This window comes from Chelonia mydas, chromosome 11, assembly GCF_015237465.2.
Source record: "Chelonia mydas isolate rCheMyd1 chromosome 11, rCheMyd1.pri.v2, whole genome shotgun sequence".
NCBI lineage: Eukaryota > Metazoa > Chordata > Testudines > Cheloniidae > Chelonia > Chelonia mydas.
The window spans coordinates 67,418,301-67,562,479 of NC_051251.2; the positions used below are offsets into that span (position 1 = coordinate 67,418,301).

General features: G+C 44.2%; 1 protein-coding gene across 8 annotated transcripts; it reads right to left on the minus strand.

The window, feature by feature from the left end:
• Nucleotides 1–235: 235 nt before the first annotated feature.
• Nucleotides 236–67,491, minus strand: FN1 (fibronectin 1). Of its 8 annotated transcripts, none has more exons than XM_037911912.2 (46): nt 66,903–67,324; nt 65,492–65,620; nt 64,253–64,390; nt 61,457–61,588; nt 60,989–61,126; nt 58,085–58,243; nt 55,991–56,188; nt 54,948–55,127; nt 52,999–53,175; nt 51,197–51,349; nt 48,997–49,125; nt 47,255–47,398; nt 42,474–42,595; nt 40,840–41,017; nt 40,131–40,307; nt 39,132–39,260; nt 38,916–39,005; nt 38,214–38,408; nt 36,037–36,309; nt 32,500–32,766; nt 31,182–31,276; nt 30,490–30,658; nt 29,885–29,971; nt 28,788–28,979; nt 26,280–26,552; nt 25,022–25,204; nt 23,545–23,634; nt 22,492–22,761; nt 21,587–21,703; nt 20,942–21,106; nt 19,883–20,038; nt 18,477–18,590; nt 16,476–16,745; nt 13,672–13,859; nt 12,178–12,265; nt 11,767–11,943; nt 10,560–10,649; nt 10,132–10,311; nt 9,296–9,385; nt 8,019–8,149; nt 6,950–7,088; nt 4,910–5,074; nt 3,541–3,666; nt 2,664–2,770; nt 1,678–1,788; nt 236–1,039 (listed from the first exon to the last, which is right to left on the minus strand). In XM_037911912.2, the coding sequence occupies exons 1-46, from the start codon at nt 67,051–67,053 to the stop codon at nt 965–967; spliced, it is 7,107 nt and encodes a 2,368-aa protein (XP_037767840.1). In that variant the 5' UTR covers nt 67,054–67,324; the 3' UTR covers nt 236–964. The 8 variants fall into 8 exon arrangements, with proteins under 8 accessions (XP_037767840.1, XP_037767837.1, XP_037767839.1 ...); XM_037911909.2 differs by having other exon boundaries at nt 8,019–8,497; XM_037911911.2 differs by lacking the exon at nt 26,280–26,552 and having other exon boundaries at nt 8,019–8,497; nt 66,903–67,491.
• Between the last annotated feature and the right edge of the window lie 76,688 nt (nt 67,492–144,179).

Consider the following 144,179-nt stretch of genomic DNA (forward strand, 5'->3'; position numbering starts at 1 on the left):
GTGGGGCTTCGATTTCCACTGGTGTCTCTAGGGGCTACTGCAATTTCAGATAATCTTTTTCTATGCTACTTCCTTTAAGAAAATGATCAACAAATATTCTGTTTTCAGCTTCATATTGCAGAAAGACGGCTGTCCCGTCTTCTTTCCAGAGGCAAAGCTATTTCAGTTCAGCGTACACCTTCTTTCCCTGAACCCCATTGCGACAACAAAAATTAAAAAAATCACTAGCCACGCATTTGGTTTGTAAATCTTTTTATTAAAAGAGTTGTCTTTCCACAGTAGTAAAGCTTTGGCACTTACAGTATAAAAAATAATCACCGATCATAATTACACCAAATTCCTCTTTGTCAACTGCATACGAAATTTCTTCAATACGTTTTTTCCCATATAAAAACACTTGAGGGATGGGGAACAAAACTGATAAATAACAGTATGAGATACAAAGATACAGCTAGAAAAACAATAGGGTCATTTAGAAAGAATTAGGACTGTGCATATTTTAAATATCACAGTGATGGGGTATGCAGTCACGTAGGTTATTGCTGGCTGCATGCTTAGGTGAAAGCAGAAGTGTTCAGTGGACTTTCCTTCCTCTAAACGGTAGTAGTGTTTTTGTTTGTATGGCAAGGGAGCCTTCCATCCCATTTACCCCCCTCGCCCCAGTATTATTTTGATCCCCAACCCATTCACAATTTAGTAACTTTTTTTCATTTGAAAATACTGAATGGTATCAAACACTGAGAAAAACAAAACAATGCACACTGCTATCAATCATGAGAAAAAAGTCTGAAACACGCCAAGAATGATGCTTGGAGAAGCTGTGAGTTGAGCTTAAGCTGGGAAAGTGACTCCGGAGCAGAAGGCCGTTCTTTATTAGAGATCTGGTTTTGCTAGCATCACTCTGTTTGGATGGTCATCTTGGTAGATAGGTTTTTGGTGGTGGTGGCGTAAGACTTGCTGGCTGTTACTTTCCTGGTCGATGTTGTGTGTCTGCCTGTACATCTAAGGGCATGAAGCACTCAATTGGGCAATTGACATTCTGTCAGGAGGAAAGGAAACCAGTTAGTGCTCAGTACTGTAAGAGACAAGTGCTGTAATGTAGGGGATGGATAGCTCAGTGGTTTGAGCTTTGGCCTGCTAAACCCAGGGTTGTGAGTTCAATCCTTGAGGGGGCCCATTTGGGATCTGCGGCAAAAATTGGGGATTCGTCCTGCTTTGAGCAGGGGGTTGGACTAGATGACCTCCTGAGGTCCCTTCCAACCGTGGTATTCTATGATTCTGATCTTGGCTGAGAAATGCAGCCAAACTCCTTGCATTTGCAGCTGTTTAGATTTCTCACTGCAAACCATTCTATTGATCTGCCTTAGTATGTGAAGGTTTGGAATGGAAAAGAACTACCATTATTTAGGACCTCAATTTAGCCAAGTATTAAAGCACGTAGTGAGACTTAAACCTGCGATTAAGTCCCCTTATAATCAACAGCCTTAAGCGCGCGCTTAAAATTTAAGCGCGTGCTTAAGTTCTTTGCTGAACAAGGCTTTACGTCAACTGCAGAACAAATGGAAGTCTGCAAGCAGTTCTAATCCATGATGATTATTAACAAGAGTTGTAGGTAAATACACACTTCCCCCCCCAGGCAAGACTCGTAACGAATGGACAAGGGGTCTCTATACGTACAGTATTTGTGCTCTGGTGATATCTCTGTGAAAACTGTGTGTAGGAGTGGCCAGCAGAGCCGTCGGGGGCCGTCTCAGCACCAGGTCTGCGGCAGTTGTCACAGCGCCAGCCCTTGAGAAACACAGCTCAGTTAGATACGGTTTTTAAGGATCCTCATGGCAGATGAAGTTAATACTTTATACACAAATCAGATTTCATCCCTGGGGAACCTGCACTGAAATCGATGAAGCTACTCCAGTTTGATACCAGTGTAATAGTGATAATTCACACCGCAAGGAAGTAGAAGATAAGTGTAAGTCAGGGACTGGTCTCTGCTTTACCTTCCTCCTTATGCATTCCCATTCGTTGCTTTTCTTGCTACCAGCCTCTCTTCTGGCTGTGTGTGATGCTAACGTGGACACCCTTTGATTCACAGGTGAGAGGGGTGTAAGGGCTTGCATGAAGTAAGTCTGCAGCAGGGGTTCTCAGACTTTGCCAGAGTGGGTTGCATTTCAACAGTGAGACTATTTCATGAACACCTCCCCCCCCTTGCAACTGTATGTCCCTCTCCCCTGAGCACTGTGTGAGCGTGTAGCTGTCCACGCAGCAACTGCTTAGCTGGAAAAGTGTTAGGAAAGTATGTATAATTCAGCAGCTGGAAAGAAGGATGAGCTAGCCCCTATCTTCAGAGACCACTCATGGCCTGTGGCCAGAGTTTGAGAACCTCTAGTCGGTGTACTGGACGTGTTTGCAAAGCTCGGAGAGGCACAAAGGGAACCAACTCTGACTTTTCTCGAGATTCAGCTCTGATTTTGTGGGGGAAGGGCCTTTCAAAATGTGTGTTTATTTCAGAGGTGCCAGCATTCCCTGGTCATGTAATTGCTGACTCAAACCTAAACTTCTAAGGTTTTAGCAAGCTATTAATAAAATGTCACATTTCCCCCACTGGTTTTCCAGTAATATGCATCATCACATCAGGATTAGCATGCCAGGCTAGTTCTGCCTACCTGCTGTCCTCCGTAACAAGTACAGGAGCAGATGGCACCAAGGTACTCTTTCTGCCACTGTTCTCCTACGTGGTACATCTTGCCATCGTCATAGCATGTTGCCTCGTCTGCGGAGAATCAGAGGAAGAAGCAAGATTCTGTCACATGGTCTATATTTGCTTTTAAGGATTAAGACTTTGGGGGTAGGGTGGTGGGACAGCTAGAGCAAGAACCCAGGAGCCAGAGCTCCCGTCTCCAGTTCTGCCAATGACTCATTGATTGGCTTTGGGGGAGTCAACTGATTTAAAGCACTCAGTTTACTCATCCTCTGTAAGGCAATGCAGTGCTCTGTCCTGGCCAGCCGAGAGCAATTCCAGGCCCCAGGGCCACAGTGTCCCTGGGGGTGTGGGGGCAGGGCCTGGGGCAGAAGTGATGGTACGCCGTTACTTCCGAGACCGACCGCGCCGGCCCGTGGGACCCCCCAAAGCACGGGGCCCAGAGCAGTCGTGTGAGCCCATAGGAGCCCTGCGGCCCGCCTGGGCAATTTAAAAGGGCCTGGGGCTCCTGGCTACCATCACTGCTCCCTTTTAAATCTCGCGAGCCGTTGGGCAATTTCCCCCTTTGCCCCTCCCTGTTGGCAGGCCTGGAGGTTGATGTGCCTGTTACAGTCTTGTCTAACAGAGGAGGGTCTTTTAGTTCATGCTCTAAAATCCAGAGATCCTAGCTTCAGTCCTCACTGCTGTTCACCCACCATGGGGTGCCGTATTACACAGAGTAAAACGGGCCCATTTGAGCCGTGCTTAGGTTCCACCCACTCTGTGCCACAAGGGTGAGATTCTAAGAGCCCAAATAGGATGAAAGCCTGACACAGAGTTAACGTCAATGTGAAAGGACGTACGCGGGTCACACTTGAATTCTCCCTTTCCGTTGCCAAGACACGTGCAGCTCATCATCTGGCCGCCCTCGCCCTGGCGGTCCCACTTCTCCCCGATCTTGTAGTTCACCCCGTTGTCGTGGCACCATTCTGAATGAACCAGAGGCATGACAGTCAGGTGGTTACTCTACACAGGCCTGTTGCTTACGGGGCAGGGAATTGATCTGTGGAGCTTCCTGGGCCAACTGAAGGGGAGGAGGGACAAAGCCACGGTGGGTGTAAACAGGCACAACTCTCTGGATGTGAGCAGAGTTGTCCCTCCTTTTCCCAGCTGTCGATCTGAGACTAGAACTTTAAGCAGGGGAGAGGCCATTTTAGATTGGGTAAAGGTGGAGGGGCCGCTCCAGGAAGGAATGGGTGCGACAGAATTTTAAAGTGTCATTTGTAGGGAATCCCTGGAACTACATAAAAAGGAAGCTTAAACAAACAGGCACTGGAGAGGGGCAGGGGAGGAAATGTACTAGTCTTTTAAAAGAGTAAATACACAGTATAATCATGTCACTCAGATAATGGGAAAACAACAGTTAAACTTTGTGTACCAAATGATGTAATAGAATGATTAGACCTGTGAAAAAAATGTCTGCCTTGTAGCAATTACTCTCAAAGCTACATACAACATAGAAAATCCCTTTTTGCTTTGCTTACTTTGTAATATAAAGCACAGTTTAAATCAGTAAGACACATGCCCTATAGAACCACTTAATCACGCTGACTTTGTTTCATCCCCTACCCTTCCTCTGAATATGGTCTACTTAAGCCCGAGTCCTGCAAAGATTCAAACTAAATGCAACTGCCGTGGTGCTGTTTGTTTGGCAGTGCTGACTGCCAGCCTCAGGTGTTATGACGGCATGTTCAAACCAAACCAAACCGTGGGCTTTGGTCCCATGCCCATTGAACTTAATGAGAGTTATATCAAATCCATTGTGCCGCTGTATAAAGTTAGGATTTAGAGATTAAATATATTTAATTACGCAGGGGTGTTTTCTTAAATGACTGTTCTGATCTACTTTAGACACCCAATCTCTCATTTTTAAGCATTAACTGGACTCACCTAGCAATGGAAGGGAAAATATTAATTTCCTCACAAAAGCATTACAGATAAATACAGACAGGACCATTGCTTATACAGTGAACAGCAGCAGTAGATAAGCTGCAAAGTTTAACCACCGTTAACCAGTTTTCCATCATTTGATGATGCAAACATTGTACTAGCGTGTGCATTTATTTGCTTCACGTTTGGGTCACATTGCATCTGCCAAACATGCCATTAGTGCTAATTAGGCACGGACTGTAGCAGTCTGTCTGCAGGGATGGACAAAAGCAAGCTACTCACTAGATGAATCGCATCTGAAATGACCACTGCCAAAGCCTAAGCACTGGCACCAGAGTTTAAAGCCCGTTTCGGACAATCGCTCCCATTCCTCTCCAATGGAGTAGAAGGAGCCAGTGTAAGTATCGTAACACGTGTCGTCGGTCGGCTGGTTCACTCCTTCAGACACTGGAAAGAAGAGAGAACAAAGAGGCGTCATACACGGGGATACACACCTAGAATGAGAAGAAGCAGCGTCGTAACTGAAGGCCACATTCCCAGTAGTGACGGAGCATTCACTTGGATTTATTTTACAGGTGAATTTGGCAGAGCAGTAGAGTGATGATAAAAACCTCATTGGTGACAGTTATTTTCATTTGGACCTGCCAGGTTTCAAGCGTGCACATGTTTTGCATTCGCGAAAGCAGTGATCTGACTAACCCACCTGTCAGGGTTCCTTCCCCACGCTGAACTCTAGGGTACAGATGTGGGGACCCGCATGAAACCCTCTAAGCTTATTTCTTCCAGCTTAGGTCAAAAACCTGGTCTGCTGCCAGCACCAAGCGATTTAACAAAGGATCAGGGAAGAGACCACTTGGAGACGTCTTCCCCCAAAATATCCCCCCAAGCCCTTACACCCCCTTTCCTGGGGAGGTTTGAGAACAAACAAGATGAGCCTTGGATTTTTAAGACCCAAAAAACTCAGATTCTTAAAAAACAGAACTTTATTAGAAGAACAAAAAAAGATAAGAGAACAACTCTGAGAGATCAGAATGGAAGATAATCTCACAGGCAGTCAGATTCAAAACATAGAGAATCCCTCTAGGCAAAACCATAAGTTACAAAAAGACACAAAAACAGGAATATGCATTTCCTCCAGCACAGCAAACTTCACAAGCCAAAACAAAGAAAACCTAACGCATTTTCTAGCTAGATTACTTACTAACTTTACAGGAGTTGGAGGGCTTGCATCCTTGATCTGTTCCCAGCAAAGGTATCACACAGATAGACAAAAGCCTTTTCCCCCCCTCTCCAGATTTGAAAGTATCTTGTCCCCTCATTGGTCATTTTGGGTCAGGTCAGCCAGGTTACCTGAGCTTCTTAACCCTTTACAGGTAAAAGGACTTTGCCTCTGGCCAGGAGGGATTTTATAGCACTGTATACAGAAAGGTGGTTACCCTTCCCTTTATATTTATGGCACCACCTTTACAGAGAAACGAGCTGGACTTGCACACAGCGGGCGTTTGGACTCTGTGACGCACAATGGGGGAGTGATAAATTTCAGGCATGCTGGGGGTCGAGCTGAATTCTGGCACGGAACGAAACCCCAAGTGACAGAGGAGAAGAAATACCTCGGAGGGATCTTGCTCATGTAGGTTCCCAAAGTCTGCCCATGCGTGGAGTCGGACTCCACCCAGCCAGTTTGCCTGTATACAGCAAACATGCCAGGCGACTTACAGCCAGCAGAGGTGTTGGTTACACCACAGCTGTCAGGAAAGGAGACAGTGGCTGGACCCTGTGGCCCAAAGAGAGCCTCCCAGCGGGCAACTCTATTAACCAGGGAGATGACACAGCAATTCATCTGGCCAATCGCCAGCCGCTGGTCACTGGAGAGAAAGGGAGGAGGAGATGGACTCAGACTAACCCCTTTGTCACGGTAGGTACATTATTTTGGTACCAGTAATTCGATGTTGGGTGAGAATGTCTGCCACGACACTGGCATTATCACAGGCCTAGCATCTCTGACTTCCCCTCGGACAGTCTCACCACCAGAAGTTGGTCCAATAAAAGAACAGAACCAACAGAAGTTGGTCGGCACCCACCTCACTCTCTATGCACATTCAGACAGTAGACTAGCCTAGCTCTTATCACTGCATAGTCATCTGCGCCACAAAAATCAGAAAGAATTGTTTCTTCAGGGTCCATTGTAAATACGTTGTGCAACGAGGAAACAGGGTGCTCCTAATGTATTGCACTGCAGCCTAGTGAGTGCCCGGTGAGAGCCAGGCTGTGGGTAAGAGGTGCAAGGCAGAGTTTTGGCCAGACTGTTTAGCTTTAACCTACCAGCATTACCCACTGTGACAACCTCCTCCAGAACTTTGTGTCTCCTACGATCTTTCAGTGCCTCCACGATGATGTTGTAGGTGGCACCTCTGGTAAGGCCAGTCAGGGTAGCAGAAGAGGAAGTTCCAGGGACTCTGAACTGCAAGTACATCACCACAAAACTGGCTTTAGAAATAGTATGCTTCTTAGGCTGCAGGCTGAGGAGGGTAAGGCTGGTGTCTTCATACGTGACTGTACAGTGTCTAGTATAATGGGGCCCAGTCCTGTGGATCCCCGAGTGCCTAACAAATATCAATGAATTCAGTCTCCATGTCCCATGGTGAGGTAGGGATCTACTACAGTCTCAGTTTTTAGACAAAGGTGAAGGGACTTGCTCCAGATCACCCTGGAAGTCTTTAGTAGAACAGGAACAGAACCCAAATCCCCAAAATTCCCAGTGTTTTACTTTAGCCACAAGAGCATCTTTAGATCAGCAATATTAACTCGGCTGCCTCGTTCCACTACTGAATTTCAGAGTATCATAGAAATGTAGGAGTGGAAGGGACCTCAGTAAGTCTAGTTCAGCCCCCTGCAATGAGATAGGTTTAAGTATTATCTAGACCATTCCTGACAGCTGTTTGTCTAACCTGTTCTTAAAGCCCTCCGTTGATGGAGATTCCACAACCTTAAGCGCATTTATAGGATAAAATTCCCACGCATCTCCTTCGCTGTATTAGCACTTTCTTATGGAGAAATGCAAACAGAGGCCCAGGGTCTTTCTGTTTTAGCCAACATACCCTCTGTTCTCCTCCATGCACAGCGCCACCCTCAAGGCCCTGCCCTCAGCCAGAGGCTAAAACAGCATTATCCCGGCAGGGCTGCTAATACTATATGGTGAAGTGGCAAGCAGAAAGTACCTAGGATGAGTGCAGATGGAATCTTATGGGCAAGTTCTGGCTCTATCAACTCTACAATGCAACCACGGGAAGCTAGAATCCCAAGGTCCTCCTTAAATGTCTGGGGACTGCCGTAGTCAAGTCCAATATCGTGGCAGCATTCAAAGTGCATCTGAGAGACAACAATTAATTACCTGTAAAGGCTCTTCGTCGGTGCCGACTGGTTGGCATGAGATGACATATTCAGAGCTCTCCAGCAGGGGCCTCCAAGAGATGGTGGTCTGAGAAAGAGCTTCCTGGCCCGTGGTATCATTGCGCCTGGGCCCTAGTGAGTGAGGGAATGAAGGCTCAACCAAGTCCTCTCTCTGGACTAGGTACCTGTTAACAAGGTCAATTTCTTCATCCACATCTGGTGTCTGCAGTCTCGGCCGGTGCCTAATGGGAGTTGCCGTGGTGGGAGCGGTGGTCCTTCTAAAACCGTGTTCCTCAAAGAAGACTTGCTGTCCCTGGTTCCCTAGCGTTTGCTGGCCACTGGTGCCTGGAAGTTGGATACCATTTCCACTGTCAAACCTGTTTGTGAAGTAAGGAGTCCTCTCCACAGTGGAAGGCACGTCCAGAATCTCCGGTCCGCCTTGGTTGGGGTGTGGCAGGGTTACCAGCTGCGGGAGCTCGTCTAGCCAAAGAAAGGTTAGAAGCAATAAAGCAAAGCGCCTTAAGCCCCAGCATTAGTTATGATAAGCTAGGCAACTACAGTGAATGCTGTCAACCACTGAAAGCAATTAAGCTATGATCACTGCACCCAGAGAAGCCACCAATGCGCAAATTAAGAGAACAAGAGGTGATTGAAATAGACATTCGTAGTCTGCCAATTGAAGAAAATCTTAGGCATGTGCTAAGGGATTCACTCTTATGCTATTCAGGTCTCCAGCTGGATGACAGAGATTTTACTGGCTACTTTCTCCTTGTAGCACCTCACAGACTGGAGACAAAGTCAGACAAATTGAAATGTATCAAGTGTGCATCAGATGAACAGCTCCAGTCTGTGTGGGCTTCTCCCACTGAACCCATCACAGGCTAGAAGGAAAAGTGAGTGTTAGCCGTCATTTAATTATGGTTTAGGTACACAGGAAGAAAAACTGAATGCAATCTCATGTCCTCAGTGTCTGAGCCCACTGAATTGTGCTTTGCATTGTTCAGCAGACCACCTCGTCCATTGCAGAACCCCTGCTTATGAAAAATGTATCCCCCTTTTTAAGGAAGAAAAAGAAAATGAAGGAAAAATGATTCTTTCACTTAGCAGCCTGAAAGCTTGTATTTGATTAACAACATATACCAGTGAAAAGGATATTTTAAGCAATGTTATAACATTAGCCCTCTGGAGAAGACATTACCCCCCCAAGGCAGAGACTCTAATTCCCCAATGAGGAGAGGTCAACTTCTTCCACCGGCGTGGACTGGAAAAGTATTTTACCTGTCTTTTTCCTGCCAACCAATGGCTCACTCTTCTGATTGTTCTTCACAGCAATGATGTAGATGGTGTATTCAGTTCCTGGCTCCAGACCTGGGGAGGAAGAGAATGACTTCACTCTTAAGGAAACCCCTAATTACAAAATGACAGTGAGGGATAGCTAAACAGAAACTCCTCAAGGTTTTGCTCCCTGCTATGGCGTCCAATACTAGTGCTGACTGTACAAATACAATGCACTTTCCAATCATAGTCGTACTAAGCACAAATAATCCGTTTAGGTTTCCTCGTGTTATGACATTGATGGTCCCCCATAATCCTTTGGAGGGAAAAGACTGGACTCTGGAGCTCTCACCATTAGTGAACACTAAAGACACCTCAGCTTGTGTTTTCTAAAAATCTACAGCAGTCTGGATACTTGCCAAATTTAGGGCTAGATTGTCAGAGTAAAATCGGCCCTGCACCAGGGCCAGTGGTGCTATGCTGGGAGCAAAGTGAGAGCCAAATTGTGATTGAAGGAGCCACATCGTCTTTGGCTTCTCCTTGCTCTAGCAGGGTGTAATCTGCACCAGCCCTTTACCTGGTACAGATTATTTGTCCTTCCGTGCCTGCTCAGAGGCACTGGCTGGCGCGTGGGGGGGATGGAGTGGATCCCAGGCTTTGCCCACATGCACAGCTCTACAATGTCTGATCCCCGCCTGGGCCAAGACCCATGGTGCTGGTAAGCATACGCCTCCTGAACCCCCTGCAGGATCACATGGGGAATGCCACCATCTAAGTGGGATGCTCAGTTCAATGCAGGAGGCATTAACCAGATGACCTCCCAAATGGAAGAGACGTACCGGTAAGAGTGGCCTCCGTGGTGCCGGCATGGGGGCGAGGGATCAGCTCCTTGGGCTGTGCGCCAGGTCTCTCATATTTGAGGATGTAGCCTGTGATCCGGGCACGGGGCGGCTGCCAAGCAATCAGCAGGGAGTTGCTTGTGGATGTGAGGAAGCGCAGGTTGGAAGGAGCATCAATGGCTAAGAGCAAACAAACTCAGTTAATGAATGTGGTAAAAGGAAGCATGACTTCATCTCCCCTGCCCTGAGGGCTGAAGACAAATAATGGGTTTCCCTGGGTTGCAGTCACCCGCTGACACAATCCACTTCATGCTCAAAGAGGGGAAAATAAGGCTGTAAAGTGCAGTAAATTACATATATGATCAAAGTCAAGGAAAGCACAAGTATAATTTCTGTTCCGATGTAAAAGAAACCAAAAGCGTCATTACCTGTTGAAGCATCAATCACTACAGGGGAACTGCGGGCATTCTCGTTCACGGTGTAAAGGTAGATCTTATAGTCCGTGCCTGGTTGCAAGCCTGGAATTGGAGTAGAAATATTACAGTTTCAGACTTGCTTGGTTAAAAAGTGATACAGAAAGCTGCTGGAATCACTACTACAGGTAGAATCTAACTAGCTCTTCATGCCCAGGCTGGATGTGTTGACTGTAGACCTGCAAAGAATTAGAGGTGAGATTTTTCAAAAGCACCCCGTTGGCTTAACTTTGCTCCTGCTGAAGTCAATGGGAGCAGAGTTAGGTCAATGCAGAGTGCTTTTGAAAAATCCCACTCAAATCCGAGATCGTTATTACCTTTATCCAAGAAATACACATCGTCTAACAGGGTATTCAGCCTCCTCCCACCATTGCTCTCCCTTAGCTTCAGCTACAGGGCACAAAACTATGACCAATCAGTGCATAAAGGGTTGCTACAAGGAGACGGGGACATTGTTCTCGTTAGTTTTCAATGATCAGGGCAGGAATAATGAACAGAAAAACAAAACAAGGTACCAGCAAAACCAGCAGAAAAAACGTGAATGCAAAGATGGTCTAGGGAATGGAGCCAAGAGGGTTGGGGAATGATGGTCACTGGAGATTTATTCAGCTCTTAGAAGGTTTCTAATGGAGATATTTCTAGACTATCAGTCCTGCATGAAATCAGGCAGCTGTATGTCTGGACCGACTAACAAGGCTCTGATCATGATGTGAAACAAGGTCTGCAAAGTGCAAGTGAAAAATCCAGTACTCAAGAGTATTAATGGTCTGAACAAGTGCACTTCCTTAGCAGCTGCTCTGGAAAACACTTCCATCCTCAGACAAAATGTGAATGCTCGCAAGACTATTTTCCTGCGCTCCCATCAAATCAGGGCCAGATTCTATAACCCCTCCATGCAAGAAACGTCTGTTATCTTCAATCTGCTCTCAGAGGGCTTGGTAGGATCAAAGGCTTTAAAGAGGGGTCTCAAGGTTAATGTGTATGTGTGTTAGAAGATCAGCATAAGGAAGCCACCTAGAAGTAGCTCCTAAATTCCACCTGAGCTCCATTCCCACCGAGGTATCCCCAGTACAGATTAGCAACGAAATGTATCTCCAGTGAGCCTGGTCGCTGAAAGATATTACAATGCAGAAGAGACAGTCTGATGAAGAATCTCATTTACCAGTGATGGTGTAGGATCTAACGTCAGGGCTAATGGTCCGTTGAATGGGGCTCTGGCTATCTGCTGGGATGGCTTCAACCTGGAAACCGGTGATAGTTTCTGTCTTGGTGCGCCAGGTGATTGTGATGGTTGTCTCAGTAACATCTGTCACACGGGCCCTGCGGGGAGGGCTGATATCTGCACAGAAGGATCTGAGATCAGTGTAACGAGCAGAAGCAATGATTTGGCAGGGGGTAGGGGAGGGCTACAAGAAAAATTCCCCTAGCAGAATCTTTAACATTCATCAACTATTTTCAAAGGGCCACATGCTGATGTCTTCACTCAGTTGCTTCTGCTAGGTCCTTATGCAGGACTTAGCCCATTGACTCCATGCATAGCACCTGCTGCTATTTGTAAAGTATGATTGCTTACTCTCGAGGGTGGTGACCACACCATGGGCTGGCCGGCTAGTCAGAGAGTCCTTCAGAGCATACACACTGACTTCATACTTGGTTGCCACCTAGAAATAACAAAGTTATACAGTGATAAGGGAGCTACATGGACTGTCTAATCTTCAGAAAAGCCGGTAAAGCTGGGACACAGGGAAACAAGCATGAGCTTATCCAAAAGTTAGTAGATTCACATTGGTTAGTCTCCATGGTTGTCCTATTTAAACATGAAACTCTTAAAAAAAACAGAAATCAAGTGAGCTCAAGATCACGAGGAGGGTTAGACTTACTACCAGTTAAATGCAAAAATAAAAAAGTGAGACCTGATTTTCATCTCCGTTAAACCGGCATAACTCAGTTCAAGTCAATGGTGTTACTTTGGTATAACACAGATGCAAGTCAGAAGAGAATCAGGCCCTTGGTTTTTTTCCCCAAGCAAACCACATTTAGGCTGAAACTGTTATTAGTGGCTGCTTGAAACCTTAACTTTGAAAATGTATTTGAAATAAATATATGAAAAAAATGGAAGTGGAAAGCCTGGTAGAGCAAGGGCAGCCAGTACTAGGAACCCAAGATCCTTCATGAATGTTAGCCAGCAGTGCTAAGTATATACTGGAGTACAACCATAGTATCTACGGGCCAGATAGCTGGCTAAACAAAAGGTGAGCAATTCCCCGCTTGCAGCATTGCTGGATCTGTAACAGTGGTAGCGAGCACACACAGGAAAGCAGAAGAAATTACAGTGGAAACCTGAACAACACGGAGGTTTGGGGGGACAGAAAGCTGTCTCTGGACTGCAGAAGCTTAGGACTCCAGAGAAGAAGGGAATTTATGTCCTGAGCTACCTAATGTAGACAGAAACATTGCACTGCCAAAGAGTGCTCTGCTTTGAGGAAAGATGTCAATGGAGGTTCCAGATCGCAGTCTAGAGTCAGATCATCAGCCCTTGACTCCTCTGGAACTAATTCAGTTTCGAGCAGCTGGAGCTGGCCCAGTTCAGGTTTGAAAATGGATTTAATGAAAAGTTTAATTTTTGCAAATTATTCAGAAGCTTCCAAAAAAATGATAAATAGATTCACTGAGTCTAAGGCCAGAAGGGACCATTAGATCCTCTAGTCTGACCTCCTGCCTAACACAGGCCAGAGAATTTCACCATTCCTCTGGTAACGAGCCCAGTAGCTTGTGTATGACAGAAGCAATTTTGCCTGAGAAGTCCCCAGGCTTTACTGGAAGGGGCAGAGTGAAGAGGGGACAGGGAGACTGCAGTTTAAGCAAACAGATCCACTGTCTTAACTATTGAGAGCCAAGGGACTATGTTCCACAGCTAACCAGACTTAAAACAAAGGCCAGACTGGCAGGAGCTATGATGATTTACCCCCGCAGCAGTTCCAGCCCAAAGCATTTTTGAATTGCATAAGAAATCCAACATCTCCCCTCCCATGCTGCACCCGTTAAAATGAAATGTCAAAAAAATCACCATTAATCCTGACACGACAGCAAACGTGCTGTCTGGGGAGAGGTTGATTTCTTTCATCGGCCCCATCTTTTCCTTGGGATTCACTCGCACTCTGTAGCCAGTGAGACGAACGTTGGGCGCATTCCAGCTGACTTTCAGGCTGGTTGGAGTTACCTGAACAAACTGCAGGTTTGTTGGAGGAGGAATCGCTGTGAAAATTGTAATTAGACGACCATTAGTTTGGAAGAACATGATAGCATTTATCAGTCATGAGCATGAAATAATCCTAGGTGTGAAATACACAAGCGAGGGCCTAGGCTAATGATCTATCTTGGGTAGCTATTGCATCCCATCACCATAATACCTAGGAGCTAAGGTGTTCAAAGATCAGACTTGGATTTCCAAATCTGTGATGCTACTTCTCTCCAGAAATGGGTGGATCTGGGTAGTCCAATAGAAATGAAAAGGGCAGCTCAAAAGAGCAGAGAAGCTCTGTGGCAGTGCTATCAAAAGCTGGCTTTGGTGGTGCTTACATTCAGTAGGTCAGTCTCTATGTCCGTTCCTTTTCTACCTTTTTCTACTCTTCATGCCCCCAACATGGTATTTTAGGTCAGTTTCACCACTGCCTTGCAGTTTGTCTAACTCCACTGATCTCTACAGAGTTACTCCGGATGTACAAGGGCACAAGAGTGGAGAAGGCAGCCCAGTGAGTACAGAGAGGATGTAAAAATACTGCCAAGCCCAAATGGGAGCATTTGACAGCCACCTAGACAGGTGTAGATGACTACACAAGCCAGTGGAGAATGAGGGCTGTGAAAGCCATAATGCTGTTTACATAGGATATCTTCCAGAGCTGATATACTCAACGCTTGAATAAAGAACTTTTTAGAAGTCATTTGGTTCCTATAAACTAAAGAAAAGAAGCATCATGGGACATATTGATTGTCTTATTAGTTGTCATTCTTGGTCTACAACAGAACAAATATATAGCTTACCATCATGCCCACCATTACCACAGGGCTGCAAAGCACTCTGATTTTACAGCATGTAGATACAATGCAATTCTCCCTTGCTTACTGAAAGAGGGCCTCATTCAAAGCCCATGAAAAGCAACAGAACTCCAATAGTTTTGTAAAAGGGTCCCAAAAGAGTAAACCCAGACAGTGGTTTAAGACCTACTGTTTGCATTTATGACAGGTATAAACAGCCTGTCCAGTTTCAATCGTTCTAGCACTTAGGATAGTTTAATTTCTTTTTTATATTAATCTGTAAATTAAGATCCATTATCTTCCCTGCACTCAGAGGATTTTAGTGTCAGTTTTTCATTTGCAAATTAATGGAGGTGTCGATTGTAAAGTGCTATCAGGACTTGGCTGGCAACATGGGAAACTCTGCAGTAGATTTCAGATTGCTGGCAGCAGACAGAGCTCCCATAATAGTTCCAGTCCTCAGTTCTTGAGCTAAGACCCAGTTGAAATTTATACAACCACTGGTGTGAATTGGGAATTATTTAGCAAGCGGACAATTCTAAATCAATAGAGGAGGAAATGGTAATTATTATGTGTGTATGTGCGTGTGTGCACGTTTCTCTTATTTCATAGAGGAGGAGGATGGTTCATAAAAAGTTTAATCAATGGAACTAGCAGGATCTGGCTCTGATGTGGTCTCTAGCAGGACGGCCATGCTCCTGTGAAAGAGTGTATCAGACCAACATGTGTGTGTTGTCAATGAAGCACACCTGTAGCTGTGAGGCAGCAAACAAGAGAACCTGCAATATCCAGAGCCAGAGTGTGTCTAGACCTGTCCTGAAGGAACTTTTCATGGACTCCATGTCAGGCATCAGATGCTTGAACAGTCTTCTCTCTCCTGCTGTACCCTTGAAACGAGGGCCTGATGGTTACGTCCTGGAGGCACTCTTTGGAAGGGAGCCTACCCTTACTCTGTTGTGGGAAAGGTGTAAATGACAAGCTGGGGGCATACAGAGCACTGTGCTCTTTCCTTCAGAGCAATGCCAAAGAAGGATTGGGATGCACTTGGGGTACAAAAGGGTTAAGTGGCCTATAGGTATAGCAGGGACTGTCCTGAAAGAATATGTACGTTTAAAGGATGGGTCCTGGCCTCCAATCTATTCCTTCTACGCTGCCCTGGCAGCACAAAAGGAACAGGAAACCACCCTTTTTGCCCTTGATAGCATCTGTCCCTGGTCCTGCCGCTGCCATCCTGGGCATCCAAAGAGAGGAGGGGGTGTGGCTAGTGTGTGATATGCTCCTGGGATGGCTTCTTGAGGACTGTTACTGTCTGCTCAGGCTAGGCTGCTCTAATGTGTGCTGGGGACCAGATCACCCCCAGAATTGCACTAGGATTGGTCGGGACAGGAGCGAAAAGGCAATGGAAGACACCTGCTCTGCGGTGTCTGTGATGTGGTCCTAACCCTGCTATCCTCAGCAGCTGACCATTTTAGGAACTCTCACCTTCCAGAGGTTTACTTAATAAATACCATGCATCCGATGAAGTGAGCTGTAGCTCACGAAAGCTTATGCTCAAATAAATTGGTTAGTCTCTAAGGTGCCACAAGTCCTCCTTTTCTTTTTGCGAAGACAGACTACCACGGCTGCTACTCTGAAACCTAAGAAATACCTAATAATCTTCAAACATCATCCACCTCTCCAACCACACTAAGCCCCCTCTCAGTAGCAAATATCCCCCAGGCTCCTACGGAGGTTCTCCTGCAGATGGGCACCAACTGCACACGGAAGGACTCTGGACCCACCAGGGCTTATGCCATTGTTGCTATGGCCTGCTGGGCAGTGTAGACAGAGGTGTACCTGTGGACTGGGTCCCGATCAGGGGCTGGCTCTCCAGGTCATTGTGCAAGGCAACGATGCTGACAGTGTACTCAGAACCGGGCCTGAGGCCATGCAGCTCGGCAGTGTCGTCTTCACCGTCGGGGGCGGGCACTAGCTCATGGATTCCATCCTCAGGGCTTGAGTAGGTCACCCTATAGCTGGTGACTTGCCCCTGGGGGCTTTCCCAAGCAATTTTGATGGAATCGACATCCACCTCAGTGAATGTCAGTCCTTTAGGGCGGTCAATGTCTGTTAGGCAAATTAATGGTAAGAGGTTATGTGATAAAAGCAGGGTGTGGGGAGGGGGGGAAAAAAAGCATTCTGATTACAGGCAAAGCAGTCTTCAGGTTTGCAGGTGCCCAATTCTCCCCTGCCTTGCACAGATCTTTACACCTCTGAATCTTGAGCGTAAAACGCAATGCCAGCCCCACTGAAGTCCATAGGAGTTTTGCCATTGACTTGAATAAGGCCAATATTTCACCCCACCATGTGTCTGATTCTCATTTACACTAAGGCCCCTTTACGCCACTCAGTTTATATGGAAAGGCCTTAAAGTGTCAGAAATGTAATTCACACACACTAAGAGTCTCCTTTACACTGGCACAGTGAGATAAGGAGCCTTGGCGTGCATTGAAATCAGGCCCCACCATTCTGATTTAGTTAGCCTTTCACACCCACGTTGCGCTCATTCTTCACTAGTGTAAGTAACCGTACAAGGCCGAGGAGCATCAGTCCCGCGATTTTCTTTCATAAATTAACATCCAATTAAACCATTTGTAACGATAGCAAGTGACTATGTAGATTATATTCTGAATCAATAAAAACCTTTGGCTGTGTAACGAGTGTGCATGGGATGCCCATATACACACACACAATTATCTCACAAATATACCGACAAATTAGAGCCACTCATTGTCGTCCTCTCATTAGATTACACTTGAGTGCAAGATCGTAAGGCAGGGTAAATACGCACAGCTCCGGTGATGACTTCTGTGGAGCAATCCCCATTTACACCTGCTGAGGATTGGGCCCATAATCATCAGATATGAATTAACCTTCATAACGATTCACAGAGTCATTTTTCTGCACTGTGATGTTAGCCCTATAGACCTGCATTTCCTATGCTTTAAGGTTAGCAAAGGTGATTTTACAGGAAACTTTTGGCTTCAGACTGATGCAGCTTGTGCAATAGTCCTATGCAACACTTCCAGAAAATTCCTGTTCTGCTTACCATAGTTTTATCATTATTTGGGTTAGATTGTGGCTTTACAGACAGGCCTGAGCAAGGACAGGTTCATAAACCATGATGCACGAGGAGTAGCCCTGGGAGACACTTTGCATTAGAGACACCCCTCTAAGTGACAGGTTCTTCCCTGCTTTCTCCTTGCGCCCCAAGTCGTACTCGGTCACTGTCCTATACCAGCAGGTCAGCACGCAGACAGATGGGCCAAGACTCCGCCCATTGCCCACCCAGCTGCTCTCGGGAGTGAGCAATTGGGTATGCAAGTCCTGCTTGCTTTTGCATACCTGGTCCTAAGGTCTAGTGGCCTACATAAGGGTGTCAAGCGGGTTCTTAGTCCCTTGCACAGGCAAATGCTCTAAGTCAAAATCTAGCCCTCTAAAACCACCTTTGCCCTCCAGCTCTAGAAATGAGGTCTATGCAAAACATTTTTCAAAGATTCGCTGAAGGCAAACAGACAAATAAAAAAAAGAAAAATGATTTTGCTTAGGCCGTTTTTAGTGAAAGAAAATAAAAGCACGGCATTGCGGGGGATTGCATATTTTGGCAGCATTTTGGGTGATTGCATATTTTGGCAGCAGATCCAGCTAGCTACTTCTCGACGAGAGGGGCGCTTGTCCTTCTTTAGGATCTAGATGCCCCCGGAGTTCCCCGTGGTGCACAGTGGATTTACATAGCAGAAGATACTAGAGGTGGGCCTGGTGGTTGTTTTGTTTTTTTCTGTGAAATTAAATACGTACTGGTAACGGCGGTCTCAACCAGAGGAAGGCTCTCTCCATTTTGACTCTGAGCATAGACACTAACCACATACTCGACTGTGGGCTGCAGGCCCTCGATGGTAGTCTGGGTTTGATCTGCAAGGAAAAGACAACACCGGGATAATTTGGAATACAGAGATGATTTTTTTTTCCAGAGTAGCAGCCGTGTTAGTCTGTATTCGCAAAAAGGAGTACTTGTGGCACCTTATATTTGTTTTGTGTCTTAAGCCTAGATCTTCAAAGGTATTTAGGCACCAAACTCTCATTGAAATCAGTCCCTCGGTGCCACGTGGCAGAGACGGGAGCAAAGGCATAGTCAAAGCTGTGTGTGGTGGCCGTGTAGAGGTAAAAGTGGCTACGCAGATTGTCTCCTGCCCGTCTCCGCAGAAAGTCTGTGTGGGTTGCTTGGGAAAAGCAGGAGGGGCCAGGAAAAGGAATTTCACTGAAGGATTGACGTGCCCCACACTACTCGCCATGTAAAAACCAGGGACTAGTCAGCGTGGCTCCGTCTGGGAATTCTACTGGAGAGGGCAGAGAGATGCAGTCACTAATGGTCACATGGCATACCTGCTGCCTTTGCTGAGCACAACGGGAACTCTGCAGCCTCTCTGGGTGTCTGCTGAGAACCCACAGAGCTCGGGCAGAGTTTTCGATGGCTCGCCAACCTTTTCAGCTTTTTCCAGCTTCCTGGCCTAGTCCCTTGCATGGAATGGGCAGAGCTCACTGCAGAACTTGGGGAGGTGGGAGGAAGCAGGGGGGTAACACAGCCAAGCAGCTACCCATTCATTCCCATGGGGAATTCTGACTGCATGCTTTGACTCGGGGGCCTTATTTTTAAAGCTGGACCAAACTTTGGTGAATTTGCCTTGCTGCAGTACTGAGCGAGGGTACTGAACAGTGGCCTAAGACCCGCTGGGATGCCAAACCTGACTAGATTGGCTGTACCTGGCCTGACTCGTATACCAAGGCTCCTTCAGCCTGCTCCGACAATGCAAAGAGCCCTTCAAGTGAGTGTTACTGTCATTCATATCCACTCACAGGCCCCTTGAGGCTGCTGGAGCCCTGTAATCAGTCTCTTGACATTAGAGAAACAAAACAAATGCAGCCGGATCTTCACTACCTTTTGGAATAAGATTGAATATTAACCTGACTGCAGCAGCAAACAGCCTTGAGAGCTAATCTCAGTGCAGCTGGTAAAACAGACTAAAATGTTCCAGAGGGCAAAATGCAAAGTCACCAGAAGAGCCCTTAAGACAACATGCTCAGGCCCGGAGAGGGAAATTTGCCCCAGGCACTCTCAAGTGACTTCCCTAGGGGTTTTAAGAAGTGATGCCAATGGACTCCAGGCAACTGTGGCGAGATCCCTAGGGATGTGAAGACGTACTCACCCGCAGGGACAGTTTTTGTTTTCATGGGCCCATGGCCATCCTTGGGGACGCTTGTCACTCGGTAACCCGTGACCGGAGAAGTCGAAGGCAGCCATCTGACACTGATGCTGCTATCCTGAACATCGGTCACTTGCATCTGGGATGGCGTGTCAATCTCTGCACATCGAAAAATAAGCCCTGTGAGCACCTGCAATGCAGGAAGTCTCCTTTCCTCACTGTACCCCATGTCTGTAGGGCCCACTGTGACTCCCACCTGCAACTTCTTCTGCTTTTCCTCTTAGACTGTTACTGTTTTTTTAATGGAAAACCCAAGCTGCTCTGACTTACTGTTTGTACCATCAGAGCACGTATTATTATTGATCACGTTTATTACAGTGGTGCCTAAGGGTCAACCAACAATGGAAGCCCCTTGTACAGACAGAGCAGTCACAGTCCCCATTCCAAGCAGTTTACAATCTGAATAGGGTCCCAATCAAGAATCACATATCAGGCCCATAGTACTTAGCTCACTACATCATTACCACTACATCATTATCAATGCCATCATTAATGGCAGTGGAAGTCTTTTAAAAGGGCCATTAAAGAGATTTTTCCCTCGGTTTCAATGGCAGTTAGTTGTTTGTACAGGGTTTGAGCTATCAAGAAGACAGTCCCTGTCCCAGAGAGCTCATCAAGGGTAGTTCCTATTAGGGTCAGAGAGTACCTACATGCCACAGTGCATTAAAAATGCCAGAAATAAAGATGCAGACAGAATAGTCATCCTACATCAAACAATCAAGTGGTTTGACACCCCATGTGCAAGCAGCCAGCCTTTGCTTGGTATGCTCCCGCCAACAAAGATGGATGTTAAGTGGTTGCCCCCAACAACAAGTCCACAACTCTGGTAAGTTTGTTTAGTCGTATTCTAAACTCCCGTCTCCAAAAGCCGCCATCCCATTTTATAACATTATGAACACGATAGGCCAAAACCATCTGGGGTGTAATTCCACCAAAGCCGACTGAAACGGAGGACAATTAGGAGATAAACCAGAAGCTAGCAGCACTGTCCATGTGTCTCACCTGTTTTGTACGTGACCGTGACCGGCTTGCTGCTGGCGGGGCTGTCTCCACGGCCCGTCACTGCATACACTGTGATGGTATAGTCTGCTGCGGGCTTAAGGTCGTTGATGGTGGCAGTGGACATGGTGCCAGGCACGGTAAACTCCTGCACAGGGCTATTGCCACCTGGGAGGGCAGGTAAGAAAGCAAATCCGATGAAAATGCTGATAATTATTCATGTTTTAAACAAAAAAGCAAGGGGATGATCCAAAACCCACTGAGCTGAAGTCAGCGGAAGACTCCCATTGATTTCAATGAGATTTGGGTCAACCCATAATAAGGTGGAAAAGCCTTTTTCACCCCAAACCAAGAGGCAAACGAGAGGCCCATGGAACTCCCTCTGAAATGAATGGAGTTTCTGGATGTGGTAGGCGAAGATGATTTGCCCCACCTTTAAAGTTCAGTCATTATATTTACTTATTGGTAATCTTCTCTCAGTGCATATCCATCAGCACACTGAGTTCTGAGAGCATGCTGCGTGCTCCAATCATCGATCACATTTGCCTTCACTATTTGCTGCAGGTTTTAAATGGCCCGAGCTTAAGGCGTCGCACTCGGTGTCAATGGGGAGCTCTTGGAGAAGTGGTAATATTAGAACACACTGACCTGTTTCACCGTAGGTTATCCTGTAGTATCTAACAGTAACTGCAGGAGCATCCCAGGAAATCACCAGGCTGGTGGGGCTAGTGGCAGTAACTTCCAGGTCCCTTGGAACGTCGGAAACTAGAAAAGAGGTCAGGGTTAAGAAAGAAAATTAAAAAACATTTGACACTCCCCAGGCTCCTGTTACTCCGCTTACACTGGAGGCTGCTGCTACTAACAAGTTTTTCCAATAGCCCACAGTTTGCAGTCAGGTCTCTACGTGTCATATCTGGCTAAAAGCCTGAATCCAATGGCTATGGAAAGATTGTTATTGACTTCTGTGGCCACTAGATTGAGCCCTAAATGTGTCCCTCCTGCAGAAAATCCTAGGGGAGAGGGAAATTGCCCAGAGAACTCATTTCTGAAGGCTACTCCCCTCAGTGGGAGGGCTTTGATGTCTGCCATTGGAGGGCAAGAAGAAAGACCTCAATCCTCATGGATCTACCACCCAGGAGCCAACCAGCAGCTCCCTGGGTTTTTCCTTTGCTTTGGTAGTGTGATGCCCTGAGGCAGGCCCACCCAATGTCATTTAAAACAAAAGAATGTGCACAATGGACATTGGCGGGAGCTATCTGAATTAACACTTAACCTCTTCAGAAACTCCTTTGTATGATAAAATGCCTTGTCTCCTTAGCAGATAGATTTTCTGTGCTTTGGGCCTGATCCTAAGCTCATGGGCATCAGTGGGAGCCTGTCCACTGAACTCAGAGGCCTTTGAATCAGGCCCCTTCTCCTCGAGCGACCTTTCTGCTCTGCTGTCAATAGTTCATTTACTCGCCAGCCAGCCGGAAGGATTCAGTTTAACAACTTGTCGAGATGGGGCAGGAGAATTTCAATGCACATTTTGTCTGGCTTGTTTCCAAACTGACCTGTAGTTTGCTGGCCAACCAAGGGCAAGCTCTCCTCTCTGCCGTTGACAGCGATAATGCTGACCACGTACTCTGACCCTGGAGCCAGGTTAGTGAGGGTGATGGAATTCCGAGAAGGTGGGACACGGTCTTCCCTGGGCCTGGTGCCGCTGTGTTCCAGATGGTGGCGAATTTTGTAGCCGGTGATGGTGGCACGAGGAGCAATCCAGTGCACAGTGAAAGAGTTGGCAGTTATATCCGAAAAGTCAATGCCAGTTGGAGAATCAAGACCTGATTGGGGCGGGAGGATCCCCAAGAAAAGGGAGGTTCAGTTTATTTGAATAACAGATACATTTATTTCGAAATGATGAGGGATTTCCCCAACCCCACCCCACGGTGGGATTTCAGAATCCTGCTTGCACTCCTGCCAAATACTGTTCACCACTGAACCTATAAATATGTAATGATCCGGGTCATACAGTGGTGTAAAAAACCCCACAGGAACGTAATTGCAAAAAATGGAATCTCATCGCAAGTTCAGTCCACATTTGGAGTCCTCTGAACTTGAGGTATTTGACAATTTTAAATGTTTGTCGAAACAAAAACACCCAGCCCTGGTTTCAGAGAACAGACAAAGCCAAAGTACAAAAACATCAGAATACTTCTGATACGTGGTTGTAAAATGTCAGAGGGATACAGTGGATGGACCTGAACGTGACGTGTCTGGACACCTCTTGCGGGGACTGAACACTGGTCTTTTATTGGGCCAAACCCTCAGTGGATGTAAATTACCATAGCCCCATTGAAGTCAATTATACACCTTTTAATTAAAACCAACGGACGATCCGGCCCTTTGACCATTTTGCTCAGCACTTCCCAAGCTGTCTCTCTGCATCACTCCCTTAAAATCTTTTGTGCAATTCTCCAACAACATAACAATACATGTCAAGGAGAGCAAAATCTTAAAGGCTTTTATGTCCTAAGTCCCCGCAGGGATCAGCGTTGTCCTATCCGCGAGTGGTTAACAGGAGGGATAGAAGCAAACGGACGTTTTCCAAGCAGGTTTCCACATACCTGTTTTCTGCACACCAGTCAGAGGGGTGCTTTCATGCTGCTCATAGACGCTGTAGACGCTCACCAGATATTCAGTGCCAGGCAGGAGACCTAAGGGTTAAACCACACATTCGCAATTGTCAGACTCTCAGAGCAACTGAAAAACCTCAGCAAATTCTAGCTGACACAGCTCAGTACGTGGAGCGACCGGTTTTTGCTTATCAGGGCAAAACCTGAGCCCCATGGATAGCTAGACATCTGAATCCAGCTGAAGCGTCAACAGTCTCTGCCATGGGAATGGCCTTTTGTTTCATGGAAGTTTTAGCCTGCAACAAGTGTTGGTGGGTTCCTTTTTTTATTGTTATTTGCCAAGGACATTATTTAGATGGGTTTGGCAGCAGGGCTTAGTTTTCCATACAGGCCTCCTAGCTCTGAGCATTTAGTGATACACAGGGCCAGATCCTCAGCTGATGTAAACTGATGTAGCACCACTGACTTTCAGTGAAGCGATTCTGATTTACGCCAGCTAACAATGTGGTCCTTTATTTTTAAAGCAGGTACTGTCTCTCCCTCAACCAACGTGTCCAGTTTCTAGGGAAAATCCTCCCAACAAAACCCAACTTTTGTATCAGGATGAGCAAATTATTTATATGCTTGTGAGAAATGCAAGAGACCAGTTACACTGTACTGCTGAAATTTCAGCTAGAGCATTTATTTTCCTTTCCAAAATCTAAAGACTCAAAGGGGACCTTTTGCTTATTTTGATCCTTTGTGTCTTCATCTAGACAGCTGCACTGCCAGTCATTGACTTTTTGTCAAACAAGATAGGCAATATGTACCTACTCTTAATGCCTAACCAGGTTCAACTGCCCCCCACCAGTATGATGAAGCATCGTCCTTGTCTTAGCATGAAAAGGTTTACATGGTTGGACTTTAACTTTGTTAAAACAATGAACCAAGTCCCTCGCTGGTGTAAATTAGCATAGCTCTATGGAAATCAACGAAGCTATGCCAATTTACACCAGCAGAGAATCTGGTCCATTATACCTATTCCAATCAATTTCTTGCTTTTCCTTCTCTTTATGCTGGGTCTCCAACAAGAAATTCACTGGAAAGCTGGGGTTCTGAATGTGTTCAGAGGATGGACCACATCTTCTGGGAAATTATCTCATGGACGAACTCACCTCCAATTCACAATCAGGAGAACCAGGTCTCCCCAATTCATGACTGCTCAATGTCCACGTGGCAGCTATTCCCATTAATACATAGGACAGTAATATTAAGAAAAGTACTTTAGGTATTTGTATCTATTTTAATGCAGTGTAGCTGCTGCAAACCAGGGGGAGGGAGCTAATACCATGTGACCACAGCCAGCATATTGATCTACAGACCAGCAAGTGCTCTGCAGACCCGCCAACCATCAGTGGACTTCAGCTTGAGCAGTGCTGCTGTAGAGAAGTTCCTTACGTTCAGCTGACCTACGCAGGTAACCTCTTACTTGTTAAAACCACCATGTTGTCGGAGGGTGAAATGGTCAGCTCGGCAACATCTTCCTCTTTCTTCACAGGTGAGTAACGCACCAGGAAACTGGTCAGTTCAATGGATACTGGAGGAGTCCAGGTCACACGCATAGCATCTGGCCCCACGTTGGTGAAGCGCAGATCAGTGGGAGCAGGAACAGCTACATGCAAAGAATATTGTTGTTGTCGTTTTAACATTTTCTGGAAGGTGAGAGTTAACCAAGGTGGACGTTCAGGGAATCTACGATGTATCTCATGCAAAAAAGAAGCTACTGTGTCAGACCCATGCAAACATACTCCTAAGCTACATTTGGTTCCACTACAGTTAAAAACACTCAGGCTACTGTCAGGCTCCTTTCACCTCTTGGCAAATCGCTGATACTTAAATGTATTCTGTCGAGATAATTGGAAAACAAGGTGGCAGGTTTCTGTAATATTGGCCTTGCAGCTGCATCTTGAGTTACAGAGACGTGGCCAAGAGAGGCTTAAGTTGCCATACAGCAGTTTACATATGAAAAAGTCATTTAATCCAAAACTGATACATGCATACATAGGGGAGGAGAGGATCCATTAAACCCTTCGCCTCTACGTCTACTTGTGTGTTTAAGGGTTTAGAACCTCCGCAGCTTATTCACATGTGACCAGGGTTTCATGCACAAACTAATTCTCAGTTCATCTTCTACCCATGCACTACAGAGAACCTTGACAGTGGGACATGCCTGTCACTAACGTGTGCTCAGGGAGCAATGTTTCTTCTCCATCTTTTAAGGCAAGAATTGAAGAGTTGGGCCACCACCAAAAAAATACGAATAGCTCAAATGACTTGACCAGTGAGAGCGTCAGGGGCTAAACCAAAGAGTGTCTCCAGAATTGTATCCACCCTTTGGGGGATCCCATCTCACTTTGGGGATTGTGATTCAGGATATTATACTTTGGGGATCATATAACTCAAGTTTAACAGTGAAACCTGAAAAGCTAAAAAGCCAGCATGAATAAGACCCTGCCTTTGCAGTTATCTGCAATATAAAAATGCAGTTCACGCACAGGGCTAAAAAAAATGCCAGCTGCATAGCCCTTCCCATCCTATATTTAAAACAGAAGCCGGTCCTTGTCCTTCCCTCCCCGCATCACAGTGAGTGGCTCAATTCTTCTCAGAGAAAACTCCAGTCACCCTAGCAGCTAGTGACAGCATGAAACACCATCCAGGTCACAAACACGGAAGTTTTCAAAATTCACCCGTTTGCTGTGTCAGAGTGGTAGGGGCGCTCTCTCCGCCATTAATGAGTGTGATTACGCTGATGTCATAATCAATGCCCGGCTCCAGGCCTGTGACTGTGTAGTATCCTACTGAGGAGTCCACAAAATCTTCAAAAATAGGGACACTTTCTCCTGCCGCAACTACCGTGATGCGGTAACCAATAATGGTGGAGGCGTTTAGTGGGGTCCACCTCAGGCCGATGCTTGTATCAGTTATGTCAACAAAGCTTAGGTCAGTGAGCTGGGGCACCTCTACTGAGTGCCAAGGGGAACAGCAAAGACACACAGAGGCAAAAGAAAAGAGGAGGGGGGAAAAATAAGGCAGTGTTCATCAGGTTACATGTCTTAACAGTGAGGAAACGGTCAAGCGATGACGGTGATATGCAATATTTTCCTACTGAGGGCCCAACTGTGCCACCCTTCTTTATATGCAACATACGGAGGGCCAGATTACACAGGGAAAGAAGCTGGCAGGAATGCAGGATTTCAGTGGGAGTTCGATGCCGAAACACCTTTGAAGATCTGGACTCTGCCTGGTGGGATGTGCAAAAGCCTAAGTAGTTTAGGGTCCTAACTCCCACTGAGCTCACTGTAAGGCTGAGACAATTGAGCCCTGAGGTGGTTTTTTAAAGGATTCTCTTAAAAGACACAATACCCAATTTTAGCATTTTTAAAAAAATTCTCTTGCCTGTTAATCTTTAAGCAAAAGAAAACTAGATTAGTGAGAACTGACCCTTGAGAATTTAAAAAAAACCAGTCAGATTACTATGTCCAGCTTCAAATGTTCAGATCACAAAATCATCAACCCACTGGGGATGCTGAAATAACTGGAGTGAGCCCAATCCTGAGCTGGCGAAAACTGCTGTAGTTCTATTTTAAGTCAACGAAGGCAGCTGGTGCAAATCAGTGTATCTTTATTGACCTGAAAGAAGCCATGATGATTTTCACCAGCTGAGGTTCTCGCCTGGTATTCTTAAAGTCTGCTACAGCTACAGCTGCAGCACGGATGCTAAAACAAAAACCCCTAACTTGGGAGCAATAGAAAGCTTGCCTAGAAAAACTGTAAGTAGTTAAAAATGAGCTTTTCTAGGATATGGGTTTTCCATATGACACTCACAGCATCACTCAGCTCTGAATATTATGCTAGGAGCAGCCTGTGGCTGAGAGAAACTGACTTGGTTTCTTAACCAAACTTGACAATCTCCAAATCAAGCCATTGAATTAGGATTCACTTGAATAACCTTCTAAATGCATCCCAGATGTTTGCAGAGTTAACAAGGCTATGGGATTTTTTCTGATGGACACTACCACTTCAGCAAAGCTTTTCTTTCCCAAATGTTAGACCCAACAGAAATCAGGGATTTTGCTTTGCCTTTAACTTATAGGCACCAGCTCTTCAGCTGGAACAAACGGACACGGTTCCTTTGAAGTCAACAGAACTGCACCAGCTCCAAGTCTGGCCCTGGGCCTTTACGAACAGAATCCTGAAGTCAGTGGGAGCTGTGGATGCTGCTCCCTTCAGGAAGAAAGGACCTATGGCTTATTACACTTGTGATAGGATCATTATGAATTAGCTGGAAAAAGAAAATATCAGATAGAACTGGCACAATAGGCCGATTTGCTTAATAACTGAGCAAAGATGTCTTGCTCTGTTATGAAAAACAAGTATTTTACAGAATAAGTGTAGCAAAATGTCCATTTTCTATAAAATAACTATTTATCCTCATGGGCTGCATTTACCATATCACCTTTCAAGAATATAAAAAGACACAAAGGATGCCATGTTAGTGCTTTTTTTCCCCCATTAGAGCATGGTACAGGGTTAAAGCCGTTGTTGCTTTAATGATACAATGCTGCTACAGTAGATACCCACAGGAGTGCACAGTAACTCAGTGAAGCACAGAAATTTGAAAAGCAGGGTTAACAGCAAGCATTTGCCAAACACACGAGCTGGCATTGTTTCATGGCTTAGCGGAAACAAAGCCAAACAAAACCTTCACGAAGCAAAACTAACACCCAATCATTCAGGGATTCAGATGTTTATCGTACAACTGTGATTCTGGGACTACAAATGGAGGGTTACGTGGAGACATCCCAGTACGTCGTGAAATACCCACAAAGTAATCTGCCGCTAGCTCCTACCAGTACTACATTACGTCCTGGCTTCCCCTTCTTCGCCGACGCAGGTCTGCTGGCTGGGGTACCATGGGGTGGAGTCAAGGCACTGCCCATTCACCAGCCCACCTGTACAAGTGAGGCAGTGTACCGGTTCCACAGAGACAGCTCTTTCCCTGCGGATGGGCTGCCAATGCGTAAGGGGGTATAAGGGGCCCCTTACTCACCTGCGCTGGCGCGTAGGGCAAGTGACTACTTGCTGCTAGGGTCTAAGCCTGCAAATCCTCCACCACCAGAGTCAGCGGGAGGCCCAGACTCCTTACAAGGTTGGTCTGTTACAGTGACCGAGGCAGCTTCTCATTTTTCCATTACCTTGTGAGATGGTTTTGGAGATGGGGATGCTTTCCTTGTTGTCCTTGACAGAATAAACACTGACGTTGTACTCCAGGCCAGGGCTCAGATTTTCAAAGATGCAGGAATTCTGCTCTGCACTAACCACTTCCTCCAGGGTGTAACCCTGCTGCCCATTGGTAGGAACGGTGGTAACTCTGTACCCAGTGATGCCTGAAATACATAGATCACAGGAATCAATGCGGTGGATTTATTTAAAACAAGCTTGGATACAATCGCTCAGAGAAAATACAGATGATATTAAACAGATGTTCCCTCTCAACCTCAACTGGGCATGCAAGTGCTTGCTCGACGTAAGAGCGGTCCGTTTTGCATTGACACACTGAGATTCATTTCCAAAGAAGTGTCCAATGGGGGCTTTAGCTGCACAGCTCCCATGAGCATTAACAGAAGACACATGACTGGTCTCTAATGCACTCTTAGGAGTTGCCCAAAGCCAAAATTCTACTGACAAGAAATAGGAAACGTTACATCTCTCAGCTCAGGGTGGGGGTTTTCAAAGGCACTCAGCATTGGCCTACCAGTTCCCATTGAAGTCAAGGGAAATACTCCCATCCACATCAATGGGAGAAGAGTTAGGCCAAAGTTGGGTGCTTCGGAAAATGCCACACTCACCTTCAATGAACTAACCCCACATTTTCCCTTCCTGCCAGAAACCCTCTTGGTCTTTTTTGCTTTCTTTATTTCAGACTCCATGTTAACTAGCAAGGATACTGGAGCAGTCTTCACTCCCCAAATCCTACCTGGCTTGAAAGGCAATCTCAGTCATCCTTTGGAATATCAGTGTTTGACATGGAAGGTACGGCTTTAAGAGACCTGTTGCAGACCGTTTACATACAGGAATGCAGAACATTTGTATTCTATCAGATGATATTTGAATGTAACTGAAAACAACATATGCCAAACGATGACATGGAAGCTAAACATTTCATCGGTGCCTGGTTAACAACAATCGCTGTGCCGTCAGTTACACTAGTGTTATTCCGGAGTAAATCAGTGGAGTTATTCTTGATCTACACTTTTGTAATGCAGAGCCGTTTCTAATGCTATGTAATTACCTGGACTTGTGCTTCTATCCCAGGAGACAGTCAAGATTCCAGTGTCAGGGTTAGGCTCCAGATGCAGGTTAGTCGGTGGGGACAATGCTACAAGAAACCACATGCGTGATCAGCTGACAATCCCAAGAGTCATTTGAAAAACAAAAACAACCGAAGCCCTTAAAATTAAGAAATAACTAAAATAGCTTCTTTTCAGAGCTGTACTCTGACTTGCCCCATGCAGGAATGTTAGTGTCATCTGAGACTCAAAGGGAGAGCAGACTCCTCTGAGACTGAGAAGAGAGAAAATGACACACACATGCACTGTTTTAGGGGTTTAGCAATATTACTGCTACTAACAATAATTCTTTTGGCGCTCAGTTGAATTCAGGCCCAGATCTTACAGTGCTTTATAAAGGAAAATCATTAGCATTATTCTCATTAAATATAGGGAAGAACTGAGGCAAAGAGACTTGCCCAAGGCTATCCTGCAGTGGCAGAGCTGCAAAAAGAATCCAGCCCTCCCGAGTCCTCCACTAGTACCCTACCCACTCAGCCACACCACGACCTAGCAAAGTAGAGTTAGAGCATTACAGATTAGTAAGGGATATTCAGACGTGTCATACGTGTTGTTACTCTTTTGATGATCGGTGTGTCTCTGTCCTGACCGTCCATCAGGACTGAAATGCTGTAGACATACTCCACTCCAGGAGTCAGGCCAGAGATAACAATGCTACCAGACTCAGAAATCACCTCCCGTGGGGCTTCTCCGCCTTGACTTGGTCGCACACCCAGCTGTAGAGGAGAAGAAAGGGGGAAGGTTGCATTCCAGCCTCCCATATGAGCCATCGAGGTGCCTGTAAGCACACTTGACACATCCTCCAAAGTGATTAGCTGACTTGATGTGGGGAAGTTAGCCTATGCTGGAACACAGAGGGCCTGGATAGCCCTGTAGGCGGGTAAGCCTCAAGGAACACAGCATCATGCAGCAGAATGGGACAGTGCAACCTCCTGGTGCCACGTGACGGACGATCTTCTCGAGGCCCAAAATATGGGCCTGATCCAAAGCCCACAGAAGTCAGGCGTGTGTGAGCATCACCTCCTTTGCTTAAATATGTTAACCCCTGAATAGTCACTTCAGATTAAGAACACAAGGCACTGCCCTGCTGCACTCAGTGCTTCCATATTTGTCACTACCCTTCTTTCCCCAAACCATCGTCTATGGCCATTTGTTCTTAACTGGTCCGAGCTGGGTGACAGCTAATGGAATTAAGCAATAGAGAGCAAAACAGATCCAAAGGCTTCAGTGGGAAAATACCTTGAAACCAATCCTTGGCGCAGGTGTCCAGGTAACAACAATAGAAGTTTCTGTCACTTCTGTGTTATAGGGAGGGATGGAGCCCATGGGCTGCACTGTGAAAGGAACAGAAAAAACGGAGTTCAAACTCAGCGCTACCCAGAGAGTTACAGAAATCTGTAACTCTGTGGGTAGCCCTTTGTGATGTTTAGGGGCAAAGCGGAGGCTGGGTAGGAGGGGAAGGAAGGGGTGTCAATGTTTGTTACCATTTACAATATTTGTTTTCAGGGTTCATAATTTGGTTGATCCTAGCATATATTCACAGACTTAGCACAGAAAAAGCTTTGGCTGAGATTTTGCATATTATTCTTTAAAATACTGTCAATTCAATTTAAAAAGTATACGATTACACAACACATTCCTAACCTGGAATGGACTCAGTCCAGTCAAGTAGATGTGAAAGGCAATACCTTTCTTTATCTCACCCACACAGTGTCCTCCCCACTAAGGCAGACACTATGGGCCAAGTGCATCTCTGGTGTAACTTTATGAAGTCAATAATATTACAGCAGGGATAAATGTGGACGCTTGGTTTTAACTTCACACTGGTATAAAACCACACACTCCGTTGAACAAAGGATGTGGTTATCAGCCTTATCGATGAGAGGTTTTGATTTTTGTTGGTTTATATCACAGCTTCATCATTATTTGAATAGCAAAATCTATCTATTCTTTCTACAAGCGTGCAGTGGTTCTTAGCGAACTCATCGTAACTCTAAAATCTTTGGGAAGAAACAGCCCTTTTATCCACTGCTCATTCTCTTCAACCACTAGCTAACACACCAGAAAGGCTCAAACATAGAACTGTCTGAAAATGTTTTTTGAGGAAAAATGGCTTTCATATAAATGCACAGTTCCATGGGAAATGTCAGCTTTTAATGATATTTTTTTCCTGGGTTTTCGCCGCAAAATTTGAAAATCCAACTAACAATCAAAATACATTGGGTGAAACTAAAAACGTATGCTTGCCTGAAATGTGCTCGTGTTTGGGGTTGCCGACAGCTGACACTTTGGAAATCTTCAGCTTTAGATTTGTTTTTCAGCAAAAAGCTGGAACATTTCATCAGAAATTTCTCATTGAAATGAAACATTTTTTGGTTTTTGCCTAAATTTCTTATGGAGTACGGGGGGAAAAACCATTTCCCGAGTAGCTCCAGTCAAATATTATTTCAAAGGACTTATTTTGAAAGATGAGTTAGAGGGGCCGGTTTCAAATGCAGTCTACGTTTTTGAAGATGACAGTGTCATTGGTAAATGAATAAGCACCCATCATGCTTACAAGTAGTGAAGATTGCAGTTTCTCTGCTGCTTTGCTGGTTGCCTTTCACCGCCACAAGGTAGACAGTGTACTCGGACCCAGGCTGCAGGTTCCTCAGTGTGTATTTGGTGGCAGATGGCCCCACGTTGTACTGCTTTTGTTGGCCTCCTCTTGTGGGACCTGCAGTCAGTTGGTATCCTGTGATCGGAGCACGCGGTGGAGTCCAGGTCACTAACACTGCAGACTCAGTAACGTTGTCAAACCTTAGGTTGGTGGGAGCATCAAGTTCTAGAAGAAAACGCAACGTGTGAATTAACAGTTCTTCCATGGGTTTAAGCCTAAAGTTAGGCTTTCTTTTGAAAAATCTTGGGTGTCGTTTTTTAAAAATACCACAACATATGCACCAATTTTAATTAAAAAACACCACCACATTTCTGGGGAGGAATACGTTAACCTAAAATAGTCAAGCGGGGGGACTATGCTGTAAAATAACCCTATGCAGGCTTGTCTCTCCTATATGAATTATACAAGGTTTTTGGAATGTTTCCTAGGTCTCCACACTGGCATTCTTTTTATCCTTAGGTGCTTTGCTATGTCAGGGCCTTTAAATATGTGCTTAAGGTTATGTACGTACTTAGGTGGTGTGCTGGATCCAGACCAAAACGAATGCAGCAGAGCTGTTAACCCCTGACAAAATGCTTACTTATAGGAATTAAGGTCCAGGAAAGGTCCTGGGAAAAAGCAAGCCCAATGGGAGTTAGGCATCTGAATACCTTTAAAAAGCTGGCCCTATGTTGCTTTGTGCAGTAGTTTTCAACTTTTCCATGCCACAGCTAGCATCAGTCAAAAAATGTTCCATCTACACATTTTTTTAAAATGGAACATAGTTTTTTGACTAAATGGAAATCTGTAAAAAAAAATGGTTAATGGAACCTACCCCTCCAAAAAAGAGAGTCAGTTTTTGGGTTCTCAGGCCTCCTCTACACTAGCGTGGGGGATCGATCTAAGTTACGCAACTTCAGCTACGTGAAGAACGTAGTTGAAGTCGACGTATTTAGACCTACTCACCGCGGCGTCTTCACTGCGGTGAGTCGACTGCTGCCGCTCCCCCGTTGACTCTGCCTGCGCCTGTCGTGGCGGTGGAGTACAGGAGTCGATGGGAGAGCGCTCGGGGGTCGATTTATCGTGTCTAGACTAGACGCGATAAATGGACCCCTGCTGGATCGATCGCTGCCCGCCAATCAGCGGGTAGTATAGACATACACTCAGTGTTTTAATTTTTATCAAAAATTTTTGGGGGAGGGAAAAAATAACTCCCTTCCCCACCCCGTCTATAAAGAAAAGAAGGATGGTCATAAAGAAAGGGAGTGTTATTGCGACCCTCCTCAAGCCTGTTAATGATCTCCACATTGAGAACCAGCGATTTAGAAGATCTGAAGCTCTACTGACACTTGGGCTTGTTCCGCGCACAAAATGATAGTGTTGTATCTCTCTCTCGTATGTAGACCTATACCGGTACAGAATTTGACCGGTCAGCTGTATTAGGCTTTTATCACTTCTTCCACCCATGCAACAGATTAAAAAAGCACACACGATCATAGCTTATTTGTAGGCCACTGTTTAACGGAAGGACAAAGGGAGAAGCAAGTTTGCACCATGGGAAGACTTTTGCTGGATAGTTTTTCTTGGGCAGCCTGACTGATTTCTTTTTCCCAGGACTTTCAATCACAGGACACAATGCATCTGAATACTTTTAGCAATGTGGTTAAGACAAAGCAGTTAAGTGGATGATCACAGCCTATGGAAAACAATTCCAGATGTGTGTTACAAGGCCTATGCAGGCCTATTCAAATGGCTAGGCTCAGCTTCACATTCCAGATAAACATTTGGGGCCAGTTTTGCAAAAGAGCTCAGCTCTCATTTAGGCACCTACATGAAGTGGGCAGATTTTCAGAAGCACTATGCACCCGGCAAACCCCAATGAGAACAAACACTGGAAATTTTAGGTCTCAATGGGAGCTGAGCTCTGGGGGGAAATCTGGCCACTTGAGGGTTTTTTTTTTTTTTGGTAAACAGCGAAGGAAATTCAGGTTGGGATTTTCAAAAAGGGTTTTCAATGGGATTTGTGCTCCTAAGTCATGTAGATGCTTTTGAAAATGTCTGGACACCTAAACTTATTCATTCTGAGGAAATGAAATAAGATCAAAACGTCTTTTGCTTCTCTCTCTTTTAGACACTCTGGGCCAGACTTTCAACAGTGAGAACAACCGTTCAGAATATGAGATCAATGAGAGCTGAGCCCTTTTGAAAGCCTGGCCCTGTGTGGAACTTCAGGATCAAAAACTGGGACACTGTTGTGGCCACTCTTTCAGGGTTGTGAAATACTCACAAGAGCCACATTCTGACATTCTTTGATCGGCTTCCCTTGGGTTGGGAAAACACTTCAATAGCCATACCCAGCTGTTACACAGCGCTTGTCATCAGTAGATCTCAAAGCACTTTACAAAGGAGGTCAGTATCATTATATCCATTTTACAGATGGGGAAATCAAAGAGATGCGGAGCTTCACCTCTTTCCTTTGCATCCTTCAGTTGCTTGCTTCCAGTCTCTATGGTTGTGGGAAGCAAGGAACAGAGGGACTGCCAGGAAGTCCCCTTCTCCTCACACCAAGGAGCCAGAGGAGGGGTTTTGCAATGCACTGACTGGGCCACTGGTACTGTACTGTCGTCACTGACAAAATCATGAGAGGCTTTGACCTTGACCAGTGATTAGTGGGAAACACGCACTCCCTATGGGCCTGATCCAAAGTCCCATTGAAATCAAAGCAAAAAACGTCCACAGACTTCAGTGGACTTTGAACAAAGCTCTGTGTGACAACAGTGAAACAGGGCTGCAAAAACACCTTCTAGCAGGGGAGCCAGAGGTCTTGAATAAACGTTTTGTACCCCCAACATTTTGATTGATGAGGCAATTCATGCCTCCTGAAAGGAGGAGCAGGACATCATATCATGAACCAGGACTGACATGGTAACATTGGGATGTATTGTCACTTTAACTATGCGCCGATTCCTGTTCTTAGAGATACACGCACAGCTCCTGTGGCAGTCAATGAAAGCCAAGCGTGCAGCCATCAGCATTTAGACTGGGACGTACAAAGGCAGTCTAAGCAAGCTAGGCTCCCAAATCCCATTGAAATTCACCCTTAGGTGCCTTTGAAAAGTCACAGCCTCAGACCTTTGCTAGCAATGAGCCAGAAGGGCACATACCTTCTCAATCAATTAAAAAAGAAAAAAAAGAGAGAGAACTCCAGCCACATTAAATTGTTTCCAAACACCATGAGAGTTAAACCCCTATCAGAAAGCACTGGAAGAGAATACATCTATTAAGGAGATCATTGCGTGATCAGCTGAATTCTCAGCCCCATCATTTTGCTTATTGGGTGCTGCATGGCTAGAACGAACTGTTTCACTTTAAGTGATGTATTTACATGTTACTCTAAAGGAGGGGAAAAGAGTCACTTCCAAGTCTATAAAAAAAGCATCAAGGAAAGACACTTACTAGTCGTTTGCTCTCCAGTCAATGGCTTGCTCTCCCGGCCCTGGAGCACTGCAAAGACCTTGAAGAGATAGGTCGTTCCAGGTAAAAGGTCAGTGACCTCAGCAAAGTAATTCCTGGTAGTAGGCAGTTTCTGTCCTTGTACACCAGGGCGGTTAACCGGGAGGACTTCCACCCGATAGCCAGACACCGTGCTCGATGGTGGGGTCCATATGATGGTGATTTTGACATCGGTGACTTCCACAAACTGTAGCTCCTTGGGTGAAGGAACATCATCTGACAGAAGAGAAACATTCAGTAAGACAGAAGGATTCCTTACAGAATGGTAAAGGTGACTCCAGGAATAAGGTATGGAACAAGGAAAAAGTGAGTTCTCACTGAATAACTAAACTCTTAGACGTTTGACTGAGACCAGAAACTGTCAAATAAGCCCTATCTTAACAAATGATTTTACGAAAATACCTGAGTCTACTGTACATCTGAAATTACACTGGGTGGCTTAGAAGATTTTAGTCTAAGATTTACACACGATTATTTTGTTGGCACAAAATTAAAACAAAAAGCAAATGCACGTAACAGCAGAATGTCAACTCTGTATAGAGCCACAAGGTTGAGAAAAACAACAAAAAACCCATCATTGGAAACAAGAAGCTATTTTGCTAATTAAGAAGAAAAAGGCTTTAATGAATGATTGGAGAGTCTATACATTAATTTTAAATCCAATACCTTTATAATTAAACAACTACAGGGCGTGACCCCAGCCTCACTGAAGTCAGCGGTAAAACTCCCACTGGCTTCAATGGTGCAGTATCCGAGCCGTTGTGGAGTCTTATATTCAACTGAGGTTTCTGATTATTTGTGCAAATGAGTTACATGATGCCTTATGGTTAACCAATACAAACATCGATAATTCTCAGACTATATGAATGACAAATCATAAAATCATTGGGCCTACCTAGTTCATTCCTGGCATTGTTCTCATCGCAAGAACATCCGAGTCCACTCTCACCACACCGGCCCTAATTCTTTCAGAACATTTCTTTTTGGTTCTGTTACACAGCCTAATTGATTCCTTTTTTTTACATCAAGGGCAATTTTGTTTCAAACTTGGGTGCCTACAGTTAAGCTCCCAAATCCTTAAGTGCTGAGCAATTTCCACTCCTAATGACTTCAGCAGGGGCTCAGTACCTGAAAAAAATCTGGTTAATTATTCAGGTGTTTAAATATGGATCAGGGTACCAAACCCTAGACATCTGAAGTATCATGGCAACAAGATACCTTTTCAATACTGGTCACATGATCTCTCACGAGAATCTTTATGACGACTTAGAAAAATCTGTTGAGATTTTCCCTTTGCCTAGACATGGTCTGACAACAGGGATCAGCCTTTTGACTGGCCTGTCATCCTACTGCTAGGTATTAATATTATTTATTCTTTGTACTGCAGTAAGCACCTAGGAGTCCTAGTTATGGATCCCGCTGTACCAGGTGCTGTACAAACACAGAACAAAAAGATGAGCTCTGTGTAAGTGGTCCTGCGTCGACTTCGCTGTGTAAGTGTCTTCACTTCAGTTTGGCTCCCATTGACGCCAAGTTCCTCTCTGCGCCAATTTAGTACTGCAATCTCCCCAAGCACCACAGAGTCATGGCTGATGTAATTAGATCCATGCAGTGTCAGTGTAGACACTGCGTTGCTTACGTCGACACTTCCTGGCTTTCGGGAGCCATCCCACAACGTCCCACGCTGACGATACAATCAATACGAGCGCTCCTAGTGAGGACGTGCACCACCGACACAAGGCGGGCACACACACAAGTGATTTAATAGCCGCGGGGGTTGTATGCTGATGTAAGCTAGGTCGACATAATTTTGTAGTGTGGACGTGGCCTAAATAAGTATTAAGTCTCTGCTAATGAAAACAAGTGATCCCAAAGTGGTCATCTCTGATTAGCAGAAAGCCGCATTTGACTATAATATGTCAATGTTTAAAGCTTGTACATGAGCTAAACATTGGTGAGGTTTCTGGTAAAGGACACTGTTGATTGTATGCCCTTTGCTGGTGGTCCACTTACAGCTAAAGCAGGACTCAGAGACTGCATTTTTCTTTTCATTTGGCCCTGCTGTGTCTGACAAATTGCTTTGGAATGAACAATATCCCAGGAAGCATGCTGGCTATTACCTTTGGATGGGATGCCCGTGGTTTCCTGCTGGATAAAGACGGGAGTACTCTCTTGATTTTCTTCCACTGCATAGATGGTGATGTTATACTGAACTCCAGGCATTAAGTCACTGAGGGTCACAGAGGTAGCGGTGTCGGGCAAGTTGAGCTCTGTGCTACTACCTTCCACTGATGGGGTATAGACAATTCGGTAGCCTAATGTGACAAAACAGACATGATCACCAGACACAATCACTACCACCAGCACAAGGAACTGTAAAAATAAGATATGAACACATTTTCCGCCAGGGATCCAAAAAACACCCCTGAACTTTTAAGAATATGCGTCCCAGGTTTGTTATGGGGATGACGTGGGGGCAGACAGAGGCCATGGGTGCAGAGGATAGTGGGGTTGTGGTTAGTCAAACCTGAATCTGCAAGTGAACCTGCAGAATCAGTTGGAACCCAGCCCACTGAACTAGGCTTCAAACCAGGGTTCAAACTGGAAAACCCATCAGGAATGAAACAGGCTCCTTGCAGCCTGCCTGCAAGGGGCATCTTGTACTCCCCATTTGTCTGAAAGACACTTTCCATGTGGCGTCCCAGGGTGGACAGAATTGCTCATCTGCTCTGTGGCGCTTTGTATGTTCCTCTCTTCTGAATGTCAGGTTTTGCAAACATTCCCTCAACAGTTTAAAATAGTTACATGTAAATGAGGCAGACCTGTGATGGGAGCTTGTGGTCTGCTCCAGCTAACGACTATTGAAGTGTCATCAACTTTATCCACGTTATGTTTGGGAGGTGCATCAGGTGCTGTTTAAAAGAGGTGAAGGGAATAACAGATGAGAAAAGCAAGTGATGCCAAGACATGTCAGAACATCTGAGAACAATCCACAGAATAGAGACTTCCAAAGCCAAGCAGCACATCCCAACATGTACCTGTTGTCTGGGAAGTAGACAGGATCAGATTCTGTTCTCCTTCTTCTGAGATCTGATAGACGTTGATGATGTACTTACGTCCAGGTAGCAAGTCCGGGATGTTAACAGAGGTGGCTGTGCTCGGGAGATCTTTGCAAAAAAAGAAAATAGAAAAGACTTAGCAATGTTGCTTTTTTTCTCACCAAACAAACCAACCAAAAACTCTGGGGTGGTTCTGTAGACTCACAATTTTCTTGTGATAACATTTGCTTGGTCTCTAGTCCCATCGCAAAGCCCCAGAGTCTAGGACAGTTCTCTACAACTGGCAGGCTACTTAGAAGAAGGTCGGGGCACGGACTAGCCAGGGGAGACCAGGTGAGCCGTAAGGTGCAGAGGCAGGTTTGCACAGCAACCAATTGCACTCTGCCTGACTTTAGCCGCTGCTATGAGTCCAGCACCGATTTGACACCAATTCGCACCCTGATTTGCTAGTTGTCAGGGAGGGTTTTAAGAATTATCTGGGTGGTTCATGCATAATTCATGTTAAACATTCAGAGGGGGCAGCAGCTGAATGGAAAATCAATCAGAGAATGTCGTCCGTTCCCTCAGAGTCTTTTCCAGAGCACAAGTCCTGGTAGTGTTTAAGCACTATCCTCATAATGCCCCTGTGAAATATTACCATCCCCGTTTTAGAGAGAGAACTGAGAAACGGAGAGACTAAAGTTGACCAGCCCATGGTCACACAGAGCCTCTACGGCAGAGAGAGGGATGAAACCGAGATCTCCTGAATCGCAGCCCAGTGCTTTAAACCCCAGGCCATCCTTCCCAGCCAGTCGAATATGCTGATATTTCAGAATGTGGAGATCTCAATGGAAAAAAATATTAAACAAGAGTTAGTCAGATCTTGAAAAAAAGGATGGTTCTAAGAATTCACATGGACAGAAGAGTAGGAGAAGCAACTCCCCACCATGGAGCTACACTAATCTACCCCGGCCAAACAGGTTCAAACATCTGCCTTACCAAGATACTGTGGCTCATCCCCCTCCTCGCTAAGTTCGTACTCAACGCGGAATCCTGAGACAGTGTCAGAGGCGGAAACCCAGGAGACTACAAAACTACTTGCTGTAATTTCTGTGACCGATTCAGAGGTAGCAACCACAGGAGAAAGTGGAGTTGTCTCTCCTGAAAGGGTGTTGCCTGCAAAGGAAAACAGATGCAGAGATGTCAGAAAGCATTACTTGAATTAACAAATGCCAACCCAAAAGAAATGAAGGGACAGCTCCTCAGCTGGGGTTAACTGACATGGGTCCATCGTCTTCAGCGGAGCTCTGTCGATTTACGCCAGCTAGGATCTAGGCGTACCCATTACCTTTCTAAAAAGGCAAGTACGCAGTGTGGCAAATAAGCAAAAAAAACCAGTCTATTATAATATCCACAGAGGATGCAGCTGAATTTTTAACAGGAAACAAATAACTTAGGAAACGATCGTACAAGGAAGTAAAGTGTAGGAAGGGGGGAGGGATAGCTCAGTGGTTTGAGCATTGGCCTGCTAAACCCAGGGTTGTGAGTTCAATCCTTGAGGGGGCCATTTGGGGCAAAAATTGGGGATTGGTCCTGCTTTGAGCAGGAGGTTGGACTAGATGACCTCCTGAGGTCCCTTCCAACCCTGGTATTCTATGGTTCTATGGAAAGCGGCTGTATGGAAATACGGTTTCCTACGGTTACTTACTAGAAATAGGTGTAGTACTAGTGGTGGTAAAATCAAAGCGTGTGACCTCTCTGTGTCCGTATTGCTGCACGCTGATGAGCTGCCCTTCATACAACACCCCAGGTTTCAGGCCCGAGATAGTGTGGGAGTTCAAGTGACCTGGGATGGTGGCTTCTTTCCACGCCACTCTCCGATTTTTCTAAGAGAACAAAGACATCCAATACCATGAAAGAGACCCCCAAAGCCCAAGAGCAGAAATCTCAAATTACGCTTTTATATGGCAGCCGACCAGGGTGGCATCTGGATGCCTATGTCTGTGGCAGGACTAATATCAGGATGAACAAAAGTCCTCAGGAGGAGGAGGGGCTAGCAGTGCACTGTGGCCCTCCAGAGGCATTTAGCTGTGGTTAATGTATAATGGGATACTGGATAACGATCCTGTTAAAATTAGGGATATGCCCTGAGATTTTAATGGTTCTCCTTTGAAAAAGGTTTAAGCAGCAATATATACCCAGCGATCAATCAAGAAGCTAGAAAAGTCAGCCAGCAATTCTACAGTAGGTACAATATTTGGAGATCATCCAGTAACACACGGAGCTACCCTCTGACAACAATGCTCAGCAAGATTCTTCCCCTCTGACCCACACTTGATTTCTACAGGAAGTGCTAAACTAAATCCCCACCTTGCTAAAGTCAGGCCCCCTGGTGTTTAAAGCCCATTTCATTAAGGACCTGATCCAAAGTCCATCGAAATCAGTGGAAAGATTCCGACGGACTTCAAGGGGCTTTGGACCAGGCCCGGATTGTTCTCGTAACTCCAAGCAGGGGTTATGCACCAACATGTTTAATGGATGAGTAGGCATCTATAAAGAGTGTTGTCTGGGGCACTGTCAGACGACTCATTTGCATTGGTTAAAATGAATCATTCTTAAATATGAATAAGCTAGCAAGCTGTGGCTAACCAGTTTTGGCTCAGACTTTACAGAAGGCAATGACTTGTGTTTATTTAATCTGCTGCCAGCTGTTTACATCTTTGTATCCTGCTCATTTCTACCTCCTCGTTATGGTGATACAATCTATCCCAGTTGTTCCAGTAATATGTCCATGGTACAAAGCCAACGTTTCCTCCAAATAAGGAAACTTTCACAAGGATTTATACTATTCATCCCACACATAATCTCCACCTGCCTAATTTTCCAGCATATTTGCTAACTCTGTAGACCCAGATCCTCAAAGATTCCTAGGCACCTAACTCCAATTGAAATCATAAATTCATAAGCACATTGATCAGTAATGCTCACTCACAAATATCCATGATCACTGTACATGCTTAGATAATATCTGTCACTTTTAATCCTCAGTGCAAGTGTCCTCTACAGTAGGGAAAGATCACTGAATTAGCAACTAGAGCTGGATGAAAACATAATCCTTCCCGCCCCCCCGAGAATACCTTTTTTTTTTCTTTTAATTTTAAGAAATCGGGAATTTTTATCAGGAAATTTCTGTTTTCATTAGTGTTTTTCAGGTTTTCATTGGGAAAAAAGTTAAAAGCCCAAAACCAAAAATGTTTTGATTTTGGGCTTTTGAGAGCCTTGCATGGATGTCAGGAGCTATAAATGCAGATGATTTATATTATGATTGAAGGAAGCACTTACCGGTTTCCATCGGAGAATATACTTGGAAATGTGAGAGGATTCGGGTGCATTCCACTGGATGGGATGGGAGTTGGGATGACTTGCACTCTCAGTGATAATCACTTGCACAGGACCAGTGGCACCTGAAAGGGAAGTTCCCCATTTTAACTTAATTAGGGAGTTTTCCCCTCTAGTTTGCTATTCAGTGCATCCAAGATTTATTAATCAAAATGCATTTGCTTGTCCAATATTACTATGAACATTTGAAATAAATAGGTTTTCACTCTATCCCCCAGGTTCCAACACTCATTATAGCGAATGCTCTGGTACACCTGTCTCATCTTGCTCTATAGGCATTAGCATATGCGGTGTGGAAAAACTTACAATGGAAGACTTGTGTCTGTGATGGAAGACTTGTGTCATAAGTGGTATGGAAAGAGACTTGCAAAACAGAGCCAGATAGTTTGACAGAGCATGGGGAATAAGAGGACTTTTTCAACACGTGCTTATTATAAGTGAAATGCAGTTACCATTCGCTGCAATTTGGGTTAATTTTTAAAAGCAAAAAAATCTCTGCTAACTTAAAGTCTCATCCTGTGTCATGCTAAGGACCTCTGGCAAGGTGCTAAGGATCCTCAACGCCTAAGCCAATGGGAGTTGGGTAGGTCCAGCACCTTGCTAGATGGGGTCCATGGAATGCTTTCCCAGAATTAAAACTGATCTCCACAGCTAATCAGAGTCTGTCCCAAGGCAGGATCGATGTCCTAAGAGCTGCACAAGGCAACCCAGTAAAATCAGGGTGCTTCAGAATGCTGGAGAATCTTAGATGCTGACCAGCTGGAGAGAAGGTCAACAATACGGCCACCGCCAGTAAAAGGTTCAGAAATCTCTTACATGTACTGGAACAAAAGCAGAACTAGGGGCAGAATAAGTTTCCATATAAAAGAGCCACATTTTTGTGGAGCTGTTTAGGGATAGGTTGTGAACCTCTTATTTAGGAAGTTGCACCTCCATCTCTCAATGGGACTAGCCCCATACCATCATACGATTGTTTGGATAAGGACCCCAGCCTTAGGCTTCAAAAAAAAAAAAAAAAAAAAAAAAGGAGGGGATCTCTAACAATTTCCTTTACATTTATTCAAATGACACATTCTTCCATCTTGTAGCAAAAGGCAGTTTTTCTGCTAATGATTGAAGATCATCAGTTAAAAGACCCTATGCATTTTACAACATCTCTGAATCAACTCATTTTAAAACCTGCGTTTGAAACGACTGCCTTAAGCACCTGTGTGGAGGAAAAGCATGACTTGCACACACAGGCCCACAAGCCAACCGACAGCCCTGAGGTTTAGTTGTAGGCCTGCAACAGAGCACTTTTGTAAACTCAAAGGCCCCGATTCAGAAAAGCACTTAATCATGTATTTTAAGTGCATCCCTATGCAGCAAAGCGTTTACGCACATGCGTATGTCCCACTGACTTTAAGCATGTGCTTAAGTACTTTGCTGAATCAGACCCAAAGATGCTAATGGCTTGCTCCAATGCTCACTAGAGACCAATGGAAAGGCACCCACAATTCCACTGGGTATTGGATCAAGCTCATAATTCACAGCACCTTTTTGTCTTGTTTATGCTCCTTTCTCCGACTCCTCCCCTGAACCATGTTGTGAAAAGCTTGCAAATAAATGCTGAAAAGGTCATTGAACACTCAGATGGTCTTACACAGTAGGTGTAAGTTCCCAGAGAACTCCAGCATAGAGCAGTCTGACTCCGCAGGATGATCTGTTATTTTAGCCATTAAATCCCCCTCCTTTTTTTTAAAAAAAGTTTCCTTTTATGGTCTGTTTGGATAACAGCGTAACATACATACCTGCATATACTTAAAGACTTCCAGCCCAAACAAATCCAGACCCACCCAGAGAATATTTCAAAGCTTGTCTAACCCCAAATCTACATTCAGGAACTTTACATTTGATTCATGTGCACATTTCCAGGCCCTCTCATGTCTAAAGAAAGTCCGAAGCCTTGGTTTCCAGGCTAACGGAGCGCATATTTCACATAACTCAGTGAGATGTTTGTTTTAGAAGTCTGAGGCGTCAATGAGGCTCAGTAAGAAATTCAGCAAAGAAATCCAGAGGGCTGTGTCCCATTCTTCCCTTCACTGGCAGTCCTTAGTTCTACCATCCAATTCCTGTTTTGTCTCTCAGATAAGAGTTCAATTGTGAGCCTCAATCTGTGTCCACAGAGAGAGAGAGGAAGGATGGGTAGGGCTGGAGGCACAAAGGCCCGGATCCACAAACGTATTTAGATTTCTATCTTCCACTGAAATCAACAGAATTTAGGAACCTAAGTACCTTTGTTGACCTGACCCAAAAAGAGACTATGCAATATGGCCAAGTTCACACAATATGGCACTAGCTTGGGATTTGGGAGACACTGATTCAGTCCCCTGCTGTACCACAGATTTCCTGCCTGGCCTTGGGCAAATCACTTCGGGTGTGTCTACACTGCAAAAAAAGAACCACAGCCACACAGAGCTGAGTCTCAGAGCCTGGGTCAACTGACTCAGGCAGAGGGGCTAAAAATAGCAGTTTAGACATTCAAGTTTGGGGTGGAGCTCGGGCTCTGAAACCAGGCATGGGGTGTGTTTCTCAGAGCCCAAGGGCAAACATCTAGATGGCCTTGTGGGGCTCGCACTAAGTCCGCTGACCCGAGCTCTGAGACTCACTGCTGTGGGGTTGCAGGGGGTTTTTTTTGCATTGTAGACGCACTCTTAGGCTCTTTGTGCCTCACATCCTTTCCTTGCTCACAGGGCTGTCATGAGGATAAATCATTAAGGATTGTGAGGCACTCAGGTTCTGGGTTAATGAGGGCCATACAAGATGCAAGGGGATCTAAAGAGCCCACTTATACCCTTCATGGGCCACCAGCATGGCCAGAGCCTGTAGGGGTGGGGCCAAAGCTGCTGCCGTGTTGCCTCGCCCCTTCTTCATAACTGGGTGGAGAATGAGCAGGCCGTACAGAACCGCCGATTCACCAGGGAGCTGGAATAAGTGAGCAGAAAGGCAGGTGATTACCTGCCCCCCACCCCTCCATAGGGCAACTCCCCAGTTAGGATGAAAATTCAAAAAATCTCAGAAATCTTCACGAGCTACAAAATATTTCCATTTCTGTCAGTCAAAACACGGTGTTCTGATCAGTTCAATACATTTTTAAAAAAAGGTATCGGGTTTTTTTTTTTTTTTGTTTACTATAATTAGCTTATATTTCAAAACAAAACCTGATTGCAAACCAGAAACCCAGAATTTTTCATTCCAAATATGTCAAAGGCAATGCTTCAACAATTTTAAGTGGTTTATTTCCCGCCCCCCAAACTTTTGAAGTGAAAAATTTGTCCGAAGCTAAGAGTTCTCTTGAAAAACTTCAGTTTGGATGAAAAAGCATTTTTCTGATGGAAAAACATTTCATCAAAAAACTCCTGACCAGCTCTACTTATGAGTACTAACCTGCCAGCTACTCACAGATCTCATTTTATTCTCCTTAAGACAACGTATGTATGTAAATCACAAGCCTATTATTTTGCTTTATCTGTGTTTTCACAAGGATTCCATTTATATAAACTAAAAACACCACTCATACACAGTTACATCTTCACTGCAACGCACTTCTGTTATTAGAGCATGCTGTTTTGCCTCAGAGAAATTTGTGTGATAAGACAGTAAGTACACAGGTCTGTAAAATACCAAAGCGGTCCAATGGTTGTTAACGCAGTACTTACCTTTTTCTGAGTCTTGTTTTTATTTGCAATTTTTCTGCCAATAATCAAAATGGGATTGATAATAATCATCTTCGTGATGTAGAAGAAGTTATGCACTAAAATTACTCTGTCCGTTTTAACGGAGCTACTCACTATTTATACCAACGTGGAAGCAAGGTCTGGGCCAGTGAACCACACAATACATTGAGAGTGGAACTGGTTTTCTACAAATCCTTTAGTCAGAGTGTTTGCCTGTAAAGTTTTAATATTTAAACTAAGGCCCAGTTGGAGAAGCAAACTTTAAACAGAAGAGTTGGTGCAACTGCTGCTCTTATCACGTTATGTTCATGGAACTACGGAAGAACAAACCAGCAAACAGAGACATTGACCTGCCTCTGAATATTTCCTAGAATTGATTGGGCAAAGGAGAGTTCAAAAGTTTTGCTTGGGGCACTGACCATGGAAGGCATTTCCTGCCATGGTGCATTTTGCTTCAGCAGGTGGGTTGGGTAAGAATATAGATTCTTCAAGCAATGTATAGATAGTAGATAGATTGCAAAGCTATCATTTCAGTGAAACACCAAAGTGGAAATAAAACCACAATGGGCCAGATTCTAGTGTGAATCTAGATTCTAGAGTAACCCCAGTGAAGCCAATGGAATGACTCCAGATTTTCATGGTGATCAGTCTCTGGCCCTCTACTTGTAAGATTGACACTTTCTTGTGTCCGCCTTCAGGTGGAAACAGTTCTGCTGCTGAAGAAAACCAACAGGAATTTCCTACCATGTTGTGAGCTGAACAACTGCAAACCATCCACAGGCAAAAGAACCTAGAGAATTCAAACCCTTACTTGCTCGTTATATATAGGGAAAACCACCTAACCTTATTTGACGTTGACAAGGATATGAAAGGACATGCAGATTGCTGAGATCAGCAGAGGAAGCAGGCTGGGTATTTACCCTGTGCTCCGCTCATGTGGCCAACCCCATCCTAGCACACTAAAACAGAGCTAGTCAGGAGAATGTGTTTACTCTTTAGGATTCTTACCTGGATAGGTCTGCAGAGGTTGACAATGCCACTCTCCAATACCCCGGCCGTAGCAATAGCACTGGTATCTAACACCATGAACATACTTCTCCCACGAATCCCCAATTTGATAAAAGGTCCGGGATTCTGAATCCTGGCACTGGTCTGAAGGCACGAAACAGGTACAGGTAAGTGTCAAATGTTGACTTAAACGACCAAAAAACCCAAATCAAAATGTTGGATCAACATACAGGAGAAGAGGAAAAACACACTGCAAATAGTGTTCCTCCAAGCATTACTCAAAGGGGCAACAGAAGTCTAACTTCAAAACTAGGGTACATGGAAACTCATCCAGACCCTAGATTTACTACTGCAACAGCAAGTCAGAGGTTTGGATGTTAATTCAGCTGGGGTATGTTTTGGACAATGACAGCATGCCAAGGACAGGCTCTGATCCTGCAGTCCTGCCTCCCCCTAGAGTCAATGGGAGTTTCTCTTCCACAGATATTATTTTACAGCCTGGTTCGGCTTCAGCCACTGCACCTGTTCTTCTCTCCTTTAAGGCTCAATCTTGTTCCCATGAAGTCAATGGCAAAACTCAGGTGTAAACTCTACAGCAACACCATTCACTTCAACACACTGATTCCAGACATAGGTGAGCATAACTCACATCTGAATCCGGCTCAGTAAGAGTCTTACTGATGGACTGCAGTGAGCATTAACTGTATACTCCCTTTGGGAGGATGGGGACTAGGTTTGGGGAAATCAATGACAAGATTCAACAGACAGCAGCTTTGTTGATATTTTCCAACTCATTTTAAAACAAAATTTATTTCCTTCTTTCAAAGGAGCAATTTGCAAGAACTTTACTATCTGATCTCCAGTAAATCTGGGCAGGCATACGATAAATAAAGCAGAATTTAACCACTAGTGCTTTCTGAACTGTTGCCAAAGAAAACATGTTAAAGTTCTCTTGGGGTTGGTAATCGCAGATCAAACAACGAAGTCTTATCATCAAATCAGAGTTCGTTTTTTTGGTCAGAAAAGTAGAAATCTCTTCATTCTAGTACAGAACTATGATGGTTTTAGCTAAACTCTGGCATGCTATTAGCACTCGCACTCTTAGCATTGGCCTGCTCTCTTTTTGTTTGGCTGCCCAGTGTAATAAGCAGCCAAATAAAATAAGTTTTGTTCACAGTAAGATAATATTTGCTGGTGCAATCTTCCATGCTTTTCAGTTCAGTCAGGAGACCATAAGATTTTGGCAAAGCGGAGAAAAAAGAACAATTTACAAGGTAGGGTTTAGCATTACTGGCTTGCTCCACACAACAGCGGATTGCACGAAATTGGAGGTCCCTGCTGGACGCCTTATTTGTCAGAGTTCCGTCGAATGGGTTGCTAAAAATGATCTGCTACCCCGTAACATTGGCAGCTACTGAAGCTAGAGTGTGTTATAGTGTAGGAATACTCCACAGGAGGAATCAGTAAGGAGTAAAGTTGCCACTACCTATGGTTATTGCAGATATTATCAGCTTCTCCCATGACATGTCAGATAACCTGAGTTAAGTCAAATTCTGCTCTCACTCACTGCGCTGCAACTCCTCTGAAGTCACAGTCACTCCAGTTTTCTCCTAGTGCGATTGAGGGCAGATTCTGTCCAAAGATCTGGCCCAAATTCACCCACCCGCCCTATCACACATTTCCTTGTTATTGCGTAGCTACGACCTGGCCTTGGTGAGCGGAGCAGCTGGGAATTAACCTACCGACAGGATCACATTTCCATCTCCCACGACCCTGGCCAAAGCATGTGCAGTTCAGCATGTGTCCTTCTTCATGACGCTTGTGGAATGTCTGGTTAACATCATAGGTGATGTCATCGACAATACACTGATCTGTTTGAGAGAAAACAGAATACTTCCCTCAACGATTGCTTTAAATAAAAGAAGTTATAGAATACTTCTTCTGTGGAACATATTCTTCCCCCTCCCCATCAGTGCAATGAGACTTATTGCCACAAAAAGCTCTAGAAAAGAGAGACAGCCCCTCAGGTATCTGTCAGAGATAAGTGTGATCTTCCCAGGATAGGATTAGACACTATGATCCCCTGTGTCCGCTTGTCATCATTGATATCAAGGGGACTACTTGTGTGGCTAAGGGACGCTTGTAGGAAGGAGGTTTGCAGGATCCAGGCCCAAAGTATTTAGCCTTATTCAAATGGGGTTCCCGTGGCATGTTGATTACGGCACGTGAAACAGCAACTAAAATGACATATTAAAAAAATCACTGGGTTTGCTTATAAAGGGCTAGATTGTGATATTCTTACACGAGCTGAGCAGCACGTTACTCCTTACTGATTTCAGTGGAAGTAAAATACTACTCGGTGTGAGCAAGGGTATCACAATGCAGCCCAAAATGTTCTCTGCACTTTCTTTTGCTTGGTATCTTGATGACACTTTGTTGTTACCCTAAGAAAGGAACTGATGTATTATACGCCCCAGTTATTACTCGTACCCACTGATGCACTCGTACCCACAGATCCCCCAGTCAACAGAGCTATGGCAATTTATACCATTTGAGGACTTGGCCCTAACCTTTTATCCTTAAAGCAATCTGGTCAATAAAAGCTAGTTTAAGAAAACAAGCAAACCTGAAAACCCCTGTAGAAGCGAGTTGCTTTGTGAAGCAATCAACCGTCATAAATATGGCTTGTTATTTATGAAAGGATTTAGCTGCACTGCTAGTGGACAGGGCATGGAATCAGCCTCCAAAGACCCATGTTCAATTCTGGGTCAGCCACAGCTTTCCTGTCCTTGGGCAAGACATTTAATCTGCTCTGCCGCTGTTACCCATCTGTAAAATGAGGCTAGTACTTCCCCGCCTCACGGGTGTGCTGTGAGACTAAATCCACTGATGCTTTGTAAATGCTGAAATATTACAAGAAGGCCCACAGAGGTTTCCTGAAAGCTGTAATCTATCAGCAGGGTTGAGAGAACCCACACCCTTAAAAAATATATATATATATATATACATATATATATATATATATATATATATATATTTTCCTGACTAGGTGACTTCGCTCATTTCAGTTGCTTTAACCTGACAGTTTCCTTTCACTCTCTCCCACATTTCCCCGCAAGACCCCTCCTTCAGAGATCAGCATGCTGAGTGCTGGCCGTTTAGGCAGAGTTAGAAGGGAGCTTTACTGAACAGCGGATCCTTTAGCTGTGCATCTCTCACCGTTCTGCACAAGATGCATGGAAAACCTCAAAGCCCTTGAGAGAGCCTTTCCGTATAAATTATATCCAATTTCAGCAGTGGTGTTAGCGTCCTTTCTTGGCTCTCTGACAGCACCCACTCTGCTTTTTCCAGACATGAATTCAATGCTGTAAGTAGCTTTAGGATGATCAAATGTCTATGCTCTCCCCTTTGAAGTCCTCTTTTTTTGGTTCTGTCGAAGCACTTCCCTACTTGGACTGCTTAAAAGAAATCTCAGTACTGTCCTGCCAACTTTTCATATAGATTAGCCTGCAAAGGTAATTCATCCTACACAGAGGAATTAAAAACCTCCTTCAAAATAGCACAACAAGACTGCACTGCCCTTTAACCCTGTCTTCAAGCTTCAGCCTAGCCTGGGGCTTTGTCTGCACAGGAGAATAGCCCCAATTCAGCAACCAGAGTAGCTGCAATGGTGCTGAACCTTAAATGTAAGCAAGAGAACGCAAGGATGTGCATTGATCAAGCTAATCGAGGTTTAGTGAGTGCTGAATTGGTGCTATTCCTGAATGTAAACAACATCTGGATCTTTGTACAAATATACCTCCTGGCCTCCACAAGTGAGACCTGTTGAAGTACAATTGTTTTGGGGGCCTGCTCTAATTCCCGATGAAGTCAGTGAAAAGAATCCCTTTGACTTCAATGAGAGTTGGATCAGGCCCTTGGTGCACAAATTAAGACACATACCTCTAAGCTGGGAGTATGCAAGGCAGGTCCATTCGCCACGGCCATTTCCGGCGCAAGTGCATCTCATCATATGGCCCATGTCGTGCTGTTTGTCCCACTGGTCTCCAACTCGGTACATGACACCTTCACTGGTTGTGCAGATTTCCTCATGGGCTGTTCAAGAAGTGTGAGGGGTTTTATTTAGTGAGAGTTACAACGAGCACAAACATTCATATAATCCACTATACATCTTCCCATGGTGTTACAGGTTCCAAACTCTACTGTGGGGGTTTTATGACCCCACTAGGTTTCCAAATCTCACTTTCACTAGGTGCTGATGTTCTCTAAATGCAAGTCCCTGACATTAGTTTATTCACTCTAAATCAGATCTTTCTACTTCCAGACCTGTTAGGCTCTAACTACAGAGACTGGGTGGGATGCCCCCCTGCTTTGCAGACTGTGTAGTTATGGATGGCTGTGCAAAGTGGGTGTAAAACCCACCACTGCTGGCCACTCACTTTACACAGATGTAAAGAGAGTGAAGACCCAGCCATGTTGCCTTTAAAGGACGACAAGAAAGAGGAAACTATCACTTAATTGTCACTTTACTTTTTGGTAGACAGAAGTGGAGGAAAATGTCTTTTGTTTCAAGCCTTCTATGAAAATGTGTGTTCACCACCGTCCAAAGGAAAATCATGGGCCAGACCCTCCGCTGCTGTAGGTCTGTTGAAGTCTTTGGAGATATGGCAACATACATCAGCCGAGAACCTATTCCTATACTTTCACCTAAATTACCGTTTCTAAAGGATTTTATCTCCTGGCTGAATTCCAGCACAGGTTGGACATAAAATTGCCTTTGCATTTTCAATGAGATGGGGTATTCTTTTTTGCCACTTCATGTCTTAAAGTATTACATCTCATTCCTGTGCACTGTTTAACATGTGCTGGGTTCCATCTCAGAGGTGGCTGCATTTCAGTGACGGGTGGAATGATCCTTGTATCTGCCACCTACGTCACAGGGGTACTGTGGGGTTCAGTTAATGTTTGTTAAGACATTGAGATCCTCACATAAAAGGCACTGCTATTCGTGTAAAGTATTACTAGCTTTATTTGCTCCATACTGGATTGTATGTATGCTAGCAAACGTAGCACGGGCGCTACTGAGTTAGAAAAGGTTTGCCGTTTAAAATGGGTTCTCATAGCCGCCTTGTGTTCGGATCTTGCAGGAAGTGCTAATGCTCTCCGTTGCCTTCGTTCTAAACACACACAACTCCTTTGGACATCACTGAGGCTTGCATAAACTGAGACCTGCATAATTGCCACAGTAACAGTGTGATGTTAGAAACACAGGGTCATCCGTAACTGCAAGATCTGGCAAGAGGAAAGGATGAGTAGCGAGGAAGAAGGCTTCTGCAGACATAAGGCCAGATACTCTGCTAGTGTAAACCTCTATAGCGCCACTGACATCAATGAAGCTACGCAGTTTACCCTGGCTGAGGATCTGGCCCAGAATTCTCAGCAGCAAACAGGCAGAGTAAATTATTTTCTATTTGTAATGCCAAAGTCACTGGTCAAAAAACACCTTTAGAAGCCCTAGAAGCAAATTGGATTGGGCTACAGCTACCTGGAAGCCACTAATGACTGAAGGTTCACCGCAGTGACGGATGCAGCTCAGTGGACACGTGGAAGGGCTCCACATCCCAACTGCATTTCAGGGGCCACAGTCCGAGAACCACTGGCCTTAAACAGAAACCTCAATGACTGGTCTTGAACAGAGACCAGCCAGAGATTTTTCCCATCCAGCACCAGCATCCACAACTTACCAGCCATAGGGCAGAAGCCAAACTTCTGGTCAGCATCGTAGTTCTGGGTGGTTCCGCACCACTTCATGTTGTCTTTCCGTCCCTCAGAAGTACAATCCGTGTAATTGCGGTTGTTATACAGGAAGGGGAAGTGGCACAAGGCACCATTGGAGTTGCCACCCCGGGTCTGGACCAGAACTACAGAAAGCAGGAGGAGTAAAAGAAAGATGTATCTGAGCCAGCAGTCTCCTCAGAGGAGCCAGGAATTGTTTCAGAACATAGCCCGGACCCTCAGTTTGCATGTGCCCCTCCTCAGAGTACCCATAACCCTCTTTTCTGACGGAGACTAATTTAATCATGTAAATGTAAACCGTGTGAAAGGTTGGTCAACATTCAACGGATTTGCGTAACCAGAAAGCACCGCCATCCCGCATGCACAGATGTGGAAAGAGTGGGCCTGGCCACGGGAATCAGAGTAGGGAAATCCGGCATAGGACGCCTGTGCCAGGGAAGGCATCGGCATTGGAATCATAACAGCGGCTCCATAATGCCCACAGACTCCCCTGGCAGAGAGGATCATCAGAGGTCTGCTTTAGAGTTTCTTTGCACCAACAGAGTCATCAGGAACAAACAGGAGTAGGGTGAGGGAACTGGTCCAGTGAGTCAAATATTCTCTCTGTTCTATGACACGTGTACAACCCATGGAAGTAAATGGGGCTGGATGGATTTAACTGAGAGCTGGGCTGTGACCAAGGACTTTAAATAAAACCTCAGCCCTTAGGAAACAGTTGCAACTCAATGATGTACAAATAGCCAGGAAGAATGAAGCCTTTGCTTGCATCCTCCTATATTGAGATTTCCCCAGCCCATAGTGAAGCAAAAGGGATCTCTTAGGCACCTATCACCAATGCAATCCAGAGCAGCTGAATTCCACGAATTCTCTTAAAATAGAACAAATGTGACATGATGGAAAGGGATCTCGAGTTTCATCTGAAGGAACCAGAAGATATTAAAAAAACAAACAAACTCATGCGAGTGAAAGGCTGCTCAAAAACGACAGATCTGAGAAGTAGTATTTTACCACGTTACTAAATCTACCAATACATTAATAACTTCAGCCGTGCTTCACTTAGGGGAATTTCTGCTGGATCTGACCCTGTCTGGCTGCTGTCTTATGGAAGGTCCATGGGCTTCCAAACCATTGCCCTTCCCTCCCCACCCCACCCCCAGCTGATGTAGAATGTTGCATTAGTCATGTCACACCCCTTCCCAGTGGCAGATGAGGATTGCTGCTATATAAGGCAATCTGACTGGGGAGTCAGGATTGAGGGAGTGACATCAGAGGATTGCACAGATAAGACTCTGGGCAGTGTCCTACCCTCATGGCCTAATATGGGCCAGGGCTCTTGTCTGACTGGTTGAAATTCAACCAGCCAAGAGAGGTCTAAAGGTCCCATGTATCAAAGACAGTGAGCTATACTCTGGTTAACAGCTTCATTTTTAAGGTCAAGTAGGTAGAGCAATAGGACACAAAGATTTTCTTAAATAAAAATGCTGATCTGGGCCCTTTCCCAGACAGCACTACAGGAGACCCTCGCTAGCTAGCTAAAGAAAACCCTCAAGGGCAAAAGGATAGACATGTAGTCCCATCATCTCCTCCTTTTCCCTGGCTACTCCTACTTCACCAGGGGAACTGACACCTTCGCCACATCCCAGGGTTGGGAGTTTAATGTTTGCAAGATGCAGGGAAGATGGGGAACATGTTCACAAGAACTATTCATGCTCTGTAACTTTAATCTGCAGAGCTATCATTTTCATCTTATCTTCAGATGGTGTAAATCAGCAGCTTCAGTGGAGCTATGCCCATTTAGCCAAGCTACATCTGGCCCAGACAGCATTTATAGTCACCATACCCAGATACTGGAAATTCAACCTATTTTTCCCCAATACATTTCTCTAGATAAGCTTACCATTTTCTCCAGTACAAAAGGAGTATCTGTTGTCCTGTTCGAAGTTGGAGGTTGTGCTGCACCAGAAGTGTCCATCCGAACGGCCTTCCGTGGTGCAAGAATAGAAAGTCTTCCCACCATAGGTGAATGGCAGAACACACGGTTCCCCATTAGAATTGCCACCATAGGTTTGGGTCACAGCTTTAAACAAAGCAAACCACAACATTACATTACGGCTCAGTGTCCCCACTCCAGTTCTTCATGCCCTAAAGTAACTCTAGCTTCTCTGGACCAAATCCTCAGCTGGTATAAATGGCACTGACTTCAATTGTCCCAGGCCAATTTATACCAGCTGAGGATCTAGCCCTGTAACATCATCATTCAACCTACACCCTCCCCCAGAAACATACTGCTGCAACTTAGTTTGAATAAAGTTGCTAATTCTGCATCCCATAGCTTTATTCTCCCACTGCCATATGTATGTAACAAAATGGGAGTTACTTCTGTCCTACAGAACCAGGCCCCAAATAATCAAAACCAGGAAGAAATTTTGATTCTTTCCTTTCCCTTCTCCAAGCCCCTTGCTGTTCCTCATTTTGCTCTTCAGAACACCCTTCTTATACATTCCCCAGGATCCTACTTTCCAGTGCGGGACAAAAACCCCCATGGGGTTCTCTCTCCCATCAATGCACGTAGGAGCCATGAACATTAAGACACGTTATGAGTGTTGACTTAGGAGAGCGTGTCCTTATGTCTTTAGAAACTGGGCTTCACTACAAGTGAAAACAACAGCTGAAATTCTGTTAGTGCCGGATGCACTGAAGTCAGTCAGACTCTTTCCACTGACTTCAGCGGGCTTTGTATCAGGATCTTAGTTCAGAGGCTGCACTAAAGACAATTATGTAGTTAAAATCCTTTTGCACGTTGGTCCCAATCCAACAAAGCACTTAAAGACCGACTTCAATGGGACTACTCACAGAGTTAAAGCTACGCACCTGCTCAGAGTTTCGCTGCACTGGGGCCTTGATTTGTCTAGGCGTGAGCATTAAAAGAAAAGCTCATACCTGTCTCCTGGCAGCTGACACCATTGCCCAGGCAAGTACAAAGCATCTGTTGGCTGCCCTGTGTCTTGAGCCACTGCATCCCAACAGAGTACACCACCCCACTGTCAGTAACGCAGTGACCATACGGCTGAGGCTGGGGTTGAGGCTGGGGCTGGTAAAGTGCAGTTCGTACATCTGTGAAGGTTGAGGATGCAGATCCTGAGGCAGAAAATGTTAGAAAAGAGGGAATAAGCAGCAGCCTTTAAATCCAAAAAATAAGGAACAGAAAATCTAGGTTAAGTGCTATGCTGGGATGGCGAACTGCGGCCAGTGGGAGCTGTGATCGGCCGAACCTGCGGATGTGGCAGATAAACAAACCAGCCTGACCCGCCAAGGGCTTTCCCTGGCAGACCATGGGCCAAAGGTTGCCGATCCCTGGTGCAGACAAAGCATTAGACTAAATAATCATTGTTTTGGCTTTCAGAGGTACTAGATCACGTTAAAAAATGACAAACCTTGCATTTTTGGAGCTCTACAGGTATTTTTGGATTTGTTAATAATACCAGAATCTCAAGAAAGATAAACCAGGTGACAATTTCCCTTTAAAAGCATTTAACTTTCTTAGGCATAATTATCTGCAGATATTTTTATTAATCGCTTTCCATTTTCATAACATTTGTTTGCACTTCAATTGGTAAATTTCAACATAAAAACAAATAAAAAAGAATCTCTATCCATGCTAATGATCCTCCGCAACAAGAGCGACTGTACAGCCAACAACTGTGACTAGAGCAGGTCAAAAAATGCCAGTTGTTTTTCACAGGAAATTTTTTGGGGGGGAAAAACCAAAGTTGTAAGATTTAAAGTTTCTGATGAAAATGTTTTGCTGTTTTGGATGACAAACTGAAATTAAAAATGGAAACAAACGAAGAAAGGAAAGAAGGAGGAAAAAAAACCCAAACTGAAAAACTGGGTGGATTGTTTTTTCTTTTCCAGTTTTTCACCAAAAACCTGAAAAATCTCCAAAGAAACAAGTTTTTTCATGAAAAGTCTATTTTGGGAAAAAAACCACCATTTTCCATCAAAAAAATATTCTCAAAGGAAAATTTTCAAGCAGCTTTAGTTAAGAGTAATATGGAAAGAGACACAGAGGCCTCTTCTACACTTGGAAACTTTTGCTAAAATTTCCCACTTTTCCTACCATCAGTTTAGCTCTACCTGCAACAGCCCATATGGGAGCAAAAGTATAGGCAAGGCTTTGACAACCACTGGAGTTTTAAAAGCACAGCGTGGTTTAGATCTGCTCAGAGCTCTGCTCTTTAAGCACTACAGGTTTCCTGGAGTCTGTCTACACTAGCATTCCCACCACGGGGTGGAACTGGTGATAGCAAGAGTAGGAAATTATTAACACAAAACCTAGTTTATATCCACTCCAGGGAAAAAGCTAGATTTACACATTAAAAGCAGAAATAGATCATTAAAATGACAAAGAACCTTTAGAAGCTGAATATTTTGCTATAAACCTAGGACAGAGGACAGTGTACACCAGGAAACTAAATAAACCCCATACCAAAGATCACAAAGGATCTGATATACAAAATACAATTTATTGAACACATAAGTGCCTTCTTGACATTTCTACATATTAAAGCTTGAGCATAAGTGGGTGTGTTTATCTTGCCAGAAGAATAGTTTAACTTCTGACAGCCACAAGATCTGCAAGTTTAAATTCAGGAAATTTAAAGTAAGTCACTCTGTAGAAAGCCTATAGATTTCAAAAATATTAACCCAAAGTGCCGCATTTTCAAGATATAGCCTCTATTTATAGGTCCATAAATCTGTGCATGCTAATTTTTTTTGGCACGTTTGAACATGCTCATGTTCTAATCTGCATGTGCGTAAATGAATTCTGTCATTTGCTCATGCACAAAAGATGACAATTTTTAGTCTCCTGTCAAATTTTGACCTTAAATATTGCAGATCTTCCTCTCGCAAAACTCGTTAACTTTGACAAGATTTTTGCCTAAATCAGTGTTGTGTGATTCAGCACAAAACCTTTTGTGTGTGACTTGTATTGTTCAGTGCCCCCACTTACCAATAAGATTTACCACTTACCAATGCCAGGAGTTTGTACAGCTGAATGCCTTTCACATTTCCATTCACCTCTGCCATTACCAGTGCAGATGCACTGAAGCAGGTTTCCTCGGTTATCCTTCTTGCTCCAGGTATCTCCAATTCTGTACGAAGTCTTGGTGTCCTGATCATTGCACCTATCTGCAGAGGAAAGGAAACATTTATAACAAAGGAAGCAAGGCTTAGTTTTTCCTATATTTAGCAGCATGCCAATCACAAAAGCAAATATACTAGGTCCTTTGTTGATATTCCATGACTAATCTTCCACAGTACAGTTTGTCTTCCACTACCAAGCTCCATCACCCCTACCAAGGTATCCATATGCTTTAAAGCCCTGACTGTATTGCAGAAAGGCACATGCTGGGAAGCCACTCTAAAACATTGGATGAAATCCTGGTCCCTTGGAAGTCAATGGCAAAACTCTCATTGATTTAAATGGTAAAGGATTTCACCCAGTGATTTTAAACATTCTTTCCGATAACACCTTTTTGCTCCCAGTGTGGACAAGGCAGAATGGGAAACCAACTCCTGGGTTACTGCCCACTCTTGCGAATAGTTTTCAAAACCATTTTAAGCACCTTGTTCCTTGTCCGTATTGTGGGGAAAACCCTGCTTAAGCTGAAACCAGTTTTAATGTTGTTTAATTCTAAATGGTTTCTTAGCATGGTCATTGCATGCTGTAGACAGGGCCCAGTTGAACCTCGTGGGCCTATTTCACATGGAAGGAACTAAATCCTGTTTGATAGGTAATATCTTTGGGTCAAATTCTTCACCCAGAAATATGCAAGCAACTGCCATTATAGTTAATGGAAGTTTCACATGTGCGTCTGGGAATTCTGTCTTTAAATAATCTACCACCCATGATGAATTGAGCAAATAGGTTCAAATGATAGCATAATAAACTACTTCTAGCTGCATGCAGAGCCACATGGATTAACTCATTCTTCTTCCATTACAGCATTTTACCCTCACATGCAACGGCAACTCGATACAATAACGCACATTTAATCATGGGTCAAAAACGCTTTCATCTACTATATAAACAACTGTGGAATGAGGTACGCATCACTTCAGATCGCCAATGCGCTAGAGTACATTGGGTCAAAAACTAACATGTGGCAAACACATTAACCAATCACAGTAGATAAAATGACACAGTGCTGTGTATTTGCCAAGAAAGTGGTAAGTAGCTACAGGGCTGGTAATGTATTTATACGTATATGAAAATGTGGACACTTGCCCTCGAAAGATCAGGTGTCTCAGGATGGGCACCCAAGAATTTAGGCACCCAAATCACTAGTTACTTTGGAAACTCTTAGCCATAACACTTATATTTTATCCACACATCAGTACTTACACTACTGTGTGGGCCACAACTATCATTTTACACTTAGACAATGTATTTATAGATGTGAGTCCATTTTGGAAGCAAAACCCATTTTTTTCCAACAATGAATAGGTTGCAATTTCCTATAAGGTCCAACAGTAGACTCCAGAACTGTGAGATGAAGGACACTGCCTAATTGTTTGTGTTGATTATAATAACTTCGAAGCTTGCACATAACATGTTCTCTTTCTGCTTTGTCCATTCCCATTTGACAATTAATTATTTTCCCCCCCATGTGTTTTCAAACAGAGTCGAAATGGTCAAGGCTGGTTTTGTTTCATCGCTTATTTCTTGACTAACCTCTCTCCAGAACTTTGACTTTAATCCCAAACCTCTATGTGTTTTACTTCTTTACAGTTCTATTGTTTATATTAGCAAAAAGCTATTAGCTTTGTATCTCAAGGCAATTGGGCATGAGACCATTTAAAGGCTACAGAGGAAGATCTCAAAACCCACATAACAAAGGTACAAGAGACCAGGTCAAATTACCTTGGGGCAGATGTACAGCTGGTGCAAATTGTCATAGCTCCACAATGGAGCTTGTTTTACAGTACAGTCATACTAGAAGAGAAGGCAATAAGCAGAACTAACTTGTAAAGGCCCCATTTACATTTCATAGGCCAATCCACTGGGATATTTTGCAATACTGTAGTTGCATTGGTACATAGTTGGAGTGTAAAAGTGATGTGCTGGTGTTAAAAGATCTTTGCACAATTGCAGAGTGTTTACACTAAAAGTTCACACCATTACCAAAATCCTCAGTGTAGACAAAGCATTAGACTAAATAATCATTGTTTTGGCTTTCAGATGTACTAGATTATGTTAAAAAAATGACAAACCCTGCATTTTTAGAGCTCTACAGGAATTTTTGGATTTGTTAATAATACCAGAATCTCAAGAAAGATAAACCAGATGACAGTTTCCCCTTTAAAGGCACCGTCTCTCCATGGGGGCAATTCTAGGCCAAACTGTGTATGGTCTGTAACCCAGCACAATTCCATTGACTTCCTTGTGGGATATGTGGAGTGTAAATCAGTGCATAATTTAACCCACTAGATAGCCATTTAGCCTATACGTATATTTCCCAAAAGCTTGCTGTATAAAGCACAGCATGGACCCAACAAGATAACCACTTATCGACCTGCACGGAGAGCTAACTCAAATGCATCCACAAGGGGTATGGGATTCCAGAACAGGATATGGCAAATGCCATTCGCAAATTTTTGCTTGTGACCCATTCTTATGTTACAGTTTGATCTGGTCACCCCATACAATTTGTTTTGGTGAAGTCCAATACTACGCCTACTTCTCTATGTAATATCAAGCACATCACACGCTTGAAGTTGTCTCCCTTTGTCTTACTTAAGTGTCTCAGCTTGTGCATTCTGGGCCCCAAAGAAAGGATAAGAAAAGGCATCATTTTAGAACCTGAGCTTCAGCAGAATGAAGTGCACCTTGGCCATTCTGCATAGCGTTGGCAAGAGAAAATCGATACGTACTTCTGGAGGTACAGGTGATATGTCCATTGCCTTCGCCTAAGCAAGTGCAGTCCACCATCATCCAGCCTTGGTAGGGCTTCTCCCAGGTCTCTCCGACAACATAGGATGTCCCAGCAGCGTTATCGTAGCATCTCTCAGCTGTGGGAATGGAGGAAAAAAGACAGGGTTTTCGTGTTTGTTTTAAACATTTCTAAAAACCAGGGGCTCTCATCCTGGGGATGGCAACCCCCTGGGAGTCACAAACAGGTGTCCGGGGGGGTCATGACTACCTTTGCCTTCCCATATTGGTAGATGGGAGGAGGCCGCCAGAAAAAAAAAAAAATGTACCAGGTGAAGTTAGATCAGGCTAAAGGCCTGAATCAGTTCAAATGAGCATCCTTTGTTTTAATATAGGATTCTTCAATGACATCTGTTAAATACTTCTGAAGCCTGATCTCTCAAAGAAATGTGTCAAAAATCACTACGTACCTAGAGGTTTGCAGGTCCATTCCCCTTTCCCGTTACCCAGACACACACATTCTAACATGTAGCCACCTGTCTCGTGTGGTCTGCGCCAGGTATCGCCAATCTTGTAGGACTGACCCCCTTCATGGCACCGATCTGTGGCAAACAGAAAATGGTTTAGTCATCACCTAGTTGAGAATTGGGTCTGTGTATATTCACCGTAGAATAGCAAACAATCCAATCCCCTGTCATTTAAACGGCATCCTCTTCAGGCATCCCAAGGCAATGTGAAATGAACTTTTGGCGAAGATAAATGCCAAGAGGAAAAGAGTTATTGTCAGGGAATCAGGGCCTGCAGCAGAGGTAATCTCCAGGCGGCCTCATCAGTACAGCTGGCTTGCCGCAGGCTCCCTGATTGGCCATGCCGCCTGATTGGCTGCAGGCACTAGGAGGCTGGCTGTTAAACCAGCCGCAGCAATTTACTGGCTGTTTGATGCTCACGCCCACCACTGTTTCTACTCCTGCCTTATCTTGGGCCTCTGCCTTGAGCCCCTCCTTGCCTTCTCCCCTGCTTGCTCCAATTCCTGCCATCTGGTTTGACCTGGCCTTTGGCTCCTGACTCTCACTTAACACTCGGTTCTGTATCCAGTTCCTGCCCCTCCAGTTTGACCCTGGGCTTTAGCTGCTGACTCCGGCTCTGAGCCTAGTCCTTGGGGGCCCGATGCCTGCTCTAACCACTAGGCTAGACCACCCTCATTCCGGTTGGCTGACAATTATTGTCAAAGGGCGGCGCTTTCTTGAACGTCAAAGAAAGAGAGTTCCAAATAGAAGAGTCACTGATGCTTTCTGAAGTTCTTCAGTCACCCACAGCACTCAGGTGAGACTTTGGGGTTTCATCAAAAACATTTTTTTTTTGCAGGAAAACATCTCTTTTTTTAAATGATTTCTTTAGGCTTTTTGGTAGAAAATTGCTAAAGAAAAGAAATTAAATTTTCTTCAATTTCAAATCACATTTTTCATTTTGTTTTAGTTTACAATTTTTTGTTTTATTTCAGTGTTTAAAAACCAAACCAAAACTTTCTCTTCAAGTTTAATTGAACTGAAAACTTTGGAGTCAAATCAAAACAAACTTTCATTTCATTTAGACATTCCCACAAAAGTTTAAAAATTTCAAATAAATTATTGTTCCATTTTCTTTAAAAAGCTGTGTTTTTCAACTAGCTCGATTTAGGCCTGTTGAATTACCTAGAACCAGGAGGCCCAAGAGAGCTAGCCAGAATTTTGAGAACAAGGGGCAGGACCTTATAGTTGATATTCTGATATTAATCCAGCTAAATCTAAAATTCAATGCGCTGACAAACTGTAGGCCAATTCAAAGACCTGGATGGCAGTGTTATGATCAGATGGATTTGTAATAAATACATTTTGGATCCACTAGTTAGCACAGTTCCATTTGCGGAAAGAACAGCAAGTGGAGTATTGCAAGGGCTGAGTCTGAATGGATAAGGATCATAGCACTGATCAAGATTCAGAGGCACCTGACCTTGGTCTAATTCCTAAAATGACCAAACAATCTGAGCAATAGCAGTGATGGGACACCTAATTCAAAGCCAACTGCAATCACGGGAGTCTTTCCACTGATCTCAGTGTGCTTTGGATCAAATCCACGATGAAGAAATGGAAGTCGGAGATTAACAATCATTTAACATCTTGAACCGGAAATCTCCCATTACTGATTCTGGGCCAAACTCAGCCCTGCCCAATGCAACTCCACTGAATGCAGGGCAGAACTAGCCCCTTGGCCTTTGCAGGATTTCCTTCCATCCGATATTGAGAGTTCATGTCTGATGTCCTATGGGAAGTATCCAGCACTGCATGTTGCAAATAAACGACAAACCAAACCAAACCTGCTATTGTATGAAAGATGCAATAAAGCTGTGATTCTCAAAAACAGCACAGGGACTGGGAAATCTAAACCCAAATGTACTGATAGAGTGCTCTTCATCTACGGTAGCAGAAACTGTTTTGCAGAGAGAGTCTAAATCAGGAGCTAAAGAGAAGTGGTTAAGAAGTGACTTAAAGAGAGACCCAACAACTCAAAGGAAAGGCGCTCCAGATAAAGAGGCAACAAAAGGAAAAGGTGAGAAGACAGCAGAGGGGGAGCGGATGGTGAGAAAGCCAAGACAGGAGAAGCATAATGGGTAAGAAGCACATTGGGAATGGTCTGAGAGATCACAACCTGGCCCCCTGAATCTCCAGCACACAGATTCTCAGAGTGGGTGTCACTACAGAGGCCACGTTAAGGGACACATCCTCAGCTGGTGTAAATCGGCACAGATCTATTAATGTCATTGAAACTATGTTGATTTTCACCAGCTGAGGATTTGGCCTTCATTCTCTGCAGTGAGTAAACACTGCTCCACTAGAGCTGCCATCAAGAGTCAATGCATCTCTGACATCTGAGCTGAAAGACTTTTTACTAGTCCTATTGGCAGGGCACTAACACACTTATCCCACTATTTTTAACATGCCGTAGATTGGAACATTTGCTCTTAAAGGCCCAGTCCTGCTAGCCTTGCTCACACAAATAATTCCATTAACTTCCATGAGGCCGTTCATAGAATATCAGCGTTGGAAGGGAAGAGGATGAGCTTTTTCAAAGGAAAGACTCCAGTTGACTTCAGTGGGCTTTGCATCAGTCCCCATGCTCCTAAGTAATAAGCAATTCTGCACTGCACTTGGGGCTGTCATGTCAACCTCTCAGGAACATGCACAACACTGAAGAGCAATGGCTCAAGCAACATGATCTTTGTTACATACTTGCAATGGTGCAGCTGATTCGCCCACGTCCAGCCCCGATGCAGGTACAGTCCCAGATCATGGAGTCTTTGGGGCGCTCATAAGTCTCCCCTACCCGATAGGTAGATCCAGTGTATTTGTCAAAGCAAGTTTCTTCAGCTGAGGGGAAAATAAAGTCCATGTGATGATTAATTAATGTGCAGGCTGTAGCAGTCAAATTGCAAGAACACAAACCACATGCACTCCTATTCCCCTCCCTCCCTCACCACTGTTTTTCCTTATACAGGAAAATTCAGATGTGTCTAGTTTTCTCTGAAGAGTAACAGCCACATATTAGTGTGGCAGCATGAAAGTCGGCAGAGTGGAATTCATTCAAGCACTGAGGGCTCACAAAAGGCCCTCTACCCAACTGCAAACCAGCTGATTTGTGCTGCATCAGCAACAAAAGACAGCCATAAACCATCTCATCAGTTAAGATAGGTTTATGGCTGCTTTGAATCACCAAAGCAGACCAACACAGCCAGAGCAAACCAGTGAATACAGCCCAGTAAATAAAGTTCAGTTTGATTATCCAAATGTCCCTGTTACCCCAAACAGGGTCACATCTCCCCCAACATCTGTTACATTTAAAAATCCCTCTGTTATCCAAAACCTAAATTTTATCCAAATTTATTCCATGTCTCCCTATGACACTTAGATAGTTGAGATCAAAATAATCATAAATCGGTATAAGAATAATTACTCCAACCTTACACCCAACTATGCAAGTTATGCTCATATGCAAGTTAGAAGGACTGTGAAACAAGTTGCAAATGAAAGTCAACTTTTAAAATGTTTTTAAAAAACATTTGACAACATAAGGCTATGAAATGCATATTAACAGTTACAGACAATACAATCAAACAAAAAGTTTAGAGAAGTCAGAGCTGAAAAGTTTGGCTCCAGATTTGCTGTGTACTCTGCATTTGTTAGGGATTTCAAATCTAGGGTCAGGTCAGATTATAGAGATGAAGCTGGCTGCAAAGTTCAGATTCAGATCCAAACTTCAGGTTGAATGTTATTTGGGCCCAGGGTTCTGATTGCAGGCCCATGTCTAATGAAGACTACCTCTTAAAATCTCAGGCCAGATCCTCAGTGTAAATGCTCTCCTGCCCATTAACGTGAGCAGAGAGTCTGATCTGTGGTCTACCGTTTTTTTAAGGCTTATTTTAATTGGCCTCACAACCCATTTTTCATTCATCATGACTCCTACCAACTTACCTTCAGGCTTGCTTTCGCAGTTAAAGCCTCTGCTTCCCCCATAGCAGGTACACACGAGCATGTTCCCCAGGTAAATGCGTTCCCATTGTTGGCTTATCTGATAATATCTCCCATTATCATAACAGCCCGCTGAAAAAGAAACAGAAGTCTTGGGTTACATTAGCCTCCTTCAACCACAGAGCTCCAAACAAAAGTCAAAAAGGAGAGTTAAATCATGCGTGGACTATACATTAGGTCATGATCCTGCATTCTTTGCACATACAAAACTCCCACTGAGACAATGGGAGTCTGGGATACACAGAGAAAGCAAGATCAGGCACCTGAATGTCAATCTACACCACATTAAATATTGTAGTAACTGTACAGGAGTTGAGAGAGACTTTGAAACAAAGAGTTAATAGACTCAGAATCTCATCTAGGGCCTGATCCAAAACTCCATTCAAATCAGTGGAAAGACTGCCACTGACTTCAGTGGGCTTTGGATAGATTCCAGCCGCTGTAGGATTGTTTTCCAGGTTTACACTTACAAGCGTTTTGTCCAGGTCAGTTCTAAGTGTGCCAAGCAGCAGGGCTTCCACCACATCCCTTGAGAGATCATTTCACAGCCTGATAGATCTTTGTGCCAGGAAGTTTTTCCCTGATGCAGCCTCAACTTCCCCAGATGCTTTCAAAGGTCACGGCAGCAATTGTTCCAGCAAACATCTCCCAAATTGTGTTTGCAGATAGAGTGTTTTAGTGTTTTGCTTTAAGGTTATTTTTAATTACATGTAATAATAAAACTATTGTTTTCTTAAGTAAGGGCTCTAATGAAATTCATATACCCAGAACTGAAACAGGAAAATATCAGCTGTTTAGTTCAAATAAAAGTTTGGCATATACATTTCATCACCATTTGCTGTAACTAAAACAGATCCCGTTACACTATACTTCTGCCTTAGTGACAAAAAAACACAGGGGCAAATTATGCTATGCCTACTTGAGTAGTACCACTGGGGCTACTCAGAGTCAACTGCTTAAGGAAGGGTGGCAGAATTTGCCCCACTTGGGCTGGAACCGGGGAGCAGCAGAGAGTAACTCACAGACATTCAAAGGCAAACAGAAAACTTTCCCCAAGCTCACTAGTGCACCGCCCGCAAGTCCCTCGCTCTCTCGAGGCAGGGCTCGTTGCAGCCTGGCTTGGAAGCGCTAAAAGGGACTAAAATCTGACCCAGCTGCTGGAACCACTGAGATCACTTTGGATCTCCACTGATCCCCGAATGCACAAAAATGCACCTACACCCAGGGCTGCAGCCCGCGTCGGGAGGTTTTGGCTTGGTTTCTAAAGTCCACTGTTGGACCCCCAAGTCTCCCCGACAGCTGCGGCAGTGTCCCCCCCCCCCTTTGCGGCGGATCTGTGCCCCCAGATACTCACGTTTACTCTGGCTGCTTGGAACCTGTGGCTGGACTATTTGTTGCGTTTGCCTCCTGGTTTTGGCTCCCTTGGGTTGCGAGCTTTGCACCCCGGTCCCCAGGCACAAGGCAAGCAGCAGCAGCCGCAGCCGCCACCCCGGGCTACTGGGCATCGTCCAAGGCTGGCGAGAGAGGGAGGGAGGGGGAGACAATGGCACTCGGGAGAGACGCGGGCTCGTGGCTCTTCAGGCTGCAAGCCCCGGGCAAGCCGCTCTCATCGGGCTCTTCTCCCGGCCGGGGCAGGGACTTGGCGGCTCCCGCTGCACTTTCCTGCCGGGCTCTTTCTCCTCCTCCAGCCTGCGAGGGAGCGGCAGAGGGCCGGCGCCAGGGGGTTTATATAGGCCCCTGCCCCGGGGACCCCCCGGCAGGGCTGGCTGCAGAGAGGGGGCGGGGAGGAGGGTCCCCACCAGGACACCCCTTTGCCTCTCTGATTGGTCCAGGCTCCTGGCTGACGTCATGGGGGGGGCGCATCCAGCCGCGAACAGCAGCAGATGCTGCTCGCGGGAGCGGCCGCTCCAGCGCTGGGGGCGGGCGAGGGTTTCTCGAACTGCCCCGGAAACTTGGCTAAGTTGGGGGGCAGGCGCCGGGCAGGGATCCTGGCCCATCCCTCAAACTCCCTCAGCTTCGCAAAGCAGAGGATGCTGAGACATGAGAGGTGGGGAAGACCTGGGAAGTCAAATCATAGCCCCCCCCACCAAGGGGCCAGTGCAGGGGCTCTTCATTCCCTTCACTGTACTGCGAGGGGGGGGGGAATAGTGAAAATCAGCCCAAAGGAAAAATCAGTCTTTATTTTAATATATATATATATATATATACTGTAGACACTGAAAGCACCCACATAATTTTGGCAGCCTTGAAAGGTGTTCACAAAAAGCACTGGAAACACTAAAAAAAAAAAAGTTTTTTTTAAATAAACCCCTCTCCTGCTCCCTGCAAGCTTATCCATGGGGGACCTGAGGTATTACACATTTAGTACAAGAGAAGCATTATTTGCACATCTCTAGAAACTAGCCATAAATAGAAATACCAAAAAAATCAGGGGAAACTTCCCTCCCCCCCGAAATTAGAAACCCTACCTGTATTTCTTGATTCCTTTTCTAGTCTAGTGTTAATGACTCAAGGCAAAGGTCTGTCATCACTTCCCTTGGAAATTGTGTTGGCATTTTAAACCCTTTGTTCATAAGCAAACCTGACACTCCATATTTTGGTGGGTTTGGGGGGGAGGGGAGAAGGGAGTCTAAAATGTTTGCCTATTTTTTTCATCCCATCTTTATTTATCTCTGACCCAATGGTTGAGATTCACTTTTGACTACTGGACAAGAACCATTACTACAGGGTTTTCTAACATCCAAATCCCAAACCTGGCAGCATTTGAGAGCTGGGGTGCGGGGGGGGGAGGGAAGAGAGAGAAGAGAGAAACAATAAAGAAGATAAACAATAAACAATAAAGAGAGAAACACCTCTTTTAATTCCCTTGAAATAAATGAAACTGAAAATAAAATTCTCTGGAATAATAAATATTTTGCTAACAAAAGGGCTGAGCCTCTCAGATAGAAGAGTTTGTCAGAGTTCTGAATCTTAACTGCTGAACTTAAGTTTGGTTAGCAGATGTTAGAATTATTTTCAGTTGCCTCAGTCCTCTATATCCTTGTCAAGACCTTGAGGGTCCCTTCTTTTCTTTTGCTTCACAGTCATCCTCCAACCTAAAAATCTTGCTTTGTGGTCATGATTCTCTTCACCAATAGGAACTGGACAGAACTTCACTTGTGCCACTCCTCAAAGAGCTGGGGAAGTTACTGCAGATCAAATCACTCCATGCCTTCTTCCCCAGGGTGCTTCTTAACAGCCCCTGGTGAGCAAGATCCAAGAGCCAGCAGTCACAGGTGGATCTCCTGCATGGTAGTGGGAAGGTCACATTGCCACCATTGTAATGGTACTTAGTAATTCTTTCCTCTCAGCCATTGATAACATTGAACGTTTACCAGTGCTGCGGGGTTGAGCAATGCGGTTTTGTTCTTAAATCCACTTCATCTTCTGGAAGCCCTGGGAAGGAGAACTGTGGGTGTTTTGGGGAGCTGAAAAATCCACACCCCAAAGCCAGAATACAGACATGCAACCTCCCTCACCCTACAGCTTGTAGGCTGGAGCACCGACACTGCCCTGTGTGTACCCCTTGTTGTTGTGGTGTGTTTAGGGTCACTGGATCCATGCCAACATGGTTACGTTAGCCTGCCCCTGACTAGCCACCTTCTCTGATGGCCGACACGAGGCCCTCATGTGTGGCCAGTACACTTGCAGCCCCAGTGTGCTGCAAAAATGGTGCTGAGGTTTTTTTGCAGTCGCCCATCATGCTACGGATAAATATCAGCCATGATGATCAGCAAGGCTTCAATAACAGTTTTGCCATTATTTCTTAATTACCAAGGCCCAGATGCGCAAAGATATTTAGATGCCTAACTCCCATTGAAATCAATTGCAGTTAGGTGCCTAAATGTCCTTGAGGATCTGGGCCCAAATGCCTTGGGAGCCACCGCTGCATGTCATGAGCATTCTTAACAGAGAAATAATTAACCCAACAGGCTGGACTGGTTCCTGATCTATTAGGTCAGTTCATCTGACATGCCTGGATGCTAAATGCCACATGCTGCCCTCAGTCTGTTTGCTAAATTCTCAGTGATGTCAGTGAGATTTCTACAGGAAGATCAAGTATAATGCAAGATAGAGGTCAAATTCCACATACAACAACTCCTTACTGAGTTATTTGTATTTATTTATTATTTGCAGGAATGTGTCTAGACCCAGTCAGGATCAGGGCCCAATTGTACTAAGTATGGTACTGGAGACACCATCATTAAGGGATGGGCTTCCCAGACAGAGTCTGGGCCGGGTGCTGTGAAACTCTTGTGGTCATGCACAGCAAGTTGGAACCAGACACAGATTAAAGCAGGGCTTTTGCAAGCACATTAAGCACTGAATGATCAGTGAACACCATACTAGGCACTGGATAGACACATTATAAGCTGTTGAGAAACTTACTGCCCTGGGAAATCAGCTCCTTTGTAAACCACCTGACTTTGGTATGTAAAATATATTTGCATTCTTCTGCACAGCGACATTCTACTCAACCTTTACTATGACGTCTTACCTGCTTATAAGTTACAGGAGGCAGAAACTGGACCTGTCAAGCAAGGTAGGTGGGTAAGACAAGGGGAGCTCATCCCTGAAATGGTATATTGTAATCCTCCCCAGTTTTAACGGTTTAGAGCTAAACTATTTTGAGTGATTAAGGATATACTTCTACACAGTACACTCGCCAAACTGTCTGTAGCCATATCAAGGGATGGGGACAGTCTCCTTTAAGAGACACAAATCATCATAAACTGGTAAATACCCAATTTTTTTATGCTGAAAACAGGAATTGATTTTTTTTTAAATATATCTCCATAGCTGAGACCTTGTTTAATGAATGTCATCCCAGAATGCATTTGTATTGCTGATTTGGAATCCCCTGACGAAAGAGATTATGGGAGAGCATTGCTGGGACCTGATGCTATAGAGTAACGATGGTTATTATAGGTTTCAGAGTAGCAGCCATGTTAGTCTGTATTCGCAAAAAGAAAAGGAGGACTTGCATCTGATGAAGTGAGCTGTAGCTCACGAAAGCTTATGCTCAAATAAATTGGTTAGTCTCTAAGGTGCCACTAGTACTCCTTTTCTTGATGGTTATTATGAAAATGAACTTTTCCAGACCCATTTGGAAAGGATCACATTGCTGAGCTGGCCTCAAATCAGAAAACAAATCTGTCAGTTTAGGAAATATACATATGTAATGGGATATCACTTATAGTTATTTGTAGTACAGTAGCACCTGGGGACCCAAACAAGCATCAGAATGCCCTTGTGCTAGGCACTGTATAGACAGAAAACAAAAGACACTTCAGCCAGTGCCACCTAGTTTAAAGTTAGGGTGATTAATCTGGGGAGACTGAAAATGTCTCTTTTGAGCAGCTTGGAAGTTTTTAAAAGACTTTCCTCTCCAGGGGTTTACAATGATGATAGCATCGGTGGTAAAAGAGATGTTTTTAATCACAGAAGATTGGTCTTGCCAAGAACTGCTAATAAAGTTTACACCAATGGAATAGAGGCTGCATGCATGTGATTTGCGGAGTCATTTTGGAGCTGTGGGGGGGGAGTCTTAGAGTGCAGAAAGATTAAAATAGCCAGGTGGGAGACTTCTGCTCAAAAGCATAAGAGCTAAGGATGACAGAGGCTCCGAGGATACAAGGCCAAGTAGTAGACAGAGGTAGGGGACAACAAATGGGTATATTATTATTATTATTAACTATTTGTATTGTGGTAGAACCTCGGACCCCTAGTCACAGACTAGGACTCCATTGTGTAAGGAGCTGTACAAAGACAGAACAAGAAAGCAGTCCCTGCCCAGAGAGCTCAATCTCAGTAGAGGACAATAATTTCTGTGTGGTAGCACTTAAAATGGGCTAGGTACTTTCCAAACACTCAGAAATTACCCCTGCTCCAAGGGGGCTCACAATCTAAGGTGGTCCACGCCATCTAGAATCACTGTCAAGAGCATATCAGGAGTGGGTGCTTAAGATTAGTTTGAAAAATGTGGGTGGACTGTACATGGAGGCAAGCCCCGCAGCCGCTATAAATCAGTTTAGACCCCTTGAAGTCAAGAGTGATATGCTGATTTGTACCAGCCACAGATGTGGCCTGAAACCAACCCAGTATCTGAAAACAACTGGAAATACAGTGCTAGCAAGTGGGTGTCTTCATGACTAATGCCTTGCCACAATACTGTATTACATTTACAAATAGAGAGAAAAATGTACCATTCTCTCATACAGAACCATCAGCTGGAATTTCACAGAATGAAACCAACTGGTAATTTGCCATGGTGCTTAAATTAGCTGTTTATTTAGCCATCACATTATTCCCAATCTTGGCTGATATTTAGTCATACATAAGTATCTCATTTCCACAGGGTTCACTCAAGGAAATAGCTCAGCATCGTTTGGCTGCCTGCTGTTCCAGAAGCTGCCTCTCCCAAAGGAATCTACCCCATTAATCATAACACAACATGTAGTAATTATAACAATACTGCCTACAGTTAAACTTCAAATTTTCCTCCTGCTCTTTTCATGGAGGTTATGTTGTCTCCTTTAGCTTTCTTCAGGCTGCTGCAAATGCATAGGATTAATTTAGTTGTTGATCCAATGGGAATTAAAGAAACAACAGCCTGCTCATAATGATGTGCTTAGTCTGAATTGGTAACCACCTTTCAGTGGCATTTCCTGATCTCTAATAGGACTCAGTGTCCTAAATCTTGCACTTAGTTGCAGATATTTTGATTCATACTGACACTTTGTTTTCCTCTGAAAACATCTTTTATCCCTTTGATTCCTTATTTACTCTAGACACCACATAAGCATGCCTAAGAAGTTCTCCTGATTTTCCTGGCCCAATCAAATCGTCCCACCAATAAAATGTGCACTACTGGGGCAGATTCTGCTCTCCATTGAGTGCATGTGAGAGAGCAGAATTTGCTCGACTGGCTAAGCTCATGCTAATTCCAGACAATACAGAGCGCCCACCAAGCAGGATAGCAACCAACATGTCAAATTATACATTGCTCTTTTAGGAGGCACAGAGGAAATGCGATGCAGTTTTAATTGCCTTTTTCTTCCTTATCTCTCTGTCCAGAACAGGTGATAATCACAGCAAACCTGGATTCCTTTCCCATGACACAGAGATACCTGGAAATGTTGCCTGCAGCTCACGTATTTTACAAGGGCTCCTGCTGTGAGCTGGAACTCTCCTCAAGATCAGAATTTCAAGCATGTGGTGGTTCCATTAGGTCCAGTCAAAGCTTAGTTCATTACAACAGAATCAGGGCTCTTCCGTGGCATGCACAGTACTTCATTCACTCCAAGTGCAACAGTTCTGACACATTCATCCAGGAATCTGGGCCATTTCTGCCTATAGGAATGGTCACGAATGTGGTGACAATGACTTTGAAGTAATAAGCTAAGGAAATCCCTCCCACCTCTCAAAACTATCTGTTTCCTGGCTCTAAATGTTCACTGACAGCAACACAGAAAATCTACTCCCCGCTCCTTTGTGGATTCAATTATTTACCTTGGTCCACAACCTGGAGATATTTGTGAGGCTTCCTACCAATGAGGAACTCTGTAACTGTGGCTCCTGTTCTGCAGCTGGAGCAACCTGAGCCATTCAAAAAACATGAATCAGTCTGGAGGCCCTTCCAAAATCACGATTGGCTTAAAAATCACACGTTTCCAAGTTAAAAATGTGAGGGTTCTTTTTATGTGCCCTTAAAAAAACAAACAAACAAGATTAAGGTGCACTTGGCACATTTTCAGGCTTTTCTCTGCAACCACAAGGGTTAGAAACTTCCATTTTTAAGCTGGGGCTTTAAAAAAAAACTCCACCAAATATCAAAAGACTCACAACAAAATTGTGAGAGGTAGCATCACTGGATCCATGTGGCGGGCCCTGGTTCCCAAGTGAAACCTCATTGACTTTAATGGAGTAATACCAATTTCACTGCCAACCCCAAGAGATCAAAAACCATGAGTGAGACCTCCCCCTCAAATCATTAGATATTAGTGTGTTTTTTGGTCTGTCTTTTGACTGATGAATTCCCCCTACCCATCACAGCATATATGGATCAAAGAGAGAGACAATGTTGCCAACACTCCCACATTTATTGGGAAAGGTGATTTTGGCTCTCACCCCTACACCTGCCCAACCCCTGCTCAGCAATTACCCTGTCCCCCATCCCCAAATCAATCCTGTCCCCCCAAACCCCTCATCACTTCTGCCCATCTCCCACCCCTGACCCCAGCTCACATCTGCTGTTTATGGGGTTCTTCACCCCTCCTCCCCCATGTCTGCGGGTGCTGCAGCAGGGTCCCCCTTCCAGCCTCGCAGGGCAGCTCCGGGGTTCTTCATCCCCCTCTGCCCCTTTCCAAGCCAGGGGGCACGGGAGAGCTCTGCCTGCAGCAGTTTGGATTGGTTGCAGGGCCCCAGGAGGTGGGCAGGTGGCACAGGCAGCCAATCAGAATGGGGTTTCCCCCACAGGTATGGTTGAAATTGACTAGAGGGCCGCAGCTTTGTGTCATCACCAGACAGGTTCCTGCCCTGGTCGAAATCCCATCACTGCAAACACACGGTGAGAGCTGGCCGCAACGTGAGTGTGCACCAGCTGAGCATGTGACCATGGACCTTCCACTTTGGGGACGTCAAGCTGGGATTTTCCAGCGGGTCCAGGGGAGTTAGAGTCACTAGCTCTCATTGGCTCCCCCCACATCACAGCATGTCTAACAATGCAATGGGAAACACCAGCAGCCCTCTCACATATGAGAGCCCTGCCTGATGGGAAATCCCCTCTGATTGGCTGCTCTATGGGGGCCAGCAGCCAATCAGGGCTGCCGCAGGAAGCAGACAGAGCAGAGCTCTCTGGGAGCCTATGTATTCTGATAAGAGCTAAAGAGCCCAGCAGCGCCTCTGCATCTCTCCCCATGCCACCCCGGTCCTCCCCCTTCCCACCATACAGCACCTGCCGGTGCAGGGGCAGAGGAGTCCTTTCCTTTCCCCTATGAAGAGGGCAGCTCAAGGTACCCTGATCCAGCTCCCTCCTCCCCACCAGACCTGGGATAGCAGTTGAAGAACCCCCAAAGCTACAGGAGGACCAGAGGTGAGGCTAGAGGGGGCAATAATAATTTCTGGGCAGGGGGATGGACAGATGTGGGGAGGCTAAATCACTTTTGTAAATGTTGGCACACTGGCAACACTAACTGAAACACACACGCTGGGCAAGGGGAGTTCAAAAATCAAAAGACCCACCACAAACCACCATATCTATTCTCATGATTTTCAACCTTTTCACTTGCAGACCGCTAAAAATTTTCCAAAAAAGAGGAAGACCCCTTTGGAAATCTTAGACAGCCTGTGGACTCCCACAGGTCCACAGACCACAGGTTGAAAACCAGTGATCTATTAAAAAAAAATTATGATTTTGAGGCCAATCTCATGATTTTTGTCAGTGTACCCCATGGATTTGAAACTTGGGGGTTGGCAATACTGAGCTTGGAGCCCCATATCCCACTGGAGTTGCCTAAATCCCTTACAATCCTTTGAAAATCCCAGCCTGAGCTGCTCAGTGGGATGTGCCAAGACGTTTGTTCAGACTACTTCAAACGCATTAAGAATGCCAAAGCAACAGGGTCTTTGTTAGTATCATTGTGGTGAGGCTGTGGCTACAGAGGCCATAGGGTATCCTCCAGTTTGGAAGGCAGTGCTTGGAACCGTATTCTAGATGCTCTTGCGTTAGGACTGTGTAATTTTAAAATAAAAATACCTTAGCTTTTACCACAATCCCCCATTTCTGTAATGCAGAAAGCAACACAGCAGCTTTGTGTTACTGAAGTTAGTTATGACGCTTCACCAAAGATCTTAAAAATATAAAAAGTGAACGTACTTGTTCAATTACAGTGCTATTTCCCATAGCAGCATGAAGTGAACTCAGCAATAAACCATAGTATTTATGAGCACAGATTTGCAGAGAGCATTTGCAGCTCACACCAACATTGGTTTGGCTTAGGCAGATTGGGTCTCATACAGAGACAAAGGCTAGCAAGCAGTTGTGCTCACCTTTCTGTAGAAAGCTGAATGCACTGAAGGTTTGTCTGTTGCAAACAGCTATTTAGGATGATGATACAGCAGGGTATGTAACTGGGACCGAAATGGAGGATCGCATAGCTAGCCTGGCCAGCAGCAGCCCTGGGAAGAAATTGGGACAGCTACAGTTCATCCTCTACTCCTTTCTCACTTCTTGAGAGGACGCAGCTAACTCCCTACCTCACTCTGGCCAGATAGTCCAGCCAGTGAGGGTAGAGGGGTGCAGTATTGCCGACTCTTGGGAGTTCCTCGCCAGTAACCAGATTTGGGGCCCTTGCTGGAGCCAGTCTCACAACGAGGAAGGCCGCTTGATTTTGCCCCCTCCTGGGGAAGAACAGCCAAACAGGGCTGCTACAATGGGTGGGCCAAACCCTCTTCCCCTCCGTCAGGTGGGCCTGACTCCCCTGCTCAGCTGAGTAGAACAAGGACAGAGTTCAGCCCCAAGTCCACATCACTGCTTAAACACTAGCTTTTAACGCCAAGCTTTTTCATCCTGCAGACAGGATCTCTTTTCTTTTGTGGATCCTTACTAGCTAATGGTGCTATTTGCCCCTATTCAGAGGGCCCGAACAAGGCCGACGCACCATTTAAGCCCTATTTTGAGGGGTCTATGGAAGACACTTTCAGCAAACGTTCCTCCTCACTATGCTGAGCCAGTGATAGGAATTCCATGAATCGCAATCTTGTGCTGGCCTTCTGCACACAGGCGACTTATCCCCTGAAAGAGGAGAGAGGAACAGCCCCACCTAGCATCCCTGGGGAGCCCCAGTATCAAAATAATAGGCAAAAAAAAACCTCTAGAAAAGACCACAGTGGTCCCCAAACTTTTTACATCCCACTCACCCCCCTCTGCACTCCGCCCCGCCCCCCAAGAGCCACAGTCAGGAACCAGGACTGAAGCTCCCAGGGTGGGAAGGGTGCAGACAGTGGTAAGGGGGCTGAGGCTGGGCCCGAGCCGCTGCTGGGCTGGGAGCCAGGGCAGAGCCATGGTCAGGCCCAGAGGCTGCAGCTGGAGCCAGAGCAGAACCGGGGGCAGAGCAGGGCTGGTTGGTGCTCCCTCCCCACGGCCCAGGCCTCACCATGCCTCCCCTAAATGTTCCTAGGGGGAACAGCCCACAGTTTGGGGACCACCGTTCTAGAGAGAGGCCAGCTCCTCAGCTGGTGTCATTCAGTATGTCACTCCATTGGAGTCAACTCCATGGAAGCCTCCTCCTGGCTGCTCTGGGGATTAGCTCACGAGGTCAACACCCCCACCCGGGGGTTGCACACCATCACTCCATCTCTCTCTCCAGCCCCTCTCTCGCTCCCTGAACTGCATCCTCCTCCTCATGACTCAGCCCTCCAGCTAGGTCACTGTGCGTTCCCACCCTTCCAGGGTACAGTCTTTCAAACCCTCGGCCACTCCCAAAGCAACTTTGCGGTCTTCCAGTTCATTGCCCACTAGTGCTACTTCCCCAGTGGCAGGTAGGGAACCCAGACCCATCCCGTACTCCGCGTTCCAGTCCAGGGACCCTCTACCCAGAAGCTCAGGGCTTTCCTCTCCCAGCCCTCACTGCTCCTTCTCTGGGGCACTCCCTCTCCCCCTTTTTCTGGGTGCACCAGCTCCAAACATCCTCCCTCATCCCAGGGAGTGACTGTAGTCTACAGGGCCCTACAGCCTCCAAACACCCTTCCTAGGGAGTGAGTGATTACTGTCTTCGTCTGGTGCCAGCTTCCTGGCTTTATAGGTCCCGCCTCTTCCTGCCCAGCTGAGCCTGCTTGCAATCAATTCCCTACTTCCTGGCTCTTTCTCCAGGTGCAGCTTGTGAAGTTAATAGGCCTCCCTGGCCACCTTAACCCCTTTCAGTCCTGTGTAGGGGGGACACCCTATCACACTTAGGCAGTTTACCGCAGTGAAGGATCTGGTCCTATGGGTTTGTTTTCCCCATTTCAGCAAACCGTTTGCACTACAAACCATCAGCTATAGAGTCCGATTAGGAAACAAGTTTTCCCAGCCCTACTTCTTCTAGCTTCTCAGCCATTTCTGAGCTAGCCTTGAGTCAAAACAGAATCCCCTTCAATAAAAATTGATTTCTTTCCCTTTTTTAAAAAACTTCTTGGTTTGTCTGCAGAGCATGCGTTCTGGATGAGCATTGGAACAGGCTGAGAGCTGTATTTATCCAATGTGTTGCAGCAGCTGCCAGGGACAGTCAAGTGAGCTGTATGCTAAGCTCTGTGAGCCAAAGACTTCATCAATGCCTGCACCATCTTGTCTAGGGCTGTGTGGCAATCCAATCTCCATACTAAACCTTTTCTTTGGCTTTTTCTGAGCAGGCTTATATTTATGCCAGACCAAGGATGAATTTTGTGGTAAGGATCTCTGTTTGCTAGGGCTGCAAAAGAGACCCTTAAACCCAATTTATTTCAGACGTTTCCTTTCATTCCAAACTGATTCTCAGCAGCAAAGGATTTTCTGGGCTAACCCATGTAGTTCTGCTCTATCATTAATGTTTTGAATTAATTCCTTACATCCAAATGATGATTATGGTGGGTTAGACCTTTCTTTTGCTGGCATTCAAAGCTGATAATAGTTTGCACATGTTTTCTGGTCATAGCTGTAGCTCTCTGTTGGGCTGCTTTCAAATTGGATTGACTCAGAGTTAGGCACTATGTGAGGAACTAAATGACCATGCAGCCCATCACATTTAGAGTAGGTACCCTCCAAAAACTTGCCATTTGTTGCTTTTACCTTTTTTACAGCGTTTATGGTATTTGCAGCATTCCATAGTTGGAATGAGGAATTGCTGTAGTGACAATAAATATTTGAAATGCAGTTTTTAAAGAACACATTCATTGTACTTAATTAATTCTCCAGCCCATTTGGAGTGCACATTCTTACGCAAAAAACAATGGCTTTTTTGGCTTTGTTTTTTGTAGAAGTTTCACTCACCCATCCGTCGGTATTTGCAGGCTTTGGTGGTCAAAGAGCTAAATATACTGCACGAATTTTTGCATATGAAATAATGATAAATAAAAGCAGTGGACTAGATACTCCAGTTGGGTGCAGCCCCATTAACTTCAATGGGGAATCTGATCCCATAACTCACGCCGCTTTATAGTTTCAAAGCGCTTTCCAAGCATTCAGCCCATCTCTGTTCCCATTGGGCCAGATGGTGCCCTCAGGCGTAGGCCTGTGTGAGGGATGATGCCTAGGCTGCACTGACCTGGGTACTAGTCCTCCCATGCTTTCCTTTTCCTGTGTGGGAAGGGCAGTATGCTACTCGCACCCCATTCTCCTCCCTTATGTCCAGCCAGCTTCTCTGACTAGTGCATGGGAGTGGGCAGAGTCATAGTTCCACTAACTCTCTCCTTGTCTCCATCCCCTCCCTATCCACTTTGTTGTGATAATGGGAGCAACAACAACCATGCAGGCACACTGATACAGGGAGATCCTGGTAGCCAGCAGCCTTAATGTATGGAGTGGAGGGTAGGAATTTTCTCCCTACACAGCTACATTAGTTGCCATCTAACCTATTAAACTGAAGGGCAACATTCCAATTGATTCCAAAAGAAACAGAATTGGGCCCAGTAACTAATGAATCCAGCCAAGACCCTTTGAGGTAGATTAATATTATCCTCATTTCATGGATATGGACACAGAGGGGCAAGGTTTAATAGGAAAGAAACCTCTAACCAATGAGAATCACTTTGGAACAGGGGGCTTCTCAGGACACTGTACAAAACGGTCATTCTGGCCATGCCAGAAAAGCTGGACAGTTACTGAGTGAGGCTTTGTGTCTATAAAAGATCTTCTACACTTTCCACAGTATGCATCCGATGAAGTGAGCTGTAGCTCACGAAAGCTTATGCTCAAATAAATTGGTTAGTCTCTAAGGTGCCACACGTACTCCTTTTTCTTTTTGAGTGAGGTAGGAAGCTTTGAACAGATGATATGATCAGTCACTAATCCTTCTTTCTTCCCACCCTTCCCCCCTCCCTGCCCGCAAAGAAAGGACACGTATTTACTTCAGGACACATTTTCCCTTTGCCCAGTCATGCCGCAGTGAAACAAACGTTACCAAACACAAATAATCCATCTGCCTAGATTAGCTTAAACCCAGCTCTCTGTCTGTTATATGGCTGAAGGATTTATAGAGCCAGGTAAAGGCTTTAGAGTCTGGAGATATTCAATGCTTCTGCTTTTAATTATGCTCTGTAGATTTATACACAACATGGAAAGACAGCATGACTTACTTTCCAGTCCAAGCACGCCTATTTTCCATCTGGTGTACTACCATACGCTACATAGCATGTCCACATTACATCAATGCAAAGTTCTTGTAGCAACATGGCTCTTCTCTCTGTTTATAATCAAAACCATTATTATGTAGTATTGAAAATAAAAATTAATACGACACATGGTAGTGGCATTTACCTCCTGAGTCACCATTTGCAAGTACCATTTCAGAAAGATGCAGGTGGATAAAAATTGGGTGCTGGAAAGGAAATGTATAATTCCCATCATTTCGTTAGAAGATATTTTGTGTGCTGTTTTCCTAAGCACGGCTTCTAAAATTTACCCCTTTTCCACTGGCTAAAATAACATAGTGAGACATAATATTCTCTTACATGGAAATCCTAGAAAGGCCAATAAAAAGGAAGAAAAATCCTATTTTGATCAAAACTTTCATTGTAAATTAGAAAGACAGGGAGGGCGAGGCAATGTGTTTTATTGGACCAATTTCTGCCTGTGAGAGAGACAAACTTTTGAGTTTACAGATCTCTTCTTCTACCCTGGGACCAACCCAGCTATAACAACAGTGCATATAAACACTGGAACATCTATGCGTTGTAAAGAGGAAACATTGAAGTCACAGAAATGCAAAGGAGTGTAAAAAACTCCATAGTACTTCAGCATTGCTCTACTACGGTTAATACGTTTGGTAGCATTTATTTATGGTTTTCCAGAACTGACTTTTAAAAAACAAAAATGCCGAAGTGCCTTAGAAGCCTAAGTCTCATTGAAAGAGTGTCATTGGAATTTCAGTGGGGATTAGATACCTCCATACCTTTGAGGATCTAGGCCAAAGTGCCTAAGTCATTTTTGAAAATGGGACTTAGGCTTCCACGTCTCTTAGGTGGTTTTGAAAATGTTACTCACAGTCAACCTCTTTAGGTCCCATTTTTTACATCATTTAAACATAAGTCTGATCCTTAAAGACTACTGGGGGAAGAGCTATATTGAAGATCAGCAAGGTGTGAGGAGTAAAGCATCAGATTACAATAAAGCTAGTATATTATTTACTATTAATTATCAATATTTGTTATTATTACATAGCCCACAGCACAGAGATCTGTGAGTGTGCATAAAGCTGTGCAGGTATATAAGGAGACAAATTCCTTTCCCGCTAGCCGTTTAGAGCCTTAGGTCTCAATCCTGCAAGTACTTAGGCAGGAATAATCCTATTAACTTGTTTCACCTGAGTAGCCCCTTGATGTCAATGGGACTAGCTATGCGAGTAAAGTTAAACACGTTTCACTTTGCAGGACTCACCGTACTCCCATGAGAAGCACTTAATCATGGGAGTAGTCCCATCCTAGTCTGTGGGACTACTCATGTGAATAAGGGCTGCAGGATGGGGTCCTAAATTAGACAGATAACAAAACAAATATTGGCAACAGACCATGATGAGTGGATGCATGTGGGATATGGAAGACAATATTGGATGGAAAGGGGAGGCAATATTTCTATTTACAAGGGAAGCAAAATGTTATATCATTGGATTCTGCTCCCATTGAAGCTAAAGGGAGTTTTGCCCTTGGTTTCAGTGGGAGCAGGATTGGGTCCACAATTTGTTTTGTTTAATATCTTTCTTATTATTTAACATAGAAGGATTGAAACTCTAGGACCAATAGAAATGTCACTATTTTTAAAAATTTCAGTGCAAACTGTTGTTTTTTTTTTTTAAATTAGTCTCTGATCCCACTACACGTGATTACCTTTAAGTGTGTGAATAGTCCCACTGACTTCACGGTGACTATTCACATGCTTCAAGTTAAGCATGTGCTTAAATCTTTGCAGGCTCGGGGTTTAAATATTTTCCTGCAGTATTTACAGTCCCAGCATGGAGGCATTTCTTCATGAGACCCTGAAAAGGAAATTGATGAGAAATGCACAGCAAACGAAAGTGATACTTATTAATCTATATTCATTGGCCAGTGCAAAATATAAATAACAGAATTAATGATCAAAAAATTAGTTTATTTAAAAATAAATCAGAGATAGTAATCAAAAGTGCTTTGGGTAATAGAAATGAAAATAGGTTTATGTTTTTTTAAATCTTGTATTGTCTCATTAAGGCATATTTAGAAAACCATCAAACATTTCCAAATAAGTAAAAAAAATATTGGAAATCAGATGAGGTGATTCACATGAAATTTTTCATCTGGCCTTTTGGAAATAGAGTATTTCATGTCTGAATGTCATTATTAATTAAAAATCCACAGAAACAATAAGTAAGTAAAGCCAGAATGTTGGGTTTGATGTCAGCCTTGACAGACACTTAAATAAACTCCACCCTCATAAGTAACAATGGAACAAACCATGAGTGTTGTAGAAGGGGGTGAAGTTCTTTATTAAAAGAAAAAATAAGAGACATACTGGAATGTTTAGCCAATCAAATTACTTTTAAATTAACAGATAGGGTAGAATTTTCAAAGCCACGTAAAGTATCTCCAGGATGCCAATTTCTCATTAGACAGGAATGGGAATTCGGTATTCTAATCTGTTAGGCATCTGTGAAAACCCCACCCATAATATAACACCTTGTGCCAAATTTATCCCTCCATTGATTGCATGCAGTTATATCATGAATGAATATGGCCTCTGATATTTGTGCCCAACTGTTGATTCTTTGCTGGCTTTCACGACTTGTATTATAATATTTTAAATCTGGGAACCAGATACCTAAAATGCCCTGACAATCAAATTGATTAGGCCTAAAACGGTAAAGGGACTTGGGGGTCACCCTGAATGTCACTCAGCGGGTTTCATGGCAGCTGAATTCAGCCACTAATCTGCTTACTTATCGTTTCCACGTACATTATTGCTTTTAAGGATGAAAGAACATGCCAATGCCCCTGGCAGCCATGTGCTCTAACTTAATGGCAGCCTCCTAGGATCCCAGTGGGCTGCTGCACAGCTCAGAATGGTTGTCCTGAGCTACTCCCCTCCCACCCCAACACACCCCTTCCTTCCCCAGCATGCCCTGTCACAGGGCAGCCTGCCCCTCTACGGGCCAGGAAGCCCAGGGCTCCCCGTTCAGTTAGCCCTGTCCTGTGACACCTGTGCTGGGTGTTAGAGGTGGAAAGCCCAGCAGTTGAGGCAGGCTGCTCTGATGTGTGGTCAGAAGCCGGGCTCTCACTTGGAACTGGCTGAGGGCTGTGGCCTGCCAGTGGCCCTGGGTAAGAGGGCAGATTTGACCTGGATGGTTGGGTTGATTGGACCCCAGGAGCCGGCAACAAGACAGGCTGTTGCTGCTGGGCGTCTGCCTATAAGGAAGAGGGGTGAAGTCTGAGCCCAGCGGGGCTGAAGACTTTCATTTTGATGTTGTTTTTGGACTGGAGCTAAGGGACTCTGTTACCACGGAAGGTGAATGCTCTGAAGTGGCTTGTTGGGAAGGCCAAGAGATCTCTGTGGCGAGAGTAGGCTGAAGTTTGTTATGGGGAATCTAAGCTGCAAGTGCCGGAATGCCAGGATTGCCACAATGGGGTATGCCAGGAGGTGAGTCATGATGTAAGATGCCTGCTATACCAGGGACCCCAAGAGGGAATAGCACAGGGGTGCATATGCTCACCCCATACTCCTTCTGCAGCAGGGTAATGTTCCACTGGGTTGTTTTGGCCCCTTGATGGTCCCTATATGTCACTGCAGCTATGTATATGAGCTGAGACTAGGGCTAGAATCTGGCCCCCAACTTCTATATGCAGTTACTGTCATTGCCTGCACAAATTGTGCACACAAACAGCCATAACTACATAGCTACTTGTACATGCACTGTACTGATTTCCATGTACAATTCTGGTAACGGCACACTGAACTTGTCTACCTGCCAGGCTCATCTCCAGTGAAGGTAACATCTTCTGAAGTTTAACCCTGCTGTTAGAGATGGACCCAAGCTGAAAAGTGCAGATCTGGATTTCAAACACCTGAGACCTCAGGTCTGGGGTTTGGTCTGGCCCATTGCAAAGAGAGGGTCCACTTACAAAAAGTGAATCTGAGCTTGGATTTCAAACACACCCAAAGCTTGGAGGTATTTGGATCTAGGGTTTTAGCTGACACCCATCTCTAGCTAATATCAGGGTTGCAAAATTTCTGCCTAAATGCACTAACTATCTCATATTCATCGAACTGCTGGATAAGACTCAACTACGTTAATCTGTTATTAGAGGGGTGAGGAATAAGCAGAGCACCATTGCGTCAGAGAAAGGGCCTGTTGAGATCCTGTATGATCCTGCATGGAAATTACTTAGAAATCAGGGTTCCAATCTACTCCTCCCTGAAAAGGGAACCTCACTGAGCTTGCAGGCGACTGTAGAATCTCAGGAGAACAAAGGAAACATTCTGCCTGTCCTCATTTGTGAATTAGCAGTAAAGTGTAAATACAATAGCTCTCGGCAGTAGCAATAGCTTTGTATGGATTGCACAGTCATCCTTAGTCGTGCTGTTACACTCTTGAGTATGTTGAACATGAGGGATGCTGTTGGGGTTAAACAGTCCAGAAGGAACATCTTTTTATCGTCCTCTCCTCAAAACCTTTTGCCAGTCACGCTCATGCATAACAAAATGGCCGATGCCTCTCAAACGTGAGAATTGCATTGGGCTGCAAACTTTATTTTAAAATTAGATTGATGACATTTTAATCAGCTTCTCCTTCTCGCTATGCTGCAACAGTAGCAGAAAGCAGTAGTTTTGGTAAATCATTGTCTTCAGGCGAAAAAAAGGTGAAAGGGAGTATATTCTCATCTGATAGCGATCATGTCACTGGAAACCACTAGATGGTGCTATCACAAGTAGTCCTACAAGTTCTGTTTAACTGATTTTATAGGCTGCTAGATCTTGGAGAAATTGTTATTTGTGGTGCAGTTCTTTGGGGAAGCTGATCCTGCTTCTACTAGTAAAGTCTACTTACTCCCTGAGGGCTTGTTTCCACTGTAAAAGTTAGTACACATGAGTTAATAATGCACTTGAGCGGCGGCTAGCTGAAGTGACCACACTTCAATGCAGCACTGAAGTTATAGAATATCAGGGTTTGAAGGGACCTCAGGAGGTCATCTAGTCCAACCCCCTGCTCAAAGTAGGACCAATCTCCAGTTTTTGCCCCAGATCCCTAAATGGATTTAAAAATTCCCCTCAAGGATTGAACTCACAACCCTGGGTTTAGTTGGCCAGTGCTCAAACCACTGAGCTATCCCTCCCCCCTATGCAGAGTGATTTAATTAGCTGCACAGAGGTTGAATTAGCAGGGTGATTGGATTAGCAATTGATGAGTTATTGTAACTCTGGCTATTGCATCCCCACTGCATTACTAGCTTGAGCCTCAGCATCATTTGAGCTTCAATCCACCCCACCCCCGACAGTCCAGCTAGCTTGAGTTTAAAGCACCACTTTACTTGAGTAGCGATTTTTGTGTGTTGATGAGAGTCGAGTTAGGGGTAACACGTGAGTCATAATTCAAGCTAACTGTGCTGTGAAGGTGTATCCATGCATGTGAAGAAGTGGGGTTTTTATCCGTGAAAGCTTATGCCCAAATAAATCTGTAGTCTTTAAGGTGCCACCGGACTCTTTGTTGTTTTTGTGCTGTGAAGACACACCCTTAGTTTCTCTGACTAGATAATTGGTTAGGTGTAGGACATATCCACACAAACAAAAACATACAGGGTGTCACATTACAATGACCTGAGGAGTTACAATACCACTATACCTAAAGGTTGTTAGATGAAAAATACTGGCAGTGGCAGAGATAGTATCTCTGGATCCTATATCAACACTAAAAAGAAAAGGAGGACTTGTGGCACCTTAGAGACTAACAAATTTAATAAATAAATAAATTTGTTAGTCTCTAAGGTGCCACAAGTCCTCCTTTTCTTTTTGCGAATACAGACTAACACGGCTGCTACTCGGAAATATATCAACACTGTCCATTGTTGTTCAAATGGCACCTGCAATGGATCTATATCTGCTGCCAAAAACACCAATCTGCACGAGGGAGCATTGTGGGTGTCTCTCTGTGGCAGGCTGCAAAAACTCTGTCTCTCAAAATGGCTTCTTGCACGGCAGACAGCAGAGTTCTTAGAGAGTTAAAGCTGTGCTACCCAGAAAGCAACACTTTAACAGATACATAACGAAATACACCACGTATACTAAATCTGACCGAGCACTGGTTGTATTTCTTTCCGCTGAGTCAATAGCCTCTCTTACCACATCGGCACTGCCCTTGCTGTTTTGTCTCGCCTATCTGCCCTGTGAATACTAGACCTCGCTAGTATCACCCTCCTACTGAGGCCAAGTTTCCTGGGCCATCGATTATATCATATTTTTTCCTCAACCCACCTGTATCAGTAGCATACTTTTTTAAAATCGAGAACACCACACACTGGTCCCACTGCGTTCTAGACTAGCTAGGGGTTCACATTTGGCAGGGGCTGCAGAGCACCATTGAAAGTGTGTGTGTGGGGGGGGGGACAGATTTGCTCCCCCCTCACCTGGCGCACAGGGTCCAGCACCACTCAAGTTTGGCTGGGCCAAAAAGTGGTCAGGCCATGACCCAGGTGGCCCCCCTCAGCTCCGTGGCCTATGACATTTGGCCAGGGACTTTTGGAATCCGTACTCATGAGCTCCTCGGTTGACTTCATCACTGATTTGTCCCAGGCTTCCTGGGGGTTGATTCTGCAAAAACCGGCTGTCCCTCCAGCCCTGCCTCCTGACTCATGAAGCCTGATCCCTGTTGAGCCCCACTTGCTTGGGGGAAGGTGGGACAAGAGCACATAGATGGCATTTCCTCCAAAGTATTTTGTCCTACCATTGAGCCGTCCACTAGATCTGGTTCCCCTCTACCCACTAACTGTATGGATACTGAAGACCTGATACTCCATTGTCTTCCACTGGTGGTGTAAGTGCTCAAAGCTCCTGAAAATCAGGCCCTGCATGTTATGTTGTTACTGGTGAGTGCATTATGTGCCTTTTTGTGGGTTTATATTTCTTCTCTCCTCTTTGTTCTGAATAATAACAGAAGAAGAATAAATGAACTCGTTGGAAAATTCCAATTATAATTTTATTTTTTTCTAGGGAATTTTTCAGTATTTTTGTTTTTGTCTGAAATTTCCTGGTTATTTTTTTGCTCTTCAGTGAAAAAACAAAGCTAGAAACTGAAAATGTTTACTGAAAAAAAATCATTTTTTAATTTCAATTTTGTGTGTGTGTAAAAATCAGAACATTTCAACCAAAATTTTCTGTGAACGTTTTCAGGTTGGTCGAAAAGCCTATTTTGCATCCAAAAAAAAAAAAGTCAACGAAAAAATATCAAGCATCTGTAATAATAAGTGAAAAATGACCAGTACAATGAACATGAAAGTTTTCAGCTGTCCAGAGGCTGATTTGGAAAACAATAGTGAGGGAATTAAGGAAGGAAGTATGTTAATGCAGGAACAGATGATTGCTTCCTATAGGGCATATCAAGCAGCCATAAAGTCAGGGTTCTGTTTCAGCTCTAATTGGTGGAAAGGACACAAGATATAAATGAAGGTGAAGATGGAAGGGATATAGGATCTGCCTATCACAATATCATCCTGTTTCTTTTCTGGTGTCCTTCAAGGCTATAACTGCTATAGGAGATAAAAGCAAGTCAGTGCCTATGGTATACTTAGATTTTCAAAACGCTTACCCTGAGACCAACCATGAAAAATAAACCGATTCTTCAGAAGAATTCATTCTGTTATTTCCAAAGGATATGGTATCATTCATGATCTGTCTTGCTGTGCACAGTTAAATACATGCTGCATTTCAACAATGGACAAATTAAATGAAACCTTGGATCTAAACTCCAGATCTACAGCTAAATTTCATATCTGTTTAGGCCCCCATTCAGCACAGCACATAAGCACAGGAGTAGTCCTGCTCAGTTCAGTAGGAATAGACATACTCAGTACCTTGCTGAATCAGGGCTATAATAGGTAGAACATAAACCTGAGATACGAATACTCCTCAATTTGGGATTTGAAGTCCAGATTGAAGGGTTTTTGGATTCACTGGCCTCACTGAAGTCTGTGGCAAAACTCCCATTGATTTTAAAGGGGTCAGGACTTGTCCTGTTATTTGATTTTGGTTTATTACAGAGAGAGACTGGATGTGCATCTGTATCTAGGTCTGGTGCTCCGTATCCGAGCGTCTCTCAAATGTGAAGTCATCACCCTTTCATGAGGGGCTCTACATTTACAGCATAAGATACATGGGGAGGCAATGGAAGCAACTAATATAAATGAGTTTCAGAGGTGCATCATTTTATTCCCGGAGAACCAAGGGGTTGAGGGGCTTGAAGGAAAAGCAGACAAGGGGATTAGGATCAATTAAACCACAAGGTGTGAGATTGTGGTCCTTCTAAAAAAAAGAACAAAGCCCCACAGATACTGGAGAACAGGAGTTTAAATGAATTTCAGAGGTGCTACTGCATAAGGCCCCAGTCCCATATAGAGTTAAACATGATCTTGACTTTATGCACTGTGAAGGTTTCAGAGCTTCAGTTGCACTACACATTTTTTTCAGAACAGTGGGAGGTTGCCAAGGCAGTCCCCACGTCTTCACTAACAACAGGATGTGATGGGGTGTTCACTCCACACCAGTCTAGAAGGGGTTAATGAGGCTGAGGAGAGGCCAGTTAACTGGCTAGGCCACAGCTGAAGGGAATGAGCTGGCCTAAGTAACCCCTGAATGATGATAGAACCCAAGTGGGAAGAAACAGGCAGGGTTAGGGTAAAGCCGGGGAGCTGGCAGTGAGGGAGCCTGTATCTACTCTCTGGAGATAAGAGAGGGAATGAAGGGAAATGAGATGGAGAAAAGGTAGGGAAAGGCTCATGGGAAAAGGCAGCAAGATTTAAGATGGTGCAGGCCTTGGCTGCTGAGCAGAGGGTCCCTGAGTTGGAACCTGGAGTAGAGGGTAGGCCTGGGCTCCCCTTCCAGCCATTGGGGAAGTGGCACGGTTTGGGCTGTGAAGGGAAGGTAGCCATCTTTGAGGAAGGACTTTGATACCCTGGAAGGGGGAAAACACACAGTCACCTGGAGGGCCAAGCCATGAAGAGAGAGCACCACCCTGAGTCTCAGAGAGAAAGAGAGGTGGCAGGGGGTGCGAATGAGCAGCAGAAGGGGGTGTTGGACCTGGAAGAAGCAAATCCCCAGAACATCCAGGAGGAGGTGCCCTAGTGGTGAGTGGACCCTCTGACACAGATCTAAAATATAGTTTGCTCCTATTGGATCAGTCTTGTAGTGTACGTGCGTTAAACATGTCAGGCACTACCGTGTTGTAAGCAGGTCCTGCAGCCTGGTAGCTTTCTGTAATGAAGGTGGGACCTGTGTCTAGATGGGGTCCAACCATGTTATAAAATGGTTCATTGAACCTTGGGAATAGTAGAAGCCTGGACCATTGATATTTTAGAGTCCGATCGTGAACCCCGTACTCACATAAATGAGTAGTTACTTACCTGACAGTGCCTCTGGAGTAACTGCTCACCCATGTGATTAAGGGGTTCACAGCTAGGTCATTAAAAAAGATTTTCCAAGGGCTAGCAGTGCATATAAATGGTGTTGGAATTCTGGTGGTCCTTCTGCCAGACCTAATAGATGCCTCTGTCTCTTCCCCCTCTGGAGGTACACACATGCACTTGAACAGACTCTGCTGAGTGCCAACATCTTTGGCTTTATTTCAGAAGGTTTCCATCACTGAAGGCCATCAAAATGTCCCTTCCAGAGACTCGTTATTTAGATCCTGCTGTTCCTGATCTCTATGCCAGGGAATCAAGATCCATTTAAAATGGACATTTTTTTTTTTTTTGGCAGTTCAAAAGAAAACAATGCTAAATGCTAAAAATATGTCTTATTTAAACCAAGACTTATCCAACATTTCCTTTGTTTTCTAAATTCAGGACACTTAATCAGTTGCTTATTCATGGTCCCTTTGTGAGATTGCCAGCAGTTCTGTTATACATGTTGATAGTCGGTGGTAGGAGATGAGATGTAGAAATCTGATGATGTGGATACATGTTTAGAGTTTTTAAATCCATTTTTCTATTTTTTTTCTTGTGGATTCATCATCCCAAGAAATGTGTATAAACTTGTGTAAGCAGTAGCAGCAGGAACAGCCATCAACAAAAGATCCTTTCTGTCTGGCAGAATCATTTAAAAATAGCAATTCTGTCCTAACCCAAATAGCAGTTACGCGCCTCAAGTGCGCGCGCATGTGTGTGTGTGTTTTGAAAACAAACTGAAGAAAAGTGAGTCACATTGGAATAGCTTCTCAGACACATACTGTTAGCAGATCCCAGAATAGCAGAGTCTGTCATGGGAAAAACCCATTGTTGACAGACAGGTAGAGAAGATAATTGTGTTTGATTTGCATGAGTCACACTCTTTAAAAAATTAATTCTTTAGTTAGTAGTGTCTGCTTTTTTGCTCCCAATCAGCAGAGTAAGGAAAGAGGTGTTTTTTACAGGAACAGCCTCTTAAACTCAGATCCAGCAATTTTGTCTCTTGCTATGTCTCCAAATCAAAGAATTAGGGGGTGTGGAGGGGGTTTAGTGGCTAGGACACTAGGCCTAGTGGGCTAGGAGAACTGGATATTTTTAAGTTCACTGAAAAATTCAAAAACATTTCATTTCAGGTCAACCCAAAACTAATTCCCCCCTGCCCTAGGTTTTAGTTCGGTGGCCCCTGTTATGAAAAATCAGTTATTTGCACAACTGTGCTACTGAGCTATCCAGATCCTCTAATCTTGACTTTTAAACTTTTTCTTGTGTCCTGATATTATTTTTGGAGGATGCCCAAAAGGTGATATTCATTTTTGGAAGACTGTAACAGGACATCTGTTAGTCTGCAATCAGTGAAGGATTTGAAAAGTTTAAGGGGACTGATACAGTATTTTGAAGAAGGTACGTAACCTGGTAGATCCAATACATGATTTACAGGGCAAAAAAAGTTCAGTTAAAATGTCTAAGTGATGTCTCAGAGCATCTCAAACAATTGGACTTGATTCTGATCTTACACCAATGTAAATGAGAAGTAACTCCACTGAAGTCAAGAGTTAGATCAATGTAAAACTGGTTTGAGATTAAAATAAAGATCACAGTGTTCATGGGATCGAGGCATACAACAGCTGACTCTCCTCTGTAACATTTTCAAAAGGTAACAACTCTCTTCTGCTAACCCAAATAAGATGGAATCCAAATCCCCAGAGGGACAAGCCAGTACATAAATTATCCCACTTTGCACCTTAACCCTCCAGTTGTAGATTTTCAACAGGAGAACAAAGGTCATAAAAGGAATGCAGTCTAACCTGGTTTAGATTATAAAACTCTTGGGGGTCCACTTTTTGCAGTTACACCTGTGCAACCCTACTGACTTCAGTAGGTGATAAACACCAGTATAAGAAGCTAGCTAGACAGATAATTGGGCCTGGAATATATATGACAGGTCAGATTCAGAAGCTGCTTTTGTTTTCTGTTTTCCTGCTGAAATTTATTATCCTTCTCAATTTAAGAAGAACCTGTCTGTTCACAAAGTGTCCCTGCTTGGGCTGCACTGGCTACAAAAACACACCCACTGATGTTATTTCATGATCAGGCTGCTGTTCCCCCAGTTTCTGTGTTACTTCTCTTGACAGCTGACATTTAAAAGTGAATAATCTGAATCGCCATTTTAATGAAAAGTTATTATTGTTATGCTGAAAGGGAAATTAAAACTTCCTGTCTCACCCAGCAGCACTTCCTGGTAGCACAAATACCAGTGACAAAACAGCAGCCTACCCATTGTGTGGACAAGCAGGGGGAAACAATGAAAGGCTTCTAAGGAGGCCAACTCCTTGTGGTTCATTGGGGAAATGGACTATTGTGGGCCAGATTCTCAGGTGGTCTAATTCAATGTGACGCCATTGATTCAATGGAGTTACTCCAGTTTCCATCAGTTGAGGATCTGGGCCTGCAGGTGTAAATCCTCAGAAGTGTTTGCACTGAGACTCTTTGTTATAAATATTCATTCTAAACTGATCTGTTGACAGCAAACTTTAAGCTCAATCTGTTTGCGCTAAAATAATAGGCTCAAAATCAAGGTTGAGGGAGAGAAACGTACCGGCATGGGTTGGAAGGCTCAGAGTACAGCCACTGCACCACATAGGTGCTGGAACTAAGGGTGTGAGGGATGCTGCAGCACCCCCGGACTTGGAGTAGTTTCCATTGTATACAGGGTTTACAGTTTGGTTCAATGGCTCTCAGCACCCCCACTATGTAAATTGTTCCAGCACCCCTGCTGCAGCACTTCCTGGGGAGAAGATGCATCTGAGCAAAATATACCGAAGAGCACCTTCCATCCTGAAGGATCCGCAAGTGCTTTTAGTTACTCACCCTCCTTGCAAAGATGGCTGTGACTGGGGTGGAATGCAGCAGCCATTCTGACCAGCATCCCTGCACAACAGCATTTACAAGTGGAAGTGAAGAATAACTTCTCCAGTTAAAACCACAAGAGAAATTATAGGTAGAAGGAATGTAATTACCCAAGCTGAAACCGGGCCAGGACTCTGGGGCTATCGCTCCTACGCTTGTGGCAAGTGCAGTGGGATCTTTAGTGACCACAAGCAGTCAGGGGTTTAGTATGATGTCTTATTTGAAAAGCAGAAGGATCTGCTTTCATTAACACTCTATCTTTTCGATTGACCTTATGCTATGTATGCTGGAGGACTTATTATTTTCAGCCATCAGAAAAGTCCCGTGTGATTTGTTTTGTTGAAAGTGTGTTGTACTTGACAGCTATTTTGAATTCTTTGCAGTCCAAATGTGTAAGTGCTGAATCCATCCCTGTGTAACTATCCATGCAACCGCGTTGTCATTAGAGCTCGTTGAAACCTTCCCAACAGAATGTTTTTTCCAATGGGAAAAGCCATTCCATTGATATGGAAACTTTCCAAGGGATTTTTTTTTTGGTCAAAATTTTGTTTTGACAAAAGTAAAAATCAAAGGGTTTCGTCAAAGCCCTCTGGGATGTTTCAGTTTTTCATCTCAAAGGGACTTTTTGTTTCTAAACTGGCGTTAATTTTATATTTATTAAAGTCCAAAACAAAATGCTTCAACGTCATGAAAATGAAGCATTCTGTGGGAACAAGAGAACCACTTGGGCACTACGGATTATGGGGTGTCTCAGCTGGTGTGTGTTTGCTAGAGAACCCTGACAGATTCCGTAGCTACAGCTTTGTGGCTTATAGCAGGGCACGGGCACCTATGTAAAGTAGGGGCTGAAGTGTATGGGAACTTCGTGCAAGCCACTTCTGGATCCCTTAAGAACAAAAATCTGTTGGCTTCATCTATTGCCTATGTATTTTATGCATGGCTGGACTTGTGAGTCACTCACTAACAACCCTACAAGGTTGCCTTGCTAGAGGAGCACTAGACACTCTGGTAGACAACTGATGGGAAATAAGGATGGAATGTGGTGTTAGCTAGGGGGATGGGGTGGATTTAGGGAAAGGAAACTTCTTAGTCATCCTGTTTGTGCTTAACTATCCCAAGGCATGTCTTGCATTCCCCTACCCCACTCAGAATGTAAAGCTGGCTTGTTATAAGTATTAGGAAGTATGGAAAGCTAATTCCTTTTTAACTTAACATATTTCCTAGTCACACACTCTTTCCCCCCACCCCCAGACCACAGATGGTTTATTTTGGCTGCTGTTTCTATTTGCTTTTTTCCAGCATCACTGCCTTTCTTTGACCTATTTTCCATCACCTCCTCCTTCTCTTCTGAGTCATATGTTGACATAGCTCTGTGCTTGGTTATTATGAAGGGACATGGACACCGAGTACAGGTACAGAGAGACTTTTTCCCAACCACACCACAAGCACTTACCAAAATTGCCCTAAACTTCCCTATCTGTTCAAGGTTAAGTACTTAATAGCCGAGATCCTCAACTGGTGTAAACGGACATAGCTCCACTCGCCGGTTTACCCCAGATGAAGATCTGGCCCATATTTACCACTGTCGACTGACACTAGAGCACTGATGTGATGTTCTGGTTTTTTCCAGCTGGGGGCTCCTTTTCTCTTTCCTGACCCCTTTTCACCCCTTCTTGGTGAAGGTTGGCTTTAAAATTTGCAGGGTGGGGTTTAGAAAGGTTGGTTGGGGCGGGGGTTCCTCAAACCCCAGTTGCAACACATTGTCGTGACATTGCAATGTTTGTATCTTCCCATTAGCAGGTTGCATCAATTCACGTGGGGGGTGTGGTTGCTGCATTGTTTGGGGCATACAGCGTTGTCATGTATTGACTTGGGGCCTAACTTCCTTTGGCCGCAGGTGGTCATTTACCCTTGTGCAGTGAGGGCAAAGAGTCTCAAATGCTCCCAGTGGTGTAAGAGTAGAGAATTCTGATGTGGTAGTATTTTAGATCTAGTTGGCACAGCTGAAAGAGATGGTGCAAGGTAGTGGGGAATTCGACCCTTAGCTACAGCTACGCTTTGAGCCAGGGCTATGATTGCCAGCTCCTGTAGATGTACCAGCACTCGCTCTCATTGAGCTAGTGTGCTGAAAATAGTAGCGTAGCTGTGGTAGCAGTGAATGGAGGTACAGGCTAGCTGCTCTGCGTGCATACCCCCAGGGTATGTAATACTCTGCCCTCCCCATTTAAAAAAAAAAAACCAACCCGCAACACTAAACACCCATCAGGGTGGCCAGCAACCACGCCCTGATTCTTGGATCTGACTGCTTTTGACATTCGTTTCCCTGCTGCTACAGGAATATGGGTGTGTGAAGCCAACCATGCTTGTTGTTGTACCCGTTGCTCACTTCTTGCCTGCTACAATGGTTATATTATCCTACCCTGTAACATCACTGGTGATATACTGAACGGGTGGGTTTCTAAGGAAAAGTTCACAACCATCTCAAACTTCTCTTTATTTAATAAACCACTTCAGTTGCTTCCTTTAAAATGAATGCAACCGAAGAAAGCAGTTCTTAGTTATTTTCTTTCCCTACATGCCTCCAGCTTTCACCCTGACCACACCACACGATCCATCGTCTACAGCCAAGCTCTGCGATACAACCGCATTTGCTCCAACCCCTCAGACAGAGACAAACACCTACAAGATCTCTATCAAGCATTCTTACAACTACAATACCCACCTGCGGAAGTGAAGAAACAGATTGATAGAGCCAGAAGAGTTCCCAGAAGTCACCTACTACAGGACAGGCCTAACAAAGAAAATAACAGAACGCCACTAGCCGTCACCTTCAGCCCCCAACTAAAACCCCTCCAACGCATTATTAAGGATCTACAACCTATCCTGAAGGATGACCCAACACTCTCACAAATCCTGGGAGAAAGGCCAGTCCTTGCCTACAGACAGCCCCCCAACCTGAAGCGAATACTCACCAACAACCACATACCACACAACAGAACCACTAGCCCAGGAACCTATCCTTGCAACAAAGCCCGTTGCCAACTGTGCCCACATATCTATTCAGGGGACACCATCACAGGGCCTAACAACATCAGCCACACTATCAGAGGCTCGTTCACCTGCACATCCACCAATGTGATATATGCCATCATGTGCCAGCAATGCCCCTCTGCCATGTACATTGGTCAAACTGGACAGTCTCTACGTAAAAGAATAAATGGACACAAATCAGATGTCAAGAATTATAACATTCATAAACCAGTCGGAGAACACTTCAATCTCTCTGGTCACGCAATCACAGACATGAGGGTCGCTATCTTAAAGCAAAAAAACTTCAAATCCAGACTCCAGCGAGAAACTGCTGAATTGGAATTCATTTGCAAATTGGATACTATTAATTTGGGCTTGAATAGAGACTGGGAGTGGCTAAGTCATTATGCAAGGTAGCCTGTCTCCCCTTGTTTTTTTCCTGCAAACCCCCCCCCAAGACGTTCTGGTTAAACTTGGATTATTGCTGTGCACATTGTAAGATGAGCTGTTGCCAGCAGGAGAATGAGTTTGTGTGTGTGGTTTTTGGAGGGGGGGGGGTGTGTGTGGGGGGGGGGTGAGAAAACCTGGATTAGTGCTGGAGGTGACCCACCTTGATTATCATGCGCATTATAAAGAGGGGTTTCAAAGGGGGATGGGCTGTTGCCAGCAGGAGAGTGAGTTTGTGTGGGGGGGGGGGGGGGGAAGGGTGAGAAAACCTGGATTTGTGCTGGAAATGGCTCTACTTGATGATCACTTTAGATAAGCTGTTGCCAGCGGGGGAGTGAGGTGGGAGGAAGTTTTGTTTCATGGTCTCTGTGTGTGTATATAATGTCTTCTGCAGTTTCCACGATATGCTATGCATCCGATGAAGTGAGCTGTAGCTCACGAAAGCTCATGCTCAAATAAACTGGTTAGTCTCTAAGGTGCCACAAGTACTCCTTTTCTTTTTACGAATACAGACTAACACGGCTGTTACTCTGAAACCTAAGATAAGAGAGGATAGTGTGGCCTCGTGAATAGGGCAATGAAGCAGGAGAGATGGGGTCTATTCCTGGCTTTGCCACTGACCTGCTGTGTGACCATGGTTGCTTCACCTCTCTTCCCTCCCACCCTCTGTCTTGTCTCTTTAGGCTGTAAGTTCTTTGGGACAGGGACTGTCTCTTATTCTGTGTTTTATGCAGAACCTAGCACAATGGGCCTATTAGTGCTACCATACAATCATAATAGTTCTGAGTGCTGTATCTAAATTAGTACCCAATAAAATATGTGGGCAGGACAGATTCATTAGAAACAACGAGGAGTCCTGGTGACACCTTAGAGACTAACAAATTTATTTGGGCATAAGCTTTTGATTCATTGGAACTGATTCATTAGCAATACAGGACCTTATACAAATAAGACATTTAATTTGGGTAATGCATTTCTAATCAAGCGTTTCCAAATTAGCATTGTCCCAGAGGCACTTCTGGCATCACATTCTGGTTTTCTCCTCATTGCTCTGCATATATGCTTTGTCTTCTGGGCTGTGGCTTAAAGCTCTTATTCTTGCTCGCTTTCAATCTGTTCAAATTCCAGAGCACAGGGCCCTACGGACAGAGTTGGTGACTCAGCAGCAGCAGCAGGACGAATATTGCAAACATGAGGTTTTGAATACACCTGACTGGGATTTTTCCCAATAGAAAATGCTGACTCACCCAAATGGAAACATTTTCCAGAAAAGTTTCAGGTTTGACAAACTGTGGCTGAAAAGCCGGCAGGCTGCTATGGAGCCTCAGTCATGGCAGCTGCCTGCTCCATTTCATTTTTGAAAAATTATATGGAAAAAAGTTGATGTTTCAAAAAAAAAAATCACTTTTGGAATTTCCTTGGTGCAGGAAATGTTTTTAAATGGTCAGGTCTGGGTCCTATTTGGAACAAAACCTTTCTGGAAATGGCATTTCGCTTCCATGGGAAATTCTGGCACGTTTTGACCAGCTCTACTTTGTGACTATTTGTTCAGCTAAAATGCAGAACTTTGTTTCCACAAACATCACGACCCCTCTTCTTTCTCCCCCCGCCCACAAAGATTTGTGCAAGTACACTTTCATCAAAACTTTCCTAGAAAGGAGAAAAGTGTCACAACTATTTATGGATTTCCCCAGGAGGCATTTGTGTGGGCACTTTGGAAGCTCTTCGTGCATCTAGGAGACTGCTAATCATTTAGCAGAAGCAATACAAATGTAGTTTAGTAATTCTGGTGACCATATACACAGCACACTCAGTGCTGGTAAGCAGTAACGGTGAGATGGAATTCACCCCATGAAGCGGTCCAGCACAACATGTATGCACCACCGAAGATTCACTTAAACTCTCAGAAGAGGTGTTGTGTTGGAAGTGGATGGAATCCCTTTTCTGGTACACTGCAATAGGGCTTAAATGTGACTTCAGTGATACTTGCAAATGTAATCCCTGGCTACCTTGTATTCTGAAATACGGTGACATTGACTTTATTGAAGGAGCTATATAAAAAGAAATTAAAAAATGCTTTATCAAGAGTCAGTCAACACCTAAAAGCAAAAAAGGGGTGTTGTAGGGTGAGATTGAAAACAGGAAGTGACTCAAGAGCAAGGGGGAAGGAAAGAATTCCAGAGAGCTGGAACCACACCAATGAAATAGCAATCCCCAACTGCAGCGAATAGCAGGCATAGGGGAGGAAGGAGTTAGAGAAATAAAGTCAGTGGCTAGGGGCATAGGTTAATGAGGTCAGAGGTGAGATAGAGGATCTTCAAAACCAGAAGAGTAACTGAATTGGAGTAAGTCAGTTGTTCTCAAACTTTTGTACTGGTGACCCCTTTCAAATAGCAAGCCTCTGAGTGCAACCCTCCCTGATAAATTAAAAACACTTTTTATATATTTAACACCATTATAAATGCTGGAGGCAAAGCGGGGTTTAGGGTGGAGGCTGACAGCTCACGACCCCACATGTAATAACCTCGTGGCCCCCAGTTTGAGAACCCCTGGATTAAGTGATAGACAGGAGTATGAAGCCAGTAAACAAGTCTGAGAATGGGTGGAATTTGTTCCCACTTCTTCCAGTAAGAGTCATCTGGTTGTAGATTTGCAAACCTCATGAGATTTAGAGAGCAAGGGTTTGGGAAGCTTATAAAAGAGCATATCACATGAGACGAGACACCAACAGAGTAAGCATTTAAAAAGAAACAGGGTCAAGATAAGGACAAAGTCTGGCCATGTTCCAGAGGTGGAGATGGGAAGACTTGCCGACACACAAATTGTGGGAAGATAAAGATATTGCAGGACAAAGAATAACTCTGATTTCTGACCCTGGGAGTGAAGTTGAGATCGTGGTTAAGGAAAATGACAGCAAAGTTAGAGGCCTAAAACAAAGCGGACCGTTTACCCAAGAGGATTTCAGTCTTCTAAGCCTCCATAAGAAGGAATTTATGATGCAGCAGGGAGCTTGTATTACAAAAAGTTGTAAAGCGCTTGGGTACCATGCGGATAGCATGAGATAGATGCTTAGACAACTGATAGTTAATGCAAACAGGTAGGCAGGAGATAAATGGTTCAGAGAGCATGTTGAGCGATGTAGGGTTGGATATCATTCTCAGTGAAGGGATGTTCGCAGATGAAGGCAGTAATGACACATCCCAGAGAACACTGCAGGAAAAGAGTAGGAAGACAGACAGGGTATATCTCACTAATCTGTGCCCTGCCATTGGAGGGGGCCTCAGATACTGGTGCACCTCAGTCCCTCTTGTTCTCTCCCTGTGGCACACAATAGTTTAGTCTCTTGAAGGCTGTAATACTTTGATCTAATTCTGGTTGTTGCTTGGTGGGAGGTGGCTAGGGGGTGTTCAGTGATCTGTGATAGACAGGAGGTCAGACTAAATGATATGGTGGTCCTGTCTGGCCTTAAACTCTGAGTCAGGCAGGTAGATTGCAAAGCTGTGGAACAATATGTCGTTTCAGAACTCAAGAAATAAACATGAATCTGAACTAGAGGTGAACTTGCGAACCTTCATTTAAAATGTAACAAAATATCTCCTCATCGCAGTAGGAATCTAATTTATAGCTCATGAAGCAAGGACTATTTGTTTTAATTTAGTGAATGTGCTTTTTCAGTGTTCATTGTACTTACTGTATTAAATTTTCCTTATTACTTCAGCTGTTTTCCACGTTCTTTGTTCTCCCAACCTCCATGTTTTAGTGGCTTAAAAGGTGCACTATAATGTTAGGAAACATAATAAATGTAATCTTTGAGGCGGTCTGATTAAGGTCTTCTCGGGGAAGAAATCTGCTCTCAACCTCTTGCCTGCTTTGAACCATGCCTGATTGGGGTTGGTGATTCTGCCACTGCAAGCATTCAAAACTCGTGAGACGGGCTTAAAAATCACAAGACTTTAAATATGAGGTTTGAGTTCTTTTGATTTGTGGCCTGTGAATTTTTAGGGTGCTCTGAGATCATTGGTGCTTTTCTGACAACCATGCTAAAGGCTTACTTTTTTTTTTTTTTTTTTTTTTTTTTTAAGGGAAAGATGAGGCTCTCCTGCAACCTCCATGACTCCAGGATCTGGGGATTTAAGGAAAAAACCCACCAAAATTATGAGATGTGATAAATTGCAAGAGTTGGCAACACAGCTTTGAGTTGCCATATGTTTCAAAATAGAAGGTCCTCCTTTTCTTAGTTTTCATCAATGTGTTTGAAAGACTGACAAAAATAAGACTGAACACTCAATAGCTGAAGAATTGGTTTGAGTATGAAATCTGGGCCATGTGCACACAATTCACTATAATACTAACAGAATCTCACAATTTTGAGATGAAAGGGCCCCATTAGCTCCTTGAGGTTTTCAAATCTATTTTCTGGGCCTACTCTATACAGAATGTTACCGCACAGGGCATTTTCTAGTACTTTATCTAGCTTTCACTCTGTCTGGGCCAGATCCTCTGCTGGTGTAAATCTCCACAGCTCCACTGAAGTAAAAAGATAAAGGCCTTGGAAGTCAATGGAGCTGCACTAATTTATAGAAGGTGGTTTTATAGAAGGGCCTTTGAATGAGGTGTGAAATCTTTTAAAATTAAGTAATCTTAGAATATCCAAACAAGCAAAGCACAAGCCTAATGTAATCAGACAGTCACCTCCTGTCACAGGTGTGGTGGCTCTGCAGTACCCTGCCTTGATTTACCTCCTCTCAGATACTTCAAGGGCTCCACTCTGAGTTCTGTTGCCTCAATAATACCCCTCATTGGGGACGGGTTATTATCAAAACAGTGTAAAATAATCCATAGCAAAAAAAAAATCTCAAACATGAAGTCCCTTTCTCACCCCAGTGCGGGTAGTCATTACAATCTCAAGACATCACATCCCTTGATGCCCCACATTCCGTGCACCAGCATCTTAGGCCACACCTGGTCTCTGTCCTCTTCTGTTCCTCTGGTCCTAGACAGTCACCCACCCCTTCCTGCTGAGGGTTCCTCTTCCGAACAGGAATCCCCTGTGATGCTTCCACAGTGATGCAAGAGCATGAGTACCAACCTCAGGGCAGAGGTTGGTTAAAAGCCAGAGCACAAACCCAAAATTGGTTGTGAATTCTGAATTTGGATTTCACCAACCAACTGCACCAGGTGCAAACTCCTCACGCACTGTAATACCCTTAACATGCAGTCACCGACAGTCCCCTGGGGGATGCTGGTCTGTCGTGCCACCCAGGTGATTGAATTTTGGTGGTAGATGAGCCTTACACCAAGAATCACAGCAATATTCAGGTTATTCCTAATCCTGAAAGGTCAGTCACTTACACCAGGTCAATTGCATCTTAGGTCTCCCACCAAAGACAACATGTGTAGCCAATCCTATAGTAAATTATTTAATAGGAAAAAGAAATTAGAGTTATTTACAAGGTTAAAGCAAGCAAACAAACACGCAAATGAGTCTTAGGTTTCAAAAGGTAATACAGGCTTCTATAATCAGCAATATCTATTTGTCCTTTAGGGCTAACACAGGCTAAGCAGCTCGGGAAGCTCTTGCTTATGCCTAGAAACAACTTGCCCTCCCGGAGTCCAACCAGCATGGAGAACCTTACGTTGGTTTGGGGGTTTTATCCCCCTCTTGCTATGTGCTCTGAGCTGAAAATTCAGTTGATGGGAGGAGTCAACTTGCATGACTCATCTTCATGGGGAGAACTGAACAACAATAAGTTTTTAGTCCTCTTGGTTTTTCAGTCCAGATGTAGGGAGTTTCCAGGTGTAAAATCCAACGCTAGCCCATCTGGTATTGATGGGTCTCCTCCTTTGGGAGGGGCATAACAATTTCTATAGAAGAGCAGCTCTTCACACTAACATCCCTCTCCTGTATGGCGATTCATATAGTCACAGAGACTCACAATACACCTGCTCAAATATTACATTACAACACAGATCTTACAAGAAAGACTAATGCATGCAGCGAATCACAAGCATTCAATAGTCTAAATACTAAACACTTTCTTCTAACTGCAGTTTTATCAATACTAACCCACAAGTGAGCCAGCTAGATTCCAGTTGAGAAATGAGGACCCTGGCATGAGCTAGCACCTGGCCTGCCAGCATCACACCCTCAGCCTCTTCCCTGGAGGCATCTTGAAGTGAGCTGTAGCTCACGAAAGCTTGTGCTCAAATAAATTTGTTAGTTTCTAAGGTGCCACAAGTCCTCCTTTTCTTTTTACCAGGGGAGCATCTCTCAACTCCTCAGCCCTCTTACTGTTCTCCTGGGCCCAGTTCTCCACCCCTGGAGATGTCAGCAGGTAAGACCCCTCTTCTGCTCCCTTGCTGTCAGCTACCTGCAGCCCTCCCTCTCTGGTTTGCAGAAGTCAACCAGCAAACCGCTCTTCTGCCTTCAACCTTCTCCCAAGAACCACCTGCAGGTTGACAGTTCTAATCTCCTGCACTTCTCCTAACTCCAGGCCTCTCCTTCACCAGGTCTCTCCCTTCTCTAGGGCCCAGATGCTCTCTTTTAAGACCAAATTGTAAGCAGCATATGATGCACAGGTGCACTGGCCCGGCTCCCTCTTAAAGGGCAAGCATCACCCTGTGACATCTAAGTAGAAATCCATGCAAGCATTTATTGATGTGCTTGTTTGGGTCACTTCCTGTCTCTTGGGGCTGCCTTTACTTCTCACCATCTGCTGTACCCTGTAGATGTCCTCATTTACAGAATAAGTTTGGACAGCCCCCATCCTCCAGGAAAACACATTAAAACAAATTTTAATTGATAGGAGCCCTTGGTGTATCTCAAACTCATATCAATGAGACAATGGTGGAACCCTGTGCGAAAAAGGTGGGCAGAAGATTATGCCTGAATTCTTTGTCATTGGTAACAGAGCCCAACTTTGTATGTGCACCATTACAGACAGGAACTAGCTGTGATCTGATGTAAGCCATTTACTGAGCAGACTTGCAGAACCTTGTGATGTTATGTCCCTCTGAGGCTATTGTAGTGTTATAATCTAAGACCCCCAGCACCACTGGAAGGTAGACTGAGGTACCAGCTGCAAGTGAAGATGTGCAAATAAAGAGCATTAACCCTATGCCTGGGTTGGCCCCCTCCCTTTTTTTTTAACCAATTGTGGCCTTGACAGTTTAAAAAAATTCAGAACTTTAAGGGAAAATCAAAACCCGAATAGACTAAAACCAAAATAAAAAAAGGCAATTTTGCAATACTGACAACACCAAGCCTTCAAAAAGCATGAGCTGAGCCCCCAAGGTCATGATATTGTCTTAACAATCGTGAGATTTTTTTTTTTTTTTTGAACAAATAAATAAACCCTGAGCTCTTTCTTGTTTCTGGGTTCTGAGCTTTTAGCATAGGCTAAGGTTCATGTTCTCAAGCTTTTCTCTACGACCGTGAGGACTAGAAACTTGCGTTCTCTTTTAAATGAAGGCTGAGACTCTCATCCAATCTGATTCTGGCAGCTGGAGCTTTAAGGAAAACACCAATTATTGCAAGAGTCGTGATAACGCGATGAGATTTTTACAGCACTGGTGTTCTACCCCAGCTGGTGCTCTGTCAGCAACGCTAGCATCGTGGCATGTGCACTCGGCGTGATCAGCGTTACAGAAAAGGCTCCAGAGGGTCTGTCCATAATCCAGGACCTGAGATTTCGTTGATTATAACGAGGGGCGAGTAACTGTGGTGCCACTCATTGGCAAATGTCTCTTTCTAAGATAAACTTCTAATTTCTTCCATGGTGTCTTAGTAAAACAATACCAAAAAGGGGGCTGGAGACAGGCTTGGAGTAGTTGTGAGAAAAATAATGGTTTAGAACACCTATTTTTCATGCAGCTGCCTCATAGGGCCAAGTCAATGGCTGGTGTAAATTGCCTGACTTCCACTGAAGTCAAAGTAACTATGCTGAGTTACACCAGCTGAGTCTCTGGCCCATGTCTTAGTTTTCCCTCTGAAGGTTTTTGTTTGTTTCGGAAGCAATCAAGAATACTGTGGTTCCTCAGAAGCACCATTTCCAGAAGACCCTTTATCTGCTCTGGCAAGTGATAACTCTGCCAGCCACATAGCCAGCTAACTGTCTGCACTCTCCATTTGGCTGTTACTAGAACATCCTCGTTTCCTTTGACTACAGACGCAATGTTCAGCACTTTAATCTCCCTGAGCACTGATGCTGGAAGGCTGTCAACCACCTGGGGTCAAATTCAGCCCTGGCCCCACCAGTTCTTTGAGTTCCAATGTTATAATGGAACAGATTAAAGGCCTGATCCTTGCAAATGGAATGATCTTTACTTGTCTTGTCCTCTGGCCCAGTTTGTTTGTTTACCACTCTGTTATATTTTGTCATTCTGGCTTATGTGGCAGGGTCTATTTTTCCTCATTTATATAATGCCTAACATGATCCCAGACTGGGGACTCATGCAATACGTATTCTGATTATTTATCTCCAGTCCTTATATGGCCCCCATTACTTTAATATCTGCATCCCTTAAAATCTCTAATGTATTTATCCCTCCAACACCCCTGTGAGGTCAGGGAGTGCTGTTATATCCCCATTTTACAGATGGGGAACTGAGGCAGAGAATTACTAAGTGAGCTGCCCAAGGTCACAGAGGGAGTCTGTAGTAGAGCAAGGACTTGAATCTAGGTCTCTAGGTTAGCGTCACAGACGGAGCAGCAGCCTTCCACTATGTGAACTATATGATCATCATTCTGCACCGCTTGCTAGGTTCGTCTGGGTATATCTCACCATTGCAGAGGTCTCGGGCAGTGGTGCACCTTGGTACCTCTTGTTCTAACTGTGGCACGCAATAGCTTAGTCCCCAGAGGGCTGTAATATTGTAACCTACTCCAGGTTACTGAGCTCAATACCGGGGTAATCAGGTGGGGGTGAATGGCCTGTGATGTGCAGGAGGTCAGACTAGGTGATCCGGTGGTCCTTTCCGGCCTTCAACGCGATGACATTGAAGCCAATGGAAGTTTTGCCATTGATTTTAATAGAGGCAGACTCCAAACCTTAGAGTAATCGTTCTCCTGGATGCTTTTAATCAATATAAACATTTCCTGGTCACACTTTCCCCATGGAATTCCCTCTTCTAGCTTCATCTGGAGCTCATGCGTCCGTGTTTTCTGTAATGAAAACTCCAACAGCAGGACTTTTATTCTCCTTTGTAAATGAATGACTTCAGTTTCCAAACAATCATTCAGTTTAGCCGCACCCTTCCTGCACATGGACAAACACTTAAAATTAGATCAAAATAGGCCCATGCTGAGGTATGCCGCTGGGTGAGTAGGAGAAATGCTGGTGCTCCTTAAGAGCTGGATAGAAATAACAAGGTATCTGAATAAATATAATCCTTGAATTGGCCAAAAGAAGTATTATTTCCAACGGCGAGCCCCTTCCTGTTATGATTGCTTAGCTGTAATGAGCGCCAGTCAGCGTGAGCTTCACAACTGAAGCTCACTAGGTGAGTAGTGATTCCGGCTGCCTGTCTGGAGACATGCTAATGGGAGAAGGAAGACAAGGGGTGTCTCCACAGTGCAACACCAGGATGCTGCCACGTGTGCCCCCTCAGGTTGACCAACACGCTGTCCTGGCAGTGCTCGCCAAGGTGTGTTCAGCTGGGGTGGAGATAAGGTCAGGAGCCTGCCCCCTTGGGCACCTGCTCGCACCTGAATGTAGACAAGGGGTGCAATGCAGGCAGCATCTTTCTGCAGTAGGCTTAATGGGTGCTGTTCAGTACTCTCCCTGGTGAGCCCTGGGGCATTCCACCTGTCCTGAGCTGCAGTGTGCCATGTAGCACCCCTGTTTGTCCCTGCATCTTTGCCTGCTCACAGCCTCTCATGGGCACAAGGGTATGATTTGGCCATACAAGACCCTCCTTTCCTGAAGAGAAATAGGTATGAAATAAGCTAGTGAAGTATTTGTCTGCACGTACATATGAATGTGATCATGTTTAGGTATTGGGACAGATCCTTGGCCCTACTCCAGTTGCTTTCCACTTCTCCAACACAAAGCAGCCCTAAAGGCAGCTTAACTGGCTCCTTGAAGATTCCCTCTGCATAGGGAAAGCCAGAGATCATTTACAGCAGCAGCTCCTACAGCAAACTCTAGTGGTGTTGTGGCCGGTGGAAAGCAGGCCGGGCTGAAGTGTTCCTGCCTCCTATTGGTCTCTGGCTTCTGGACTGGCCCTCGTAGCAGTGGGTAGCAAGTGTAAATTAGAGCAGCCCTGTAGCTTTTCTAACTTATGCCAGTGTCGGATTCAAAGATCAGACAGCTCCAAGATAAGGGGAGCACGGAGCTGGCTCGCAGCCACTTTTGCATTCCCCTTTGGAATTCCACTGAGCTTGAGTATTTTTGTTCTTAATGGTAAATGGATTTATTCAAACGATACAACTTATTTATCCTGGCAGAGGTTTTGTCTGTTGCACTATGACTCACTGTGTGATGACAATAGTCTAAATGTGTGCAGCAGGTAATACGGTAGCTGTGGTCCTTATATTTTTCTTCCAGTTCACAAAGTTATACAGGAAGGACCTCTAATACCCGCACTGATATACAAATGAGTCAGTGAGAAGCAGATAGAACAGGGGAAGCAGAGTGTATACTGATGGGCATTTTGAAATGCCCCTGTGTTTTGTCTGGAGAAACAAATCAAAGGCATTTAAAAGACAGACGCTTAGTGGCTTCCACTAATGCCGTCAGGATGATGAACAAATGGACTGATACTGAAGTTTTCAGTACTTACAGAATCAGCCTCACATGCTGCATTGGCTAAAAAACCAAACACTGACTTCATTTCCTGTGTCCTGAAGGGAATTCACTGACTCACCTGGGATATTTATGGTCTCTCTCCTTGGGATATCACAGTAGTGATGTTGTGTCTCTTACGCTCCCCACAGCCAGATTCTCACAGTGGTTTAATTTTCTGTATCACTCAGCTGGTTAGCATTAGAACTGGCTGAAACATTTCTGACTTTTGACCAAAAATGGCCTTTAAGAAAAATAATTTCATCAGAAAACTAGCAAATTTTGAACAAAAAGCACAACGCTGTTTTGTTTATTTTTATTTTTCTTACCAAAACGTGGACATTCTAAAGCTGAGTAGTACAAAGTGAACGGAACAGATGAGAGAATCTGGCCCAGAATGTTTACCTTCTTTGTTTCTTTTCAGAGTATCCCAAACTTAACATTACTGTAACAAGTTTTTGGAAAAACGAAAAGGTTTCATCGAGAAACTGGAAACTATCCATTAAAAATGTTTGACACTTCGCAGAAAACACTTAATATTTCCCACACAGATCTAGCTAGGGGTAGCTAACCAGCACAGTTCAGGATTTTCCTTCTTTGTCCTGCATGTTACAGTACCTCAGCCTGACACAAATAATATCTTGTTTATACATCTTTACTGGCTGAGTAGATAGCATCTGTAAGCAGTTAAGTGTTAGATTCTTTCACAGCTGCCCTTCCTCCTTACACACCCATGCACCCACTCTCACCACACCCATTGGCCCACATTAGAGACCCCAGTTGGAGAATAGTTGGAACTAGGTATCCACATTCTTCTTATTATTTTTATCCCACCCCTTCTCTCTAGCCTAACTGTTCACAACAAGCTTTCTTTGGAGTCTGAGGAATCACAGTTCATGTTAAACTTACATTGATATCTTCTTTTGTGGAGTCAATACTCCTAAAAATATAGGGGAGGAAGATGACAGCCCAAATAATTCACTGGGGAAAAATAGGCTTAGCTCTCCCTGCTTTATTGGAATTTTAAACCCAATGGAAGTAGGAGTACTTTCTATCCCCCATAGGACATAATCCTTCTTTTAAAGAGTATTCTGGTTTACTAGTGTTACAGAGCATGTAGGGTTGGATACAGCCTTGGTCTGCTGCTGATGGAAACCTGAGCCTGTCTTAACAGATCCCCTGGAAGGATCTGTTAAAGACCGACCCACAGTCAACACAGGTCAGTTTCTTGGACTGTCATGGCTGATGGTGTCACTTTAAAGAAGCCATGGGAGCCTAAATTCATAGGCCTCAATTCTCCATTGCATCTGAACAAGGTCAGAGGGGAATGCAGGAAACTGCAGTGGTGTTCCCGCACCCCAGTGGGAGGTGTGACAGAATATACCCCTATGTCCACTGTTGCAATAGTCTTTGTATAAGGTATGCCATGGGTGGTGTTATTTGAAAACTCATAATCTGGTCTGTATTGTCCTGGTAAGATGTGGGGCAATGTTGTATGTAAAGTTATAAGATTTCACTGGATGGTGTTATTAGCACATGTTCCAAGTCGGGGGAGTGGCCAAACCAATCCTCAGCCAGGTGTAAACAAGGCCAATGGGCCATTGCCTGCTAAGTCGCCATTCTTTGGCAGGAAAAGGGGCGTGGGTGACACATCTACATCTTAGCAAAGTAACAGCATGGAGTTCCCTTCCACACAGACTGCCTGCTGCCTTGGTCCCAGCTGGAAATGCTTCTCAAACTGGGGGGACAGGAGTATAAAAAGAAGGGGCAGACACCCTCCTCACTCACTCCATCAATTCACTGCCTGAGAAGGGACAAAGGAAGCAGCCATTAAAAAGAAGGAGTCCTGGCCTAAAAAATTTGGCCTGTAAGACTGAGAGCATGTGGTAAAAAGCTTTTCTTTGAATTTACCTTAGTTTATTAAGTTAGGCATTAGTTCCATTTTTATCTCTATTTTTCTTGTAACCATTTCTGACTTTTATGCATCAGGATTTGTATTCACTTAAAATGTCTCTTTGCAGTTGTTAAACTTGTCTTATTGTTTTATTTAATCCAGTGTGTTTAAATGGAAGTGTCTGGGGAAACTCTGTTTGAGATAACAAAATATGAGCATGTTATTTCCATTGATGACATAACAGACCTATATACATTTGTATTGTCCAGGAGAGGGCTGGGCAGTACAGGACATACCTTTCTGGGATTGGGAGTGTGGTGGGGTCACCTTGCTTTATAATTCAGGCTGGTTAGAGCCAAGGTATGTGCTGTAGCCAGCCACCTTCACAGGCACAGCAGAGAGATTGCATGCTGGAGGCTGTTCGTGAGCAGTCCAGGCTGGAGGCTGCACCAGCCAAGCCGTGTAATGGCATCCCAGGCTGGAGGGCAGGGGTGAGCCAGCTACTCATTAGTCTGGATTGTACCCTGGGTATGTCACAAAAGGTAGAGTAGGCAAGGCCTGATGTAATTTATGCCACCAGTATAAAGTCCCTAAGGGCACTGCAAAGCTAACTTGAGTGATCAGCTCCAGGGTCTGAGCACGCAGGCCAGCCTGCCCCAGAGGTGAGCAACCACACTGAAAAGCCCTACCCTCAATACCAGGTCTTTGCTGGTGCTGCAGTCCCTCGTGATTGTGGGTAGGGCTTCTCGGGGCATCTCCCATGTTCTTTGTGCTGCGATAAGCTGAGTCACTCTGATTCTTTCCTGGAAAATTCTGGAAGAACTTTTTTGCCCTTCTGGACAAACACAGTGGGTTGATGCCACAGAGCTGGTATTCTTCTCTATCCCTGGGGCAAAAGGGATGACTGGCCCAACCCATTAGCAGTCACTTTTCATTCCCTTCAAAGGTATAGCAAGAACGAAATGTTTCATCTTTGCTCATGAATAACCTGCAAGTGCTGACTCATCACAGAAATATGAAATGAGCAAAGCGAGCCTGGCTTTGTGCAGCAATGTCCCTCTCTCCCCCACGAACTGCCCTGTGAGTCACTGGTAAGACCCCTCAGTACAGAGCAATGAGAATTCCCTGTCTCAAACAATATTCTGCAGACTTCACTGCCTCCTACACCAGCTGTCTGCCCCTTATCTTTCTCTTTGATGGAAAGGGTTCGTCTCCCTTAGACAGCTTTATCTGATGTAATGTGGGGCATTGTTTTAAGCTGGGGGAGGGAGTTGTCATAGGGTTTGAGACCAGCCAGAGAGGTCAGACTCTAAGCAAGGGGAGTGATCCTTTATGTGGGATAAAGTCAGCTTAGAGCGGGTGCATGCAGGTTTACTTTTCCAAGGTGCATCACAGACCCCACAATTCACTTAATATCTGAAAGTGATAAAAATCGGAACAGAACAAAAACCCATGAGATGAAGTGTGATTCCCTGGGTTATTAATAAATGAACCATTAAATGGCCTCATGCTTACACATGTGATGTTTGCCTGAACCCAAGATAGCAGGGTAAAGATGGTTGGGGCTACAGGGGCCAGTTCAGACCCCAGCACTAGTTAGGGCTGTCTTATCATTACATTAGCACCTAGGAGGCCCAAGTGAGATCAGAGCGCCATTGTGCTAGGTACAGTACAGACACATCGTAAGAAGCTCTCTCTGCCCTAAAGAGACACGGCGGACAACGGTTGGGAAAGGAAACAGACCGCCCGAGAGATGAAGTGACCTGTCCAAGGTCACACAGCAGCTCGGGCACAGATCTAGGGATGAAACCCAGGTCTCTTGACTCCCAGCCCAGTGTCCTGTCTACCAGAACACACCGTCCTCTGTGCTCCTAGGGAAAGAAAATAAGAACTATGTAGAGAACTCTTAGAGGAGGCCACTGAGGCCAGGAGTCACAGGAGCACCATACCAGCCTCATTCCCTCTCTGACATGTCCCTGGTGTGTCCCCTACGTTGGGCACTGAGAAGGGCGTAGATAGAACCAGCTATGCCAGTTCTACACTATTGGGAAATTGTGCTACACCAGTGGAATGACAAGCTGGCCATTTAGGCCAGTTTTAAGGCTACTTTGTGACTCCAGAGCAGCACAAAGCATCCTTATGGGAGCTGAGCTCAGTAGAGCCACTCACATGAGGGGGTACTGCTCTCTGTGGGTAAGGGTATGTCTACTTTTTGAGTTGGTTGGGGGGGTTAATTCCCAGTTTGAGGAGATGTACGTGAGGTAGTTCTGAGCGAGCTAGTCACTCAAACTAGCCGTGTAGCCATGGCAGTGCAAACAACGGGAGGAGCTAGCTGCTTCCCCAAGGATGTACCCCTCTGAGACGCTAGGCTCGTACGTGGGGCAGCCAGCCCCTCCCTCTGACACAGCTACGCTCTAGCTAGCACGGGTATATCTTCTTGTGCTGGGAATTACCCTCCCCCCCCCCACCCAGCTCGAAGTATAGACATACCCTAAGGGCTGCTGAATCAGGGCTTGATTTAACTTCCACTGAAGCCTATGGGAAAACTCAGTGGGAGCTGGAGCAGGCCGTAAATGGAGACATCTGCCACAAACCGCTTTGTGCCAAGATAATCTAAACATGCAGTCCCCTCGTTTGCTAATTCTTAGTAAAAGAATAACCTCATCGTGTGAATTCCTGGTTGATAAAGCTGTGGTGTTTGAAGGCTTCCACTTTATAAGTTAATATGCTTCAAAGTGCACAAAATTGATGGCTTTGTTGCACCAGACAGAACTTCAGTAGATAAATATTATTTTTAAATGGTGTAATGGTAGTTTATTATCTTAACATTCAGGCAATTTATGCCAGTCTGCTGGGTCAATATAGTAAAAGTCACTTCTTCCCCACTGTCTTTTATGTTTGAAGCTTTCAAGACTGATTTTCATGCATGTGCAGACAGTTATTATTAAACTGTAAAATACTCTGGCAGACAAATAATTCCTCTCGTCCCTACTTATACTCATAGTCAGGGATGGGCCAACTTTAGAAAGTTTGGAGTTTAGATTCTGCTTGTACTAGCATTCAGTAGATGGGATACTCAGAGCCAAACTATCAGACCCTGTGTAAAATACAGTAGATCTGTAAATCCCAGGGAAACACCTTCTTTTGGGCCTGAAGGTACTTTTTCCTTCTGGTCTCAGCTGGAAACACTTTGAGAAGAAACTGTCTCATAAGATTTTGGCCAAAAGCACCTGGTCCCATCCTGAAAGGGTAAATAGAAAAACATGTAGAGGAATATTTCAGAACCTCAGAAAGCTTGGTTCAAGTTTTGTTCTAGAGATGGTTAAAAGTTTGGGGTGAAGGTGTATTATAATAAGTAAATTCTATTTCTATTTCATAATAGAATGATACTTTGTCACAGACCCTCTCATCACTAAGGAACTCAGAACAGTTTACAGACTAGCTAGCTAACTGTCATTTTTATAAAACCATCTATTACTGTTGTACGATCACCAGGTTCACTCATCCATCATGTAAACACAGCTACTCCGGTGCTGGAACTTGGCAGCTAGTTTCAGTGTACTGCATGACACCATTAAATTCTGCTTAGGACTCTTCATCTGGCTCAATGCACTTGGAGGGGAAAAATTAATGCTCTCAATATGACTCCTGGAGCCAACATAAATTCCAGACATACAATGGCCAGACAAAGAGGGCTTAAAGAATGATAGTAAGAAATAATGTACTTTAGGGGTGCAATTCCAAAGGCCTCACTGGCAATTCAGCAGGAGCCTGAGGCTTACAATTTGAGGATAGATTTGTTTTTAAATGTAGGTTAAGGGGCTGATCCAAAGCCCATTCGAGTAAATGGAGTGTTTTCCCATTAGCATCAATGGTCTTTAGCTCAGACACTCAGTGCATCCCATCGTAATACTGGTTTGTACTTTTCTTCCCTAATAGATGAATAGATGAGTTGCATGTCTGAAATCATCTGCAATAGTAAAACTGTTTTACTGGGCCTGACTTCCTAGTAATACAGCAAGTAGCAACCAGTGTCATCACTGATTTCCATGAGTCCCAGGGCCACATTTGCCCATTGGTGGGCACGTCTGACTCTGACCTACAGATATACCGCACATTTCTTAACACCCAGAACTGCCATACTAACATGCTGGGCCTTTTATTAGTACAGATGTACTTATGCATCATTTTTCTAGCAAGCCACTGGAGGGAAGAGGGAAAAAAACCTCCTTCTGGTAACGCTGCCAGAGTATATTTGATGCCAGTACTTAAAATAAACATATACCTTTGGTGTCTGTTAACAATAGCTTCATGTAATGACTGAATTATTCCCCCTTTCCCCAGCACACACACTCTATTGTGCTCTTGATTCTAGGAACATCAGTAGGAATAAAGAGGTGCCCTAATTGGGCCTAATCCTACTCCCACTGAAGCCAACAGAAAGACTGCCATTGGCCTTGATAGCCGAGATTCTGAAACACTTACCTGGAGTAGCACTTCACACCACCAGCAGTCCTCCTGACTTCAGTCAGAATCTGTTCCAGTGGGAGCTGGGTCAGGCCCTTTCTGGCAGTGCACTTCCGATCAAAGTAGTTTCACCACAAAATGGCTGGTCCACGAGAGTGACTTCTTTTTAGGGTGTAATGTACACTTTGCTCTTTAGAATGTTTTTACAGTGTTTTTTTCCCCACACACAAAGATTTCAGCCCAGTCGTTCCAGAAACTGAAATGCTGGCAGCCTTGCTAACTGTGAATCCTGGAAGCATTTTGAATTCATCTTGCCAATTGTTTCAAATATCTAAAGATGTTTATGCCAACATGTATTTTGTAGCGGTTCAAGTATCCACTGCTCAACATGCTGCCAGTTCGCATTCCTGTCATGAAGGAAGAGTTAACCAGTCGGAGCTGAGAATTACATATGGTAACATTCTCTTTCTCTATCCAAACAGCATTCATTCTGTCCAGAACTTTTCATCAAGCAATCTGCCGCTTTAACATTTTGACACCTCGATCTAGCACTTAATTTTAGTCCTGTAGATCCAGGTGATTTGTACCCTGCAGTCTATACACAGACAGAACTCTCATTGAATGACGACCTGACTTCCTAGTAATACAGCAAGTAGCAACCAGTGTCATCACTGAGGCTAATTTACATCATTCTGGAAGCATAGAGAATCCTGAGGCCAGCTGGGATTCCCATAATGGAGGGAAATCTCCAGGTAATGATGATATTACTATTATTGTGGTGCATGGGAGCCCCACTTGAGGACTAGGGCCCCCTTGTGCTAGGTGCTGTACAAACAGAACAAAAAGATGCTCTGTGCCTTGGAGAGCTTACAGTCTAAGTATAGATGCTGTAAAGAGACTATACCCAGCGCTATGCCTTCCTGTCATGAATTCCATAGTGAAGGGAGCGTGCCAGTGACTTGCCAGACAAGGGAGTGGGCATGGCTGGAGCATAATGCTGCAATCCCCAGCTGCCCCAGCAATCCCTAGGGGGCATGTTGCAGGCTGCTGTATGTTAAAGTGGAGTGGGAGATTTGGCCCTTATTTTCTTTAAACAGGAGAAGCATTAGGGTGACTTTGTTTAATACTTCCCACAATCAGTAAAAGTGGCAGATCCGGTCTTCTAACAATCCTCTAACACTAGGCTGTCCATCACCCCCAATTGTACTTGACAAAACATGGTGTGAGCACACTTTGGGGTGCAGAACCTGGCTAGACTTAATAAATAGTTTGAAATGCCAGTGGTTGTAACAAGGCCCTAGTGCAGGGGTCAGCAACCTTTCAGAAGTGGTGGGCCGAGTCTTCATTTATTCACTCTAATTTAAGGTTTCGCGTGCCAGTAATACATTTTAACATTTTTAGAAGGTCTCTTTCTATAAGTCTATAATATATAACTAAACTATCGTTGTATGTAAAGTAAATAAGGTCTTTAAAATGTTTAAGAAGCTTCATTTAAAATTAAATTAATATGCAGAGCCCACCGCACCGGTGGCCAGGACCCGGGCAGTGTGCGTGCCACTGAAAATCAGCTCGCGTGCCGCCTTTGGCAGGCGTGCTGTAGGTTGCCTACCCCTGCCCTAGTGAGTCAATGGGTGTAATTGTTTTACAGTCTTGGAGGAATGCCTGTCATTCAAAATCTGCCATTTCCAATAAAAGTCCAAACCCTGTATAGCTCAGATCCTACATATTAAAGCCCACAGTTGAAAAATGCCTAAATGAAAGGGAACAATTCCGTCTTGAAATTGACAAAAGTTTCAGCTTCTCAAAATGAAACTGATATTCCTAAAATAACATTTGTGGCCAACAAGATTGCTGGTGTAGTTCGCTCACCAGTACTTGTAAGTGCTGGCAGGTGGTATGGAAAAAGCCTTGATGACTGATAAAATGCTCCAATAGAACATCAAAATGGTTCATAAAGTTAACTCTTGCTACTGTCTGTCGCTGCAAGCCCTATGTGGGAATAGCATTTGTGGGTGCTCTCTGGAACACCACCTCCCCCTAGGAATGCCGGCCTTTTGATGGGAAAAGACCAGCATGATGAGCCAGAACTCTGTGTCTTGTGTGGCATCTATTGTTCGGGGCCAGTGTGTTAAGCAGCATGAAAGTGGTTAAACATATATATCTGCACCCAGTACTTAATTTGTAATGAGAGAGGTGCCAGGGCTCCAGCAATTTGTTTTTACATTTGTAACTGATGCAGCAAGCCCAGAAGTGCCTGAGCGATGAACTGCCAAGCCTAGAGGTGCCGGGGGCTCAGTCCTGGTAAGCCCTGGCACAAGTTCAGCACTGTCTGAGCCACCTTGCCAGCTGATTTTCAGTCCTGGAAAAATGAATGCGCAACTGGTTGTCCGCACAGAAACTCAGAGACACAGATAATTACATGATGTGTGCACTCAATGGCTTATGAAGGGCTTGATAAATATCTAGGGCTAGAGTGTGGCTTTAGGCCATGATCCAGCAAAGCACTTAATAATAGTAGTAAATATGTCTTGGTACCAAAAACAAACACAGAAAAGAGGCCATCCCTGCCTTAAACTATAAGCATGTGATTAGTCCCACGGGGTCTTGCTGTCCCATAATAAACACTCAGATAAACAGTTGCCATTTTCCCCTATAATGTTCTGAGATCATAATCTTGCAGCACCTGTTGTTTTTGGCTAGCTTCTAACCCTGGGCAAAATTCAGAGCCACATTAGCATACAGGTGATACACCAAATAAGGGCGAAAATAGTGAGGCTTAGTCAGTACCTAGCTCTTGTGCTGGCCTTGAATTGCATCTATTGATAAGTGTCTGTTTCCTCTTTGTGCAGAAGAATCTGCAAACCGCAGCAAGTTATAAAGGGACTGAGATTATGGAGAAGGAATTTCCTTTAGTGTTCAACTTTCTGGGAAGTCCTTTGTTTGGAAAACTGCTTGTGCTTTGCTTAGATCTACGCAGCCCATTGAAAAGCCAGTAAAGATCTTCCACAAAATGGAAGGGCATGTGCTTCTGGTTCTCATGCCATTACTGCAGCTCCAGATCAACAGGGAGAGCAGAAATGTGTTGAAAGTAAGAAGTTTTTGTTTTGTTTTGTTTTTGAATGAAAAGGAAAATCCAAAATGGAATTCTTTGGAGACAGGCAGACGCAGAGCCTGATCATTGCTTGGAAATAGGTTAAATTTCAGCACTCTACAGACACCTGGCAGAGGCTCAGACACCTGGCAGAGGCTGGAAGGCAGGAAGGCAGTGGCGGCTGCCACAGTTCTACACAATCTTAAATCTACAGGTTATTTGTTGCCTTAGGTGTTGTATCACCTGTATGCTGATGCTGCCCCTTTAGAAGGGCTTCTTATATACCTGATTTTACTTGTTAATATGTACAAATGCTGTAGCCTCTGTGCAGCACGTCCCTCTGCAGGTTACTGGAGCTGCAGCTGTCTCACTTTGTCATGTAATCCATCAGCTCTTCTGTGCTAACAGGGGTCAGGCTGGATCAGCATTTCAGTGGGAGACTTGCAGGAAGGGGTGCTGGTGATGCTCCGGCCAGTGGCACTCTTTCCTCTGGGTCAGTACTTACCTCGTGGCTCAGCATGGTGCCAGGAGGCATTATGGTGATGGGGATCGGCCTCTCAGGTCACATGTAAAATCAAGATCCTGCTGATTTGAGGGCATATTGTTAAATATCTCATGGCATCGTTAGTAAGGGAAGTGTTAAGCCAAATGACCTGTCCAAATTCTAACTTTATTAATTACATCCTGCCTTCCTACATTTGCCCTGTACTTTCAATCAAATATGATATTTTCATTTCTTTACCTAAACTGCTCCTATATCTTATCTCAGAGGTGGCATCATTTCAGTGGCATGGGAAATATCTGTGCAGATAGGCCTCAGTCCTGAAAACACATAGACAGGGGAGTAACTTTCCACATGAGTAATGCCATGGAGTGGAGACTACTGCATACATAAAGATACTCAAGTATTTGCAGGCTTTTTCATCTGTTCCATTTGTAAAGCCCTTTGGGAAGAAATTTTTCTATATAAATATGTTATATTTATTTTTGTGCCAGGCAAAAGCTACATCAGTTCAGTGTTAAAGGGACCATCAACTTGAACCCTTGTCAATTTGAAAAAAAGTGTAAAAAGTAGTTACAAATGCCCCTTACATCATCTGCCAATTTAGGTGGTTTTACAATTACGTTTTCCTATTTTTGAAAAAAGTGTTTCTCTTGCTTGTTGCTATGCAAGAGACCCACACAAACAACAAAGCAAACTGACTGTGTATAGTCAGTTTCACTGTTTCCCTTGAATAAAGTACTGTCAAATGCAGTAATGAAACTGGCTTTTTTTCTCTCTAATCTCTTTCATTTATAACCTTAAGTACAATAGTAGGTAAAGTTTTCAGACAGGAGTCTGACTTTTTGAAGTTGATGGTGTTTAAAGATTGCACACTTGGTATTTTGGGCCTGCACACTTAAACAACACACAACTCAGGAAATGATGAGATACCATTGAACAGCCATTCAGACTTGGCTCTGTTTCCTTGTGTATTTGAAGTGCAATACTGCCTCTATTTGATCCTGTATGATTTCTCAAATGTGACAATAGAAAGTACTTCTCTACATAAAAAATGACATTTATAAAATGTGTGATGAGAAATACACATAAGTCCAGACATTTTAAATTTTAAGTTGAAATGCACAATATAAACTCTTCCTCCTAGAGCTTGTGCATCACAATGTCTCTAGTGACAGCATTAGATACATTTTTTTCAAATAAAGTTTCCCAGGGAGCAGAGTTAATGTTGGATGATCTGTAACGCAGTGTTATCTGGTTTTTGTGTGCTTAGTTGTATGATCTTAACAATCAGTCAATGTAGGGTGGGGGTTTTTTTTGCATAGAATTGTCTGGAATTTTGAAATATTTCTTTAAAAATGTAAGGAACAGAGAGAAAAAGGAAGGAAAATATAAAATAAGCAATACCTAAAGAGGAAAAAAAATGCAGAATTTGTAGCAAAGTGAGCATATATAAAGGCTCCGTGTATATGATATGGTCCTCTCATTTATATGGTAAGTGGGTCTCTGTGTGTAAATATATGTGCAGATAACACTGATTCCATGTGTGCGGAATGTGAGCATCTCTGTGTGCGTGTGTTGTTTGATATAGAATCGGGGTATGTCTGGAGGTAGGGGCTGGGTCTAAATGAAGGCTGTCTGGGGGCTGGACTGTACAGGGTGTCTGCATGAGGGAAATTGTGTGTCACATTGTGAATGAGACCCTGGCCCCATTGAAGCCAAGGGAATTTTGCCATTGACTTCAGAGGGGCCAGGATTTCACCCTGTGTTTGAGACAGTATGTGCAAGTGAGAATATGGGCATGCTATCACCATATCTCTTCAGTGCATGTGTGATTTGGAGTGGCTGTGGGTCTTTCTGTGCATATATTCCAGCCAGAACAGACTGCATATCCACGTGGCTCAGTTCATGGTTGCCATGGTGTACTCGATGTGTACAGTCCTGACAGGTGGCCGTATGTACATATATGTGGAGGCAGCCACTGTTTGTCTAGGTTTAGCCATGTGTACAGATGTGAGGCAGAGGTCAGAATGTGGTTAATGAACAGCTGTAGTCTGTGTCTGCATGGTGATGGAGGAAATACACCAGTCTGTGCACTGCACCAATTCCCGTAGACTGGACAATGTTTCCCTTCCAATAAGTAGTACATTTGGCTTCAGTGGGACTGCTCAAGCAGTAAGGTATTAACCAGTAGCAGAAAGCATGGCAGAATCTGGTCCTAGAGTGTCACAGATAATATGTATTTGTACAACAGAGTTTCAAGCATCCCTACGGTACTACAGGGAACATTGCAAATTACATTTAGCAGAAGTTTCATAATGCACATGCACAAAATGAATGATCTGTTACTAAGTGTTTCTTCTTTCCATCTCCAAACATGCCTCCTTAGACATCCTACATTTACACCTAAACGCATGCCAAATTAGAAGTTTGACATTTCATTTAGTTTTCATTTAAATCAGATATAAAATCTATTTTTGCAGTGGAATAACCCAAATCGAGCCATACAGATTCTTCTCCAACTTTCCAGAAAAATCCACCTTCAGATTCTAACTAAGAATACGAAATTTCCTGCCAGAAAACAGAGTTCTGAGAAAGTTCATCAGTTCAAACATGAACGAAGCCTGATTTATCCATGCTACCCGTCCAGTCATTAATTGTATGTACTTGCCAACAGCATGCCCAAATGCCCTCCATCGCACTGCAAATGTTCACCTTAGAGCTCAAGGGAATTTCTTACTACTCAAGCTCAGAATGGGTGTTTTCCAAATATTCCTAATTCTCTATGTTAACTTGACTGACGTTTTCGGGAAGGTTGAGGGTGCATTCCTGGAGTGGCTTAAAGGCGCTGTTTTGCTACTGTAAATGTATTGGCTGAATTAACTCATTTGTAGAGGATTATGTTTTGCTGACAATTGCAAGTCTAATGAACTGGTGGGGGGCCATGAGCTATGTGGACGTTTTTATTGTTGTTTTAACTATATAAGAAAATAACCAGAATAAATTCCCAACACACTTTTTTTCTAACATAGTAAAGCATGTTGTTCCCGTGGAGGACTGTTTCTAGCACCCATTGGACCAGATCTTTGGCTCCTCCTGAGTCCCCTTTGCTCTGCAGCATTGGTGCATAGGGGACTTAGAGCTGCTTTAAGGTACCAACTGAAAATTCTCCTGTTGGAGGTGAATCCTCATCAGCTGTAGCCAGCTGAAGGCCACCCACTACCCGCTCCCCACTGACATAGTTCCTGGCCATATCGGAGCGCGAGGGGTGGTCCTAGGTGGTGAGCAGCTTCTTGGAGTTCTCCAGGCTGCTCTAATTTGCACCAAGGAGCTAGTTTGGACCCTGATATCCCCGGAAAGATGACACAGCTGGTGATCCAGCCCATTAAGTGTGACTCAATCCAATCCTCCCTTGTTCATAAACATTTAGATGAACGTGGCCTGACTTTCTGAATTTAGCTCCATACCAAACTAGCTGAATATCATGTGGCTTTTTGGTTTTGTTGGAAATGTTTTGCACAGCTGGCTTCACCCTATGCCTTTAGGATGTTCACAACGCAGGACTAATTTGGAATGCCCTTGGTTGGCACCATAATACTTTTGGTACTTTACATCAGTGGTTCTCAGCCAGGGGTACACGTACCCTTGGGGGTACGCAGAGGTCTTCTGGGGGGTACTCAACTCATCTAGATCAGTCTTTCTAAACCTAAGGGGTCGCAAGTGCAAGGCTGGCATTAGCGGTGGCCAGCAGGGCAATTGCCTGGGGCCCTAAGCCACAGGGGGTCCTGCAAAGCTAAGTTACATGCTTCAGCTCTGGGTGGTGGCAGACAAGGCTCACAAGTGAAAAACAGGCTCAAGTATAACACTGAAATGGTAAGTCCAATATTTATATTCCAATCGATTTATTTTATAATTATATGGCAAAAATGAGAAAGTCAGCACTTTTTCAGTAATAGTGAGCTGCGACACTTCTGTATTTTTATGTCTGATTCTGTAAGCAAGTAGTTTTTAAGTGAGGTGAAACAAGTCAGACTCTTGAAAGGGGTACAGTAGTCTGGAAAGGTTGAGACTCACTGCCCTAGACTAGAGATTGAAAGAATAGATCCTGCTTTAACAAGCACTTGCCCATATTTACAGTGTGGTCAGAGTCTCCCACTTGGACACTAATATTATGTAGGCAGTGAAAATGGGGAGGAAGAGGGCGTTTCAGATAAACAAATGGTCTTGTTTGTTAGAATTTGTGCTCCTGAGATTTTCATTCCTATCCAAGCACAGTCAAAGAACCCATTGTTCCCACAAGCGAGCAGTGAATTTCCAGCAGGGATATATGTACCGAAGTGATGGGGGAATCCAGTGCAGTCCACCTCTTCCAGGAATCATTTTTGCTTCCCACTGGTCAATGATGCCCTTTGATTTGTTTCCATTTCATTCACCTGATTCACTTCATTTTTCACTTTCTGTTGAAAGGCCTTCTTGCTCCACATACCCACTTCTATAGACTGTCCTTCCAACCCTGTCCCACTTCCTTTCCCTTCTTTACCCAGATCTCAGCTACACTGGTATTTGATGGGCTAGGTGTCTAAATCCCACTGACATTCAAGGGGATTTGGGCACCTCTTTTCTTTAGCTCCTTTGAAAATCCTAGCCTTGTTTATTATATGCAATACTATCCTGTGTAACCAGTCACCAGTACCTGGGCATCCACTTAAATACAACCTGGAGTTGGATATCCTCAGTACGCTTAGGGTGATACAATGTGTGATCTGTAGATACTTAGGCCCAGATCCTCCAATGGGAGTTAGGCACCTAAATACCTTGGAGGATCTGAGACTCAGATGCTGCAGTGATAAAAAGGGCCACGTAAATACCTAGATTGACTGTGATACTTGGGGTTTAAAACAGCAAGAGATTGAGGTCTAGGTTTTAAAAAATGACTATGATTTGGGTGCCCAACCTGAGACTTCTTAAAGGGGCCTGACTATCAGACAACACTGAGCAGCCACCTTCCTTCATCGTGTCTCACATTGTCAGGATGTCTCAGAAATCAAGGCACCTAAAATCACTAGTCGCTTTTGAAAATCTTGGCCCCAGATTTTGTGAGTGTGCTAGGTGCTTCCAGAATATAACAGCCCTAGAGCCAATGGGGCACTAAATAAGGGATTAGGGGTCCTTTTTAATTTTATTATATTCATATTCATAGAATCCTAGAATATCAGGGTTGGAAGGGACCTCAAGAGGTCATCTAGTCCAACCCCCTGCTCAAAGCAGGACCAATCCCCAACTAAATCATCCCAGCCAGGGCTTTGTCAAGCCGGACCTTAAAACCTCAAAGGAAGGAGATTCCATCACCTCCCTAGGTAACCCATTCCATATTCATTATTGTTGTTTGTTATTTGTTAAGCAACAAACAATTCCTTGTGACACTGACATAGCATTGCTTACGTATTTGCCCACCGATCCTATTTTAATTGGCCAAGGTAACTGCTGCAAAGTGTGTCACATGACTCTCAGCCATTTCATTTGTAGCAGGATCTGGCATGTAGTAGATTACATGCAATACCTCTTGTCATATCCCAAGCATAGTGTATAATGACTTGATTCTTTGCAACTCTCTACAATAAATCCCTGAAGCAAAACCATAGGCTCTTTACTGTAAACTTAGCCACACAGTGGCTTTATAGCTATGTGTTTTGCAAGGACAGTTTTAGCAGTAAGTGGGCTAAATGGCTGTATTCAGAAGTGGCAAATGTTCTTCTAGCCCCCCAGAACAACTCTGCTGCCCTATGTTGTCTGCAGGCTCTAGGATTTTTGCCGCCCCAAGTAAAAAATTTTTTGGCTGCCAGTGCGCAGATGAGGCAGCGCAGCCCCGGCTCCCCAGCAGGATTCACCCTCTCCTTCCCAAGCTGGGCCCTGGCAGCTCAGCATCCCGGGGCTAGGGCTTCCCCTTCCTGCTGAGGCCGGGGGCGCGGTACCCTCACCCCGTCTAAGTGGCGCAGCTCCAAGAGCGCAACTGCCCCGAAGAAAAAGGATGGCTGGAATGCAAGCACGTGCTTGCTTTGCTGGTGCTTAGAGCCGGTCCTGGGGGCAGTGATAAGAGGCTGTTGCAGAGACACAAAACAGAAACACAACACGGGTTTCCCACAGGCAACCTCTTAGCTCCAAAGCTGGGCTCAATGCATGAACAGAAGTCACATCCAAGCCTGCTGAAAGACAGAAGGACAGGCAATGGGGCAGGAGTGGGGATGGGCAGCCAAAAGGCTGCTCTTGCTCTGCTATCTGCATGTCATTGCTTTGGGAATGCTGATTTCCATAGGGCTAGTTTTCGGTGTCCCTGGCTTCAGTGGATCACAGACCCATGCTGTTCCCTGGCACTTGGATTTCCAGTACAGCCGAGCTGCTACATACCACTCTCTTGGAGCAGAGTCATCTCTCACTCTTTTCAACAGATCGCTGTCAACAGCCTGACTGCAGGCTGGGAGTGGAGCTCCAGATTGCTGGCTGCCTAGGAAGAAGTGTCTCCTGCAAGAAGGTAGCGTCACTATACCGAAATACATTCAAAGACTGAGAGGCATTAGCTAACAGTGCCTCCTGCCTGTTTTAAATGTGTTTTCTCTTGGGGTGCCATAGCACATAGATGATACCAGATGTGCTCATCTGGGTCCCAGGTGGGAATCTCCCTCAAACATATCTGTTTGGAAAGAATTTGGATAATATTTATATCAAACGGCAGGACATCCCAGGAAGAGTTTTGGCCTTATGTTATGAGGAAAGAGCAGAGACTGAGGGAAATAAATCACTACAAAATAGAGATATGCCCAAGCTGTGACCTCAAATCTAAAACCTTTTAAAAGATTTCAAGGCCAGAAGGGACCACTGTGATCTGCCAGTCCAGCCTATCGTAGAACATAGGCCGGAGGACTTCCCCAAAATAATTCCTAGAGCAGATCATTTAGAAACACATCCAATCCTGAATTAAAAATTGTCAGTGATGGAGAATCCACCACGACCCTTGGTAAATTGTTCCAGTGCTTTATTACCCTCACTGTCAAAAATGTATGTCTTATTTCCAGCCTGAATTTGTCTAGGTTCACCTTCCAGCCATTGGATTGTGTTATACTTTCCTTAGCTAGGTTGAAGAGCCCATTATTAAATACTTGTTTCCCATGTAGGTATTTAGAGACTGTAATCAAGTTACCCTTTAGCTGGTCTTTGTTAAGCTAAATAGATTGAGCTCCTTGAGTCAGTCACTGTAAGGAATGTTTTCTAACCCTTTAATCATTCCCATGGCTCTTCACTGAACCTTCCCCAAATTACCAACTTTCTTCTTGAATTGTGCGCACCAGAACTGGATACAGTATTCCAGCAGTGGTGACACTAGTGCCAAATGGAAGGTAAAATAATCTCTTTACTTCTATTCGAGATCCCCCTGTTTGTGTTCTAGGATCACATTCACTCTTTTGGCCACACCATCATATTGAGAGCTCATGTTCAGCTGATAATCCACCACAACCCCCAAATCTTTTTCCAAGTCATTGCTTCCCCGTTCTGTAAGTATAGCCTATGTTCTTTGTTCCTAGCTATATACATTTATGTTTAGCCATATTAAAATGGATATTGTTCGCATGTGCCCAGTTTACCAAATGATCCAGATTGCTCTGAATCAGTGACCTGTCCTGTTTACCACTCCCCAATATTTGTGTCATCTGCAAACTTTATCAGTGATGATTCTATGTTTTCTTCAAGGTCACTGATAAATCAGTTAAATAGGATAGGGCCAAAAATAATCCCTGCAGGACCTCACTGGTAACATGCCGCCTGGATGATGATTTCCCATTTACAATTACATTTTGAGACCTATCAATTAGCCAGTTTTTAATTCATTTACTGTGTGCCATGTGAATTTTACATTGTTCCAGTTTTTTAATCAAAATGTATCCAGTTAAATGCCTTATAGAAGTCTAAGTATACTATGTTTCAATGAAGTCACACAAATGAGGGTCATTCTTGTCAGTTGCCAGCTTGTGCAGATCAAGGAGTGACTGGTTCACATTCTTTTCCAGGTGCAAGGCACACTCCATTGCTGTCAACACTACTACCTTTATCAACCAAACTTGTAATCTCATCAAAAAAAGATGTCAAGTTAGTTTGATAGGATCTGTTTTCCATAAACCCATGTTAATTTGCATTAATGACATTATCCTCCTTTAATTCTTTATTCATTGAGTCCCATATCCATTATCTGACCCAGGATCAATGTCAGGCTGACAGGCCTGTAATTACCCATGTCATCCTGTTTCTCTTTTTAAAAAATTGGCTCAACATTCATTTTTTTCCAGTCTTCTGGAACTTCCCCAATACTCCAAGATTTATTGAAAATCAACATTAATGGTTCAGTGAGTTCCTCAGCCAGCTCTTTAAAAACCCTTGGATGCAAGTTATCTGGACTTGTTGATTTAAAAATGTCTAATTCTTCTCTTAACACCCCCCCCCCCCGAGATATTAGTGGAATGAAAAGAGTGTTAGCCTCATCATATGATGAGGCTATCTTCTATTTTTTCTAAAAAGACAGAAGAGAAACATTTATTTAAGACTTCAGTTCCATGTGGGACCCCAGCTTGTCCCTCTAGTTTTGGTTCCAAATGTAGTCAACTGTGGCCTAAATCTCAGAATCAACGAGTCAGATTTCAGTGACATGGAATGCAAACCCCAGTCCTGGCCCTGATTCAGCATTAGACGAAAACATCCAACATTAGCTTACATCTAATTTGGATCTAGATCTGAATGTAATTTCCTTGTCCCATCATATTCCAAAGCCCAGACTGGTGGAGAATCGGCACTGCCACGAAGGGTCTGTCTGTCTACACGGCAACGGGGAGACGTGACTGCGGCACGTATCGGCACATCCGAGCTAGCTTTGGTTGCGCCAGGCCACTAAAAATAGCAGTGAAGCTGAGCACGAGTGGCAGCACAGGTTATGTACTCGGGTTCATAACAAGGGTCTCAGGTGGGCTTGTGCTCGGGCAGCCACTCCACGGCACCATAGCGGTGCTCTTGACCCTGGAGTCTCCAGGAGGGAGGGTTCCGAATGCAGTTTCATTTGGAAAACACTGCTGACTTTAGTGCAGACACGAGCACTGAAAATGTCAGCAATGCAAATTTGGGTGGAGGAGCTCTGAAATAAAATTCATTAATGCGTCATACATTGGGGGGGGGAAGGCGGGGAAGGGGGATGAGCAAAGGATTCCAGGTCTCCATGAAAATTGGGACTGAACCAAAACATGTAATTTTCCATTTAATGCTAAATTCAGCCTAGACTTACATCCCATGCAACCCCAGAAAATAAATGAGGTTGCACAGAGTATCAATTAGAGCTGAATTGTACCCTGCTGGTAAGGGATCTAGCCGGCAACAGTCCCGGACAGAGCAAGGCTGTTACAGAAAGATGGGCTTATAAGGTGTATGCTTGTCCAATTTTCTGCAGCAGTACAGATGTGTATCAGATAACTTGCTGATCATCCTGGCTTTGAATCTAGGGGCTAATCTAGCATTTCCTAGCCTCTCTGCCTATTCAAAGCCAAATACCAACATAACTGAGATCTGGGAAGGGGAGAAAGAGCATTCAGACAGGATAGCTTCTGAATGGGTGTACATTGGGGTGAGAAGGGCTTACTGCAGAACACTGAGATGAATCAAAAGGCCATGCTAACTGGTGTGGAGAAAACCTCGTTAGTGAAAGTGGGCAGTAACATTGGATTCATCCTTCTCTTTGGGCTACACTTGCTGGAAATTCACTACTCACTAGTGGGAACAAGGTGTTATTTTTCCGTGCTTGGCTACCAGCCAAAATGCTCGGAAGCACAAATGCTACCAAATAAGAACATTGGTTTATTTGCAATACCTCCCTTCCCTGCCCCTTAAATTCAACAAACCAACGTATTTGCTCCAGACTTCTAACAGAATAAGACAACATCTTGCCTATTATAGGTACCTGTCAGCGGAGTGACTTGTGTCTCCAGACTGAAAAACAAACGCACCAAGCTTGTAACAGAATTTTTGAGGCAAAATAAGTGACTCATGTCTGGCAAGTAAAGAAGTATTACAGATCATTGGTTCTTCAGGACTTACCTGAAATGCACTCACAGAGATTCCAAAAATGTTTATGACAGAAACATGATGATGGATGGATTTTTTTTTCCATGTGAAAAATGGTATGTCTGTCTAGGGGGTTGAATGGATTCAGTCATAATTACAGACACATATTAAACCAGAGGAGAAACTGCACCAGCAGAAGAGTGGAGTGAGAAGTGGGCCCTGCTGGAAAATGATCAATATTCTGTGTCATGTCCCTTGTATCTGCTCCATAATAGATGTGGTGAGTCTGTGTTCTACATGGGAAAAAAGAGAAAGCTTTTTGTCTCCCTAGGTCTGGAGAGGAGGACAAAAATTGCTCTTCAATCTAGTGCAGATAGCATTTGTTGTCTTGAGCAATGGGAAGTAACCTTCCACTGAGTATCTTTCTCATCTCCCAATGAACTATACTGTAGTTAAAGCTAGGACACTGGCCCACAGTGATTTGGGATGCCTCCATTTTTGTGTGCCAATCTTGAAACATCTTATAGGAAGGAAGCTGATTTTCAGTAGCCTCGAGCTCAGCACTTTTGGACAGTCAGGCCCCTGCAGCGCATTTCAAGCCTGGGCACCGGATCACTGGTTACTTTTGAAAATGTAGGCCAGTATTTATATTGTACCACTGAGCATTTCAAAGGTGCCTAGAGGATTTGAACACCAAATTCCCATTAAAATTACAATAGAACCCCAACTGTATGAACAACTGGTTATATGAACCTTTTTTTTTTGCCATGGTAGTTAACTTTCTGACGCTGACCATGACCTCAATCCCTCAGGCAACGTTCAAACGGCTGTACAGATTTGAGAAGACGAAGGGATCTGGCAGCAAAGAAGAGAGGTAGTTCTCTCAGACGAACAAAAAGCAGGCACACCAGACAGATTGTTGCTCTTTGTTACACACCCTATCATTGAACAATACATTCACTTCAGCACCAAATGTACTGTAATTCTGAGAGTCTCCGTTTTATGAACTCTTTGATTTTATGGACTCTTCAATCCCCAATTAGTTTAAAAGAAAAGGTGGGGGTGTGTGGAATTCTACAGTAATCCAAATCCTTTAGGTGGCTGTGAAATTCTCAGCCTACATGTCTCTGCCGTGATTACCTCTAGGCTTCAAACCACAGATGCAATAGGAAACCCTTCCTTTGAAGTATATCAAGAGCTCCTGTGAAGAAACTTGGTGTCATATTCCATGACTCCGCTGGCAAAATACCTGACACTTACAGGATTGTTACAGCCAGGAGGCCATTGTGCAACATAAGAACCCTGGGTGCCTGAGGACATCTAAATCCACTGCCAGATATTTCACTCTGCAAAGAATGTACCAAATTGCAGGTGTGATGCTATCAAAGCTGGGCATGGGGCACAGTCATTGGTAACAGTTTAAGCATATCTGGTGGATTGCCCCAGGGTGCAAGTGTTCTAGGAAGTGTGAGACCGCAAGTATAAAAAGTATTAGGGTTCAGCATATGTCTCAATATGCCCTTAACCCTCCGAGGAGTTACTAAGGCATCCACAATGATCAGATGGATCCTCTTCTGAAATTCTTACTGTTACTGTCCAGACCATCTATAGCAGTAGGCTGATGTAACTCATGTGTTCCTTCTCCAGACGTGTGTTTTCACAGACCATGGGACATTCTTGCTATCCATCGGAAATTCTACAAGAGCATAATATATTGGGCCAGACAGTGGAGAAGCCTTTGAAACTGTGTTGGGGGAAGGGTACAAGAAGCTTGTCCTCTTTTCATGCCCTACTCGAGAGTCTGCACTCTCTGTGCTTTGGGGATATGGGGGGATTGCGTACCCTATATGCTTTCTGGGGTGAAAATGACTCCAGAGGATGTAAGTGGGACTTGAGTGGTGCACAGGCCTCATGTGGGAATCTCAGTCTCTCTAGAAAATCTCCTAGATCTTAGCTTCAAAAGGGTGGAATACATACTTCTTTAAGGCATCAAACATTCAATCTGGCTTTGTGAACAGCTTCTTGGTGGAATTTTACTTGTTATGCACTTCAAATCCTCCATGTCGTTCCTGCACTCTGGGTTAGAGCTCAGTAAAACCATTACAAATTTGCCCTCCTAAGAAATGACTAACTCTGAGGAGACTGAACAAAACAAGTTGTACTTCCCCCCACCAGCTTTCCATGTAGTTGAATTTGCTGGGTTCAGCAAGGTCAGAGGCTTCAGAGTTCAGAATGCTGGTAGCTTGGGAGCTGTGTGTAAAGGTAGAGGTTGTTTGAGGGCCATTGACTTACAGGGCTCTGTTAGCAACAAACTAAAGAAACTTGTTCAATCAAAATATTTCCCTTGGTTTTTATTTTCCCCCAAGAAACATTTTCTAGCAGTAATGCTGTAAGACTGCATGGCTAAAGTCTCTCCTAGTGCAACTCTATTGACTTCAGTGGAGTTAGGCCAGGAAAAAAATTGGCCCATGGTTTCTCGAATATTATTGAACAAGGTCTCTTGGAAATGCTTTTCTGAGCAGACATGCATCATTTCCAGGAATAGGGCTAACTTCACTTTGTGAACTGAAGTGTGGCAGTTTTGCTTATAAGTGGAAGTGTTGCAGGGTCTGGTATAATAGGGAGTGGAGAGTAATACATTTCCCAATCTGGTAGACAGATTTCATAGTGCAGCATGCAATGCATTTGTGGGTCTTTAACACACACTTCTTTGGTTGAATATTTGTTTCACATCCATTTGTCTGTGATCCTTTGAACATCTTCTATTTAAATATAGCTACACAATCCTCTAGCAAGCAATATGCACTTTAATATGGCTAAATGTATATACCTAAGAACAAAGAGTGTAGGCCAAACTTACATGATGGCAGGCTCGATCCTGAGGAGCAGTGACTCTGAGAAAGATTTGGGGGTCATGGTGGATAATCAGCTGAACTCAAACACCAAGTTTGATTCTGTGGCCAAAAGGACCAGTGTGATCCTTGGATGCATAAATAGCGGAATCTAGAATAGAAGTACAGAGGTTATTTTACTTCTGTATTTGGCACTGGTGCAATCGCTGCTGGAATACTGTGACCAGTTCTGATGCCTACAGTTTAAGAAGGAAGTTGATAATTTGGAGAGGGTTCAGAGAAGAGCCATGAGAATGATTAAAGGATTAGAAAACATGCCTTATAGTGATAGACTCAAGGAGCTCAATCTATTTAGCTTAACAAAGAGAAGGTTAAGGGAAGACTTGGACACAGTCTGTAAGAACCTACATGGGGAACAAATATTTAATAATGGTCTCTTCAGTCTAGCAGAGAAAGGTATAACAAAGATCCAATGGGTGGAAGTTTAAGGTAGACAAATTCAGACTGGAAATAAGCTGTACATTTTTAATGGTGAAGGGTAATTAACTCTTGGAACAATTTACCAAGGGTTGTGGTGGATTCTCCACTGCTGATAATCTTAAAATCAAGATTGAATTTTTTAAAAGATATGATCTAGTTCAAAAGGAACTATTTTGGGGATGTTACACCAGAGGTTGGACTAGATGACCACAATGGTCTCTTCTGGCAGTGGGATCTCTGAATCTACCCAGTATGGGGCCCAATCCGAAATCCATAAAGCTAGTAGAAATATGCCCATTGACCTCAGTGGGCTTTGGATCAGAACCGGAATGAACAAGAGGAAGAAACAAGCACATATTGCCTGTGAAATAGTTTCTCTTATGAAACATTTTAATATAGACAAGGCAAAACACTCAAATATCTTGTAGAGACAATCCTATATTGGAAGAGGAATGGACTACAACACCAACTAGATCCTGTCTCTCTGTATTTTTTTCAGAGTAACAGCCGTGTTAGTCTGTATTCGCAAAAAGAAAAGGAGTACTTGTGGCACCTTAGAGACTAACCAATTTATTTGAGCATAAGCTTTCGTGAGCTTCATCGTATGCATCAAATAAATTGGTTAGTCTCTAAGGTGCCACAAGTACTCCTTTTCTTCCTGTATTTTTTGTGGTCCCTGGTATAATTGACTTCAAAGTATAATTATATTAAGGACATTGGAAAAATACCCCTCTGGAAAATAACACTTTCCCATTTGTTGTGAATAAACTGCTGGCACCTGTTTTGCTAATTTTCTGGATAACGAGGTTCAGATGAGAGCGGCTTACACTGCAGGATAAAATGTGGGTTAATGAGAAGTGATAAGGGCAAGTGATAATGACAGCATGGGACCCAGTATTCAAAAAGAGAATATATGCAATTAACAAAGCACTTGAAGTCAAACAGAGGTGCTGATGAGCCTTTATCTCAGTGTCATTATCACCTTGTGCCCTGCAAACCCAGCTGTTTCTGTTAACACATTGTGTTGGACAGACCTTGGGAAAAGAAGAATGAGGCCTTGCTACACTGGAGAGTCCAGCTATCAGCGGCAGACACTGAAGCATCAGTGCAAACACTTAGGGTGTGTCTTCACTGCAGAGATAGCCCAGGGGCCTGGTTTGAGCACTAAGGTTAGCCTTGCATAGGTGTAAGCAGCAACATGTGTCCTTTCTTAAAAGATGCCTTTTTATCTCTCACTGCTTCTTTTACATGGTTGTTAAGCCACGGTGGCTCTTTTTTAGTTCTTTTACTGTGTTTTTTAATTTGGAGTATACATTTAAGTTGGGCCGCTATTATGGTGTCTTTGAAAAGTGTCCATGCAGCTTGCAGGGATTTCACTCTAGTCACTGTACCTTTTAATTTCTGTTTAATTAACCTCCTCGTTTTTGCATAGTTCCCCTTTCTGAAATTAAATGGCTCAGTGTTGGGCTGCTGAGGTGTTCTTCCCACCACAGGAATGTTAAATGTTATTATATTCTGGTCACTATTTCCAAGCAGTCCTGTTATAGTTACCTCTTGGACCAGATCCTGCGCTCTACTCAGGACTAGATCGAGAGTTGCCTCTCCCCTTGTGGGTTCCTGTACCAGCTGCTCCAAGAAGCAGTCAGTTAAAGTATCGAGAAATTTTGTCTCTGCATTTCGTCCTGAGGTGACATGTTCCCAGTCAATATGGGGATAACTGAAGTCCCCCACTATCATTGAGTTCTTTATTTTGATAGCCTCTCTAATCTCCCTTAGCATTTCGTAGTCGCTATCACTGTCCTGGTCAGGTGGTCGATAATAGATCCCTACTGTTATAATCTTATTAGAGCATGGAATTACTTTCCATAGAGATTCTATGGAACATGTGGATTCATTTAAGATTTTTATTTCATTTGATTCTGCATTTTCTTTCACATATAGTGCCGCTCCCCACCCCCACCCCCCACCGCCCACACAACCTGTTCTGTCCTTCTGATATATTTTGTACCCCGGAATGATTGTGTCCCATTGATTGACCTCACTCCACCAGGTTTCTGTGATGCCTATTATATCAATATCCTCCTTTAACATGAGGCACTCTAGTTCACCCATCTTATTATTTAGACTTCTAGCATTTGTGTACAAGCACTTTAAAAACTTGTCACTTTTGCACTGCCCAAGTTAGCATGGATGTTCTTCTGCTCCAGCTGGAAAACTTGTCCCATCTAACTGGGAAAGTCCTCTGCCATTCGAGGGAGTCGCAGTAGGCAGGCCCCTTGTCATGTTCATGGGACTGGAAGCAGTTCTCACCTGTGTGGGACCAGGGGGAAAAAAGCTTTCAAGAAAAGAAGAGAAGCAGGACCTCTGAGGGTGGGTTGAGCAGTGGTGTGCCATGCACTTCCTGCCAGCCAGTATTTGGATCCACAGATCAGTTTTCCTGTGCTTAATCTGCTTCTCTTTGGATCATTATTACGGGACCTCCAGTCCTGGGACGACTGAGGAAATTTGCTCTGCACCAAATCCACTCCTGAGTTTGATTGCAATTAAGAGATGTCCTAAAACAAGAGTGCATGTGGTGAGCAATGGGAAACAACAAGACGGAGCTGGTCCACTGGGGCTGACGCTCAGATTAGCTTTTCATCCCATGATCTTTCTCACGCCTGTCCAGTTTGTTTGGAAAATAATCATTAATGACTTAGATCATGACGTATCATCAGTAAGGCTATGGCCTTTTGTACAGAGCTGCAAGTCCATGTTGTGTCTTCGTCCAAAGGGGAGAGAGATGCCACAGCAACTGCTTTACTTCTGATAAACAAACAAAGATTGCTGCCAAATGTGTTGAAAAGTACAATAACATTTGTCTCTGTTCTGAGGGGAAAACATGCTAGCACCGTGTGAGATATTTGCAACAAATTCTGAACCCAGATGGGTTTTGGTTTTGCTACCAAATTGAAATCCAGAGTCCAAAAAGCTTCCCTAAGGTTCAGAAACCTTTCAAGCCAATGTTGACCAGTGTTGAACCGAGGCTGAGTGGTAGCTTGGTGCTGAAGCCAAGTGAAATTTGAAGCAAAACCTAGTGAAACTTGGTGGTTTTGACTGAGCTTTTGATTTGAATGTTTGGGTCCATTTTAACCTCAGATGGAAGAGGACTGTGACCCCTCATGGAGACTGAAATCAAGGGAAATCGACAAAAACCCTTGCTGAGTCAAACCAACAAGTCACTCACAGAACTAAAATGGCCATAGCTGCTAGAGCAACAAAATAGACTATCTCACTTCTCTCACATGGGCTTGGACAAAACACGGTTTTCTTTCTTTCCTTTTCCTCCAGGCCTCACTAGGAGCAAATTCTTCAAGACGTCATCTGGCAAGCACAGCTCAAGAGTAGATTAAAATTAATGTCTGTGCACTTTGAGTGTTGGCTGGATTGAGGATTTGCCCCTTTACAGTCATCACAGCCTAGCATAGACAGGCAAAGCCACTGTGTTGTGCACTGGTGCAGCTTACTCCAACTTCAGGCAGAGGCAAGAGGCACTGGGATGTATTGTGGCTCATTGCAGTGAAGACAGACACACACAGTGTAGATTGGCAAAACTGCAGCATCAACCCAGGCCCATACTCAGGTGTTCTCCCAAGCCAGCTCCCATCCACACACAATACCCTCAAACCTGAGTTTAATGGTGCATTCAACCCAGGCTAGCCGGCCTGGCTGGGGGAGTGGGCTAGACTCTGGGTTCCACTTTCACTTGGGCTGGTAATCCTCCTAGTTTGCAGTGATGACACAGGATAAATCATCCAAGTGCTGATAGTCCTCCGATGCCTTCCCACAGTTCATCGTCCGCCTCCCCCCCCCCCCACACACCACTGTCTGCCCAGGAGGACAGATGAGTTCTCCCACAATCCACTGGGAAAGACTCTGAGCAGCTCCGCTTACTGAAGCACAAAGAACCATGGGATATGCTCTCAGAAGTCCTAGTGACCATGTAAAAGAAGCAGTGAGAGATAAAAAGGCATCTTTTAAAAAGTGGAAGTCAAATCCTAGTGAGGTAAATAGAAAGGAGCATAAACACTGCCAAATTAAGTGTAAAAAAGGAATAAGAAAAGCCAAAAAGGAGTTTGAAGAACAGCTAGCCAAAAACTCAAAAGGTAATAACAAAAGGTTTTTTAAGTACATCAGAAGCAGGAAGCCTGCTAAACAACCAGTGCGGCCCCTGGGCGATTGAGGTACAAAAGGAGCACTTAAAGATGATAAAGTCATTGTGGAGAAACTAAATGAATTCTTTGCTTCAGTCTTCACTGCTGAGGATGTCAGGGAGATTCCCAAACCTGAGCCATCTTTTGTAGCTGACAAATCTGAGGAATTGTCACAGATTGAAGTGTCGCTAGAGGAAGTTTTGGAATTAATTGAGAAACTGAACAGTAACAAGTCACCGGGACCAGATGGCATTCGCCCAAGACTTCTGAAAGAATTCAAATGTGAAATTGCAGAACTATTAACTATGGTTTGTAACCTGTCCTTTAAATCAGCTACTGTACCCAATGACTGGAAGATAGCTAATGTAACGCCAATATGTAAGAAGGACTCTAGAGGTGATCCCGGCAATTACAGACCGGTAAGTCTAATATCAGTACTGGGCAAATTAGTTGAAACAATAGTAAAGAATAGGAGTACTAGTGGCACCTTAGAGACTAACCAATTTATTTGAGCATAAGCTTTCATGAGCTACAGCTCACTTCATCGGATGCATTCAGTGGAAAATACAGTGAGGAGATTTATATACACACAGAACATGAAAAAATGGGTGTTATCATACACATTGTAAGGAGAGTGATCACTTAAGATGAGCTATTACCAGCAGGAGAGTGGGGGGGGGGCAGAAAACCTTTTGTAGTGATAATCAAAGTGGGCCATTGCCAGCAGTTAACAGGAACGTCTGAGGAGCAGTGAGGGGTGGGGGTGGGGAAATAAACATGGGGAAATAGTTTTACTTTGTGTAATGACACATCCACTCCCAGTCTCTATTCAAGCCTAAGTTAATTGTATCCAGTTTGCAAATTAATTCCAATTCAGCAGTCTCTCGTTGGAGTCTGTTTTTGAAGTCTTTTTGTTGTAATATTGCGACCTTTAGGTCTGTAATCGAGTGACCAGAGAGATTGAAGTGTTCTCCAACTGGTTTATGAATGTTATAATTCTTGACATCTGATTTGTGTCTATTTATTCTTTTACGTAGAGACTGTCCAGTTTGACCAATGTACATGGCAGAGGGGCATTGCTGGCACATGATGGCATATATCACATTGGTAGATGTGCAGGTGAACGAGCCTCTGATAGTGTGGCTGATGTGATTAGGCCCTATGATGGTGTCCTCTGAATAGATATGTGGCCACAGTTGGCAATGGGCTTTGTTGCAATATTACAACAAAAAGACTTCAAAAACAGACTGCTCCTCGGACGTTCCTGTTAACTGCTGGCAATGTCCCACCTTGATTATCACTACAAAAGGTTTTCTTCCCCCCCCCCCCGCTCTCCTGCTGATAATAGCTCATCTTAAGTGATCACTCTCCTTACAATGTGTATGATAACACCCCTTTTTTCATGTTCTGTGTGTATATAAATCTCCTCACTGTATTTTCCACTGAATGCATCCGATGAAGTGAGCTGTAGCTCACAAAAGCTTATGCTCAAATAAATTGGTTAGTCTCTAAGGTGCCACTAGTACTCCGTTTCTTTTTGCGAATACAGACTAACACGGCTGCTACTCTGAAATAGTAAAGAATAAAATTGTCAGACACATAGAAGAGCATAAATTGTTGCGCAAAAGTCAACAGTGTTTCTGTAAAGGGAGATCGTGTCTTACCAATCTATTAGAGTTCTTTGAGGGGGTCAGCAAACATCTGGACAATGGGGATCCAGTGGACATAGTGTACTTAGCTTTCCAGAAAGCCTTTGACAAGGTCCCTCACCGAAGGCTCTTATGTAAATTAAGTTGTCATGGGGTAAGAGGGAAGATCCTTTCATGGATTGAGAACTGGTTAAAAGACAGGGAACAAAGGGTAGGAATAAATGGTAAATTTTCAGAATGGAGAGGGGTAACTAGTGGTGTTCCCCAAGGATCAGTCCTAGGACCAATCTTATTCAACTTATTCATAAATGATCTGGAGAAAGGAGTAAACAGTGAGGTGGCAAAGTTTGCAGATGATACTAAACTGCTCAAGATAGTTAAGACCAAAGCAGACTGTGAAGAACTTCAAAAAGATCTCCCAAAACTAAGTGATTGGGCAACAAAATGGCAAATGAAATTTCATGTGGATAAATGTAAAGTAATGCACATTGGAAAAAATAACCCCAACTATACATACAATATGATGGGGGCTAATTTAGCTACAACTAATCAGGAGAAAGATCCTGGAGTCATCGTGGATAGTTCTCTGAAGACGTCCACGCAGTGTGCAGCAGTAGTCAAAAAAGCAAACGGGATGTTAGGAATCATTAAAAAAGGGATAGAGAATAAGACGGAGAATATCTTATTGCCCTTATATAAATCCATGGTACGCCCACATCTTGAATACTGTGTACAGATGTGGTCTCCTCATCTCAAAAAAGATATACTGGCATTAGAAAAGGTTCAGAAAAGGGCAACTAAAATGATTAGGGGTTTGGAACGGGTCCCATATGAGGAGAGATTAAAGAGACTAGGACTTTTCAGCTTGGAAAAGAGAAGACTAAGGGGGGATATGATAGAGGTCTATAAAATCATGAGTGGTGTGGAGAAAGTGAATAAGGAAAAGTTATTTACTTGTTCCCATAATATAAGAACTAGGGGCCACCAAATGAAATGAATGGTTTAAAACAGTTAAAAGGAAGTTCTTCTTCACTCAGCGCACAGTCAACCTGTGGAACTCCTTGCCTGAGGAGGTTGTGAAAGCTAGGACTATAACAGGTTTAAAAGAGAACTGGATAAATTCATGGAGGTTAAGTCCATTAATGGCTATTAGCCAGGATGGGTAAGGAATGGTGTCCCTAGCCTCTGTTTGTCAGAGGGTGGAGATGGATGGCAGGAGTGAGATCACTAGATCATTACCTGTTAAGTTCACTCCCTCTGGGGAACCTAGCATTGGCCACTGTCGGTAGACAGGATATTGGGCTGGATGGACCTTTGGTCTGACCCAGTAATGGCCGTTCTTATGTTCACTGTACAGCAGGGTGAGCCTCCCGCTGGGAATCTCGCAATGCAAGGGGCCTCTGTGCTACCACTGCATGAGTTCCCAGCGCAGGGGATATTCCATGGCAAGGTAGGGATGGGCCGGAGGAGGGAAGAACATTTGGGGGCATGACTGAGGCACTCTTGTACCCCAGTACTTCTGCGCCTTGCAATGGCCCTGTGTAAGGCTGTTCTAAGATTGGTAGCAGCCCCTGAATGGAGGAGATGCCAACTGTCTCTCCTATGCACCTGCAGTAGTTCAGGGACAAATCTGGCCCATAAAGTATATTGAAATCAACAGGATTTCCTTGGGCTGAGTTTGGCCCTAGAACACCTCTATCATTTACCAGCCAGCAGGGCTCGCAAAGACACACACTCTGAATAAATATTTTTTCTCCTCTGTCTATTTCTGTAACAAGGAGCTTTGACAAAATATCATTAATGAGCCTGGGAAACCATCCTGCAGAACAGTTATTTTCTGAGCCTTTAAATACACAGGCTGAGTAATCGAATCCTATGAGTGTGCTACTTATGTCTACTCAATTAGAAACGCTCTATTTCTCAATACCCAGGGCTCCAGACATTTCCTCTTCTCCTCTGCGGTTCACTATGTGGCTGCGCTGTCATGGGGGCACAAGTGGGTGTAGAGAACTCACTCCCTGCACTTCTTGTCTGACCCTCTTGTGTAGGGAGCAGCCAGAATCGCAAACCATGCACATGATGCATGCGGGTCAGGGAGGGGGCATGCACATGGGGGTCAAGCAGTGCAGCTAACCTCCATCCCACACCAGCGGCCAGTCTGAGGTCAATACTGTATCCTCCTTATGTCCATGTGCGGACGGTGCTGCAGCAATGGTGTTTTCCTCCCATGATTAACTCAGTAGTGGCTTTAAAAGCCAAAGAGAGCTCCAAGTCTTAAGGTCCAGGTTCTGATACCTGTGCAATGAACAGGACTGCTCAGAGACTAAGGTCCTATTCAAAGTGAGTTGGGGTATGAAAATTTGGCTGTAAAATGGTAACCGTATAGGGTCTGACTTGGCAAAAATTATATCCAGAATCTGCACTTTACTGAATGATACCCATTGCTACAAACCAAAATCTGTCGAGTTCAGAATTAATACTAAAGGCTAGTCCTACCACCAGCTGACAAATCACTGATCAATTTCGGATCACATTGGGATACTCACAAATTAAATAGGGCGACCAGATAGCAAATGAGAAAAATCAGGACGGGGGTGGGGGGTAATAGGCGCCTATGTAAGAAAAAGCCCCGAATATCGGGACTGTCCCTATAAAATCAGGACGTCTGGTCACCCTACAAATTAAAGAACTGTAAAATATCCAGGAATCCTAACCACCATATACAGTTTGAAATAAAATTAGTATTTGACTCATAACTAAGATAGTAATGATGAAGTGTGGCCCACTAAAATTGAGTTTTGCTGGTACTACTTGCTTTAGACATGTGTATATATATAACATGTATACCTTATCCCTGCTCAGAACTCACCTCTGCCAGGATGCTTGCAGGATACTGCAATATTATAACAGCTGGGCATGTGGTGAGTTGTGATGACTGCTTCTGACTGGCTAAGAATTACACACTTCCTGTGATTTTTGTTACCCCAACTTTCCTACCCCCCCTTTAGCCTGCCTGTTTGTCTCATCCACCTGCTACATCTATCAGCTGTTTGTGGTAGGGACTATCATGTACTATAGGTGTATACAGTACCTGGCGCAATATGGCCCTGACCTAGTTGGCCTCAAGATGCTATCACAATAGAAATTTTATGTAATAGTAAAAATAAGTGTATTACCATAAATACATGGTAAGTATTATGTACAATATACATGTATAAAATACATATAGATTAATTACAATGTACATAACCATATTATGGATAACCTTTTCAAAAATGCCTAAGTCACATTTACTTTCAAGGAGAGGTAGGCTCCTAAAGGCCATATTAACAAAGGTATTTAGGTGCCTAAAGATCCAGAGAGGCACCTCAAGGATTTTCAAAAGCATCTCAGTAGATCAGGTGCCTAACTCCCATTGAAAGTTAATGTGCCTAACTCATTTAGGCGCTTTTGTAAATCACACTAGGTACCTCTCTGCATCTTTGGTGCCTAAATACCTTTGCAAATATTGTCCTAAGTGCCGAAGTCACTTTGAAAATAGGACTTAGGCCATGATTCTCAAAAATATTTGGGCATCTAACTCCCTGTGGAGTTAGATTCTTAAATATGATCAGTGATCTGGGCTTTAAGAGTTTTTGAAAACTTTTCCCTATAGCCATCTGGAGACCTACAAATTGGTAGACACTAGAGATGGCCAACTGTTAATCCTGAATATCTTATTTGACAATTCTATTTCTGCCAGCTGATGAATACGTTGTTTTTTCCACTGTATGATCAGCAAAATTTTATTCTTGACTGTTTTTCCATTAATCAGCAAAGAAATTAGTCATTAATATTTTTCATTCGTCAACAAGGTCTAAGCTTTTATATACTGTGCTATAATGTTAGCAAACAGTGGGACAGATTTTCTAGTGTACTTTGGCTGGCTGCTTCTGGCCACTCTGGTGATGCAGAGCTACCGTCAACCCTGTTTGCATTGCAGGAGCAGTGCAAAGTACCCAGAGGGTGAATCTGGCCCAGTGTTCTTAAACATGTTCTAGATGAAGATGTTGTCTTCCTAGGTGCTCTCTGTGAAGTGAAGGGATTGTTTGATGAGCTGTAGTTTTCTCATGATACATTTCTGGGAAAATCTACAGATTTGGCAAAAGTGTCAATTTCTAATTATGTGAATGTAGCAAAAAATATGTCAGGTCCACAGACTCTTTGAGCCTGATTGTCAGTTATGCTAAGGCCCCTGCAGGCCACTGTGGCAGATTGGTATAAAGAGGCCTTAGTATAATTCAACGTTATCTTAATAAAATTATTATAACTGAGAACTGGGCCCTGGATATTTAAGCTAGAGAGTGTCTTGGACCAATAACACCAAGCCTCTGAGGATGCTTGAAATCCAAACTCAGAACAACACTTTGCTTTTAGAAAAGGAGTACTTGTGGCACCTTAGAGACTAACAAATTTATTTGAGCATAAGCTTTCATGAGCCAGAGCTCACTTCATCGGATGCATTATCACCCCTCTCTTCTTAATGGACTCAACTAACAGCTTGAGTCCAACCTGCTTTGACCTGTTCCAAAGCTGACTTGTGTGGAAGGCACTTCTCTCTGTTTTAAATGAGTATTTTGAAACTGGTGGATTAAGTTCTTGGGTGGAAATTGTGCCTATTTGTCTGCTCTGCCACTTCCCTATTTCCCTTTCATAATTCCCTTCCTAGCCTAGCCTCTTCATCAAATAATATCAACCTTGTTGATATTCGGAATGTTACCTCCTCACCAGCTGGTCTTCAGACTCTACCATGTTGGTCTCATAGTTGTAATGTGTGACAATATTGGCCCCTGCCCCTTCACCCACCCAATCACTCATCCCGTATATGCACATTCATTCTTTCACTTCCCCACTCACATAATCACCTCTTCACCCCTAGATCCACTCTTGCATTCATGATTTATTTTACTAATAGCTATAAAAATATTTACAGGAGGGAATGTTTAACTTACAAGGAGCATAAAAGATGAAACGTGGAGGAGTGGCTGTGTGATTGAATTGGACATGGTTGGTGAAGCATGCACATCACGAGAAAGTGTGGAGAGTTGGTTTTCAATTATAGGCTGTAGCTTCCTCATTTGGTAGCAAATAGTTTACAGAAGCATGTGTTACCAGCTGCTCAAGTCATCCACTCTTTATAAGCATTTCAGCCCAGTAAAGAGACCGTATGGTCTATGATCCTAGGAGACAAATCTTGGCATATTGAAGAATCTGAAGGCATTTGTCTATATCACGTTCTTCTTTGAATGTTCTCAACATCAACACCTGGCAATAGGGCCAGATGCACAGCTCATGTAAAGGGAGTAGTTCCACTAACTTTGGTGGAGTTGTGCCGACTTACACCAGCTGAGCACGTGGCTGAATGTTAAATATTGGTGTTATTATTTAGCATTTGTGTGCTGTGCAGTATGGTGCTTGTGACGGGTTGTCCCCCTTGGGATGTCACCTGATGTTCTGAGATACCACTGAGCCTGTCTATTATGCCAGCCTGGGCACCCTTTTTACCTGTCTTGCTGAGCCAAGCTATTAAGCCTCCTCCAGCCCGCACACAGGCAAGGCCACACCAAACTGCAGAACGACACAGACACTGAGATCAGTTCTGGGAAGGCTCAGCTTAAGGGACTTGCCCCAGCACTCAGGTGTCCACCTCCCTTGGAGTGCAGATCCACAGATATATTATGAAATCTGCCTCCTCACTCAATGTGGAGGAAGGTATGTACAACCTCTTCCCCCACCTCCCATCTGTGAATTGTACAACTGGGGTTATATTATAAACAAGCAATAAGTTTATTAACTTCAAAAGGTGAATTTTAAGTGAATATAAGAGATAACAGACAGAACAAAGCAGATTACTGAGCAAATAAAACGAAATACCCAAGCTAAGCTCAATATACTTAAGAAATTGGTTACAAATAGTAATTTCTCACCCTACATATTGTTGCAGGCAGATTAAGAACATAAGAATGGCCATACTGGGTCAGACCAAAGGTCCATCCAGCCCAGTATCCTGTCTACCGACAGTGACCAATGCCAGGTTCCCCAGAGGGAGTAAACTTAACAGGTAATGATCTAGTGATCTCACTCCTGCCATCCATCTCCACCCTCTGACAAACAGAGGCTAGGGACACCATTCCTTACCCATCCTGGCTAATAGCCATTAATGGACCTGACCTCCATGAATTTATCCAGTTCTCTTTTAAACCTGTTATAGTCCTAGCTTTCACAACCTCCTCAGGCAAGGAGTTCCACTGGTTGACTGTGCGCTGAGTGAAGAAGAACTTCCTTTTAATTGTTTTAAACCATTCATTTCATTTAGTGGCCCCTAGTTCTTATATTATGGGAACAAGTAAATAACTTTTCCTTATTCACTTTCTCCACACCACTCATGATTTTATAGACCTCTATCATATCCCCCCTTAGTCTTCTCTTTTCCAAGCTGAAAAGTCCTAGTCTCTTTAATCTCTCCTCATATGGGACCCGTTCAAATCCCCTAATCATTTTAGTTGCCCTTTTCCGAACCTTTTCTAATGCCAGTATATCTTTTTTCAGATGAGGAGACCACATCTGTACACAGTATTCAAGATGTGGGCATGGATTTATATAAGGGCAAGAAGATATTCTCCGTCTTATTCTCTATCCCTTTTTTAATGATTCCTAACATCCCGTTTGCTTTTTTGACTGCTGCTGCACACTGCGTGGACGTCTTCAGAGAACTATCCACGATGACTCCAGGATCTTTCTCCTGATTAGTTGTAGCTAAATTAGCCCCCATCATATTGTATGTATAGTTGGGGTTATTTTTTCCAGTGTGCATTACTTTACATTTATCCACATGAAATTTCATTTGCCATTTTGTTGCCCAATCAGTTAGTTTTGTGAGATCTTTTAGAAGTTCTTCACAGTCTGCTTTGATCTTAACTTTGGTGAGTGACCTTATCAAAGGCTTTCTGGAAAGCTAAGTACACTATGTCCACCGGATCCCCCTTTTCCCCATGTTTGTTGACCCCTGCAAAGAACTCTAAGAGATTAGCAAGGTATGATCTCCCTTTACAGAAACCCTGTAGACTTTTGCGCAACAATTTATGCTCTTCTATGTGTCTGATAATTTTATTCTTTACTATTGTTTCAACTAATTTGCCCGGTACTGACGTTAGACTTACTGGTCTGTAATCGCTGGGATCACCTCTAGAGCCCTTCTTACATATTGGCGTTACATTAGCTATCTTCCAGTCATTGAGTACAGTAGCTGATTTAAAGGACAGGTTACAAACCATAGTTAATAGTTCTGTAATTTTACATTTGAGTTCTTTCAGAAGTCTTTGGCGAATGCCATCTGGTCCCAGTGACTTGTTAATAATTGAAATCCCCCACTATTATTGAGTTCTTTATTTTGATAGCCTCTCTAATCTCCCTTAGCATTTTGTAGTCACTATCACTGTCCTGGTCAGGTGGTCGATAATAGATCCCTACTGTTATAGTCTTATTAGAGCATGGAATTACTATCCATAGAGATTCTATGGAACATGTGGATTCATTTAAGATTTTTATTTCATTTGATTCTACATTTTCTTTCACATATAGTGCCGCTCCCCCCCCCCCCACCCCGCAAGACCTGTTCTGTTTTTCCGATATATTTTGTACCCCAGAATGATTGTGTCCCATTGATTGTCCTCACTCCACCAGGTTTCTGTGATGCCTATTATATCAATATCCTCCTTTAACATGAGGCACTCTAGTTCACCCATCTTATTATTTAGGCTTCTAGCATTTGTGTACAAGCACTTTAAAAACTTGTCACTGCTTATCTGTCTGCCCTTTTCTGATGTGTCAGATTCTTTATGTGAATGTTTCTCCTCTGATCTGGCCCATACTTTATCCTCTTCCATCCCCTTCTCCTAACTAAAAAGTCTTGAATGGCAGTTGCACTGGTCTCTGACTTGAGACCTCAGTTATTATTACTCACAAGCTAGATGCTCTTCCAGCTTGGGCTCAACCCTTCTCCCCCCAGTTCAGTTCTTGCTTCCAGGTGGTTTTCAGTGTCTCTTTGGGTGGGGAGGCAGAGGAGAACCCCGATGATGTCACTCCCCTGCCTTATATAGCTCTTGCGTATGGCAGGAACCCTTTGTCTCCCAGTGGAAGAACACTGGCATTTCAAGGGTGGTGCGTCCAGCCCCAGGTGACTCAGACCCATGTCTCTGCAGGGCTGTGGCAGCCATTACTCATAGGCTGTCTGGAGAGTCCACAGGAAGACTGAGCTCTTTCACAGTCCATTTTCTTTGCTAATGGCCATTAGCCCTGTCTGGCTTTTCCATTGT

Bases quoted from the DNA above. Each gene is read 5' to 3' on its own strand.
- FN1 (XM_037911909.2), bottom strand. From the start codon at position 67,053: ATGCCCAGTAGCCCGGGGTGGCGGCTGCGGCTGCTGCTGCTTGCCTTG. The intron at 39,261-40,130 runs GTAAGGCAGATG...TTTTTTGCAAAG, and splicing joins GGATGAGCCACAGTATCTTG to ATCTCCCGAGCACAGCCACC. The intron at 31,277-32,499 runs GTAAGCATGATG...TTCCTTTCACAG, and splicing joins AACTGCAATCTTCACTACTT to TGCAGCCCATGGGCTCCATC.